Source organism: Hemiscyllium ocellatum, chromosome 9, assembly GCF_020745735.1.
Source record: "Hemiscyllium ocellatum isolate sHemOce1 chromosome 9, sHemOce1.pat.X.cur, whole genome shotgun sequence".
NCBI classification, from domain to species: Eukaryota; Metazoa; Chordata; class Chondrichthyes; order Orectolobiformes; family Hemiscylliidae; genus Hemiscyllium; species Hemiscyllium ocellatum.
Genome location: NC_083409.1, coordinates 50,534,310 through 50,672,517, shown reverse-complemented (window position 1 = coordinate 50,672,517; position 138,208 = coordinate 50,534,310). Strand labels below are relative to the sequence as shown.

Here is a 138,208-nt window from a genome sequence, read left to right as displayed (position 1 = left end):
GCATTTTGCAATGAAGGGTGAGTTTTCAACAGTAAAACCCAATGCTAACTGCAGGGATGGACAGGTGATACATAGGGTATGTCAGTCATTTAGACATGAGCCATCATGAAGCTGTGACTTGTTTGCATTAGTTACTAAGCTGCAACCACTGTACCAGCACTCAGTTCCACAGGCCAGCATTTCAGCTACCACATTGAACTCTACTTTTACTGACAGCAGAATCATAAACCCTAAACAAAGAAACCGTTTGCATTTTACGGCACCTTTCTTAGCTTGAGGATATCTCCAAACATGCTACTGCTGATGAAATGGCCTTGAATTATCGTCACTGTTGTAATGTCAGAGCCAATTTCCATACAGCAGTATCCCACAAATGACAACATAATAGTTAACTGATCATTTGTTTTTGTGATGTTGCTTGAGAGATAAATATTGGCTTAAGTGATCCCTCCTCCTCCAAGGTAGTTCCATTTTTTACATCCACCTGAGAGAGCAAATAGGAGATGTGTTTAATATCTCACCTGATAGACTGTATCTCCAACAGTGAAGAGCTCTTTCAGTGTTCCCAGCAAAGGTTTTGTGCTCAGGTCATTGGATTGGGACTTGAACCTATAATTGTATGACTCAAGGATAAGAGTGTTATCAACTGAGCCACAGCAGAAAATACGTTCAAGACTTTGATACTTTGATCCCTGGATTATAGAGCTGCATCTGACAGTGTAAATACAGGGAGCAGGAATTCAGAAGCTGAATTTATGAACTTCAATCTAAATGATTGTCAATAAAAGAAGTGACCCATGAACTTCATGCACACTAGCATACTTACAACTAATCACCTCACACTAATCATTTCAAACTTGATGCCACTGGAGAACTTTACCATTTGTCTTTCACCTTCTCTTTGAATATCTGATCACCATTTTGTGACATTTCGAGTCATGTAGGAAGCTGGTGGTTATTATTGCAGAATAGATTAAGACAGTCAATAGAATCCTCAGTAAACAGAGGGAATAGAGCTCTTCCTGAAAAAGATTTATACAGGAATGCTTGGCTTAGAGTGGCAAACTTCAACACACAATCCTGCTCCCATGCCCACATGTCTGTCCTTGGCCTGCTGCAGTGTTCCAGTGAAGCTCAACGCAAACTGGAGGAACAGCATCTCATCTTCCGACTAGGCACGTTACAGCCTGCCGGTCTCAACACTGAATTCAACAACTTCAGATGATTATCCCATCGCGACCCCTCTGTTTTCATTCTGCTCCATAATTTTATATAATTTATTTTATTTATCTTTTTAAAAAAATTTTTTCCACTGTGTTCTGTATCTCTTATTTCTTGATTGTTTGTTTGTCTGTCTGTCTGTCTGTCTGTCTGTCTGTCTGTCTCTCTCTCGCTCCCCACTCTCTCATCACCTTTTTCCTCTCCCCTTGCCCCTTTGCTACCCTTCTCCCCTGTTTTCCATTTGCCTCGGTTTCACTCATCCCCACATATTTTGTCACATAACACTGGCTTCAGCCTTGGTCATGCACAGCTCCTAATCTCCCTATAATCTCTCTATGCACTGTCATTATCACCTCTTTATTGCTACCTTTGCTTCTGGAGCCTTGACTCACCTTCTCTCAGCCTCGTATAAATTCCTCCCTAATTCCCCCCTTTTTTTTAGTTTTGACAAAAGGGTCAGTTAGACTCGAAATGTCAGCTCTTTTCTCTCCTTACAGATGCTGCCAGACCTGCTGAGATTTTCCAGCATTTTCTCTTTTGGTTTCAGATTCCAGCATCCTCAGTAATTTGCTTTCATGGAAAATAAGGAAATGGAAGATTAACTGAATAGGTATTTTAAGATGATGCAAATAACATTTCAGAAGCAGCAATAAAATGTGGGAATAGACAGGAGGAAGGAACTCCTTGGAAAAACGCAATCACTAGTCTAACCACAGTTGAAATGCTGTGAACAGTTTTGGTTCCCTTATGGAAGGAAAGATACACAGGCATTGGAGGCAGACTGGAGAAGGTTCACTAGACTGATCACAGGCATTGAGGGAATGTCTTGTGAGGAAAGGTTGAGAAAGTTAAACCAGTACTTGAGTTTGGAAGGATGACAGGAGACATGGTTGAAACGTGAGATTTCTTATGGTGTTTGAAAGGGTATTTGCTGAGAGGGTGTGGTTCCCCTTATGAGGGAATTTAGAACCAAAGGGCGTAATCTCAGAGTAAGGGGTCACCCTTTTAAGGCAGTGATAAGGAGGAATTTCTTCATTGAAGGTATCCATGATGTGGAGGTGCCAGAGTTGGAATGTGGTGGACAAAGTTAAAAATCAGACAACACCAGGTTATAGTCCAACAGATTTATTTGGAAGTACTAGCTTTCTGAAAGAGCAGCATTCCGAAAGCTAGTGCTTCCAAATAAACCTGCTGGACTTGTAACCTGGTGTTGTCTGATTTTTAACTTACCCTGAAGATAGTAAATCTGTGGAATTCTTTCCCACAGTGGTCTGTAAAGGCTGGGTTGTTACATATATTCAAGAAGAAAAATCTTATCTAAATGATGAGAGATTGCAGAACTATGAGATGCAGAGATATCTGGGTGTCCTACAGATACAGCAAATGGACAGGAAGGCTAATAGAATATCATCATTTATCATGAGAGGAATTAAATACAAATGTAGAGAGGTTATGCTTCAGTTAGATGGGGCACTGGTGAGACCAAATCTGGAGTACAATGTGTATTATTGGCACCTTATTGAGGGAAGGATGTCGATCTGTTGGTTTACAAGTCTAATACCTGAAATCAGTGTGTTGGCTTATGAGGAAAGGTTGAATTGGCAATGCTTGTATCTGCTGGGATTTAGGAGAGTATGAAGTGACTTAATTAGAACATAAACATCCTGAGAAAACTTGACAGACAAGATATTTCCTGTTCTGGGAACATCCTCAAACTAGGGAGACATTATTTAAAAACTCAGTGGCTGCCTATTTAAAACAGAAATGATGCAACTTATCTTCTCTGAGGGTTGTGATTCTTCACAATTCTTTTTCTGAAAAAATATTGGAAGGAGACTCCTTGAATGTTTTTAAGGCAGATGTGAATGGATTCTTGCAAAGCAAGGGGGTGAAAAGTTATCAGGGGTAGGCAAGGTATTTGTTTTGAGATTAAAATCCGACTAGTTGTGATCTTATTGAATAGCAGTACAGGCTCAAGGAGCTGAATGGATTACTCTTACTGCTTATTGCTACGTTTGTAAGTTTGTAAGCAGGATGGCCATGACAAGAATGAGGATTTTAATTTCAGTATGTTGGGGGACTGAGAAGCAGGTCTACAAGGACCCGCTCCTGTGACATAGTCAGCAAGGATGAAAGTGCTGAGTGATTACAATTCAGTGTAGTACAGGATACAGGTACCGCATTTGAATAAGATCATAGACTGATAGAGACATAGGACACAGAAGTTGGCCATTTATCCCATCTGCAAGAAGCCATCCTAATTCCACTGTCCTAATCTAGGTCGGCAGCCTTGTGTACTATTGCACTTGAAGGACATACCAAGAACTTTTTGAATGTACTCAGACTTTCTGCCTTATCCATCCTTTTCAGGCAGTGAGGTTTAGAGTGATACAAATTCTCCTCAACTACCCTCTCATCCTTCCCCAGGACTTTACATCTCTTCTGCCTGGTTATTGAGTGCTCTGCTAAGGGAAATTGTTTTCTTTTCTTACCTCTGTTAAGGAGCCTCAGGTTTATATAGCTTGATTAAATCTCCCCTCAACCCATTCTGTTCAACAGAAAGTAACACCGGGTTATCCAAACATTCCTCAGTTAAAACTTTCTTTTCATTCTTGTAAATTCCTATAAATCTCCTGTGTGACATTTTTAGACTGACCATATGTTTCCTATAATGTAGTGATTAGACATGCGCTTACATTCTAGTTGTGTAGATAGCAATATTTCATGTAGTTTTAGAGCAGCCTTCCTGCTGTCCTATTCGATGTCTCAGCTGTTAAAGAAAAGTTTATAGACAGAAGATGATGATTAGTGTGATTTTTTTAATATTCTTTTCTAATATGTTGTTGTGTTTGATTCTTTTATTTCTTTTAGTTTCCAGATTAATATAAGAACTTAATAATAGGAGTATTCAGCCAAACAAGTTTGATATACCATTTGGTGAAATCATAGTTGATCTGTATCTTAACTCCATCCATCTGCCTTCTTTTCATCTCCTGTTATGCCATTTTCCTTCGCATCTATCAATCTCCATTTTAAAATTATTCATTGAACTAGCATTAGGTATTTACAGTGACATTCCACTCTTTGGAATGTCACTGTTACTAGCTTTCCAACATTTGAATAATTTTCAGATTTATTATTTATCAGTCCAAGTCCATCTGCTATAGTTCTGCCAAAAGAAAAGTTGTTTTCTTGTTTTGAGCTTGTTTTCTGCCCACAGATACTGCCAGACCTGCCGAGTTTCTCCAGCAATTTATGTTGTTGTGTTAGAACATAGAACAGTGTTGTTTGGTTTTTGTGATTTTCAGATCTCCAGCATCTGCAGTTCTTTGTTTATTTGAGAATTATGATGGTGTTTTACAGATTGTGGAAGAAGCTTACAATTTAGTACAAAACCAGCTTGTGGATGGATTACAGTCTCTACAAGATGAGTGCAGAAAATCTGTGAAGGACGTGGAGGGGATCATTCGTTCAGATATGGATCAGATCATTACTTCAAAGGAATTTGCTGCCCGGAAACTGAAAGGTGAATATAGAGACGTAGAACGTAATATGTAGAGGGCTCCAAGTCCATTATTATTACAGACTGTAAAATTTCTATAGATTATTCCATCTCCTCAAAGAAAGCAACCAACTGAATATAAACCTGAAGAGAGAACTTTGTGAACTTCTCACAAATACCAAGCTATTTGCGCAGAATTCCAAAAATCCCAAAATATTAACCAACTTGGATTTCATCTATTACTAGCTGCATCTGTAGTTCATTGATCCATTGTTTTGACAACATTGAACCATCTTGATTACCAGAGCTTTTGATCAATCTGAGTTTAGCTAACTTCAATTGAGAATGAAGTGTTTTGATATCAGCACCAAGCACAGAGGGTAGAATCTTTATAGAAGTCTGAGCGATACGGACTACAATGAGATTTATGGCAGAATCGGGTGAGAAGTCTGTAGATGTTGGGTGTATCCCACTCCATCATTTGAACAGTGGTGTGGTGAGTTTCTCACTAGGCAGTGGCAAGTTGCAAATTAAGGAAGGATTACTGCTTGTTAAGTACCTTGTCAATGCCCAACTTGCCTCATTAATATTCAACTCCCTTTCTTGCCTAAAGCATCAAACAAGCTAAATGTCAACATGGAAATCAGAACAGGTGTCTGGCGGAATCAGCCCACTGCTGGCTCTGAAAGACCGCCATGTTGGACACTGGGCACCAACATCTCAGAGCGTGCTCGGAAGTCCAGCCCTTGTCTCTAGGCATGGGCATTCAATATGTGCCAACCTCACATAATCCACATGGCACAATCACTTGCAGGTTGCTTCTGCACTTTAATGCTGCACCCCGGCTGCATCAGCAACTATTACTGTAATGCTGCTGCATAGACACTGTCAGCATTTAGACTGGACCAGGCTGCATCCCCAGGCTCTTTGTTTGCTGTCAGAGCACTCCCTCCTTCTGAGCCCATCTGGATGCTCACAGCACTTCTGCCTTGCATTGCCTTTTTGTGCTTTGCCCCCTGAGCCAGACACACCAGGCTATTATTAATACTGTCTTGCCACGCCATTTAGTGTAGACACGAGTGAAGGCAGTGTGTCATTGTAGAGAGCAGGCCTCAGTCAGTGAAGGGGAATACTCTTTGGTCAGGGTTTGGTGTAGAGTAAATCAATGGCAGCACCTGGTATCAGTCCAGGGGCTTGGACACAGTTAGTCAGTCACTCAGGACCATTACTGTTCACATAAAGGGTAAGGAGACACATTTTGGACAGCCCACCATGTACCTTGAGTTGTTCTGCCCTATTAGGGCCAGTTTTCCTCCTGGAATGAGATAAAGGCTGGTATTATGGATACAAAGTGGGTGGCACAGATGGGTAGATGCCCCGGGTGAGTGATTAGGCAGCAGGTGCAATGCAGCATTAGTGGTGGTCATGGAGTTCGGGGTGTGAGACAGTGAATGAGGGACAATGTTGCAGGTATTAATGAGAATGGTAGAACATGAACCTCAGTGGAAGGTGGGTAAAGTAACAGAGGTCGAGTGAAAGGTCTTGGAGAGAAGATAGTAGCACTTAGACTAGCCAAGTGGAAATCATTGATCTTCTTAGAGCTGTATGTTCCTCCAGCGAACTGAGATGACTTTAACCTGGGTGGTAACTTTGGACCAGGCTGATATGGTGCAGTGTTGTGAACTGTCATGGGAAAAGAGGAAGTCCCCCACCTTTGCACCACCCTGTCCAGCAGGACCTCTGTAAAACATTGATTTCCCTATAGCTGCCATATCCAAGGTAAATGTCAGGACCTGTACAGGGCACCTCTGGTCCGAGAGTGCTTGTCTTTGAAAAAGGAGACTCTTGCAAGGGATGCTGGTGAATCCTGGGATATCTACTGAGTGGTGAATTGATCTGGGTGGATTAAGTTAGAGTCAGAATCGGGCATGAGACACGCTCGGGGGTGGGGTAGGTAGTTAATGACGTGCATTCTGTAAGATATGGCTCATTAGGCCTCAGGGTGGGAACCATTCCAAAAATTTCAGTGCAACCTGGACATAAGCAAAAAAAAAAGCTCAGTCCAGAAATGCTTTTGCTTCCTATCAAAATAATTTTCCATGGGTACTCCCCATTTAATCCATTAATTTCTTCTCATTTGGGTTAGATTTCCATGACAATAGTTGGTATTGAAATCCATCTGCCATAGTTTTGTCACTCAGTTGGTTAATGTCCATTTGCAATTTATTGTCACTGTTTACCTCAGTAATGTTTGTCGCTTTGGAAACATGGATTTATGGCTCTTTATGGTACCATCTTGGTTATCAGTAAAAATAATAAATTGTTGAGGGCCAATCTCAGAACATATACCAACTAGACAGATATTTAAGCCCTGGAGCCTGTTATTAATGATTCCAGTGTGGCAAACAGAACAGGCACATACTTCATCATCTCCATTGTCACTAAGTGTTGTTCTGTATTTGACTAACACATATGGATCATATGTAGCAAGATGAATTGATCTGTGTCAAACTTTACCTCCACCTGTGACAGAATACATCTGCACTGTTTGTTTCCAACTTGAGCCAAAAGATAATGGATATAATCCAGGCTAACTCATGAAAGTTTCTATGTCCCTTTTCTTCCCAAGGTCGGAATGAAACTGAGTCAGTTGATCAGTGTGCAACACTATATTGAACATATGTTGAGGATCTGGGCAGGGCATTAATAGTTCACCTACTAGATATCTTCGGTAAAAATAAAATTGATTCATGATTGAGAATCAATGGGGGGAGATTTCCATTGAGCTTTTTATTTTCCCAATTATGCATGGAAACCTTGGTGTAAGTCCTGAAAATGTGTAACCATTAATCTTGGCTTTCCAGGGATCTGTAGCCTTTCCAGCAAACTTTTAACAAATGTGTGGAAGAGCTTTCAGATGAACAAAGAACTTAGAGTCTTTTACTAATGTAGGTAATCTAAATGAAATTTGAAATATTGCTCCAAAAGTGAACTCTTTAACTGAGTTTTTTTTAAGCATATTTATGCTCTTGAGTTTAACTCTGCCACTTCTTTCATGGTGACAGCTTTCATAATTTTACCATTTAAAATGCACACTCTGAGAGCAATAAAGCTTCCAAATGTCACAGTTATAAGCTCAACACAGTCACTAATGCTGCCCATTTGTTTTGGAAAACTGTACATAATTTATGAACAAATTACAAAACAGTTCACACCTGAATAAAAATATCACACTTCTCATTGAGCATTGCATCTTTGGATCCCTATGTCCAAATGCAATCCTGACAAAAAAGATATTTTATACATTTAAATTTACCAATCTGAATGGTGTTCATTAAATATTTATAAACTTACACTTATAACAGTCAAACATTAAAATTAGAACTTTACCAAGAAATTATCACAAGTAAATGATAATGGGAAACTTTAGGCCTAATTTTTAAGCCAGTTAGACTCTTTCAATCTATGATATCCTTTGACCTTCTAGACTCTTTGGCATGAAAGTGATTGTAATAGTCATCTATTATCCCACAAAATGGTATTATTCTGCTATACTCCAAATACAGGAACTTGTCATTTTCACTGCATGGCTTATGTGCATTGCCTAAAGGATGGCTTTTTGTTGTTCTGTATTCAACATGCACAGAGCAGTTCTGGAAAGTAATAATGCTTTCTTTTGCAATGGAGTAAACAGAACAGCATGATTCAGTATATCCTCAATAACAGAACTTGTTGTGTTAATATTTATGAAGCAACATTTTCCAGATTTTACACAAACAGATTTGATTACATCAAGATATATCCTATTGGCATGGTTCGTTGCCTATGGCTGGTGATCATTCTTATTGTGTACTTTGCACAATGAATTTTTGGTGGATTGTTCTACCATAGAGTTCACCACATCCCGCCCTGTTACCTAACCTCAATCTATACATCTGTGTACAATCCCACTTTCTAGAATTACACCTGCCAGTACAACAGACTACATTACTTTATTTCAAACTGTGAGTCCAAATACTCATTCTGTCCACCCAATGACTAACTAATGCTCAGATTTGCAGCAACTGCACCCAGACATATCCTAATGTACCATCCCTACGTATAGATGATAATTTCTTCCTGCTTTCTTGCATGGACAGATATAGAAAGAGAGAATTACATTACAGGACTAAACTGCAATATTTTCTGAGAACCACCATATAAAACTTCATCTGGAACCAGGGCACCCATCTCTTTCAATTCTCTTGTGACAGTACTATTTAAAACAATTGGTTTACCTCAAATTTTTGCATTCTTTTGAATACAGCAAAAATCTTACTTAACAGAATGCACAAAGATATTTTCAAACACATTATGAGTATGTGTGTATTATATGCTAAGAGTGCATACATGTTGACTTAAATCGTATTTTATACCTTTCAAATAGAAATTTTCTCTTTCTTTTTGACTTGTTTTCATCTTGCTCTTTCTATTAGACTTTGGACAGAAGGGAAAGATTTTTTCACCTTGGGTTTTGAACTTGTAAGAATGGATGCCTGTATAGTTCCAGTTAGATTTTGATTTGGACCATGCACACTTCAGGATATTATCAATCAAGGACTTAGCAGGAGACATTTGGATCCTAATAGTATATAAAAAAGAGAGAATCTTATCCTTTGCTGAGGATCCAATTGGTGAGGGTCCTGACCATGAGAGTTCTGGTGGCCAGGATACGGCTGGATATTGGTAGTGTTATGACGGACCCGCGGGGTCCCGTCTTTGCGTGTTCTTTTGGAAGGAGAGACCCACACTGGCATCTTTAGTTTGGCGCAGACTGTCGTTTATTCACAGAATCTTAACTGGGAAACGATCCAACGAATTATCAAGCATGCATTCGTTGGAGAAGGCGTTCTGCCCCCCCCCCCGTTCGGACTTGGCACAGTTATACTTCGCGCTGCCTGGAGTCCCCGGTCAGATTTTCCTTGTCTGCCTTCCTCATTGGTCCGTTCATCTGCGCGCGATGGGATCCGTCTTCCCATTGGCCGCATCGAGGTGCCTGTCCAGCTCCTGCTGTGCTTGACAATGGCACAAACGTCCTGGGGCCAGCGGTTCCGATCCCGTAATCAATAGTTCATTGTTTAGAGAATCAACTCTCATTACTATGTGTCTGACAGGCTAGTCGTTTTCTGTGATTTAATCAATAGTTTCAGCAAGTAAATTAACAGGTACTTTTATCAACTATGAGTTCCGATAGAGCAATTCACACTGTCTGACAGTTACAGGTTCCTTTATCAATCATGAGTTTCGATGGAACAATTGACACTGGCTGGCAGTTACAGGCTCCATGATTTAATTAACAAAATGTATATCAATTGCGAGCTCCAGACAGGTAGTCATGCAGGTGCCAGCTTCAGCCCGCATGGCTGTTATTAACCGTTTCAGGGCTGGAACTAGAAGTGTCTGTTGCAGTAATAGTATTACCCTCCCTAGCCCTACATTAAACACCCTAGTAGTGTAATCACCCCAACAGTAGAGATACTTGAAATGAATACACCAACAATCTAATTCCCAGCTGTTAGTTGTATTCATTTGATCTTTGGTCCAACAGTAGTTCAATGCACTGAAACCTCATCCTGCAGTTTGTAAGTGGACACTGATGTCCGCAGTTCTCTCTTCGGACGCTGCCTAAGCTTTTATCATTCTGTAGTTCTTTGATTGAACGCTACACCTTTCACATTCCATTACTGTGCTATTACTATGTTCTCCTTTTGCAAAGAGACCAATCCTGAAAGAACATCATGAAACAATAATTACATCTGATTGAGGGTTAAATGAGACTCGTGACCAGAATGGTGTACAGATATTTTACTGTTTATCTGACAATTTAGCATTTAAAGAAAAAAACAGTGAACGCATGTGATTGTTAGTCTGTTCTCAATGCAGCAAGTGTCACAGGAACTGATGTTTCAGCACGGTGCCCCATCGTTTGGTGAAGCATAAGTTTATGGTCATGCTTATGTAATTTGGAGGAAGTGCAAAACAGAGGCAAGCTGTTTGTGAGTAGAAATGAAAGGTTGAGCAATTCTTCGTTGTTCCCCATTTATCAACTGTAGAATGGCACCAACTGATACCTCAGAGCAAGACACTATTTTAATTTGTTCTGGGATGTGGGTGTTGCTGGTTGGGCCAGTATCTATACTCACCTCAAATTGACCTGGAGTAGGTGGTGGTGAGCTGTCTTCTTGAACTCCTGCAGCCATTGGTGTGTAAGATCCACATTGCAGTTCAGAAGGAAGTTTCATGATTTTGATCTTGCAACCATAAAAGAACAGCAAAACGGTTTCAAGTCAAGTTGGCTTGGGGAACCTGCAGGTGGTGGAGTTTCCACATATCTGTTTTCATTACTTCCTAGGTGGTAGCAATGGCAAGTTTGAGATGTGCTGTCAGACAAGTCTTGGGGAGTTGCTGCAGTGCATATTGTAGATGGTACGCATTACTGCCACTGAGTGTCACAGGCTGAGAGAGTGAGTGTTTAAGGTAGTGGATCAGGTGTCAAACAGGCAGGTTACTTTGGCCTGGATGGTGTCATACTTCCAGGATGTTGTTGGAGTTGTTTCTTTCTAGGCAAATGAAGAGTCTTTCAGTCTTCATACTACAGTCAGGATATTGTCAGCGTGCATAGCCTTTGCTGTGTCTTGTTAATTCCCCAGTTTCTTGACACTGTGAAATTAATCAGCTTGGCAAAGAATGGTTTCTGTGATGGAAGGGATTTCAGGAGGGGATAGGGATGGATCATCCATCCCAACACTCTGACAAAAGATTTTTGCAAATCCTTCAACTTTGCCTTTTGCATTGATATCTCCACCATGATTAAGAATGGGGACATTTGTGGCATCAAGTCCTGTCATCAGCTGTTTAATTGCCTAGCACCACCACTGTCTGGACATGGCAGGACCACAGAGCTTTTGTACAACTGCCTGATTTGCTAGACCAAATGTGACAGAAGTTAAGAGTCAACTAAATTGTTGAGTCCTGGAGTCACATATAGACTGACTAAAGCCATTTCTTTTAACTTTATCAGGCAATAAATGATTTTGAAAGGCAGTTTGAAATACAGAAGGAAATAAAGTTAGGAAAGGACAAAGCTAAAAATTTAGCTACTAAATTTGATAAACCTTTCTTTCAGCAATAGTGGCAGAAGAAGCTGGGAAGTGCTGCCTTGAGAATATTCAGCCCTACCTGGCTTCTATATTGGATGAATTAATGGGACTGATCAGTTCAGGATTCACCGAAGTCCGTTCTCTCTTTGAAACTGAAGTGAATGAGTTAAGTGCAAAATGTCAGAGTGCTGGTGATGCTGAAAAGCTGAAAGAGGTAATGATGATGTTTTACCATGACCTAATTCTCCCATTCCAAAATGTCCATGAAAGGAACTTGTAGCTCCACAATGCCAGTTGTTTGACATCCTTCCCTCACCGCTCCCAAACATTTTTAGAATGATAGGACTAGATACACCCTCCAGTGTTCAGTTACATATAGAAGAAATTTGTATCTGGCAAATTCAATAGTCGTGGAGTAACCATGGAGCGCAGAACGCAGTGGGTTGTGATGTGAGCACTGATGCTGCCAAAGATCAGCAGAATGCATTGGAAGCATCCTGAGTCAATTTCCTATTGCCTAAAAGACATTTCTAGCTGTCAGCATAAAAGATATTTTTGTGCAGTATTTTCCAAAAACTGTTTTCTGCAAATTTGAGCAATTAAAACCAATGATAAAAGACAGGCTGGAATTTGAACTAGATCATACATTTGGATTTGGACTTTCCACACTGAAATACATTCAGGTGGCTGTATTCCAACTTACAAAGTTAACTGGTCTTCAACACAAAATTGGCCATTTTGTTAAATCGAATCTAAATGATAGCTGATGAAGCTGTCCAGCTGTTCTACTGCAGGGGGTGGGGAGGTGTCTTTCAGAAACGGAGGTTCATTTGAATTATTGGGGCCAGAGTAGAGAGAATTACACTTTACCTTCAACAAACCATTTAGTTTCAAGAGAGGTCCACTGATATTTTTTGCAGCAGGTTTGTGCCCTCAATCTAATGAGTTACAAAGGCCAGTTTGTTAGAACCTTAATTGCCCTCAAGAAGATAAGACTTTTAGTTTAAGCCTAGAAAAGACAATGTTTGAACTCAAGGCAGCGTGGGATTACAAGAGTGAACTTTAACCACAAGGGCGGCACGGTGGCTCAGTGGTTAACACTGCTGCCTCACAGTGCCAGCCTTAAGCAACTGTCTGTGTGGAGTTTGCATATTCTCCCTGTATCTGCATGGGTTTTCTCCGGGTGCTCCGGTTTCCTCCCAACGGAAAAATATGCAGGTCAGGTGAATTGGCCATGCTAAATTGCCCATAGTGTTAAGTGCATCATTCAGAGGGAAATGCGCCAGTGGGTTACTCTTCGGAGGGTCGGTGTGGACTTGTTGGGCTGAAGGGCCTGTTCTCACACTGTAGGGAATTTAATCAAGGAGACAGGTAGATTAATGTTAGGGTGGATTGTTAGTTTTTTAAAAGTTTCAAAATCTGACCCTAATCCAACTCCAACCTATCCTCCTCTAGTTTTCTTGCAGGTGAAAAGGGAAGGCAAACAATGACTCCACCTAGAAGGTGGGTTGACCATTTAAATGTTATAATGAGGCAGTGTGCCATATATTTACCCTTTCTTCAAGACTTGGATCTGTTTAGGTGGGATTCCTGTGCATCAGAAACAATGGATAAAAGGATGTGAGGAAAGATTTGTGGACAAGATTAAGTGCCTTCATAGTCCTGTGTACAGACCAAGAGGAGTAAGAGTATTTCCCCACAGCCCATGAAACATATCTTTTTCTATTCTCCAATCCCAAATTCTGTTTTATATTACACACACACACATCGCACCCAACCGCAGGATTATTATTATTGCTGGCTTCTGACCTGCAGCCTCCTCAGGAATGTACCCCCTGTCCTCACCTGCACCCCGCTCCAAAGCTAGTCAAGCCTTTTTACTCAAGCTGGCAGCTGGTTAGTGGCACTGTTTGAGAAAAGTATGTCCACAGAGTCAAATTGTTCTTTGAAGGCCTGCAGTATTGTGAGTTATAAGCTGGGATAGAGAAAGTTCACTTACTCCAAGGATAATTACCCACAACCCAAGTTACTCCTTCCTCTTGGATAGAAAAATAATAATGATGACGGTGTATAAGGAAAGGTCACAAAATATGTATTATTTAATTTGAAGGGAATTTGCAAATTAGCAAAATTAAAATTGCTTATCTGTCCATTACAAATAAAGTCAGGATTGAAACAATGACCAAACAACTTTCTTCTGTTTTATCCTAAACATCAGTAACCTCAACTTTTGGAAAATATTTCTTGTTTAATTACTAATTTCTCATTTTGATTTTTTTTTGCTTAGCTCTTGAATCAACTGATGAATCTTCCTTTTAATGCTGTGAAGATGCAGCCTTGTTATAATAAAGTAAGCCCTCTTCAAGACCAGCTTCAGGAATTGAAGAACCGGTTCAAGTTCACCAATACACAATGGCTTATTCAAACAACTCAAAACTCCATGCAACAAGTAGGTACAACACTGTAGGCTGCTCACTGGCCCGAATGCCAAGATGGCCACTATCACATGATTAGATGGGGCTAATGGTGTCAGATGTCTTGATTAGATTAGATTAGACTTTAGATTAGATTAGACTTACAGTGTGGAAACAGGCCCTTCGGCCCAACAAGTCCACACCGACCCGCCGAAGCGCAACCCACCCATACCCCTACATTTACCCCTTACCTAACACTACGGGCAATTTAGCTTGGCCAATTCACCTGACCTGCACATCTTTGGACTGTGGGAGGAAACCGGAGCACCCGGAGGAAACCCACGCAGACACGGGGAGAACGTGCAAACTCCACACAGTCAGTCACCTGAGTCGGGAATTGAACCCGGGTCTACAGGTGCTGTGAGGCAGCAGTGCTAACCACTGTGCCACCGTGCCGCCCACAAGGAGTGATTGTCCATAACTTCCAAACTGTCCTCAAGCATGATGCAACTCGGCCCCAACAGACTTGGGGAGAATATGCCATTGACACCACCAGGCTGGGGCCTGGGGATCATGGATGCTGTGGCTCAAGAAGTTGAGCTTCCCCACCTTGGTAGTGGCTGCAGATAAGGTCTATCTTGTCCACTACTCCTTCGCCATGCTCACTTGGCACTCTCAAGTCTCTTTATGTCCAGGAGTGGGAATCCTGCAGCAGGGTTGTCACTGTGCCTGTTTCCCACCTCTCCTCACCCCATTAGACTCTTTGTACTTCACTGTATCCCCTCCCAACCAGCGATGTGCCACAAGAATCGGTGCTGGGTCCACTGTTTTTCATCATTTATATAAATGATTTGGGTGTGAACACAGGAGGTGTAATTAAAACTGGAGGTGTAGTGGACAGTGAAGAAGGTTACCTCAAAGTATAACAGGATCTTGATCAGTTGGGCCAGTGGGCTGAGGAATGGTAGATTGAGTTTAATTTAGATAAATGTGTAGTGCTGCACTTTGGAAAAGCAAATCAGAGCAGGACTTCACACTTACTGGTAAGGTCCTGGGGAATGTTGCTGAATAAAGAGATCTTCAAGTGCAGGTTCATAGTTCTTTGAAAGTAAAGTCGCAGATAGATAGGATAGTGAAGAAGGCATTTGGTATACTTTATTGGTCAGAATATTGAGTACAGGAATTGGGAGGTCATGTTACGACTGCAGGACATTGGTTCGGCCTCTTTTGGAATATTGCAGGCAACTCTGGTCTCCTTCCTATCGGAAAGATGTTGTGAAACTTGAAAGGGTTCAGAAAAGATTTACAAGGACGTTGTCAGGGTTGGAGGATTTGAGTTATAGGGAGAGGCTGAATAGGCTGGGGCTGTTTTCCCTGGAGTGTTGGAGGCTGAGGGGTGATCTTTAGAGAGGTTTATGAAATGATGAGGGGCATGGATAGGATAAATAGACAAGGTTCTGTCCCTGGAGTGGAGGAGTCCAGTACTAGTGAGCATAAGTTTAGGATGAGAGGGGAAAGACATAACAGGGACCTAAGGGGCAACATTTTCATGCAGAAGGTGATGCGTGTATGAAATGAGCTGCCAGAGGGAGTGGTGGAGGCTGATAAAATTACAGCATTTAAAAGGTTGGGTACATGAACAGAAAGGGTTTAGAGGAATATGGGCCAAATGCTGGCAAATGGGACTAGATTAGGTTAGGATATCTGGTTGGCCTTAATAAGTTGGACCGAAGGGTCTGTTTCTGTGCTGTACATCTCTGACTCTATAACCAGTGGCCTCACCAGCACCCACCCCTGATCTGCCTCCTTGTCCAGACCTAAAATGGCCACTAGTGCATGCACAGACACAGACCGAGTTGGTAAATGTACCTTTTGGAAATGTTAGTAATTATTCCCAAATAGTTTGAATGTGTGTATTGTGTGACATGTCACTCAGCCAGAGACCAAATGATTCTCTAGGTGCTGCAGGGCGACAAATATATGGCTTGGATGTATGGCACTCCGTGACCCATGGAGGAGTACTCGATGGCAATGGGATCTGCCCACTTTTACTTGCCAGAGTCTGCCTTTCTGACTGCACCATCCCCCTCCAACCTGATTAGCCAGTCGTTGGGGCCACATTGCCACTGTGGTTTGCGCTACACCTGGAACTGCACCTCAAACAGCTGGGGCAGTAAGAATGCTTACCTACTGGCTGCTTGATTGGTCCAGAAACAAATCATTTTCCTTAATTAGCCACGGACAGCACTACGCCTCCAAGGTACTGCCATTGGCAGAAGTGAGTCAGCTCCCGCTTCCAGCCTTGTGCCCGGATTTCAAGGTGGATGGCAGAACTCAGCCCATTTAACCTTTGGTTCCTAATTGACGGTTAATGAGTTAAAGCTACCATTTATTATCCTCAGCTAATGGACAATGCAGTCTACACATTTGAACAACTGTTGTCTGACTTGATGAAGAATAATCCATCAAAAATAACATCGATTGAAAAAATTAAACAACGGGTTTTAAAGGTAAGGAACTTGCAAAACATTATACATTACACTAAAGATATTTGTTGATATTTTTCTAATCAACCTTTTCAGATATGTTATTTTACACATTTGGAGCAGTTGAGACGAATCCTGATCTCTGGCTCAGATGTAGGAATACTATTGCTGTGCTACAACAGCCCTTGGAAATTAAATCTGACTTCCACACTGGACTTAAGTAAAGTCATTTTGTAAAGTACTATCTACTCATATGGTCTATTTTGACACTTGTTAGGCAGAGTAGAGGTAAAGATAACTCTATTTGATCAGTGACTTAACAAGTGGTGTTTTCTATAGGTCTGTAATGAGGCTTCATTGGATATAACAATAACTCCAATGAGGGATTCACGTTATACATCCAGATGCATATGACATTACTTAGGAGACACATCAATTTGTGTAGATGGAACTTACAGATGAGCAGAGTTAGATTGAGTGAGTGGAAAAGTCAATGGCAGGTGAATTTTAATGTGAAAAAAATATGAGCTTATTTGGTTTGGATGTCAGAAAGTCAAATGGAGTCTGACAGAACCAATGCTGAAAGTAGTGTTGGACAAAAAAGACATAACCATCCACGTGTGCAAATTGCCAAAAGTAATCAAAGCTGATAAGGAAATGTTGCCTTTTATCTCAGAAGCTGAGATTACAAAGGTGATGTAGTTATCTCTGAGTTGCAAAGCAGATTGATGAGACGATGTAGAACATGGTTTGAGCATTGATTCTCAGGAAAAATATATTTTCCTTGTAAAAGATACAGATTCACCAGAATGGTTCCAACGCTAAATCATTAAGAGAGATTGCACTTTTTTTTTTGCCCTTTAGCTTAGAAAGTTGAAGGGGCTATCAAATTGAAGTATTTAAAATAATGGATTGATTTGTTCGGTTAGATGCAGGAAAACTCTCTGAAATTAGGGTGGAATCTGAAACCAGGGCACATAATGTAATATTAAAGCTAGATCATTTGATGATTGAAATCAACAAACATCTTTTCACACAGAAGTTCGTGTACCTCTGAATACATTCCCCCAGAGCCCTGTAGATGCTGAGTGAATGAAAATGTTTATGGACTGATTATAGTAGATTTTTCATAGATACTATTATCAGTGCTATTACACCAAGGAACATGCACATTATCAATGTTATCTTTTATAAATATAATTACAAGTATATACAAATAACAATTAAATATAATATTATAATGAAATATATCAGGTCATTAAAGGTAAACTGTAATACAAAGGAAAAGTTTGACAATTTTCAATAATCTGCTCAATACTATGTGCATTCCTGTGCACATGTGCAATCAGAAATACTTGACTTTGTTAAAAGTAAATTATTTAATGAATGCACTTTAATAAACCAATCATTGTGACAATATTATTTTACAGTGAACACATAAATAAAGCGTAAAACTAAGTAAATCTTTCCTTTTCATAGTCAGTAGTGACTTTGTAGAGGTTTATAAAATCATGAGGGGCACAGAGTGGGTAAAAAAGACAGGGTCTTTTCCCTGGGCGGGGGGAGTCAAAAACTAGAGGCCATAGGTTTAGGATGAATGGGGAAAGATTTATAAGGAGCCTGAGGGGCATTTTTTTTCATGCAGAAGGTGGTGCATGTATGGAATGAGCTGCCAGAGGAAGTGGTAGAGGTGGGTGCAATTACAACATTTAAACAGCATCTGGATACGTATATGAGTAGGATGGGCTGAGAGGGGTATGGGACAAATGCTGAGACTAGATTAATTGAGGATATCTGGACGGCATGGACGAGTTGGACTGAAGGGTCTGTTTCCATCCTGTACAACTCTGTGACTCTAATCATTTTAATGTTGTGTTCATGTGCACGGTGCTTTGGTGAAAATGGCCATTGATGTCAGAAAACCAATTCTATTATCCACGGATATGGAGCATTGCAGGATAAATAAGGTTCAGGTAAAGAACTGTCATGATAGAATTGACAGAGGCTTGTTGGGTTAAATGGCATTGCACTGTTCCCATGTTCTTTTATTGAAAGGCACCTTGATTTGCTGAGTAACCTCTGGTTGAAGCCGTTAGTACATATAGGCAGACAGAGCTTTACTAAGTGGCCATGTATGATGTCAAGCATAAAGCACATCAGCGAACCAGGCATCCAAGATGACAAGGGAGAGAGTCAGATGCCAGTTCATTTTAATACTAAAGGGATCTGAATTTTGGACTTTATTGAAACCTTTTCTTTTTCTAATCATTGGTTCTTAGGCACTCCTGGGCTTTCTGCCAGTTATTCTATTAATATTTTTGTCCCTTGCACTATTGTTGGCATCAGTGGGCATTACTGGGAATCCTTTTAACTGATGTGACTGGAAATAAAGGGAAAATCCATGGAGAGGAGCCAGACAAGTCATTTAGGCAATCTGTGCCTTTCCAATAATAACTCCTTATGCAGATATGCAGTTTGGTATAAGAATTATTATATTCACTGTTGGAATTAAATGAGTTACTTTTAACATACAGCGCAAGTTAAATCTAAACATTTAAACAAATATCATGGCTTTGGTTTCTTTCATTTTGCATTGTTTAAAGGTAGAACAACAATTTCAAATGAATGTTTTCTCTCCTAGCAATTTGACCATGACAGCAGCACTGTAAGGAAGAAATTGTTCCAAGAAGCCTTGGTCCAAATTGCATTGCCAACACTACAGAAAGCATTGGCACCAAATTACAAGCGTGTAAGTGATGCATTGTTTGAGATTGCAATTGTATTATGACTGTATTATAGACACTACAATCGAGTGCTATGACATGAAAATGCTCATTTTGAGAGACTGCACTCCCAGTGCCAAGATTCCCACATTGGGAGGAAGAGTGAAGAATTAGACACAGAGCTTGGCGCACTCAATAAGCAGTCCTATTGAATTCTTGCGGTGGGAAATTCTGCCAAGCAAAGTCTATACGTGAATCAAAGGCTTATGGACTTAAGTGAACTCTGAGGGAAATGTATCTTTTTGTATCTCAGCACTCTTCATTTTGCTAAAACATCACTTGTAAAATTTTGAGTACTGACTCCAAGAGACTTGGGATAAAATTGTGCCAACAGTTTACACAATGGTCTAAAATCCCTCAGGTTGATAGTTTAGTAGAGTCAGTGCCTCCTGGATTACAAGTTGACGAATGGAATTTCAGTCCAATACAGTAAGGAAGAAACAGAAAGGGCTGAAGAAACTCAGCAAGTCTGGCACCATCTGGAGAGAGAAACAAGTTAAGGTTTTGAGTCCATTTTGACTCTTCAAAATTGCTTTATTTAAATATTTTATACTTTTTTTTGCTAATATTCCACAGGGCTAATGAAAGAGTTTAGGACAGATTTTCCTAATTCTGCTTGCATATATATATGTCGACTATTGTCATACTTATCTTACAGAATTGCTGCGAGTAAAGCCAGCTGTAGTAGTCTTGGTTGCTATTTACTCAAAGTGACAGGGTCTCACCTGCCACCTGGAGAGCAGGCAAAATCCCTTTGCCAATGGAAATGCCACACTGGCACCCCTTCCACCCAGCACTCCCACCCCTGCAAGAGCTGCTGGTCAGCCTGAGGCCATGACTGTGCACTGCTCAGTGGTGCCATTGGGGGACTGGTTGTAGCTGCTGGTAATGCACCCATTCAACACAAGAGTCACCAAGGGTCCCCGGCCACATGTGAGTAATCACTGGTTAGCTTTTTTGGGAAAGGAGTAGGGGAAGAGGGTGTGACTGCAAAGGCAAGTATGGGACTCCCTTCCTAATCCTGAGTCCCTTGATCAGTTGCTCTGAGCAAGGCACCCCACCCGCAAAGCCAGCCCATTATAGACTGGTCTGTAGTGGAATCTCTTGTCTCATATGTTACAGTGAAGAAGATTACTTCAGAGTACAATGTGATCTTGATCAGATGGGTCAATGGCCTGAGGAGTGGCAGATGGAGATTAATTTAGATAAATGTGAGGTGCTGCATTTTGGAAAAGCAAATCAGAGCAGGACTTATACACTAAATGGTAAGGTTCTGGGGAGTGTTGCTGAACAAAGAGACCTTGAAGTGCAGTTTCATAATTCCTTGAAAGTAGAGTCTCAGGTAGATAGGATAGTGAAGGTGGTGTTTGGTATGCTTTCCTTTATAGGTCAGAGCATTGAGTGTAAGAGTTGGGAAGTCATGTTGCGGCTGTACAGGACATTGGTTAAGCCACTGTTGGAATATTGCATGTAATCTGGTCTCCTTCCTATTGGAAAGACATTGTGAAACTTGAAAGGGTTCAGAAAACGTTTACAAGGATGTTGCCAGGGTTGGAGGATTTGAGCTCTAGAGAGACGTTGAACAGGTTGGGGCTGTTTTTCTTGAAGTGTTGGAAGCTGAGGGGTGACCTTATAGAGGTTTGCAAAATCATAAGGGGCACGGATAGGATAAATAGACAAGGTCTTTTCCCTGAGTTGGGGGAGTCCAGAATTAGAGGGCACAAGTTAAGGGTGAGAAGGGAAAGATATAAAGGGACCTAAGGGGCAACGTTTTCACACAGAGGGTGGTGCGTGTATGGAATGGGCTGCCAGAGGAAGTGGTGGAGGCTGGTACAATTGCAACATTTAAAAGGCATCTGGATGGCTATATGAATAGGAAGGGTTTGGAGGGATATGGGCCAAGTGCTGGCAAATGAAACTAAATTAGGTTAGGAAAGCTGGTCAGCATGAACAAGTTGGACTGAAGAATCTGTTCTATGCTGTACATCTCTATGATTCTATGTACACTTCACTCCCTCTGAGCAGCTCTGATAGGGTTTCTGTTTGGGCTTCCAAGACATTGAACCCTTCAGTTAAATGTCAGCACAGGGAATAGGGCTTTAACGATATGTATGAGCCTACCTGACCTGCATTTAATCAGGGCAGAGGTGGGAAGGGAGATGGGCCCCTATCCACCACCCTCCCACCTGATAAAATGCCCCAATGCCACCAAACCCACTTCAGAAGAGGGAAGTAAATTCCAATCCTAGTTCTTGGTTCTGTGGGATCTGCCTCATTTTACATTTCAGGGCAAGATCAACAAATTCAGAGACAGTTGCACATGAACAGTTGACTGAAAATCAAAATTCACGTTTCTTGTTGTTTTTTTTTTCACTTGCCTTTCCCTGAAGACTGGGCAAGGCTTGATATGATTTGGGAGGAGTTGCTGACCTGAGCAATAACTCAGCCTAGCATTGCGCACCTCATCTTTCGCCTGGGCAGCCTACAGCACGGCGGAATCATCATGAAGTTCTCCAATTTCAAATAACCTTCACCACCCATTCCCCAACTCCCTTTCCATCTCCCATCCTCCCTTCCACATCTCTGACCGACCCTTCCAGCTACCAACTGGATTTTCCTTCTATCGACCAACCAGGTCGTGGCCATTACCTATATTCACCTGACACTACCTCATAATTCCCACCCCAATATATAACCTCCCCCCTCCCCACCTTGTTTATTTGCAGCTCCCCCTACCCCACCTCCATTCCTGAAGAAGGGTTATACCCATCAGCATGGAGAAATGCTGATTTCTCCACCTCCTGATGCTATCTGGCTTGTTGTGTTCTTCCAACTTCCTGCCTGCCTACTTTGGATTCCAGCATGTGCAGCTTTTGTTTATCTCTAACTGTGCAGGGATAGCAGCTGTAGTTACTGGAGACATTTTTTACACTGTTGTTCACTTGAAATCCCTGGAAGTGTAGTTTAGAAGAAAGTTTGGGCACTTATTACTTTATTTTCCCATCTGTATCCCTGGGAATCAAATAGCAACCATCAATGGAGGATTTTTAAAGTCCTGAGTATCTGCTGTTTTAGAGGGACAAGAGGAGAAAAATTGTTCTGCCATCAGTTCCAGAAAGGAAAACAACTGAACCTAAAAAGAGGGAAATGTATCCCTTGGAAATGGGAGATTGAGTTTGTAGCTAGAAGGAAGACTTGAAAGCAACAGATCTTGCTGTTACAGTAAACTTTTGAGGAATCTAACGATGCTTTAATCTTCATTCTGAAAGCGTAAGATTGGTTGCCTTCATAGACTTGTATGTTTATCTTTTGTTTAATCTAAATTGTAATTATTTTCTTTAACAGGATTAAACTCTCCATTAATAAGTAACTACTCTAAATCTCATTTATGCTATGTAACCAAAAAATAAGATTATTTGAAATAATGTTGTGTCACAATGAGCACAGATACTTAACATCTGGAATTTCTCCTTCTGCCGCAGGGATATTGTAAAATAGTGAGTTAATGAAAACGAGAGAGACAGAGAGAGGTTAAGCAGAGCAGAGCAATTCTGATACCTCCACTCTATATCTTCAATATATTTTTCGTATTTAAATAATTGTAAGAAATAAAATCGCTGAAATCTTGTGGACACAGGAGGTGGCTTGTCTGTCATCTGCAGATTCAGTCAGAGATCATGAGCCAGTCAGATAGATATCTGGGGTCAGGTCTGAGTCCAGGATCAAGACAAAATGTGAGGCAGTAATGGTAGTGTCCCTGCCTCTGGATCAGGAGGCCAGGGTTCAAGTTTTCATCTACTTCGAGGGTGTGTAATAGCATGTCTGAACAGGTTAATTGGGAAAAGTTGACACAGAGTGGGCAGGAATCCTATATTTTGGTTACTGCTAGCCAATCAGAAGCCTGCAGTTCTTTTGCTCAGCAGAGGAGGTGGTGGCTACTGCCAGAATGACAGCCACCAGGGACCCAGGAATCAGGAGCAACCTGGGACCAACTGTAACTGATGGCAGGTGGGATGCTGGTGGGGTGGGGGTGTGGGGCTCACAGTGTAACAGGGTCAGACAGGGAACTGTGGACAAATCCATCCCCACTGAGGAAAAGTTGCTCATGAGGGTGACCAATCAGAGAGAAGTCTGAATGGACAGGAAGGAAATAGTGAGAAGCTCGTCTAATCACAGTCAATCACATACAGGGAAAACTGCAGATGCTGGAAGCCAAAGCAGATGAGCAGGAGGCTGGAAGAACACAGCAAGCCAGGCAGTATTAGGAGGTGCAGAAGTCGATGTTTCAGGTATAACCCTTCTTCTGGAATGGAGGTGGGGGTAGGGAGAACTGCACTTCCTGATGCTGCCTGGCTTGCTGTGTTCCTCCAGCCTCCTGCTTGTCTCCCTAGAATCACAAGCTGCTTCGCTCACAAGGCTCATTAACAAACCTGTCAGCAACAAATGTGACAAAGGAATAACCTGTGATCGGAGGAGCACCGGTCAGCTCGGTAACCACTGGAATTGAGGGATTCACTGGGGAGTGGAGAGGCTAAGGTCTGGTTTAGATGTGGCTGACAGGGGCTGGGAGCCAGCCACTGTTTTCCCCAGTCCTGGAGAGAGATCCAGGTCTGGAAGAAGCCTTTTGCCACTGCTGGAAGGAGCAGGGACAGCCTTTATGTTGAGGCAGAGTCTGCCCATGTGGAATGAAGCGATTGTCGGGAAGAGGAAGACTGTAAGGAGGACAAAGGAGGCATGAAACTGGAGAGCAATGGGGAAGCCACAACTCTAAGAGGAAAGTTGAAGGGGTTGCGAGGAAGGTTTGGGGAGATTGGGAAGTCAGAGATGAAACTTAAGAGATATGGAAGCTGCAGGAGGACCGGGAAGAAATGGGAAAACTATTGGCTACAAAGGAGAGTGAAAGAAAGAGGGAAGCTTCATGGGGTTAGGAGGTTGACAGATGCTGCAAAGAATAAGAATATTTCAAACCTGTCGACATAAGACCATTGAGCTAACAGAGAGCAAAGAAATTTGAAATTACTGAAGTGATGAATTACTTGCAAATTAATGTGGTATCTCTGAAGTTGATACATGTTCAGGAGCCACCCTGTGGGAAAGATTGCAGTAGGTGTTATTGTAGTGAACGCTTCTCAGCTGTTAAAATTAAATCTGGAATTGAGAGCTGAGATGCAAAGGTAAGGTATGATTTGGAGATGCCAGTGTTGGACTAGGATGTACAAAGTTAAAAATCACACAACACCAGGTTATAGTCCAACAGGTTTAATTGGAAGCACTAGTGGTCATAGTAACTTCTGGGTTAATGTATTCTGGCTTTGTGAATATATGATGGAAATGAATCAGCTCATACTTCATCACTCTACTTAAGTTGTGTTTAGGGTAATGGCTTTTATGTTTAGGTGTATGTGTCAGTTATCTTTTTTTTAGAAAAGCATATTTTGTTTCCTTATGTCTATTGTCATGTGCCCATTTAAACGGTGTTTAGGAAATGGAGTCTTCCCTTGTTTGTTATGGGTTTAAAGTTTACTGCCGTTGATAATGATTGAGAATATTGATTAATTATTCTAGTTCTGATTCTGTGTCAATCCAAATACACCAAACATTAACACAAAAACAAAAGGTAATGTTTCATGTCACTCTATCACCTTATGAAGAAATGACTCCAAGTATAAAAAACAGTGTCTCCCTACTTCAGTTAGCTAAACAGGAATCCCTCAAGAAACCAAAACAGAAAACAATGGAAAAGCTCAGCAGATCTGGCAGCATCTGTGGAGAGAAATCCGAGTTAATGTTTTAGGTTTTGAGGAAGAGTCACTCAACTTGAAACAATAACTCTGATTTCTCTCCACAGTTGCTGCCAGACCTGCTGAAATTTTCTAACAATTCCTGTTTTTGTTTCTGATTTACAGCATCTGCAATTTTCTCAGTTTTTATTTAGAATCTCTCAAGAGGAGCTCTTGAGTGGAGGGGGTGGGGTGGGGGGGTGGAAATGTGCCCTCGTCAGCAATTAATGTAGGGCGTGGCTCTCAGCAGCTCTGCCCATCCATCTTCCTGATGCCATGCACCTCGATTAGATGCTGAGTATCTTTGAATATGGTTCTCCCCACTGCCTGACCCTCAGGAAATGACGGACAGTCTACATAGCATTACTTGTTCTTCCCACAGTGACAGACCCATCTGCATCTGGGTAAATACTGGCACTAGTAGAATGTGACCCCTAATTTCTCATGAGTTGGCTGTTTAAGGGCTTAAAAGTGATGGGACAGGAAGACTAACAACAGGCCTTTCCAGCCCAGAGTTAACCAGGTTGGAGCGGGAGATGGTGGAGTATTTACCTGCCTTGCTCCTATTGGATGAGGATCTGCAATCAACTCTATTGTGTTCAAAGATCTCATGCAATCACCTAAAGGAATGTTTCAACCATATATCTTGAAAATGATATTCTCCTTGTGACTGAAACCTGTAGCTGATGAAACAAAGCAAATGCCTGAATTGAGGATCATAAAAATAAAATATTGTGCTGGTTAGTAAAGAGCTGAATGTCAAATTCATTTTCTCATTCAACAGGAGCTCCAGAAGTTTGAGCAATACATCTTTTCAGATTATACAAAGCTCATTCAAATGGAGAATATCTATGAAGAAATCTTACTTGAGACCGTTCTCAGGGAGGTGGTCAAAGGTGAGTATTTTGTTTCATAAGTGCCAACCTTAGAAAATTAGCTGAAGCTTCAACATGGCTGGTAGAGTTCTGGAAGACCATTAATTTAAACGTAGCATTGAATATAAGATTAGATTACTTACAGTGTGGAAACAGGCCCTTCAGCCCAACAAGTCCACACCGACCCGCCGAAGCGCAACCCACCCATACCCCTACATTTACCCCTTACCTAACACTACGGGCAATTTAGCATGGCCATTCCACCTGACCCGCACATCTTTGGACTGTGGGAGGAAACTGGAGCACCCAGAGGAAATCCACGCAGACACGGGGAGAACGTGCAAACTCCACACAGTCAGTCGCCTGAGTCGGGAAATGAACCCAGGTCTCAGGCGCTGTGAGGCAGCAGTGCTAACCACTGTGCCACCGTGCCACCCACGATAAGCTAATTGGGTCATAAAAAAATAACAACACAACAGCACTTGATCTGGTCATTTAACCATGTCTTGACTTTCATTAAAAAAGAAAAAGATCTTCCAGCTACTTTCCTGCTCCCTGGCTCAGTATGGGTTAAGGAAGGAAGGAGATATTTTATCACTGTGAACTGACTTAGACAGTTATGCAGTATGGCCCCTATGTAATACCCAAATATTGTGTAGGTTTTTTATTCATTCATGGGACATGGGCATTGCTGGCTGGCATTTCTTTCCTAACCCTAGTTGACCTTGAGAAGGTGGTGGGGAGCTGCCTTTTTATAACCATTGCAGTCCATGTGCTGTAGGTTGAGCCACAATGCCCTTGGGGAGAAAATTTTCAGATTTTACTCAGTGACACTGAAGGAATGGCAATATATTTCCAAATTTGGGGTGGTAAATGGCTTGAAGGGGAACTTGCAGGTGGTGGTACTCCCATTTATCTACTGCCTTCTCAATATAAGTGGTCACAGATTTGGAAGATTCTGTCTGAGAATCTTTGGTGAATTTCTGCAGTACATCTTGTAGATAGTACACACTGCTGCTACTGAGCTTCAGTGGTGCAGGGAGTGGGTGCTTGTGGGTGTAGTGCTAATCATGCAGGCTTTTTGTCACTACATTCAACCTCATGCCATTACATTGACTTCATTCCTATCTGCTCTTGAAAAATTAAGCTACTCCATTATTACTTTAAAAATTAACTGTTCCAGTGATTTCAGGCCCATTACCTATAGATTACAACTATTCTAAAAGTCTGATGACTAAATTCTACATGCAGCAAGTCTTGTTCATCAATCACCACTACTTTTGCTGAATTTCTTTGCTCTCCAGTCACCAATTTTTCACTATTTTAAAATTCTCACCCTCTCCATGATTCAAATTCTCCCATGTTTATAATCTCCTTCTACAATTTCCAGAGTTCCTCATTCCTCTCACTCCTGAGCATCCAGTCTCCTTTGATCATGCCTTCAGTTGCACTCTCTCTCTGTATCCACTTTCTCTGCATCTTCCTATCCTCCTTTAAGACTCTGTTTAAAACCCAATGCTTTGGCTTGAGCTTTTAGCTAACCATGCTATTATTTCTTATGGCTTGGCCTCATTTTTGACTGATTTATCTCTTGTGCAAAATTTGTAATAGAAATGTTGCATTTCAGTAAGGTAAACTATGTTGTTTTAATTTATTTTCATTTGAGAAACAACTTGTTTTTTTCTCGATAGTGGTGAATGAAGCTGCCATCTTGAAGAAACACAACCTCTTTGAAGACAACATGACTTACACTAGTGACAGTGATAGCAATCTCACTGATAAAAATGAAGGAAAGACTCCACCAGATTCTCAATCAAGGAGCCCTGCTAAAACATCATCTGAAGGTTCAGATGCTGAGGGATTAGAAACTGTAGAAAAAGTGACTTTACAAATGTCTGCTCCTGCAACGGAATCCTCACTGATTGAGATACAGGAACGTGAACAGTCATCAGTCTCACCGGATAAAATTCTTCATACTACATTAGATTCTAAACAGAATGGAGAAGGGATTATGCAAATAGATGCCAATGCAGTGCAGGAAACTAGTCCAAGCACAATTACTTGTCAGGAACCTGACAAAGTAATCACAGTTGATAACCAGAACAATAATGATAACATACCAACAAATGAATGCCAGAACAGACAGGCTGAAGCACAAGATGAAAGGGACAATTCCCCAGCTCCCGATAGTTTGAAAGAAATACATGATCTGTTAACAGTGGCAGTTGTGCCAGTTGAAGAGGGTCCTGAGACTCAGAAAGCTATTCCGCCTAATGATGAAAGCCACAGTCATGTAGACAAGGAATCTAGTCCAAACGTGGATGAACAACTTAAGGATGTAGATGAAATCGAAGAAGATGATGTATCGGCAATTGAACTTGTGGAAGGTCAAAATGAGGATAGTAAAGAACCTAAAGTAGAAAACATACTAGCACCAGTTGAGGAACTTGTAGAAAGCCACAGTGAGAAAGTTAATGAACTCAAAACCTTGCAATCAACAGTTAAGGAACTTGTGGGAGAACAAGGAGAGGAAGATGATGAATCTAAAGACTCACAGTCAACCGTTGAGGAGCTTTTGGAAGAACATGATGAGGAAGATAAGGAACCCAAAGAATCGCCATCCACTGTTGAGGAGCTTTTGGAAGAGCATGGCGAGGAAGAAAAGGAACCCAAAGGCTCACCATCCACAGTTGAGGAGCTTTTGGAAGAGCATGGCGAGGAAGATAATGTACCTAAAAGCTCCTCATCCACAGTTGAGGAGCTTGAGGAAGAACATGGTGAAGAAGATCTCAAACGCAAAAGCTCACCATCTACAGATGAGGAATGTATGAAAAATCAGAGTGAGGAAGAGGTGTCAAAAGAAGACTTACCAGCAACTGTTAATAATCTTGTAGATCAAGACAAAAACATGACAGAAGCAGTAAAGCAAAATGAATGTCTAGAAATTGAGCCTTGCATTGACAACATTGAGTCTAATCATGTTTCTGAAAGTAGTCCAATATTGCACAAAGATGCAGTTGAAGAAGTGAGAACAATAAACACCACAGACACTGAAATAGCACTTGAATATTCTGAAAAGGACAAGGAACAAAGTACATTGAGCCAGGATGAAGCTAAGGAGGATGAGAAAGATTCTCCAATGTAGATCATCATTGATGTAGAAGCAAAGGGAAAGGAATTGGTGGTAAGTGACTCATCATTGCAGTAGACAAATCTGTTGGATCACCAATCAGTGAAGAAAGCACCTTGACAATCAAACTCCAATATAACAATTCCAAGAAACCAAAAAACCCTATTTCTACTTTTACCAGAGGCCTTTACTGAGAGATCTGATCATATTTGATGTTTTCTAGATTACATTGGATTGCATTTCCTATTCTTGTGCTTTCCTTGTGAAGTGACAAGAGAAGAGGTTTTTTTTAAGTGTCTTTTTCACCATGTAAGGCTTCAAGTGTGTATGCAGTGATTCAGTTTGAATGGACTGTAAGAAAATAAATCCGAGCTTACACCCAAGTGCACCAAACAATAATTGAAGAGTGTGCTTTAAAAAAAGGAGATTATGTGAAGGACAATGGAACAGCTTTTGGTACAGAAGAAATGGTTATTATCACAATTCAAAACAATTGCAGGAGATTCAAAGCCAGCAACTTTCTTTGTTTAAAACAGGATCTGTAATGTTAACAAAATCTTTGCAATAGATTCTATTTTCAAGTCTGCTTTGAAGTTTTGGATGGTATCTACAAAAGATAGACACTGTAATCTGATATAATTTAGTTTCTGCTTATAGCTGTTTGTTAATGTATAAAGGAATTATTAAAATCATGTCTTATTTTCACCTGCTGACAATATTTGGAATGCTGTACAATTATTTACATTACTCTGTTTATAACATAGAATTTAGGCTTCAATTCAGTATGGTTTCAGCCATAAATTAATACCTGCAATTTAGTAGAATGCTCAGTTTAGATTTATTCCAATACCAAGACTGCATGCCTGTCTGATCACTTTCCTCTTCACTGTTCAAATAAGTGTAGCAATGGATCTTGCTGTTATCTATTGATTAACGGAATTAATGTTGATGTTGTGTGACTTCACACTTTCTAACACTCTAGCAGCATAAAGTGATACTGGCCTGTGGTTGTCTTTTTATATAATTCAGAGTTCGCCAATCTCTCACGTATCCTGCTCTAAGGTGTAGTGTAAATACAGCAACCATAATATTTCAGATGCAGCAATCACTTTGAGTAAAGAAGAACTAATCATACAAAGTTGGGTTATTTTGATGCAGCCAAAATTGTACCTGCTCATTTCTGTCAAACTTCAATATCAGTGTCCACAGCTGAAGTTTGAATGAACAATTCAGGGTTATAATTTTGAATTTCCAAGCAAAAACTAATCAACTACATAACTAAAAATATAAGGTGAAAGTGAGGACTGTCAATGCTGGAGATTAGAGTCGACAGTGTGGGCTGGAAAAGCACAGCAGGTCAGGCAGCATCCAAGGAGCAGGAGAATTGACATTTTGGACAAAACTAAAAGTATAAAGCCAGTCATTGCAGTAAGGGAAACAGATTAAACATTTCCATTTATCTTTCAAGTGGAGGGATAGGACAGTTCTATGTTAAGACCTGTGTTTGTCCTGTGTGAGGAATTCACAGCCCTTTTCCCAAGAAGACAAAGAGATTGAATACCACAGATTTCCTTTTGGAAGACAGGAGGAGGGAAATGGGCCTTTTGTTTCAGGAATAGTCATTCTTTGAAACCTGAGATGCATTGTAGAGATATGCTAGTTATTGGCCTCCCAACACTTGACCTGTATGTTACAGAAAATCCAAAAGAGGGAAAAAACAAATACTCATCCAGTGGAAATTTAAAAAAACATAGAATCACACTACTATCACCAGGGATGATGACTTAAAAAATACACAGTGCTAAATAATTAAAGGTTATGCAACTGCAAGTATCACGTTATTGTAATTGTTATTATAAACTAACTTATCGCAATTTTGAAAAAAATTCTGTCGATTTGCAATTGTACTGTACAACTATCAATGTATCTATTTCCATACTCAATTGTAAAATTTCTTGCAATAAAATATTGCCTTTAATTAATAACTGGAAGGGAGTGTCAGTTGATTATGGTTATGGGATTTTACAACAGTATCATCCAAGTTTGATCAATGGAATAGTACAGAGTTTCATTTTCAGTAAAGGAAACACATTTTTATACAAATGCATCAATAGTCAGTAAGCGTACAGTCATTATGCGGCTAAAAGCTTAAATTATCCAACAACACCCTAGCTTGCATTCTGTTATCCATCAAACATAGATCTTGCTTCTTTGATCTAGAATTACAGAATTCATAAATGTTCTAATTGAAGGTGACAATAACCTGACTAGGTGCCATTTGATGTGGCATTTAAACAATAAATGGATCCAGTGTCCTCTGTTTAATGATTTGTTAAATATAATCAATTACTAACACTTTCTGAAATGGTTAGCAACTTTAGTTTCTTTACAAGCAATTTAGTACACTCATACAGTAGTTTTAAACATAATAATTGCCAAAGAGTATTGTGATGTTTGGTGGTGACATGGAGTTAGCTCCATTTAACTCAGGACTTTTGTTTTATTGTTGGGTCTTTTGTTTCTAACTGTAAAAGGACTTCTCATTTTATAATTCATTTACTTTCTCACCAAATACTTGGAATGGACATAATATGCAATTGTTTTACTGAACATTGCTTATTTTTTCAATCTGTGATTCATTCCAATTAGGGTGACCAGTCAGGATACAATTAGCAACAGTGAGCTCAGGAGACAAAGAAAACCTCAGATGCAATTCTTGTTCTGAAAACCAGTTGGACAGTGACTGTGTAGGTGATAAGTGATGGTGGTATCAGGTTTTGCTGTGCTTCTTCAATGGTACTTTTAATGCTAACATGGATCTGGCTTTTTTTATACATTGTAAGTTTGTTGACAGAAGAGAATTGAGGCAGTATATTTACCCACTACCTAATCCTGTCATAATATAAAACTCTTCCTTTGTTGCTGCCAAAGGAGCAGGAGGAGAAATCTTAAAAGGAAGAGGAGTAGGCCTTTTTGTTAATTAAATTCTTTCCTTAAGCTTGTGTAGTGAGGAAAGCGAAGTAAATGGCTTTAATTGAGGGGTAGGAACCATAAGTGGGCCTTTCTCCTCCAATATTCTGCTGTATGAAATTGTTGTTACATCAGAGCACTGACCAGAGTTAAAGTCTGGGGGCATTTTCTTATTTACTAACTTGGATCATTACCATCAAAATGTTAGACAGAAAAGCCCTAGTCTAGTTCCTGAGTAACTGGACAACTGATCTTCATAAAGCACAATTTTGCTTTCTCTCTCCACATCACAACCACCACCCCCCCACCACCCCCAAGACCCTACCTGAATCACCCCCATCATCTAACTGCCATATCGCACCTCCCTCATGAACTGTCCTCATCATCCCCCAAACTGACAACCCTTCCCCTCACCTGACTACCCTGATGTACATACTCACTCATCCAACTGCAACCCTACATTTCACAAACGGCTTACCCATCTGCCATGTACTGACCAGCAACCAGCAGTTAGTGCCACATAAAGAAGGTTTGATTTATCTAGATCCCAATGCTCCAGCATAACAAAGAAGCAGTTTGATTGATATTCCATATAATGACTTATAATGTTTCCAAAGAAAGACTCAGTTGGAGGAGGGAAAAGTAGGAGCAGAACAACAATCCACAAAGCAAGGAGTTTCCAACACCATCAACAGCATTGCACTGTAAGATAAATCTGAATATTGTGTTAAAATAGGCCCTGGTTGAGGAAGGAATCTCCATTTCAAAAGCATTGGAATTCCTTATTTCATTCGTTTCAACTACTCTTCCGTCAAACCCTGGAAGAGTGAAATTGCACAATGGGGTATTACTACAAACATTTGAATATATTAGTTCAAAGTTTGTGAGAAGATTTGTAGCTTGGGTGCTCGTTGTCGTGGTTCTGTTCGCCAAGCTGGGAGTTTTTGTTGTAAACATTTCGTCCCCTTTTCTAGGTGACATCTTCAGTGCTTGGGAGCCTCCTGTGAAGCACTTCTGTGCTGATTCCTCCGGCATTTATATTGGTTTGAATCTGCTGCTTGCAGTTGTCAGTTGCTGTCCGCTGCAGTGGCAGGTATATAGGGTCTAGGTCGATGTGTCTGTTGATAGAATTTGTGGATGAGTGCCATGCCTCTAGGAATTCCCTGGCTGTTCTCTGTTTGGCCTGCCCTATAATAGTGGTGTTGTCCCAATCGAATTCATGTTGTTTGTCATCTGAGTGTATGGCTACTAGGGATAGCTGGTCAACGCCACACTCACAGGAATCTGATTCACGAGAGAGGAAGAAAAAGACAACCAGCTCCCATTCCTAGACGTGATGGTACAGAGAACACCGAATGGAGAATTCACCACGAAGGTATACAGAAAAGCCACAGTCACAGACCAAGTCCTGAACTATGAAAGCAACCACCCCAACACACACAAACGAAGTTGCATCAGGACATTATTCAAAAGGGCCACAACACACTGCAGCACACCAGAACTACAAAAAGAGGAAAAAGAACACCTATACAAGATATTCACCAAAAATGGATACCCGTGCAATTTCATCAACAGATGCCTTAGGGAAAGACAATGAAATGAGGGCATGCCACAACCCAAAGGACTAACCACACTACCATACATCAAGAGCATTTCCGAACTGACAGCCAGACTACTGCAACCACTAGGACTCATAACAGCACACAAACCGACAGCCACTCTCAGGCAACAACTCACCAGAACAAAGGACCCAATACCCAGCATGAGCAAAACCAACGTAGTGTACAAAATCCCATGCAAGGACTGCACAAAACACTACATAGGACAAACAAGAAGACAGCTAACAACCCGCATCCATGAACACCAACTAGCCACGAAACAACACGACCAGCTATCCCTAGTAGCCATACACTCAGATGACAAGCAACATGAATTCGATTGGGACAACATCACTATTATAGGGCAGGCCAAACAGAGAACAGCCAGGGAATTCCTAGAGGCATGGCACTCATCCACAAATTCTATCAACAGACACATCGACCTAGACCCTATATACCTGCCACTGCAGCGGACAGCAACTGACAACCGGAAGTGGCAGATTCAAACCACTATAAATGCCGGAGGAATCAGCACAGAAACGCTTCACGGGAGGCTCCCAAGCACTGAAGATGTCACCTAGAAAAGGGGATGAAATGTTTGCAACAAAAACTCCCAGCTCGGCGAACAGAACCACAACAACGAATATATTAGTAATTACATGCAAAGGCCAAAAGTGCTTTTTCCCCATATACAATTTACTTTCAACTCAACTACTAACAAATATAGAAAGTAATTTTATATCATGATCTTAAACTCTCTATCTGAATCTATTGGAAGACAAATTGGATGTGACTGCACATTATTTTTAATCATAATTTCTTCACTCACATTCCAGCCATATCTTCTGAGGCATTACAACAGAAGCATTTAGAAACTGAGATCATTTTATGTTCTGTTGCGTTCTGTCTGGAATAATGTACACAGCTATTCAGTTTCTCTTTATAGTGGCTATTTGATTCTTGAAGATGGGAATAAGAAGGATGCACACTTTTTTTTTGAATAACTTTAAATCCCCAAAACTGCTTATACTCTGAAACAGCCACAATGCCACTACTGCAGATAGAGTTGCAGAAGCAAGAGATCTTTGATATCAATTCTTTCTCTACATATTTTCTGGGATGCACATAAATGTTCTGAATTTAAACATGTTTAACTTGAATGAGTTTTGTATCATAATAAACACATACAATGATGTTGCCGTATATTTCAAACTAAATGTTTGAACTATTAGTGTTTCAACTGGAGCATGCAAGTTCTTTTTTCATGACTTTGTATTTTGAAAAACCTTTATCCATTTAATATTGGATCTAATATTATTTTTAATGAATTATCATAAATAAAAACAACAAAAAATCCACTTCCAAAATTTGTGGTTATTGATATAGATGAATCAACTTCCTTCATCTTCTGCAGGTGAATTGCCAACATGAATTACAGCTGGATCTTCAGAGATTTACAGGAATTTTATTAAATAAGGTAACAGGCACACAGGTACTTCTAAATTGATGCTTAATTTTAACTATTTTAAAATAATCCGTATTTTCCTGCTTAAATAATCCTCTCATAATTGAAATATAACTGCAGAAAATGCAGCTATCATTCTGTAGGAATAAGCTTATCTAGTTTCAGTTTTACAGAGAATGATGGATAACTGAAAGCAAAAACAGTGCTATTGAAAGGATCACAGAATGTCTCTCTCACACACATACACACATACACACACAGTGATTGATAGTTATCATCTAAACTCAGAGATTGAATACCTTTGTAGAGATGCAATACTATAAGTTACGATATAAAAGCAATTTCAAATAAAAGGAAACGTAAAGGGTTTTGCCTAAATTTGGATAACTATTTTGTAATACCTACATACATAAAGTACAATTATAAATGCTGCTGACTTCTCAGAGTGGAAAACACAATCTTGGCAAAGGCCTCATTTATGGCATGGCCTGGAGATAATGATTTTAGGTATTAAAGGATAAATCTGATGATGGGACACCTATAACAGAATAATATTTCTTGTCTGAAGAAAAGGTGACCCAAAAAAGATGAATATGCTAATACTAAAATTATAAATGATGGGCTTGGTGGCTCAGTGATTAGCACTGTTGCTTCACAATGCCAGGTACTCAGGTTCGATTTTAGCCTTGGATGAACGTGTCGAGCTTGCAAGTACTCTGGGTTTCTGCTGCATGCTCCAGTTTCCTCCCATGGTCCAAAGATGTGCAGGTTAGGTGAATAAGCCATGCTAAAATTGACTGTCTATGGAGTTTGCACGTTCTCCCTGTGTCTGTGTGGGTTTCCTCTGGGTGCTCCGGTTTTCTCCCGCAGTCCAAAGATGTGCAGGTCAGGTGAATTGGCCATGCTAAATTGCCCATAGTCAGAGGGAAATGGGTCTGGGTGGGTTACTCTTCGGAGGGTCAGTGTGGACTTCCACGCTGTAGGGAATCTAATCTAATCCAGTCTAAATTGTCCAAAGTGTCCAGGGATGTGCAGGCTAGGTGAATTAGCCATGGTAAATGCATGATTACAGGGATAATTCAGAGGGTTGGTGCAGACTCCATGGGCTGAATTGCCCCTTGCTGCACTGTAGGGATTCTATAGATTATTCTCAATTAGAAATGGCAGGCAGAAAGTGCCAGAGTATACCAGCCAAATGTTCATTACCTGCCATATTGGTAGAGGAAAGAGATCGTGCTTATGTCAAGACCACATAGTGGTAACATTCAATGTTGAAATTAGTATTTGCTGATGGTCTTGCATTTTCTGGAAGGCCCATTTTCCACTTTGAACCCTCCAGTGTCTCATTTCAAACAGCACAATGTGATGCCAACCAATATGATCCTCATAAGCAGTATAAAAAGGGACCATCCAATTATTTTTTGATTTAATAATTTTGGCTCAAAAAAGAAAGCGCTTAAGCAAATCAACAGATCTGACAGCATTTATGGAGGAAGAACCATAAATGAAATTGCAAGTGTAAAATTACTTTTCTTCAAAAATGAAAAGAGTTGGAAATGTAATGGACTTTATCCTTGTAAAAGAAAGATGGGGTGGGGGAGGTCAGAGAATAGCTAGACAGAAAGGGAAATTAGATATCAAGGGTGTCTTGGAACAAAAGGCAGAGGGAGTGATATGTAACAGAGAAACAAAGCTTTGGTGCATAGGAGAAGAGTTAAGGTCAGTTCTGATTTAAAGCAAAAGCATGACACAAAGATACTGATGCTGTGGGAGATAAAAAAAGTTAAAAATGAAGATAGTGTTCATGCTCTGAAGTTGTTGAGCTCTATGTTGGTTTAAAGTGTCTAAGCAAGATATGAGGTGCTTCTCCTTCATCTTGTGATGGGCTTTGCTGGAATGTTGAAGCAGGCCTAGGACAGAAATGTGAGCAACGACAGCAGGATGGTGTTTTCAGCTGGTATTCAACTGGAGTGATGTTTGCGAACTGAGTTGAAATGTTCCACAAAACCATCACCCAGTCTGTATTTGGTCTCCCTTGTGCAGAGATGACTGCATTCTGTCCAGCACAAAAGAGGATTTTGGCCCATCCTGTCTGTATGGCTAAAACTACTCAACAGACCTAGTTCCATTTTCCAGCTTTGAATATTATGACACTTCCAGTGCTCATGCAATTACGTTGTAAAGGTTGTGAGGTTACCCACCTCAACTAACCTCCCAGGCAGTGCGTTCCAGACCTCCATCACTCTCATGATGAAAGATATCCTCAAATCCCTCTAATCCTCCTGCCTTGCACCTTAAAAATGTGCCTCTTATTAATGACCCTTCAATTATGGGGAGCACATGCTTGATATTGATGCTGTGGATGTTTCACATAACCTTATACATCACGAACAGGTTCCCCCCTCAACCTTGTCTGCTCCGAAGAAAACAACCTGAGCTTATCCAGTCTCTTTCCATTATAGAAATGTTCCATCTCAGGCAATATCCTGGTGAGTCTTCTGTGCACCCCCTTCAATGCAGTTACATCCTTCCTATTGTGCAGTGACCAGAACTGCATACAGTACTGCAGTTGTAAGTTAACAAAAGTTTTATATGGCTCAGACATAACTTTCTTGCTCTCATAGTATATGCTTCAACTGATAAAGGCAAGTGTCTTCTATATGTTCTTAACTACCCTGTTAACCTGCAGTACCACCTTCAGGGATCTATGGATAAGCATCCCAAGATCCCTCTGTTCCTCTGAGGTTCTGAGTGTCCTACCATTCATCGAGTACTCTTTTGTCTTGTTACTTCTTCCAAAGTGTAATACCTCACATATATCAGGGTTAAATTCAACCTGCCACTGACTTGCACATCTGACCAATCCTTTTGTACTCTCCTATCACCTAAGACCTTCTTCCTCACTGTCAACCACTCAACCAGATCTTGGTGGTATGCCACTAGTCACAGCCTCCAGTCACACAAACAGCCTTTTCCCACCACCCTCTGTCCCTTGTTACTCAATCAATTTTTGGATCCAACTTGCCAAGTTATCTTGGATCTCATGTGCTTTTACCTTCTTTATCAGTCTCCTATCTGTGACCTTGTCAAAAGCCTTGCTGAAATCCACATAGAAGTACAACTAAAATTTTGTTTCACCAAGAAGGACAATAAGGTGGAATGGGCTAAATGGACAGGAGTTATATCTCCTGTGATAACAAATGGAGCTATGGTGAGATTTGTGGCAGAATGGTGTGAGATGTTTTGAAATCTATCTTGACATTAGGAGCAATTCACTGCGTGTTTTATTCATTTGCCAAGTGGTGAGTTGTTCTCAGGGAAGCTGTCATTTCAGACCAGAAGTAGCAGCAGCAGAGGTAGGCCATTCAGCCCATTAGAGTCTGCTCCGTCATTCAGTTAGACTATGGTTGATTTGTTAATTATCAACTGCATTTTCCTCTCTTATCACTATAAGCCTTAATTCCCTTAATGATTAGAAAATGATCTCAGCCCTACTGGTCACACTTCAACTGCCCTCTGCAGTAAAGAATTCCACAGATTCACTACCTCTGAAAGAAGAAATTCCTTTTGATTTCTGTCCTAACTGGGTGACCCCTTTCTCTGAGATTATGACCTCTGACCCTAGACTCTGCATAAAGGAATACAACCTCGCAGCATCTACCCCGTCAAACCCCCTAAGAATCTTACATGTTTCAAAACGTCTCTGCTCATTCTTCTAAACTTCAATGAGTGCTCACCAAATCTGGTCACCCTCTTCTCATCAGATGATCCTTCCATATGCACTTTCTCTGAACTGTCCCAATGCCAGCATAACTTTCCATAGATAAGAGGACCAAAACTGTTCACGCTATTCCAGGTGTCATCTGACTAATAGAAAGTGAGGACTGCAGATGCTGGAGATTAGAATCGAGAATGTGGTGCTGGAAAAGCACAGCAGGTCAGACCGCTTCCAAGGAGCAGGAGAATCGATGTTTCGCACATAAGCTTATGCGTGAAACATTGATTCTCTTGCTCCTCAGAAGCGGCCTTACCTGTCATCTGACTAGTGCCTTATATAGTTTTAGTAAGACCTTCTCACTTTTATTAATCTTTTGCCTTTGAAGTGAAGGTCTTCCCTGTCACCTGCTGAACTTGGATGCTATGTTTTTGTGATTCATACAAGGGGACTCCCAAATCTCTCTGTGTTGCCGTTTTCTGCTGTATTTCCCCATTTAAATAATATTCAGGCTCTCAGTTCTTCCTGCCAAAATGCATAACCTCATATTTTCCCACATTATAGTTCATCTGTTAAGTTTTTACCCAGAAACGGGATTATGGCTTTATATGGCCTATTAATCCCACCATTCACCGTATTAATATTCAGCTTCCTAGTTTACCAAATGTCCTGAGCAGGCTAGACTCTTGATTCTTGACATGGGAGTCAGAGGGAGTACCTGATGACTTCAGTTCACTGCTTGCTCCAAAGGGCCTCCATGTTGGACACCAGGCATAAATATTGCAGGGCATGTTCCATCTGCCACATTAACCCTACATCCACAGATGTTGGCATCTGACATGACCTGTTTTTTAGGAATCCTCAAAACCCATCTCTGATCCATACAGAGTACACTTCTGCACTTCAATGCTGCACCTTGTGCACATAGTGTGTGGCAAGATGGGAATTGTATTGGATGAGAGGAATGCCATGGGGAGGAGAGTGGTGGTGGAGGGGGATGGTGCCAGCTCTGGCCTTTTTTCCAGGGAGATGTAGAGAGCCCTTAGATTATCCTGAAAGGAGATGGATGTATAGAAGGATTGCATGTCCATCCTGAAAATAAAGTGAAACTGACAGAAAGTATCAGAAGAATTATGGATGTTTTTGGGAAGGGACTGGACACGGGGAGAAAAAGTTATTGTGGTAAGAAGAGATATGTTTTGTGGGGCAGGAATAGGCAGAACAATGTGTTTGCCTGGGCAAACTGTTTAGTGATTTTGAGAAGAAGGTAGAAGCAGACTGTACAAGGTTGTAGGATTTTGAGCTTAGTTGTGACTCATAACTGTGCTCTGGGCAATTAAGGATGGCAATAAATTCTGGCATAGCTAATGACACTGACATTCAATTGGATTGGATGAAGAATCCTGCTCAAAGTAAGGATGATGGCACTGGTAATGGAAGAAGAGCTCAAAAATCATCTTCTATGTTTGGGAATGAGAGGATCTAACTGAGGCTTTTTATTAATCTCTTGACTTTTTAAAAAAATTACCCATGGAACATAGACGAGTCTGGCAAACCAGCATTTTTATCACCCACCCACAGAGGTCCATGGGCAGCATAGTGACTCAGTGGTTAGCACTGCTGCCTCACAGCACTGAGGATCCACATTTAATTATCGCCTTGGATGACTGCTTGTGCGAAGATTGCACATTCTCCCAGTGTCTGCAAGGTATCATCCAGGTACTCCAGTTTCTTACCACAGTCCAAAGGTTACATGGACTGGCTATGGTAAATTGTCTGTAGTATCCAAGCATGCATAGGTTAAGCGGGTTAGTCATGGTAAATGCTGGGTTATGGGTTAAGGTAGAGGGTCCGGTCTGCCCTTAAGAGGGTTGGTTAAGGCTCGATGGGCTGAATGGCTTTTATCTGCACTACATTTGAGAAGATGGTGGTCAGCTATCTTCTTAAACTGTACGAGTCCATGTTTAATATGGGTTAATGATGGAAGAAAAATAAACACACAGGTTCCTCACCACTAGCTGACATGTTTGAGCCACAAAGTGTGAGTGGATAGGTCCAAGGTCACAATTTCAAATATGATAGGTATTACATTTATATCTAATGTGATTTCTTCAATTCTATGTGAAATAAGCCATCGAAAATGGTCTAATACCCCAAGGGTTGTTCTTTAAAAATAATTCAGAATTCAGTTCAGTGATGGAGAAACTAACGTTTTCACTTCTTGAAATCCAGAATCAACTTCAAGAACTTCATTGACTCTGTCCTTGAAATATACCTCAACACTCCCAATCCCTCAGAAAAACAACATGGAGTGCAACAGTCTGAATTCTTCCACTTTAATTTTGGAATAGCCTTTTAAAAATTATAATTACATTCTGTTAAAAGAAATTTAACAGCAAAGTTTGTTTTAAAAAGTAGAAACTGGATTGTGTCACGGGGACATGGAAATGCTCAAGTCACTTGCATATTTAATCATGACTGTTAATAAATTTACAAAGTCAATGAAAAAATAAACAGTTATTATGCCAGTCTCTTAGATACATCAGGAGAAAATGAGGAATTCAGATGCTGGAGATCAGAGTCAAAAAGTGTGGCACTGGAAAGGCACAGCTGGTCAGGTAGCATCCGAGGAGGAAGAAAGTCAATGTTTCGAGCATAAGCTCTTCATCAGGAATGTGAATAACAGGAAAGTGGGTGGCACGGTGGCTAGCACTGCTGCCTCACAGCGCTAGAGACCCGGGTTCAATTCCCGCCTCAGGCAGCTCTCTGTGGAGTTTGCATATTCTCCCCGTGTCTGTGTGGGTTTCCTCCGGGTGCTCCGGTTTCCTCCCACAGTCCAAAAATGTGCAGGTTAGGTGAATTGGCCATGCTAAATTGCCCGTAGTATTAGGTTCAGGGGTAAATGTAGGGGAATGGGTCTGGGTGGGTTACGCTTTGGCAGGTTGGTGTGGACTTGTTGGGCCAAAGGGCCTGTTTTCACACTGTAAGTAATCTAATCTGATGCTGCCTGACCTGCTGTGCTTTTCCAGTGCTATACTTTTTGACTCTTTGATAAATCAACTACTTTAAGACAACTTAATGCATGGTAGACTAATTTACCATTTTAAAGAAAAACTCACAAGTATTGTATATTATTATATATTAACATTTACTCTGTAGTCGATTTTAGTGACTCCATATCCTTCTGGTAATTTTAGAAAGCTCTGTGCCAAACTGTGCTGGTCCAGCTGAAAGTACCAAGGAATGGGTGGGAGGTAATCTGAACAGCTTGAGGTGGCAGCTGTTCTTTCTGTTGCTGATTGGAGAATTCAATCATTTCCTGCAAAAAGTTCTGGCCATCCTCAGCATCATGTGCACTGGCTGCCTGGGGAGGAGAAAAGCAATACACTGTTCATTCATTACTGGATTCACTCTCCTTAAAAGACAGTAGCAATTCAGCATTCATCCTTTCACTTTCATCTCCTGAAAATGCAGTGTCTAACGAAGTTGTGAAACTTGAAAGGGTTCAGAAAGGATCTACAAGGATGTTGCCAAAGTTGGAGGATGTGAGGGAGAGCCTGAATAGGCTGGGGCTGTTTGGAGCATCGGAGGCTGAGGGTGATCTTATAGAGGTTTATAAAATCATGAGGAGCATGGATAGGATAGACAAGGTCTTTTCCATGGGGTGGGGAAGTCTAGAACTAGAAGGCATGGGTTTAGGGTGAGAGGGGAAAAGATATAAAAGGGACCTAAGGGGCAACCTTTTCAAGAAAAAAAAATATTTTTTCTGGAATTAGCTGCCAGAGGAAGTGGTGGAGGCTGGTACAATTACAGCATTTAAAAGGCATCTGGATGGGTATATGAATAGGAAGGGTTTAGAGCGATATGGCAAGTGGGACTAGATTAGCTGACCAGATCATGCCCGAAATGTCGATTCTCCTGCTCCTTGGATGCTGCCTAACCTGCTGCACTTTTCCAGCAACACATTTTCAGATCTGACCAGATCAGAATATCTGGTTGGCATGGAGGAGTTGGACTGAAGGGTCTGTTTCCATGCTGTACATCTCTATGGTTCTATAATCACTAGCTGAAGTTCAAATTTAGTTTCCCTTGGCACTCGGGTTTAAATAAGTCGAGTACATTTCTCTGCATTTGCTTTGTTTCCCTGACTTGGCACTTATTCAGTTAAAGATAAGAATACTGATACACTCTGATGAATCTATGAATTTGGCCCATAAACAGAAACTGCTGGAAAAACCCAGCAGGTCTGACAGCATCTGTAGGATTAATGTTTTGAGTCTACTGACTCTTTCATATCGATGAATATGGTTCCTATACTTTATGTTTTCTCAGATTGCAAAATCTGAGTTATGATGGGAGGTTCAGTGGTATTGTGGATACACAACAAGGGGACTGACACTGAAAGATGGATTTGCGCCAGCAGAAAGTTAAGGGGGAGAAGAATCTATAAAAGTTTTTAGTACCCATCTCTTTTCCTGGTTCAAGTTAAAAATCACACAACAGCAGGTTATAGTCGAACAGATTTATTTGGAAGTTCTAGCTTTCAGAGCGCTGTTCCTTCAGCAGGTAGCTGTGGAGCAGCATCATTAGACAGAACTTAGATCAAAAGATTACAGTGTCGTGCAACTGAAACGATATATTGAACAAACTGAGGTTGTTCACCCCAGTCTAATACCGACACCTCTAAATCATGTTTTCCCGGTTTGTTTACTTCTGTTTCAAATCACTCCAAAACAGGAGGAAGGGCCATCGATGTCAAATGTTAACTCTTGCTTCCCACTCTACAGATGTTACCAGAACACCAGCTGAGTCATGCCTGCATTATCTGGATTTCTAATAGACGTCTCCTCCTTCTCATTGGGCTGCCGCTGGACCACAACTGACGGCTCCCTCGCTCCGACGCCGGGAAATGATACACTGCTCACAATCACAGCCAATCAGCGACCGGGGCGACACAAAGCGACACATTCCAATCGCGCGGGCAACAGCCAATCGGCGCAGTCAGACGGAATGATTGACAGCAATGGAAAACCACTTAGCGGAGGTGCGGACGTGACGTCTCGCTCAGACACAGAACCAATCAGCGGTCGCTCTGTGGACGACCAGGAGGCGGAGACTGCGAAGTTGTCAACGTCAGTTGTCCAGCGTCACCTAAAGATGGCGACGACCAGGAAGAGGTGGGATTGGGAGCTGGAGACGTTATAGTAGTTGGCTGTGTGTGTGTGTGAATGGGATGCTCCTGTAGAGTTTTTGGCTTGTGTCTGTGTGTGGTGAGAATCGGCCCGATGAGCGGTATCGGAGGTGACAGAGAGAGGTTCCCACCCTCAGCCCTGTTGGGGTGGATGCTGCTGCTCGCTGTGTCCTGCCTTGGACTGAGGATGGTGGGCGCGATGGAGAAAGAGGAGAAACGCCAACTCAGGTGGGTAGATGTCGCCCTTTCACCTTCTCGTGACGCGGCACCAATGTGTACAAAAACTGTGCCTTCTAAATCGGCAGGTTTTTTTGCCACTTCAACACACCAGCCTGTTCCCCAGCCAACATCTCTGTCCCGGGCTTGCTGCAGTCCTCTCGAGAAGCTCAGTGCAGGCTGGAAGAACAGCACCTCAATTTTCGCTCGGGAACTCTACAGTCTTCTGGACTCAATATTGTGATCAGCAGGTTTTGGCGCTTGAGGCACCTTCTTCTATGTCCAAACCCCAACTGTCTCACATCTGGCCTTGTTATCACATGGTCTGTTATTACACACAACTCATCGTTAGCCGTGAATAATCACCAATCAATAGCTAGTCATTCTCCAAGTCTGACCAACTTTTCTTCAGTTTTTGGTCTCTCTCTCTCCACCTATTGTTTACTCCTCCCTTTCGGGGGCCATCTTCTGCATTAAATAAAACAACTTCTTCCTAGCTACTATCAGTTCTGAAGAAGGGTCACCACCAGATCTGAAGCTTTAACTCTGATTTCTATCCACAGATGCTGCTGTATTTGCTGAGCTTTTCCAGCAATTCCTGTTTTCCTTCTGCTTGGGGTTAGTTCACAACTAGACATTTGAACTTTAAATGGGGGAAGAGAAAAAAAATCTGGTTTATTTCTTTTGATTTTGATCTAATGAAAAAGTGACTCTTCCAAGAGGTTTTTCATGCTAAGTGTATCTTATGGAATATCTCTGTGCAAAAACAGTTGTGGGATATAGGTAAAGTAGCGTTACTTCTGCAATTATAATTACTTATACAAAGTACATGAACTTACATCAGTGTGTAATTGTTTCAGCCAAGAGCTGAGTCAACAAGAATGGAAACTATGTGGAGGAAATACATAATTGTTTTTTTGTATTAGCTAGCATTGTATGCAAGAATGAAACGTGACTGCAAAATAATGGTAGATATTACAAGCGAATAGATAAGATGCTGTGAGGGGAGGCAGTTAAGCTAGATACGCCTGTATAAACGGTAGGTATAAACATCTGTTTCCCACTTTTACAGAAACACAGGAACAAACCCCAATTAAAAGGGTCATAAGGATCAGTATGGTTGGGGAAGGCACAGATGGAGGGAGTAGATAATGGTAAAGAAAGGATATGTCTAACAATGACCCACAGTGGGATGAGGTCAAACGGCCTTGAGGCCAGAAATAAGCATTTTGTCACAGACAAGGCCGAATAAGGCAAGAGATAAACAGAAGTAATGGGTGCCAGTCTTAGGGAAGTGGAGGATGTAAACGGGGAGGAGCAATGTAATTTAAAAAACAATTATATAAATATCGTGTATTAATTGAATTCCGTGTGTGGACAATGGACATCACACCCTCTTGCAAGAGTAAAATAAAGGACACTACTGATTCAGATTTTTGTCTCGGACTGAAATTATTGAAGTGTGTGAGCTTAGTTTCTCACACAACGTCTTCCTAGCTACTATCAGTTCTGAAGTCATTTAAGAGACTGCTGGACATGCATATGGTCAAAGAAATTTGAGGGTGCATACATGAGGATCAGTGGTTGGCACAACATCGTGGGCTGAAGGGCCTGTTCTGTGCTGTACTGTTGTATCATTTTTCAAAAATGAATTGTGGTTAGTATGACTGTCTCCTGCTAAAATCTGACTTGAGAGTACTTTGAAATTTCTTAAGGATCAAAGCAGAGACCATTGTTTAGATAGTTTTCACGTTTCTGTCGACAATAGTGCTGTCATTATTCAAAGATGGTTGTATGGATTAGGAAATAAGAAAATATACTCATTGCAATGGACAGTTTGTAATTTTGCACAAGGTAAAAAAGGAGATATTGTGTGCCAGGTCTTAATAAATTCAGTAGGGAAAATAATCTTTAAAGAACGGGGCTTTTACTGTTGGGCAACTAAAATAATAAGTATTAGGTCTACTAGGTATTTTTACAAATTTAAAAATAGGAACATTTCAAAATTATTTTTAAAATATGCGGGGTTTTGTATTTTTGAAGTTCCTTGCTGTAAAGGAAGCTCTAAAGAAGCACGGAGTTAAGTTAATGTTATTCTGCCTGATTCATCCCCTCATGTTTAGGTTTTTAGGTCATTGATGTCAGCTTCTCATTGCATCAATATTTCCTGATTTTAAACAATTAATAGTTAAGGTGTTGAATGAAAGATGGTGAAAATCTGATTTGCTATATTGACATTTTTGCTGGATGTAAACTGGTATGTGAGAAAGTAATGATGATTGGATGAGGAAAATTTGCAAGCAAATTGTTTAAATTTAGATTTCATTATTGGACTGTTCACTGTAATTTTGTTCAAATATCTGTGGGGACAATTGGTATTGACTGATGAAATTATCTGCAGATAGAATTCCTTTGTAAAATGAAGTATTTATGCCTCCACGTATGGTTTAAAGAAGCACTTACAATTTAAAAGCTGCTTCAAATAATTTAGTATAATACATGTCACACTTCAAAATTGTCAGTTGAATGATAGTAGCTGGCATTTAGTCATTTGACTATAGATTATATATCATATACAGTTGGTCCTGTAGCCTTTTTCTGTAATATGAATGGAATATTATCACTGTAATGGGAAGTTAAATCTACATGTTCTTGTGTTAACTATTGAAATTACTGAAGCTTTTTTCACCTTTGTTTGGACCATTAAAGACGAATTGGCTAATCTAAACTGACAGACATGGCTGTGATGCCTTATAAGCTGTACAGACCTTATTCACTTAGTGAATGATAATTCATGAGAGAGGTGAAAGGACTGATAAAATAATAGGCTAATTATGGGATAGATCCTGGAAAACTCCACTAACTCCTTCGGCAGTTTAAACTAAGTTGAGGAATTCACACTGACTTTGACATGCATCACAGATTCCTCCCTTTGGTATAGCATGATTTCTGCCCTAGACTGAAGCAGGTTCACCTCTTTCCCTTTAAAACAAAAATGCAGTTAATCTACATTTAAGTACAAAAATTAGCAACCTGTTTCACAGGCTTACTATTCCTGAGAGAATAACTTCTAACGATTCAACATTGTCCTGTTCTTGGAGAATCCACAAACATGCCCCCCCCCTGCCCCCCCCAATCCCGCCCCCCCCCGCCCCCCCAATCCCACCCCCCTCCTGTCCTTGTTCTTTGTTTGAATTCATCCAAAGCATCTTATTTTCAAATCAACTTGTTTCAGAAGTGTTATTACTCACCTCTGGACAGGGTAGAATTTGATCCTGGATGTCCTGGCTCAGAGATAGTGACATAATCACTATGCCACAAAAATCCCATTATCCAAAGTATACGGAATCAAGTTCTTTGACCTTATTTGCATAGTTAAGGATTTCAAATTGTGAAGAAATAATGTGACTCTCTCTTTAACATCCTCTTGAAAACTTCAATATCTCCTGCCATGTGAGACCAAAACTGGACATTGTACTCTAATCAATGCATAACCAATACCTTAACCAACCAGAACAAAATAGTATCTTTTTGCTTTGCAATGAACTTTCTTGTGGGTAGAATATAGAAGACTGTTTCTATTAGCTATTATTGCAGTTTATTTGTCATGACCATTTCATGAGTGATGCACAATAACATGGATTTTTCTTTCACTTCTTGATTAAATTAAGTTTGGTGTAAGGTTTATATATAATTACTGCTAAATTTGTTACATGCTTAACACTTTTTTTTTCTCTCAGTTTAAACATGGTTTGCCAAATATTGATGTGTTGTCTCAACATATCGAAGTTGACTTGCAGCAGTTGAATATTTGTTTCAGTTCCCTTGCAGCTTAGTTTCATCCACAAATTTTCATATCATTCCTTCAGTGTGCCCATCTAGGGTCATCAATGTAAACAATAAAGCTCTTACAGCTCAGCACCAATTGCTGTTTATATCTGCTGTTGCCAATTTAAATTCTGTTGTTTCCTGCCAAACTTGTCTTGTAACCATCTTTGTCCATACATCACTAATAATGCTTATTCATTCTTTTGAGACTCTGTGCTTCTTCAATATTTCAAGTTGAATTTTAAAGTTTGGTAATGTTGCAGTAGGATTATTGATTTAAAACCAAATTTACTGATTTAACTGACTGTGGTATGAACTCTAGTGCTGGTTCTGTTATTAAAGGCAACATACTCAGCAACTTTGCTACTCCACATTTTTGGGAGTCCTTGTTAGATTGTGTTAAATTGTATTCAACTCCATTGATTGCTGCAATGTTTTGAAACTGACAGTACATTCCAAAATCAATAAACAAAATTTTCTAATAATGTAAACTATCCAACAGTATTGTGCTTATTTCTTTTTTAAATATGGAGCCTGTTCATTTTTGTGAAATGTCCATGCCACTCAAGTTTTAGATTAGATTAGATGCCCTACAGTGTGGAAACAGGCCCTTCAGCCCAACAAGCCCACACCGACCTTCCGAAGAGTATCCCACTCAGACCCATTTCCCTCTGATTAATAGTTTTAAGTTAATAGTCCAATAAATAGTAAGCTACTTTCTCTCCCACCAGCAATAAATGTGGAATGCACGAAAACATAAGTGGTGTACTGTGGAAGACGGAATGGCACTTTAGGATTGGTTTTGTTTTTGTCCATGGAATGTGTTCAGAAATTACTTCTGTTTACATGTTTTATTGATGTACTTAATAGTGGAAAAAATGTCAAAATGTAGTTCCTGTGCTCTTAGTGTTACATATGCTAAAATGGTGAGCACAGTTTGGAGATTAATCAGTTAAGATGTGGCTTTCTCAAATTTCAAAGGGTTAAGTATTGGAATTGTTATGGCAAATAAACCTCTGAGAGGATGGCTGCAAAGTACAAATGAATTATCTCAGCCTTTAATGGCTTTATTGGCTGTAAAAGCCTAGTTCCGGATGTGTTGCCTATAGCTACAACAGATGTGATTACCAGCATTTTCAATAGACTACCAATATCTTTACTGTTTTTTCTCGGACGGAATTACACTAAAGAGTAGTGGTGGTGTGTACAGTTATGTCCTGTATAAATTGCTTAAAAATGTAAAAGGCTCTGAAAACAATATAATCTGTTGAAGAAGTTAATGTTAAGAATCTATAGTTTGCAAAACAAAGATTGCTTTTGTGCATTCCACAGAGTGAAAAAATAGGATGTAGGTTTGATATCCAGATGTTTCATTACCTGGCTAAGTAACATCATCAGTGGCGACCTCCAAGTGAAGCGAAACTGTTGTCTCCTGCTTTCTATTTATATCTTTCTCCTGGATGAGGTTCCTGGGGTTTGTGCTGATGTCATTTCCTGTTCGTTTCCTGAGGGATTGATAGATTGTATCTAGATCTGTGTTTGTTTATGGCGTTGTGGTTGGAGTGCCTGGTATCTAGATCTATCAACCCCTCAGAAAACGAACAGGAAATGACATCACCACAAACCTCAGGAACCCCATCCAGGACAAACATAGAAATAGAAAGCAGGAGACAACAGCCTCGTTTCACTTGGAGGTCGCCATTGATGTTGCCTAGCCAGGTAATGAAATGTCTGGATATCAAACCTACAGCTCAGTGAGCAAACCTACACCCTAAACCTCAACCTAAGCTACAACTCTTGCAAAACAGAGTGAGAAGTTGTTGCTCTATCATTCATAGTTTTTTAAATCTCCTGCTAACTCTTAATTTTATTTAGATGATCACAGAATGGTAACCATGCATACTCTCATGATTTACCCAAAGGACAAATACAGTAAAGTAATAAGAGGAGAGAGAAATAACTTGTATTTATTTTGTGCATCTCATCTCTTCAAAGTCCCAAATATTTCACAGGCAATAAATTGTTTGAATTACTGTACAGACAAAATGCAGCAATTTGTATCAGGGTTTCTCAAAAAATACAATAATTTACATTTAACTTTTTAGGAATTGATAATTAAAGGGTTAATGTTGGCTCTCTCTCACTTGCATGCTCTTTCTCTCACTCTCTCCACTACCACCACTCTCTGTAGTATATAGCACCATGGGGACCTGTAAATTGAACAAAGCAGTTGTCTGTATGACAGTAACACGTCTTTTAAATACCTTTTTTTAAAATGTGTATTTTTATCTCGTGTGCAGCAGTAAGTGCTTCATACATAAAATGCTGAAAATACTCAGCACAATCCGCCAGCATCTGTGGAGAGGAAATCAGTTAATGTTTCACATCTGTAACCTTTCAGATGTAAAAAAAAAATTCAATGTCTAATGGCACAGTGGGAGGGCAAATTTTAAAACATATGAACTAAGAATTTTTAAATGCATTCTAAATCACTGATTTATGAAATCTTAATTTATTTGATGAAATCGTGGAACAGATTGATTTTAATATGAAAATGGGTGGAAAATTTGGGGTAAGGCAGATCAGAGATGAATTGCTTAAATGATTTTAGAACAGGTACTTTAGAAATAATACAATTGTCCTTTGCTGTAGTCTTTTTTAAAAAAAAACTTCCAGTCTTCAGATATATGATCACTTCTGGTCCCGTTTATAATGGGTTCTCTAATTGCATGCAATGTTTAATTTCCTCTGTCAGCCACGGTTGACTGACCACTTTAGAGTTTTTGTATGCTGAACAAATGTACAGTTGCTGTAAGCCATGTAATAGTTCTTTTAAAGACTTTGTTTGTTGCCATATCTTTTTTAAAATATTTTTCCAATCCAATTCAGCTAATTGTAGCTCATGCTTTCATTATTTTTCCTCATCAAATGTAATATACTTCTTTGTTGTTTTGTTTGGATACATGGTGCCCACCTACTTTTTTTCCCTTTTTGTTTTACATGTGTCAAAAGCTAGTCTTGCATCCGTACATCTCCCTGCTGTATAGTATAAGAGAGTCAGAATACAAATTGTGGCACTGATTCTCCATACACTTGTACCAGAATCAAAGCCTATATTTTCTTAGGGCACCGATGCCATTAATTTTCTGAATTTTGTTTTCCTATGGGACGCTGTTGTTGTAGGGGAATGTGTGAATTTTGTTGGCTACATTCTCGTCCGAGATCTTAGTATTTTGGTCACCAGCCTGAGACTAGGCAGTGTACAGATAATATTCTTTGAGAAGGTAACAAGCAAATTCGACAAAGGAGAGCCAGTGAATGTGACTTGTTTGGATTTCCAGTAGGCTTTTGTTAAGGTGGCGTACAGGATGCTGCTAAGTAAGATAAGAACCCATGGTTCTGGATTAGTGGTGCTGGAAGAGCACAGCAGTTCAGGCAGCATCCAAGGAGCAGCGAAATCGACGTTTCGGGCAAAAGCCCTGCATCAGGAATAAAGGCAGTGAGCCTGAAGCGTGGAGAGATAAGCTAGAGGAGAGTAGGGGTGGGGAGAAAGTAGCATAGAGTACAATGGGTGAGTGGGGGAGGGGATGAAGGTGATAGGTCAGGGAGGAGAGGGTGCAGTGGATAGGTGGAAAAGGAGATAGGCAGGTAGGACAAGTCTGGACAAGTCATGGGGACAGTGCTGAGCTGGAAGTTTGGAACTAGGGTGGGGTGGGGGAAGGGGAAATGAGGAAACTGTTGAAGTCCACATTGATGCCCTGGGGTTGAAATATTCCGAGGCTGAAGATGAGGCGTTCTTCCTCCAGGGGTCTGGTGGTGAGGGAGCAGCAGTGAAGGAGGCCCAGGACCTCCATGTCCTTGGCAGAGTGGGAGGGGGAGGTGAAATGTTGGGCCACGGGGCAGTGCGGGTGTCCCGGAGATGTTCCCTAAATCGCTCTGCTAGGAGGCGTCCAGTCTCCCCAATGTAGAGGAGACCGCATCGGGAGCAACGGATACAATAAATGATATTAGTGGATGTGCAGGTAAAACTTTGGATGTGGAAGGCTCTTTTAGGGCCTTGGATAGAGGTGAGGGAGGAGGTGTGGGCGCAGGTTTACAGTGTCTGCAGTGGCAGGGAAGGTGCCAGGATGGGAGGGTGGGTTGTGGGGGGGCTGTGGACCTGACCAGGTAGTCACGGAGGAAAATGGCCCTTGCAGAAGGCGGAAAGGGGTGGGGAGGGAAATATCTCCCTTGTGGTGGGGTCTTTTTGGAGGTGGTGGAAATGTCGACGGATCATTTGGTTTATGCGAAGGTTGGTAGGGTGGAAGGTGAGCACCAGGGGCGTTCTGTCCTTGTTACAGTTGGAGGAGTGGAGTCTGAGGGCGGAGGTGCGGGATGTGGATGAGATGCGTTGGAGGGCATCTTTAACCACGTGGGAAGGGAAATTGCGATGTCTAAAGAAGGAGGCCATCTGGTGTGTTCTGTGGTGGAACTGGTCCTCCTGGGAGCAGAAACTGCGGAGGCGGAGGAATTGGGAATACGGGATGGCATTTTTTTGCAAGAGGTAGGGTGGGAAGAGGTGTAATCCAGGTAGCTGTGGGAGTTGGTGGGTTTGTAAAAAATGTCAGTGTCACGTCGGTCGTCATTAATGGAGATGGAGAGGTTCAGGAAGGGGAGGGAGATGTCAGAGATGGTCCAGATAAATTTAAGGTCAGGGTGGAATGTGTTGATGAAGTTGATGAATTGCTCAACCTCCTTGTGGGAGCACGAGGTGGCGCAAATGCAGTCATCAATGTAGCGGAGGAAGAGGTGGGGAGTGGTGCCGTTGTAATTACGGAAGATCAATTGTTCTACGTAGCCAACAAAGAGACTGGCATAGCTGGGGCCCATACATGTGCCCATGGCTACCCCTTTGGTCTGGAAGAAGTGGGAGGATTTGAAGGAAAAATTAAGGGTGAGGACCAGTTCAGCCAAACGAATGAGTGTCGGTGGAAGGGTACTGTTGGGGACGTCTGGAGAGAAAAAAACTGAGGGCTTGGAGGCCCTGGTCATGGCGGATGGAGATGTAGAGGGATTGGATATCCATGGTGAAGATGAGGTGTTGGGGGCCAGGGAAATGGAAGTCTTGGAGGAGGTGGAGTTTAGAGACCACAATTTCTCTTCCCACGTGGTTAAAGATGCCCTCCAACGCATCTCATCCAAATCCCGCACCTCCACCCTCAGACCCCACCCCTCCAACTGTAACAAGGACAGAACGCCCCTGGTGCTCACCTTCCACCCTACCAACCTTCGCATAAACCAAATGATCCGTCGACATTTCCGCCACCTCCAAAAAGACCCCACCACCAGGGATATATTTCTCTCCCCACCCCTTTCCGCCTTCCGCAAAGACCGTTCCCCCCATGACTACCTGGTCAGGTCCACGCCCCTCCTACAACCCACCCTCCCATCCTGGCACCTTCCCCTGCCACCGCAGAAGCTGTAAAACCTGCGCCCACACCTCCTCCCTCACCTCTATCCAAGGCCTTAAAGGAGCCTTCAACATCCATCAAAGTTTTACCTGCACATCCACTAATATCATTTATTGTATCCGTTGCTCCCGATGCGGTCTCCTCTACATTGGGGAGACTGGACGCCTCCTAGCAGAGCGCTTTAGGGAACATCTTCGGGACACCCCCACCAATCAACCACACCGCCCCATGGCTCAACATTTCAACTCCCCTTCCCACTCAGCTGAGGACATGGAGGTCCTGGGCCTTTTGCCCGAAACGTCGATTTCGCTGCTCCTTGGATGTTGCCTGAACTGCTGTGTTCTTCCAGTACCACTAATCCAGAATCTGGTTTCCAGCATCTGCAGTCATTGTTTTTACCTCGTTGATAAGAGCCCATGGTGTTAAGTCACGGTACTGGCATGAATTGAGGATTGGCTGACTGACAGGGGACAGAGAATGAGGATAAAGGGTTCATTTTTCAGGATGGTAGCTGGTGATTGCTGCAAAGGTCAGTGTAGGACCACAACTATTCACATTCTAAATTAACGATCTAGATGAAGGAACTGAGGCCATTGTTAATAAGTTTTCAGATGACACAAAGATAAGAGCAGACAGTGTTGAGGAAACGGGGAAGCTTTAGAAGAACTTAGGCTAGGAGAGTGGGGGCAAAGTAGCAGCAGGTGGAATAAAGTTTGGGAATATGTGCGGTTATGCACTTTGGTAGGAAGAATAGAGGTGCAGTCTTTTTAACTAGGCCGGAGCATTTTGAACACTGTTTTAAGTATCTTCTAACCAATCAGTTACAGAGGCGTAATTAAATGCCCCCAGAGTAGGCAGAACTTGAACCCAGACCCCTTGGCTACCACTGTGCCAGAAGAGCCTTAAACAATCTTTTGTACTCCGCTCTATAGTGAGATATTGGGGAAGATGGCTAAGAATTTAGATAAAGATATTGGTTTTAAAAGAATATCTTAAATGAGGAAAGAAGGAGCTGGAGATATCAGAAGAAGGAATTTCAGATTTAAAGACCTCTGCAATTAACTGCAAGCCTCTACTGATGGAGCGATTTAAAGTTGGTCTTGTTCAGAGGGCAAACCCTATCTGAAAATAAGGATGAGAAATTTAAAATCAAGGCATTGTTTAATTGGAAGACATATTGATCAATGATCCTAGGGTGATGGTCAAATTAAAGTTGGTGAGTGTTAGGAGACAGCCAGCACAAGTTTGGAAGACCTCCAGTTTATGGAGGATAAGAAAGTTGCTAAATTATTTTGAGTATGTTTAAACTGAAGTTAGGTTGGGATTATGATTGACATAGACTGGTTGGATCTGGTTCTGTACTGTATGACTCTTATCTCTCTACAATGTTTGAACATGAATACATGGGATCATAATTGTTTCAGAAAATTTAAGACACGTGTTATTTTCTTTTGACTTTTTTTAAGATAAATAATTTGCTATGTCCTATGTTCTAGTCCACAGTTGTAAAGTTTGAATTGATTGCAAATTGCATTTGTGATGAACAGCAAGTATCTTTCTGTTGAGTAAATTTAGAAGTAATAATTGTAACTTAAAACTATTCAAGTAATGATCACAATTACATTTTCAATATAAGAGTATGCAAATTTTTGGCTTCTAATAATATGTTAAATCTCTTGGTATTGAACACTCGGAGAATAACTGTTTTCAGTCGAGTGTTAGTTTTAAAGTAGCATGAGATTTGAAAACATAACTGAAATTAGCATTGGGGATTTTCCCTAGGTGAATCAGGTAAAAAAAATCATGAAATCTTTGAGATTTGTGTGGGAGTAGGAGAGAGGATTCTGTCGTGACTATTCTAAAGCGACTTGAAAGTGACAGAAGTTGCACAGTGTGCTCTTCTTTGCAAATAATACCATGCTAGATATGTAGCTTCTGAGTTTAGAATTTCAACACCGTAACAACCATAAATTTACTTCGATTGAAACTAAATTTTGTTCTGTTCTTGGCAGTTGTAGAGAAAAATGTAGTTGTGTCAAGTACCACATTTATTCCTCATACTTTTAACTTTAAATGAATTAAAAATAGCAAAAAGGAAGGCTTTGTTACATCAATATTAAATGGCAGAAACTTCACAAGTGAAAGTTTAGCTCTGTCAATGCTGTCTAATTCATTGTAATATGAGCTGAAATTCAGGTCTTCTGTTTACGAAAGGACACAATCCTATCTGGTTATTGAATGTGTCTGTGATTAATTTCCAAGCAAATTCGTATATGGAATGAAACAATTTGACTTTGGTCAAATGTTTAGTTATCTTGATCCAAATGAGTGGCACTCTGTTTTAACGATGTTAACAGTTAGAAAATGTTGTTGGTATAAAACGAAGAGTGTCAATCTCTCACAAATAAACATTCCTGATTTGAAACTATTTTCCAATGCCATAAATCTTTCCACAATATTTAACACATACAGACTGATTTTTATTTGCAATTTTTTTTAATGTACATGCTTAGAAAACTGTCTCAGCTCAGACACTAGGAAATACAAGTTGCTTTCTCGGGGGGGGGTGGGGGGGGGGGTTACATTAATCATTGATCACTGGCTTGTTCTAAGAAGTTTTCAAATAGCAGTCAGCTTTTTCTGCTGCGCAGCAATTGTGGCCCATGCAAGGTGTAAATGTACATAGAAAATCTTGCATTAATAAAGTGCTCTTCACAACTAATGACTTCTCTAAGTGCTTTACAATCAATTAAGAAATCTTGGTGTGTAATTGCTATTGTAATGTAAAATTGTGTCCTAATTACAATTGTACTTAAATTTGATTTTTTTTTACTTGCAGGGATCAAGTACTAGAGATGTTTGATCATGCTTATCAAAATTACATGGTAAGCTGCACCAATCTTTGTGTTGAGATGGTTAAAATTTGCATGCATTTATGTTTTTCTAGGAATGTGAAAACATTACATTTAAGGGACAGTTCTACTTCCACAAAGACAGAAGCGAAAATTGTGATTATCAAGACAGTGTTGAAAAATATTACAACAAATTCCATATCTCCAATATATTGTGGAAACTTAAATGAAGACTTGATTGTTTTTGAGTACTTAGGTCTATTACTTCTGTCCTTTTTAAAACATTTCAAATTGACGTGTATATATTATTCTTTGCAGCTGTTTGCATCCAGTCATTAGCACAGTATTATAGCAGACGTTTTGCAATAATTATGCAAATGAAGGTTTTGGACTTTGAAAGTTTTTGTTTCTTAAACAATTTGTTAATTTAAAATGAGGAAAATTTTACCAAACTACTCCAGTCAAAACACTGATCCTTCAGTCATCTGTGTACAGTTTTATTGTTCCAGTTTGATCACTTTTACTCTGCATTTGCAATTTGATCCATGGTCAGGTACCAAAGCACTGAACTGGTTCAGCAAATCTACAAGGTTAGCAGGTGTGGCTGTAGAACTAGAGACTGATAATTTAAAGCCAACTATTTGCAAAGAGGGTTATAATTTTATAATTTGCCATTGCAGTCAATTCTACATTAGACAGGATCTAACAACACTCATGTCATTTTAGAACAATGTGAGTAGTCAGCATAGTTATTCTGCCAAGTCATATTTGATCAAGTGAGAGGCAAAACTGTTGGTCAGCCTCCAATTGCTGGTGAAAGTTAGTGTTATGGAAGATAATTTGATCATTGCTGAACTTGAGTATTGCTGAAAAAAGATATATTTTGTCAAAGCTTTTAGTTTTGCATTCATCAGGACAGTTCACAGGAACATCAATGGAAAGGTGAACAACATTCTTTTAATGCTACCTGTAAAGGCACTGCCATTGAGAATACACCAGTTAGATAACGGCTGATTGTTGACTGCCAGGCTTTATTTAACTTCAATCACAGTCAGTTTGCCTGATTTAGTCAAGGCTTTGCTCTGTGAAATGCACCAGAAAATTGGTTTCACCTATATTGTTCAGATGAAATAGACACATTTGTATGGGAATGTTCTTTCTATCTACAAAGAACAGGATCTTGTATATTATTTTAAAATATTTTTTATGAGGTGGACTTTTCTGGCTAAGCCAGCATTTATTGTCCATCCTTAATTGTCCAGAGGCTAGTTAACAGTTAACAGTCAACTGCATTGCTGTGGATCTACAGCCTCATGGGTGCGAGGTCAGGTGAGAGTGGCAGATTTGCTGCCCAAAGGAAATGAGTAAACCATATGGGTTTTTATGATAATCAGCACTTGCATAGTCACCATCAGACCTGATTTTTATTGAATTCAGGTTTTACTGTCTTCTACTGGAGTTCAAAGCCACGTCCCAAAACATTAGCCTGGGTGGGCATAGATTGCCAGTTCAGTCACATTACCACTACTCCACTACTTCCTCAATTAACTGATTTATGTAGTTATTGGTACGCTCTCGAGCATTATACTGCGATCTTAAAATTGATTGTCAGCGTAATTATTAGCACAGTCTTGATTATTTAGCAAATGTTTCACAATTGCAAAATTACATTTGCTGTTAGGTATTGTATTTAAAGGTTTGCAATCATAGGCTGATTGTGTATGGTCAATTCATAGTGTGGCCCTGAGAAGTGTTCAGTCTACCTCTGATTACCCTTTTAAGTATGAGGATATCTCAAATGTCTGAGCAAAAGTTGAAGCTAGCTGTTTCATAATGCATTCACAAATGGTGGTTGCCACTAACAGTACCCTGCTGTCAAGTCAGAGATATTCAGCCTATGTCAAATGAGTAATATGGTATGTGAATTTTGTTGTTGATGTGTTGCCAAGCTATAGGCTGTCATCCCAATTATAGATACGCTAATCAATATAGACTATCTCTTTGCCTATTGGCATATCTCCTCATGTCTCTTGCCTTGCACAGTACTGATTGTATCCAATCAGTCCATGCTTACAAAGCTCAAAGCACAGTTTTCCAACATTAGATGTGATCCTATGATTGGATAATGAAATAATCCTGAGTGTGCTAAGAACTACACTGACAACCATTTAAGTTTGTCAGTCAGACTCCCAGTATAGTGTATTTATGTGCAACTTCCAGTGCATGTAAAAATGTAGGGCCCAATTCTTTGCAGACAGGAAGAACATGTTCACCACACTGTAACTGTTTCAACTGAACAGAATAGGTAACAACCATTGTCTGATTCACTGGTGCATTCCTCTGATAATGCCTTGATGAATCAGAGTCCTCTTGCCAACCAATCAGTATGTTGTTATCCTATAATATTAAAAAAAATCATTTCACAAGAATATCAGTATTCTTGTGAATGGTCCAGATGAGTGTAGAATGAAAAATTTCAATAAAGTGTCATAATATTTCAATGTTATCAAATACTTATTTTTAAATGTTACAAAGGCTAATGTGGTCCATTGGTCTACTTTTGAAAGGAGCAAGGAAAGCATTAGTATTTAATTTGTGCCTCGTCACAAAGTGCTTCACTGGCACAGCTTCACCTTTTGAAGTGCAGCCATAGTTACTATGTAAGCCAATGCAGCATCTAATTTGCACACAGTAAAGTTTCTCAAACAAAAAATGAGCTGAATGATTACTTGGCTGAGAGAGAAATTTAAAAATGTTCGTTAAATTGTGCCAGGGATCTTTTATGTCAGTAGGGAGATGGACATTGACGTTCATTTGACATCTCATTCAAAAGTTAGTAATTTTAATAATGTAGCACCTAGTGCAATTAGGCTACGTTGTACATGCCCTGAGCCCAATTTCAGCAATGGGGCTTGAGCCCACAAACATGATATGATTGCTAAACAACTGAACCAAACTTAATTTTAAAATTTAGGAGTTAATTTTGCATGGTTATCATTATAACTAGAAATTTGCATTATTGATGGCACCATCTCAGTTAATTTACATGCTCAATAACGTAGGATAGATTTGATAAAATATCGAGATGTGGAAATTTAACTTAAAACTGTATTTAGTACTGTGAACTTGTTTTGTGGGAAACTCCATAATCTATCAAAACAATGTTCAGTAAAGACTATTATTTCAAGTTAGTTGCAATACAGTTCTAAATTACAGTGATTGATTATAATTTAAATATTTAATTTTCAATTATTAGCACTTTAATTTAATGTACTGTGGTAAAAGAACGAGTCCTGGTACTATACATACATTTTGTTAAATTCCTAGTTGACCATCGGTTTCAAAATAAAAGCTGAACATTGCAGATGGTGGAGATCTGAAGTCAAATTCTCCAGAAAGTGCTGGAGAAACTCAGCATCTGTGGAGAAATACATTAATGTTTTGAGTCTGAGATGACTCTTTGGAATAGTTTCTCCAAAATTTCTGTTTGTTTGTTGCTACACTAAATTTGATATTCAGGTCAACAAGATTAGATAGTAGGAGAGGACTAACTGCACCTAGGTGGAGGTCGAGGAGGAGGGTGAAGGATCAATTTTAGAGCAAGCTGATAAGGATATCAGCGTAAAAGAAGGCATAGATTATGGGAGGAGGGTTCAGCAAAGTTTGGGAACACTTTGGCCTATTCTGGTTTGAGAAGAGGATTCCAGATCTGATTTTTTTTAGTCTGATCTGATTCCCGCATCATTGTCAGGATGGAAAGTTCGTCTAATATTTCTTGTCAGCTGGTGATGATAACAGCATGACATAATTTGTGAGAATGGGTGAAGATGAATGAGCAACGTGACTCAACTGGAGATTTGAATGGCAAGGTTTTTTTTCCCCTGAATAGAAGGAGAGCAGATAAACTGTTCTTGTCAATGCTGGAAAGGGGTATTAGATTTTGTTAGGTCAGAATGGAACTGTGAGGATTGCAAAAAAAATCAGTTCAGATTTCAGTACAAATCCAGTCATTTGTATGTCAGAGAGAGAGGAAAACAAGAGCTGATTTTGTAGCCCTAGAATGACTTGATAGCAATAACCCTTGCTGATTCCTGCAATTGTCCTCAATGATATTCCAGGTACTTAATATGAGGTTTCACAGGATTTCTATTCCAATTAAGTTGAAAGGATTTCACAGATCTGTCATTGGAAGTTTACTCGGAGTTCCTTTTTTTATGTTCTTGTTCATGTGGTTCATTTTAGATTAGATTAGATTTCCCTACAGTGTGGAAACAGGTCCTTCGGCTCAACACTGACCCTCTGTAGAATAACCCACCCAGACCCATTTCCCTCTGACTAATGCACCTAACACTACGAGCAATTTAGCGTGGCCAATTCACCTGACGTGCACATCTTCAGACTGTGGGAGGAAACCCATGCAGACACTGGGAGAATGTGCCAACTCCACACTAACAGTCGCCTGAGGCCAGAATCGAACCTGGGACCCTAGTGCTGTGAGGCAGCAGTGCTAGCCTCTGAACCATCGTGCCATGAATGTTTTTGAGTAATTATTTCCCTACATCCTATTTTTGTCCAGATATTTGAATGAATCAAGATTTCCCGTGGGATTTATGATGGAAGGATACTTGATTAAGACTAGCATTGTTGGGAGTTTGTCCTTTTTTTGTCTTTGTATGGAATGTCTGTCTCGAACCGCAAGAACCTTTACTGTATAGTTTGTAATAATGTGTAGGCAAATCATTTGATGTAGAAGTACTACATAATTACAAAGGGGTTCAACCAACATTATGTATACACAGCATGACCTTCAGAATGCTAGCTAACGAGCAATGCATGTGGAATGTTGCATTTACATGCTGTTTTTAATCTTTATAAATAGACGGAAGCTTGATTTCAGTTCAGGTAATAAATACTTTGCATTACAAAGTACAACACTGAGCATTTTTAAAAAATAATTTGTTGAAATATTGAAGGCTTGCTGTTGACTGAACATGAATTGGTGGATTTTGATCATTGTAAAAATAATTATATTCCGATGCAGTGTTGATATTATTAGGACTTTTCAGTGGTAGAAATGACATTTGGCCTGAAAATAAGAATTAATGTTGCTACATTCCAGCTCAGAAAAAAACCAGATGTAAAAATACCCCATCTCTGTCCATTAGGTAGAAAACTATTTGTTTTCCCAGTTAGATTCTGCTGTGGTCTCCTGAAATATTGTCAGATGTGCAAGTGTAAACAACACATTCTCAACATTATTATCTTTCCAGTGCTCAGCTAAGTTCCTTTCTATTACTGTAACCTTTACTATGTCACTGGGATGATCACAAACTTGAAAAATACAGACATCCAGTTGCTCTAATAACAAAAACAATAAAACACTATCATTAATGCTGATTGCTGCCTATTCAACACAGAGCAATTTGGTTATTGCAGCATTCAAATCTGATGTTTTCTTCTGTCACTGAGCTCATATTGTCTATCCTTGGTAAACCAGCATATGAACAACTGATTTAACAGTTCACATCTGTGTAATAATTTGAAACAATTGTAAAAAGCCTGATGTTGATAGTAAGGAAAACTCTTGAATCTATCACAAAGGATGTAATAACTGGATACTTAGAAAATAGTAGTAAGATTGAGCAGTGTTAGAATGGACTTAAAAAGGGAAATGATATTTGACAAACAAATTAAATATTGTTTGAGGATGTACTGCACAATGCTAATGAGGGGGAACAGCTGATGAGTATTTATATTTTCAGAAGATTTTCAATAACAGAGGGATAGTAAGCACAATGAAGTATATGAGCTAGTATACTCAGATGGATTTTGAATTGATCAATAGGAAATACAGCATAGAAATATGCAATAATTGTTAGGTTGGCAGGCTGTGTTAAGTGGGGTGCTGCAACGATCCGCTATAGGCTATTTGCAATATATATGAATGCTTTGGGAACCTAATGTAATTTTACAAGTTTGCTGATGACACTAAGTGAGTTGTGAGGAAGGTGAAAGTGGCTTCAGGGTGATTTAGAGAGGTTAAGTTGAGTCGAGTTGGCAACATGACAGGTAGAATATGGGATGTAATCCAGCTTGGTAGGAAAGTCAGCAGAGTGTTTCTGAACTGGTGAAAGATTAGGAAGTGTTAATTTCACAAAGACTTGGGTGATGGCATTTATAAGTCACTGAAAGTTAAAATGCAGGTCTAATAAGCACAAGAAGGCAGCTGGTATGTTGACCTTTATTGCAAGAGGACTTGAGTAAAGAAGCATATATGTATTGCTTCATAGAACCTTGGTGACACTAAACCTAGAGTATGATGTTGCCTGACCCCACGAAAGGTATTCTTAATTTCCACAGAAGGCACAGCAAAGCTTCATCAGAAGTAGAGACTTCGATCTGTGTTTTCTCTGGGGGAGGGGGGGAAAGTAGAAATTTGCCAACTGATGCCTCTATGCATTTTTATATGCATTCATGATTCAAGTTCTCTCCCAGTATACATTGTCTAGTTTGTAGCTAGTAACACAAGTTTGATAATGTTAGCTGGATTTTGCATTGAACACACCGGAAGTCTGGGTGCCACATAATTGCTGTCTGAATAGTCCTACTCCAAGTGTGAATGAATAACTATAGTCAAAGGTTCTTGTTCATGATGCTGGTTCAGTGCAACTCTATAACATTAAAATATAAGACTTGTATTCAAAATGTTTGTCTCATCTAACCAGTTCTAAAGCATTGCAATAGGTTATCATACAAGGATGCTGACAAAGGTGCTGATATTTTTAGTTTGAAAGTCATGGTTTTATAATCCCAGCACCTTTTTTTTTGCAAAAATAAATTGAAAACTCCCAGTCCTTCTAATCAAAAGACAAGTGCCGCAAGGTTTCACATCTTAACCAAAACATTTCTGTACAAGAGTTGAACAAAGCAAACATTGCTAATTCTACGCTATATTTCACAAGCATTTGTACTCTTACCCCAATAATTACATCAGCGCACACCCCATTCTATTTTTGTTTTCCTTTTAAGAGTTCCCTTATACTTTAGTGATCTTGAGGGTTCCTTTCTTTTCCTGGGACAAAACCAAGGTCTTGGGAATTCTTTTTGATTCTCGGGTATTCCTACTATTGTGAGAGATAAGAAATTTCTTGCGCCCTTCCACTGCCATCTGACTAGGTGAACCCTCTGACTGTATCTTTCAAAACCTCACTGTTATTGATTTCCCCAGTTCCAGCATGGACCTCATGGCATATATAAGCTTTTTATGGACTTTGCTAGCATTTATCACCCATCTCTAGTTGCCCTTGAGAAGGTGAAAGTGATCTGTCGTCTTGAACTGCTGCAAACTGATCCTTGTTTCTGATTGTCCTCTGTTTCTGGTCCCATAGCTTTTGGCAAATTCTCTCTTTGTATGTCTCAAACCTGCTCCCAGCATGTCCCAAACTACTTCTGTCCTGTGCAAAGTGTGTATCTGTGAAAAATCATGCATACAAAATCCAAACCCAAGCCCTGCTTGGCTGCTGTTATTCTGTATTGAAATGGAGTGCACTGGGATATCTCAGAAATTTAAACAAATTATCTCTCACTTCAAACATCCTTTTTATGTAAAACAATGATTGAAGCAGTGACAGGATCTTGGCTTTTTACTGAGGTGATCTTTTATTGAGATTGATGCGATCCAGGAGTGTGAACGTCAGTCAGTGGAGGGCATTGGGGTGCTGGAGAGAGAGGCAGATGAAGGGCTGGGCTGGGTGTGGAGGATAGCTAGGGAAGGAGGCTGCATGTGTTTGGGGGGGTTGGGAAAGGGAGTTGCACATATTGGTGGTAGGTTTGAGGAAGGGGCTGCATATGGTGGGGCTGGAGAAGGAAACTGAAAGCAGGGGATGGAGCGGATGAATTCTGCAAGTGAGGGGGTCTAGGGCTGTTGGAGGATCCATGGAGTGTGGAAGAGGGCTGCAAGTGGCAGAGTGGAAGAAGGCTGCAGTAGTGGGTGGAGAGGGTGGTTGCAAAGGATTGAACACTTTTAAACCCATCAGCAAAGGCACTTGGGATCCAAGTAAACTTTGAATCACCTGAGATAATGAATTTCTTGAAAATACTATAGAATCACTGGTTTAAAAATGATTCACTTCAGGCACTACTACATTTGGAAAAAAATGTAGTGAGTTCTTCTAACAAACATGAGCAATTGTTAAATTTTAAAATGCAGAAAACAGAATAGTAGATGCATGCTTAATATGGTTCAGTTTTTATGATGGAAACAGATTAGCTGTGACTTCATCCATCTGTGGAAATCCTGCTTGTGGTAGCACTTTTTGTGTAGAAGTATGGATCAATCATTTTTAAAACACAGTTTGTTAATTTACAACTTTGTTACACCAACTTGAACAATGTAGTGTCTAGGAAATTAAGAAAAACATTGTGTTGTGGCTTTAAATTTAATGGAAAGCTACGTTTCCTCTTCTGTGTGGATATCCAAAGTCTGTATGCGGCAGGAATTCTGAAGCTGGAAGTTAATGCATTGGGCCACCGATTAGCCTGCATGGACCCTCAGAGTGGTAGCATGGCCATGTAATCTATAGGGAGTGTTGTTGGAGAGTGGATAATTAATGTGGATATTGATGACTTATTCTAATTCTAGCAACATAGAAACTGGAGTAGACCATTCAGCCCCTCAAACCTGCCTACCATTCAATAAGACCATAGTGAATCTATGGTCGAACTCCGTATGTCTACTTTGGGCCCATACTCCTTCATACCCTTGCTTATTAAATACTTGTCTATCTCAGGTTTAAATTTAATAATTGAATTGGCATTGACAGCTATTTCAGGAAGAGAGTTCCAAACATCCACTCTTGTTTGCATGTAGAAGTGCTTTCTTATATCTGAATGGTCTGAGCCTAATTTTTAGTGTTGAGAATATGTTGCTGGAAAAGCACAGCAGGTCAGGCAGCATCCGAGGAGCAGGAAAATTGACGTTTCAGACCGGAGCCCTCCATCAGGAATGGAAGAAGATGTGGCTCTGGTAGTGAATCTGCTTGAGGATGTGGCTGAAGAGCTTCAGGGCAGAGGAGAGAACCTGGGGAGTACGGAGAGGGATTCACAGAGATCTTTGTAGAGAGAGGAAAGCTTCTTCAAGGTCTGCATCCTTTGAAGAGGCTTCGCAGTAAGGTTGAAATCAACTAGGAGACGGTGAGGTCTGCAGATGCTAGAGATCAGAGTTGTGTGGGTTGCTGGAAAAGCACAGCAGGTGAGGAGCAGGAAAATCGACGTTTCTGGCCAGAACCCTTCCTTAGAAACACACACTCTCAACTCTGATCTCCAGCATCTACAGACTTCACTGTCTCCTGGGCCAAATTTTTAATCAATGCCCCCAGTTCTGGACACTCCAACTAATGGAAATAATTAATTCTTTCCTACTGAGTCTTTCCCTGTTCATATCCTGAAGACTTTGATGTCGATCACCCCTTTAACATTCTCAATTCTAGAGAATGAAGGCCACTTTGTCTAATCTCTCCTCATAGCTCTCGAAATCAAAGTATCATCCTCATAAACCTGCATTGAACTTCCCCCAGGGTCAAAAGACCTTTTCTTGAGTTAGTGCAAAGGTCTGCTCACAGTTCCCCTTATTGGGGTCTAACTGTGGCTTTGTATAACTGCAGCATTACCTTTGTATCTCTATACTCCAGCCCTTTAGATAGTTAAGACCATGGAATGATAGCCTTGCTATCTTCTGCATCTATGCACCTGAGCTCCCAAATCTTGGGCATTTGCTGTATTTAACTTTTTTGAAAAAAAACCCTGATCTATCTTTTCTCAGTCTGAAATGGATAATCTCACATGTGCTCACATCTACCACAGCTCTGCCATTAACCTAATCTATCCATATCCTGTTGTAATTTTGTCCTGTTGTCAACATTGTCTGCAATGCTGCCTAATTTTGTGCTGTCATAAAATTTATATATTTGACTTTTTTAATGACACTGTCTAAGGTTGTTAACAAATATTTGTTAATAATTGAAGCCTCAACACACACCCCTGCAAGATATCACTCATCACTTATCTCTTTCTGCCAATTTAGGTACTTATCTATTATTCCAAACTTGTTTTCCTGTCACTGCAACCAATTTCCGATCCACGTCAGTCATTTGGCCTCATTTCTTTGTACTTCCAACTTAGTCTTTTGTGTGAGACTTTACCAAAAGCCTCCTTGAGGTCCATATAAACAACATTGATTGACTTACATAAATCGCCTTTGTCACCTCTTCAAAATGTTCTGAGATTTGTCAGACATGACCGAACACTTGTGAATCCTTGTTGATTCTCCCTGATTAACTGAATTTTTTTCAAGGTGATCAGTAACCCACCCTTGATTATAGACTCCCAACAATTTCACCACCGCAGACGTCAGGCTAACTGTCCCCGGTTTCCTTTTAACATCCTTCTTAAAAAGCAGAAAGACATGAGCAAATTTTCAATCCCCAGATATCACTCCTGAATCCTGGGAACTGTGAAAGTTTATGGTTAGGGCATTAGGAACATGCGGCCCTACTTTCTTCAACACCCATGGCTGAAAACCATCAGGTCCTGCAGATTTGTCACTCTTCAGTTCTATTCGTGATCACATTATTGATGATTTACTTCAGCTAGTTTCATTTAGACCTGTCCCTGATCCTCTGTTAATTTCTTTTGTACTTCCAGCATGTTATCCTCCTTTTCAGTTGTGAATACTAAAGCAAAATAAGCATTCAGCATATCTGCTATTACCCCATGATCATTAACGATATCGCCATACTCTCCCTTCAGTGGATCAATCGTACTCTAAAGCAGCCAAGTTACTTCTTATTGTCTCTTGCAAGTTTGCTTTCATAATTTTATTTCAGTTGCTCATGTATTTGTTCCATTTTGTGGGATCTGGGCTATTCTTGAGTTTTTATAATCCCTTTTAATTTTATACTGCCCCTTCCCACCTCTGGTGTCCACTTTGTGAGAATCCAAATACCCAACAGAAATATGGAAAACATTATTATGTGACAGCATCTCCTAATAAATGAGTTAGAGAAAAAAAATAAAATGTAGCCCCAAAGGAGACCTTAAATAATAAAAATGTTGACCCTTGATGCATGGCAAGATTCGCTGCTCAACCTTTTGTGTATAAGTTCAACTAGAGATAGGTTGGAGGATTTATTCATTCCTTGTGATTTTTATTTTGTTAAAGGCTCAAATTGTATGATTTGAACAGAGGTGAAATGGCATATCTTCTACTTTATTGATGAAAATATTGATGTAGTCTTTCTGAATGCTTTTTTGTACTGAGTTCAATTTTTAGAGAGAGAACTTTGGTCTTTGCATTTCTGCAGGAACACGCTTACCCAGCTGATGAACTAATGCCCCTGACATGTCGTGGCCGTGTGCGTGGTCTGGAACCTAGCCGTGGTGATGTGGATGATGCGCTTGGCAAGTTAGTGTATTTTAAGTCATTCTTGCTGTTATCCATAGCTATAGATTTTGTACAAGCTGAAGCAAATGTGGCATGCAAATCCAAAGTTTAGGTTGACAGTTTTACAATTAATATATCTTGAATGCTGTATTAATTTGGAACTATAGGAATTCAAACAGCTACGTCAGTTTAATTTGAACATTTTCACTCGGTCCTTTTTCTTGTTTTGTTTCCACAAGTGCCCACTAAATTTATTAGGCTTTGGCCGACTGACTTGTAGGACATTGGAATTATAGAATCATTAGTATCCCTACAGTGTGGAAACAGGCTGTCAAGTCCACACTGACCCACCAAAGAGCTTCCCATCCAGACCCACCTCCCTCTTGTGTGGGGATTTACCTGTAGCTTGAATGTAAGTTAGACCCTGCATCCAACCATTTTTCCTGCGTGACAGTCTCTGAAAAAAATAATGTAAATCTACTAAGGCTGCAGTCTACCTAATGTCTTGAGGAAAGATTTTACAAATTGAATTTTGAGAAGGTTTGTAATTTTCTGACGTTTAGTCACCATACTAGGTAACATCATCTGGGCCTCTGGTGAAGCTTCGGTGATGGTGTTAGCTAGTGTGGTGACGAAATAACTGAAAATGAACTTTCCAGCTTTGTGAGCAAATTTACATTGCAGATTTCACAAAGTTTTGTTAAGTTCCTTCCCAAAAAAGAAATCCATGAATTTTTACATCCGGTAGCCATCAGGCAACCCTGCATTTCCCATGGCCAATCCACCTAACCTGACATCTTTGAACTTAGATGTTGCAAAGAGTATTCTGAACTCTCTCAGCATTTTATTCAACTCAAAGCTACGTGACTTTTAGTGAAATTCAAACCTACTGCTAGAATATATTGATTCCTTCAGGATACATTTTAATGTGCAGCAACTGGAACATTTAGAGCTCATTTTAACTACACTCTCATACATGTAATATAAAAAGAGCACATTCGATTGTGCATGTATAATCTGAAAACAGTTTTCATTCCAGCAACAAAATGTTTTATTGTCTGAAAGCTCTAAACAGTCCCAGTTGAGTTGTACAAACCATGTAATTGGTGATCTAAAATACATGTATCAATCAGGGAAAAGGTTTTCATAAGTCTTTTCTGGGTATCTGCAATTATACGGCTGGCAGAGTAGGAATGAGACTTGGGGGACTTAAATGGTGTAGCAGTGGGCTAGAATTTTCTTTGCTCATTTTAGAGTGTCTACCAGTAGTTCATTTAGGGACTGCTGGTGAGGCTACACAATGTCTGGTACAACTAGTTGGAGCTCCTCCTAATTGTACCTGAATATTGCTGGAGATTTGGGAATCACATTCTACAATTGTTTTTTACCAAGAACAATATGAACCTAAAGTCATGTGCATATGTTCCACTACTGATCCTATCGTAGTAAGTATGTTGATTTCTTTGTTTTTCCTTAAGTTTTTTTTTAATAAAACTTATCTAGAAAGCTACTAACAGAGTTCCAACTAATGTGTAAAGATGGGTTAAGTGGAAACTGGGTTCAAAATTTGTGTGTGTAGTCTTGTGTAACTAAAATTATTTTATTCCATCTTTGGATCAACTGTAGCTACTCTTCCTTTCAGGTTTTCTTTGACTTTAGTTGATACTCTGGACACCCTTGCAGTAAGTTAAATCTACTTTGCTCATATTTTAAATGGACTGAAGGACGAACAGCTAGACAATATTAACTCCTCCTGTGCTTTTGTGTTGTAGCTGCTGAATCAAATAGAAGAGTTTGAAGTTGCTGTGAAAAGGGTTATAAGTGATGTTCATTTGGATAATGATATTGTAGTCTCTGTGTTTGAGACCAATATTAGGGTACTAGGGTAAGTTCTGAAAAAAGATGTCATTAAAATTTATTTTACTTATTTTATATTTCTTCTGTAGAACACAGCACATTTAGATTGCATTTTGAAACAATATGAAGAGTAATTATAAAAACAAATCTTTAGATCATAAATCAAAAGCAAGAATTGAAATGCATGAATAAATCCAGTTGGATGCCTAATATAAATATTTTATCCATTAGGGGTTTGCTGGGAGGCCATACAATGGCTCTTATACTGAAAGATCAAGGAGAGCAGATGCAGTGGTATAATGATGAACTTCTCGACATGGCAAAGGAACTTGGGTACAGGTTATTGCCAGCATTCAACACTACCAGTGGACTTCCCTATCCTAGGGTGAGTAAAGCACTTCATTTAATTTAATTCAGTAATATACAAATAACTAGGGAGTAGGGGATAAATAAGCCAAGACCTGAGACCATCAGTAGAAATTAGAGGGCAAATTGTATGCAACAGATTAAATAATGGAGAAGGGAGGATGGAAAAATGGTGACTGGAGAGGTGAAAGTGAAAGACAGAATTGGAGGGTAACAAGAATTTGAATGTGAGGCAGGAAAGAGAACAGAAAAGGAGTGGGTCCTCAGATGCAACAAAAAGTAAAAATAATTGCTGGAATAATACAGATGGAATTAAAAAATACATGCATGTGAAGGTCTAACTATGTTGGACGATTCAGGGAATTGATTCTGCAGCTAGAACAGAAATACTGGTTGTTAGCAGCTAAATCGCAAATCTGTTGGCATCTAATCAGTGTAGTTTTGAGCTGGGAACCGCATGGATCAGATTCACTATTAGAATAGACTTTCAAGCTATACTACCAACAGTCTGGAAAGCAGCCTGAATTGGAAGAAAGGGAGATGGATGGTTGACAATCCTAGCCAAGTCCTTTCAGTAGTTTAGGGTTTACATAGAATCCATACAATCCATACAGTGTGGAAGCAGACCATTTGGCATTTCAAGTCCACACCGACCCTCTGAACAGCATGCCACCCAGACCAGCCCTGTACCCTACCCCTATAACCCTGCATTTCCCATGGCTAATCCATCTAGCCTGCACATCCCTGAACACGATGGGCAATTTAACCAAGGAGAAAACTAGTTGTGTGCAGCTTCTAAAAATAGTGAGTTATGAGTGATAGCCATTTTCATTGGTCTTATGTATTACTGTAGTACGCTTAATATTTATTACAGAGTTGGCATTAGAAAGCAACTGAGTGTTTTAAATGTTGGACCTTTTAATAGGACTGATGCTTTGGTATTAATATTAATAAAAAATTGCTAATTAAAATGATATAGAATTAATTATCTGGAGATCCTTTGCGTGTTGTGCTGTTTTTATTTTCCATTTTGATTAATTGCATTTTTTCTGAAGTACAGATCAATCTGAAATATGGCTTGAGACGACCTGAAGCTAAAACAGGTACAGAGACGGACACCTGTACAGCTTGTGCAGGGACCCTGATTCTGGAGTTTGCAGCTCTGAGCAGACTCTCTGGAGATCCAATTTTTGAGGTGGGTGGTAATCTACTGCTGTTGGATAGAAGGGAAGTTGTATTATTTGTAATCTACATAGAATGAATCCAGAATTAAAAGCAAATGAGCTCTGTTCCCCTACTAATTTTGCATTCCCAAATAACAAACCGAGGTCATTCAGTGTGTGACATATGTGCCTACTCTGTAAAAGGACTATCACATTCTTTTGCAATCTTCTAAAGCTCTGAGATTTTTATTTGTTTTTCAATTATTTCTCTTTACTGTCATTTATGGAACCTGTCCGACAGAACTTTTCAAATGTTACCACCCGTCTATCGGTGACCAAACAAAACCCCTCTAAATCATGTTTGCTTTTTGATAACAATCCTAAACTTATAATCCTTACCTACCAACTTAGAACAGTAAATACCTTTTCTGTCTCTTTGTCTTATTTAAGTACCTCATAACTCTGAACACCCACATTAAATCTCACTTTAATTCTCTCAGCTCTCCTCATAACTAAAATCAGGTATTAAAATGAATCTCTTCTCCATTGTCTTCATGGCCTTGTGTATGTTGCCCAAACCTAGATACAATATTCTTACTAAGCATTTGTAAATATCTCTGGGTTAATGGTCAGAATCGAACTAAACTGATTAATGCAAAATATCAAAGTACATGCTGCAACAAATGTGTATCAGTCATCATGCCAAGAATTTGTTAGGTCTGTTTAATAAGAGTGTTGGGATTCTTATGATGTGACAGATCAGTTTCCTTTTGTCTTCTAATATTCTGTGTGGCTTATTTGGTCTGTGCTGTTTCGTTTTTGAAGGGCCATTTTTAATTAATTTCTCTCCCTGGCGCTTACCCATTTTCCTGTAATGCTTTCTCCTTTAGGTATTTGCCTGTTTCCCTTTTGAAGCCTACTGTAGAAACTGTATCCCTTGCCCTATTAAGCAGTGGGCTTAAGATTCTAAACTTTGTTGGTATAAAGTTCTTTCCTTGTCATGTCTGATTCTTCTACCATCCACAGTCCCATCAGCCTTTAGCATCCAAAATAGCAAATCCAGTTATTTGGATACATGACATCAATTTGAAAGGGCAGAAAATAAGATCAGTTTTGATCCATTTCAGGCAAAACACAGTTTTGCCCTTTTTCACCTTGTCCTAATCCACAAAATTTAACTTGTGGTTTCTGCATTCATAGAACAGAGCGCAGAACATTTCAGCACAGAAACAGGCCCTTAATTAAAAGCAAATGAGCTCTGTTCCCCTACTAATTTTGCATTCCCAAAAAACAAACCAAGGTCATTCAGTGTGTGACATATGTGCCTACTCTGTAAAAGGACTATCACATTCTTTTGCAATCTTCTAAAGCTCTTAGATTTTTATTTGTTTTTCAATTGTTTCTCTTTACTGTCATTCATGGAACCTGTCCGACAGGTGCTATTCTAAACTAATCCCAACTGTTTGCACTTGATCTATATCTCTCTCTCTCGCTATTCATGTGCCTGTCCAAATATTCCTTAAACGTTGCTAATGTACCTGCTTCTAGCACCTTCCCTGGCAGCGTGACCCAGGCTGAAAATGTGTTGCTGGAAAAGCACAGCAGGTCAGGAAGCATCCAAGGAACAGGAGAATCGACATTTCGGGCATGAGCCCTTCTTCAGAAATGCCCACCACCCTCTGTGTGTAAACAAAAAAACAAACTTACCTTGCACACTTCCCTTAACTTTTTTTTTTCTCACACGTTAAACCTATGCCCCTAGTATGTGACATTTCCACCCCTGGAGAAAAGGACTCTGTCGATCCACCCTATGCATGCCTGTCCTAATTTTATCTACTTCTATCAGGTTGTCTCTCAGCCTGTGCCGCTCTAGCAAAAACTAACCAAGTTTGTCCAACCTCTCTTCACTAATTCACTCCAGTCCAGGCAACATGTTCTGCACCCTTAAGTCTCCACATCCTTCTTATGGTATGGGAATTAGACTGCACATGTTACTCCAAATGTGGTCAAACTAAAGTTTTATACAGCTGTAACATGACTTGCCCACTTTTATATTCAGTGCTCCAATGCTGAAGGCAAGCATGCAATGTGCATACTTTACCACTTTATCCACTTGGGCTGCTATTACTTCCAAGGAGCTATAGTCTTGGAGCCTAAGAACCCTCTGTATAACCATTACTTCTAAGGGTTCTGCCATTAACTGTATACTTTTGTCTTGCATTTGACCTCCCAAAATGTATCCACTCACACTCACTTATCTGGGTTAAACCAAATCTGTCACTTGTCCATCCAAATTTCCAATTGATCTTTCTTGTGCTGTATCCTTTAATAACTTTCCTCATTATCCACAATTCCACTAATTTTCATGTCATCTGAAAACTTATTAATCAGACCATCTACACTTTCATCCGAGTCATTTAAATATATATTAAAACAACAGGTCCCAGCGCTGATCTTTGCAGAACAATGCAGAACCTCCAGTCACACAAACACTCCTTCCGAACTACCCTCTGTGTTCTGTGACCAAGGCAATTTTCTCAGCAATTTGCCGACTTAACATGGATCCCATGCGATTTAATCTTCTGGACCAGCCTACCACGACGGACTTTGTCAAATGCTTTATTAAAGTCCATGGAGACAAAATATCCACTGTCCTATCCTCATCCATCATCTTCATCACTTTCTCAAAAAGCTCAATAAAGTTTGTAAGACAGAACTTCTCATGCATTCATTCATTGAAGGACTGTTATGGGGTTCTATTATTTGTATGTTAAGTTGGGAAGCAAAAAGAAGGCTTAGACCCTATTTTATTTGAATATATAATAAACTACTCTACATTTTTTGTGCAGCAACATGCACGGAAAGCCCTCGACTTTTTGTGGGAAAAAAGACAGCGTAACAGTAACCTGGTGGGAACAACTATTAATATCCATACTGGAGACTGGGTCCGCAGAGGTAAATCTGAATTTTGTCATTTCTGATTCCCATCTGTTCAAGATCAGCAACTTTTTAATGTTGTAGATTTCTTTATCACTGGGAACTAATATATTTTTCTTCTCTATTCTGACGTTTATGATATTATTAGTCCAATGGATACAATAATATTATAGTCTTTGAAATGACTCGTATCGTCTGAATAATGTGAACAAGTGGTTTTCTGTGCATTTCAATTAATCTTTTATAGTGTAATTAAATTTTTAAAATTCAAAGCATTGTCGAGTGATTATGTTGAATTTTAAGCGCATGTTTCTTTTGAGCTGAGTGAAAACAGGGCATAGATGGAGGTGAGGTCATAGCTTTGTCACAGGAAAAGGTACTATGGAATTTGGATAGGAACACAGAATGTCATAGTGTTAGTAAAGGAGCGGTAGACGTGATAGTATTGACTGAAGAGGAGGAGATTACGTTTGTAATATCATATCTGTATTTTTTTTGTATTTGGTCTAAGAGGATAAGCTGTTCTAGCACTGAAACAGGTATAACGTTTATGTAGGAGGGAATGTTGTCTTGCTGAGTATACAAGTAGCAGAAAATCATAACTACCAAAAACTAAAATATATATGGTACTATTGAGATTATTTAATTGCATAATCCACTTTATGATAAGCCAGTTCTGTGTTTTAATTGCTAGAACTACTGGCATCATTCCTAACAGTTCATTCTATTTCTATATTGAATAGGACCTGTTGACTTTTTTTGTTTCTTTTTATGTATATATTTGTAGGATGTGGTGCCAGAGTGGAAAGTTTTACAAGGCCTAATTTTACTCAAGTATAATTTTGTAAAACCTTAATGTCTTCATCCTGATGCCTTCAGGAACTACAGGCGTGCTCTTAATTGTAACCAAGAAGCAATAGAATAACCATTTTAGTGAGGTCTAATTAGTATTTTCGTACCTTTAGGCTCTTTCCATGACCTTCCAGTTTTTCATTCCCAAGGGTAAAGTGTAGTCTTACTTGAATGTTATTGATATCATCTGGAGAAATGTTGTGATGTGGTCCTGATCCAGGCAGGCAGGGATTCTATTTAATTGTAGGTAATGAATCAGTAATGCAGTCTATACCACTATTTTAGCTTCATAATATTTTCTGACTCTGTAATTTCTGAGAGTGTGTTCCTTTTTGTCCTCCTTGCATATTATCAACACTTATTCAACTGCTTATAATTGAAATTTTAAAATGGTTTTTGCAGTCTCTTTAATGTAAAAGTCATTCTGATGTGAGTATTTTGAGTTGTTGTGAAATGCTTCTTGTATGTTCCTTTTTAATATAGAGATTTTGCCAATTTTGAACATTTTGGTAGAACAAATAAGCTGATCTAACAGATTGACTCATTTTCTTATATTTAAAATGATGTATTAAAATTAATTTATCTCTTACTTATTTCTTTTTAAAGATAGTGGAGTTGGAGCTGGGATTGATTCATATTATGAGTACCTCTTCAAAGCGTATATTCTACTTGGTGATGATGGTTACTTACAGAGATTCAATACTGTAAGCTTGACTTTCTTGTATGATCTTAGTGTATATGTCTCTATTAATTCAAAGTTCTTTCCTATCTTGCAATACAACTGTTTACTCAAAGGATGAGGAGTTTAATGTGCCACATTTATCAAATTGGGAAGCCTTTGGAAATTACTGTTTCAGTAATGCTTACTAATGTCTTAAATAATATATGATTTTATATCCTGATATTTGAATGGAAGAAAATTCTCAAATATATTTGTGGCCATTGTGCAGTTCAAAGTGACAATCACTGTAGGTTATCAACTACTGCTACCAACACCATTTTCATTTGCATTTGTTGTAGAAAGCAACTTCCTTCATAGTCCAAGAGTTTATATTCAACTTACTGTTTAATATATTATATTCCTAATTGATCTATGTCATTGCGTTTATTTGATTTCTTATTATCAAAGCTTTGTATGTATAGTGGTTCAGATCATGCAGTTCCAACAGAAGTCTGAAAAGGGCATGACTATTGAGGGTCACAACAGAACAGAACACCTACCTGGACAAACTACAGTGGAAATTTGGGCATATTCAGCAATATTTGCCTCAATAAGGGGCGGCATGGTGGCTCAGTGGTTAGCACTGCTGCCTCACAGTGCCAAGGACCCAGGTTCAATTCCGGCCTGGATCACTATCTGCGTGCAGTTTACGCATTCTCCCTGTGTCTGTGTGGGTTTCCTCTGGGTGCTCTGGTTTTCTCCCACAGTCCAAAGATATGCAGGTCAGGTGAATTGGCCATGCTGGTTGCAGGGGTTGTAGGTGAGCTAGAATTAAAACAAAAATAAAGTTTTAAAATATCTAAATATGTGCTAGAATGCCTGTCATCAAGGTGAATGGAGTCCACAAGGGATGTGTCTTCTGTTTCTGACATCAGGGAGGGACGTAGCTTTGGTAGGCTTATGTATTGCACTAGAGATCCCTAGTTGCCTGATCATTGGATCCTCACTGCAGCTCGGAGAGAACAGGTTTCCCCTGCAGAGAAAGTAGGAACATAATTTTAAATGCAGGCAGGACATACTCTTTCACTTTGGCCCAATCTTGCAATCAGCAATGGTGTGTGTCAAAGCATGTGTTACAGTCCCACTGTTCACGTAGATATGTTCTGCATTGTAAATTCACAAATATGTTTATTAAGGTCAAACTATTAATTTACTATATTGAAACCAAACATTTTCCAATTACAAAAAGATGGTTAAAGCTGCCCAATATTGGAGTAAGATGTTAGTTTTCAAGCTGTCGGTTAATTAAAGGTAATTCTAATTACTCTTATTAGCATAACCAATTTAATTGGAGCAATAACAAATCATTGCGTAATGTAGAATATTTGAGTGTTAATTCTGGTAACTAAAAGTATGTTCCTTGGTAAATTTGAGATTTGTTACTGGAATGTTTGGCCTTATGATTGTTTATAAATAGTTCTGCATTTACAGTATTTGTCATATCCTTAATTTGGGTATATCTTGAAAATTAAATCTTTAGACCTATACCAGCTCATACTTACTGAGATGACTAATTGTGTAATACTTGTATTTAAGAGGTTTGTTAGTTTGAAGTTGTAAAGAGTGTGTTCAATATTTTAGAAACAAAAGGCACTACAACCTAAATGATTTGTGCTACTCATACTTAAAACAGTTCTTTAAATTTTAATTTAATTTGTTTTTAATTTGTACAGTTATTAAAAAAAAATTTCAGCTGAACAGTCTCATTCTGTAAATATACCATTGAAGGGATGGCAATATCGTAATCGTTTGTTTTGTTTTCTTCTAGCACTATGCTGCTATCATGAAGTATATAAGCCAACCCCCACTCTTGCTGGATGTTCACATACATAAGCCAATGCTGAATGCACGGACATGGATGGATGCTTTGCTAGCATTTTTCCCAGGCCTGCAGGTGAAATGTGTTCATTCTGTCAAGAATCTTTTGAATCTTGTACATATTGCTTATTAAAGTTTATTTTAATTTATTATCGATAAGGGGAAATTAGCTTAATACCTCATCCTTCTTTATCAGGATCAAAATTACACAAGTATTCAAATATGATGCTGACCCACTCGGACCTTTCTTCATGAGTATTAAACTGACGAGACAGTTGTTAAGGATTGACCACTGTAAAACTGTAGTATGTTGTGCATTGTAATTGACCTCAATTGCACATAATAAGAGTTGATGTGTTTAGAATTGCTGCTTCCCTGCAGAGAGAGAACATTGAAGTGAGAGTTTCATTTTAAGTTAAATGAGATTAGCATTGACAGAGCCTGTGTCAGATAATCCATTCAATAGAGTCAGTGAGGTCTGTAGCACTGAAAATGGCCCTTTGGCCCATCAACAGTGCGCTGGTCTAAAACAAGCACCTAACTATTCTCGTGTAAAAAATGAGGTCTGCAGATGCTGGAGATCACAGCTGCAAATGTGTTGCTGGTCAAAGCACAGCAGGCCAGGCAGCATCTCAGGAATAGAGAATTCAACGTTTCGAGCATAAGCCCTTCATCAGGAATAAGAGAGAGAGAGCCAAGCAGGCTAAGATAAAAGGTAGGGAGGAGGGACTAGGGGGAGGGGCGATGGAGGTGGGATAGGTGGAAGGAGGTCAAGGTGAGGGTGATAGGCCGGAGTGGGGTGGGGGCGGAGAGGTCAGGAAGAGGATTGCAGATTAGGAGGGCGGTGCTGAGTTAGAGGAAACCGACTGAGACAAGGTGGGGGGAGGGGAGATGAGGAAACTGGAGAAATCTGAATTCATACCTTGTGGTTGGAGGGTTCCCAGGCGGAAGATGAGGCGCTCCTCCTCCAGCCGTCGTGTAGTTGTGTTCTGCCGGTGGAGGAGTCCAAGGACCTGCATGTCCTCGGTGGAGTGGGAGGGAGAGTTAAAGTGTTGAGCCACGGGGTGATTGGGTTGGTTGGTTCGGGCGGCCCGGAGGTGTTCTCTGAAGCGTTCCGCAAGTAAGCGGCCTGTCTCCCCAATATAGAGGAGGCCACATCGGGTGCAGCGGATGCAATAGATGATGTGTGTGGAGGTACAAGTGAACTTGTGGCGGATATGGAAGGATCCCTTGGGGCCTTGGAGGGAAGTGAGTGTGGAGGTGTGGGCGCAAGTTTTACATTTCCTGCGGTTGCAGGGGAAGGTGCGGGGGTGGAGGTTGGGTTGGTGGGGGGTGTGGATCTGACGAGGGAGTCACGAAGGGAGTGGTCCTTGCGGAACGCTGATAGGGGAGGGGAGGGAAATATATCGTTGGTGGTGGGGTCCGTTTGGAGGTGGCGGAAATGGCGGCGGATGATACGTTGTATGCGGTGGTTGGTGGGGTGGTAGGTGAGAACCAGTGGGGTTCTGTCTTGGTGGCGGTTGGAGGAGCGGGGCTCAAGGGCGGAGGAGCAGGAAGTAGAGGAGATGCGGTGGAGGGCATCGTCGATCACGTCTGGGGGGAATCTGCGGTCCTTGAAGAAGGAGGCCATCTGGGCTGTGCGGTGTTGGAATTGGTCCTCCTGGGAGCAGATGCGGCGGAGACGAAGGAATTGGGAATATGGGATGGAGTTTTTACAGGGGGCAGGGTGGGAGGAGGTGTAGTCCAGGTAGCTGTGGGAGTCAGTCGGTTTATAATAGATGTCTGTGTTGAGTCGGTCGCCCGAGATAGAAATGGAAAGGTCTAGGAAGGGGAGGGAGGAGTCTGAGACAGTCTAGGTGAATTTCAGGTCAGGATGGAAGGTGTTAGTAAAGTTGATGAACTGTTCAACCTCCTCGTGGGAGCACGAGGCAGCGCCGATACAGTCATCGATGTAGCGGAGGAAAAGGTGGGGGGTGGTGCCAGTGTAGTTGCGGAAGATGGACTGTTCCACATATCCTACGAAGAGGCAGGCATAGCTGGGGCCCATGCGGGTGCCCATGGCAACTCCTTTAGTTTGGAGGAAGTGGGAGGATTGAAAAGAGAAGTTTCTCATCCCATTTTTCCAGCACTTGTAGTCAATAGCCTTGTATGCCTTTGCATCACAAGTACCCTTCTAAACACTACTTAAATGTTATTAGGGTTTCTGTCTCTAAAACACTCCTAGATATTATTCATGTCTTGTGAATATTGTACAGTAACCAAAATGACACCGCTCTGAGAAATACATTCCTAATAAAAGAAAATTTTGGTCTTAAACAAATCTCGCAGCTAAAATGTCTTCAGATTTTTTTTTAGTGATCTCACTAGTTGTCAGCATAGTGTGTCTCCACTGTTTTGTTGTAATGTCACAAAAGACAAACATCAAGTACAAATGTAACCTTGGATAAACCATTGATTGAAAGGCTGTTCATTGATAAGTGATTATTTGCCCTTGTTTCATGTTATGCTGATTAAATGAATCTTAAAATAAAATTAGCCTGGTGGACAATCTGTAGGTGAAATACTATGTTCGCAGGTAAATGGATGGTTGGAAAATGGGAAGCCTTCAGAAATGAGATAACAAGAATCCAGAGAAAGTATATTGCTGTCAGATTGAAATGGAAGGTGGTAACTATAGGGAATGCTGGATGACTAAAGAAATTGAGGGTTTGGTTAAGAAAAAGAAAGAAGCATATGTCAGGTACAGACAGGATAGAAGGAGTGAATCCTTAGAGTATAAAGGAAGTAGGAGTATAATTAAGAGGGAAATCAGGAGGGCAAAATGGGGACATGAGATAGCTTTAGCAAATAGAATTAAGGAGAATCCAAAGGGGTTTTACAAATGCATTAAGGACAAAAGGGTAACTAGGGAGAGAATAGGGTCTCTCAAAGATCAGCAAGGCAGCCTTTGTGTGGAGCCACAGAAAATGGGGGAGATACTAAATGAATATTTTGTATCAGTATTTACTGTGGAAAAGGATATGGAAGATATAGACTGTAGGGAAATAGATGGTGACATCTTGCAAAATGTCCAGATTACAGAGGAGGAAGTGCTGGATGTCTTGAAACGGGTAAAGGTGGATAAATCCCCAGGACCTGATCAGGTGTACCAGAGAACTCTGTGGGAAGCTAGAGAAGTGACTGCTGGGCTCCTTGCTGAGATATTTGTAATATCGATAGTCACAGGTGAGGTGCCAGAAGACTGGAGATTGGCAAACGTGGTGCCATTGTTTAAGAAGGGTGGTAAGGACAAGCCGGGAACTACAGACCAGTGAGCCTGACCTCGGTGGTGAGCAAATTGTTGGAGGGAATCCTGAGGGACAGGATGTACATGTATTTGGAAAGGCAAGGACTGATTCGGGATAGTCAACATTGCTTTGTGCGTGGGAAATCATGTCTCACAAACTTGATTGAGTTTTTTGAAGAAGTAACAAAGATTGAGGGCAGAGCAGCAGATGGTCTTCAGTAAGGTGTTCGACCAGGTTCCCCATGGGGGACTGATTAGCAAGGTTAGATCTCATGGAATACAGGGCGAACTAGCCATTTGGATACAGAACTGGCTCAAAGATAGAAGACAGGGTTGTTTTTCAGACTGGAGGCCTGTGACCAGTGGAGTGCCACAAGGATCGGTGTTGGGTTCTCTACTTTTTGTCATTTACTTAAATGATTTGGATGCGAGTATAAGAGGTACAGTTAGTATGTTTGCAGATGACACCAAAATTGGAGGTGTAGTGGACAGCGAAGAGGGTTACCTCAGATTACAACAGGATCTTGACCAGATGGGCCAATGGGCTGAGAAGTGGCAGATGGAGTTGAATTCAGATAAATGCGAGGTGCTGCATTTTGGGAAAGCAAATCTTAGCAGGACTTCTACACCTTAATGGTAAGGTCCTAGGGAGTATTGTAGAACAAAGAGACCTTGGAGTGCAGGTTCATAGCTCCTTGAAAGTGGAGTCACAGGTTGATAGGATAGCGAAGAAGGCATTTGGTATGCTTTCCTTTATTGGTCAGAGTATTGAGTACAGGAGTTGGGAGGTCATGTTGCGGCTGTACAGGACATTGGTTAGGCCACTGTTGGAATATTGCGTGCAACTCTAGTCTCCTTCCTATCGGAAAGATGTTGTGAAACTTGAAAGGGTTCAGAAAAGATTTACAAGGATGTTGTCTGTCAGGGTTGGAGGATCTGAGCTACAGGGAGAGGCTGAAAAGGCTTGGGGCTGTTTTCCCTGGAGCGTCGGAGGCTGAGGAGTGACCTTTATAGAGGTTTAAAAAATTATGAGGGGCATGGGTAGGGTAAATAGGCAAAGTCTTTTCCCTGGGGTTGGGGAGTCCAGAACTAGAAGGCCTAGTTTTAGGGTGAGAGGGGAAAGATATAAAAGAGATCTAAGGGCCAACTTTTTCACAGAGGGTGATATGTGTATAGAATGAGCTGCCGGAGGATATGGTGGAGGCTGGTACAATTGCAACATTTAAGAGGCATTTGGATGGGTATATGAATAGGAAGGGTTTGGAGGGATATGGGCTGGGTGCTGGCAAGTGGGACTAGATTGGGTTGGCATATCTGGTCGGCATGGACGGGTTGAAACATGCTGTACATCTCTATGACTCTATTGGATAATCTTTTGACTAATGCACTACATGAGCTCCAAGCTTTGATGTTTACATGGTAAGAAACGCTTCACACTTAGAGATTTTATGAAAAATATGGACAAAGCAATGTTATTCAGAATAAATGGATTTCTGCCAGGCTGTTGGTCAAAAAATGTGATTGCTCTAAGGAGGTAAGAAAGTTAGACAACAATTGTTCTGCAATCCCTTTCTAAGGGATGCAGCTGTTCAAGAAGGCAGCTCACCATGTTCTGAAGGGCAAATAGGCATGGCACTAAATGCTAACCGAACCGTGACAACCACATCCCATGAAAAAAATCATTCTTTTTAAAAGAAAACACAGGAAATGAACAGAACCAGGTCACTGCTCATGGTCAACTTATGTTTTATCTGGCCCATCTTTGTTAATTGTGAGAAATTTGTATTTCCAATAGGTTTATTGTTGGTGTTGAAGCATACATCCTAAAAGTGTCTTCAATCACATTTAAGTATAGTGTTCAGGCAATTCAAGTATTACTCTAAGGTGTTATCAAATACTAAAGTAATACAGATTTCGGGAAGCACTTGTAGCTTGTAATATATTATCTGATTTTAATATCAAAAGCAATAGCAGCTTCACAGTTAGAAGTAAAATATAGTGGATGCAGGTAATCTGAAGTAAGAGCATAAAAGTTGGAGGCCTTCAGCAGGTCAGGGAATAAAAACAAAGGGAATACTCCAATTTGACCTTATTGTTAGGATTTCCTCTTTTCTCTCTCTCCACAGACGCTCCCAGGCTTTTCAGGCATTTCAGCATTCTCAGTTTTTAATTGATGTTTCAGCATTTTTCTTTATAACACCATTTGACTTTGAGATTCAGACACTGTCTTCCCACCTAATTTGGAACTCAAAGTAACTTGTACCTACATTACATTAATGTTTGTAAATGTGATTTATTTTTCTTTAAAGTCAACCTTAGCAATTTTGTCTTACGCTTATACAGGCAGTTGCTTGTGCAGGATTTGAATCATGACTTGCATCTCAGCTGGCTAACTATTAATAGTTGCTTGTAATTCATTATATTTGTTACCATTTAACTAAAGCATGATTGGAAGTTTTTTATAATTGTGATGAATTGAAATTTGTTAAATGAAGCTCATACAATGCTTTTGTGAACTTAATTTTGTTTAATGTATGGAAATTTTGAACAAAAACAGGAAAATTCTGGTAATGCACAGCAGTTCAGATAGTATCAGTAAAGACAAACTGCAAGTTCATGTTTCAGTTCACATTCCGTTTAGCTAGCCTCCCCTTATTTATGTTGTCTGTGGTTTGTGTTTCTGGCCTTTTCCTTTTATAAGCAATATTGTGTTTATGAAGCATTTGCTGGTAAGTTAATGTACTATGTAGGGTTCAGTCTTTATATCATACACAATTGTTTCTTAATCTTTAGGTGTTGAAAGGAGATATTCGCCCAGCCATAGAGACACACGAGATGTTATACCAAGTTACGAAAAAGCATAACTTCCTGCCAGAGGTAGCAAAGCTTTTCAAATGCTTTAAGTGATCAGACTTTGTTTTTGTTCTTTAAGGCTACTAATGTCAGTGGAGCTATTCGTTAGTCTATTTGACTATTCTGCCTTGACTTCCTTGTGATACCAGATTTGTAGGAGTGGTTTGCAGGTCTCATCTGTCACTTCTGCAATTCTGTTTCTACTGAATTTATGGCCCTTGTCAAATAATGGTTGTTCTCTTTTGATAGATGTTGCTCATACTAAAAATCTTCAGTTAGACCTTTTTTTGTGTAATTGAAGTTGGATGTCAAAGGTGAATGGGATGAAATTGAATAGCTTTTTCAAATATATGTTGCGCCAAATGGCCTTCATTTGCACCGTTGCACTCTGCATTTTGAATAACGGCCACCTTAATATGTTCTGCACTTACTCTGGCAACCAATTTAATTATGAACAAATGGTAAGATGTTAATTTAAATGTTTTAGGTGTATGAAATGTCACATTTGCCTAATAACAGTAAGTATGTTGAATATAATTTATTCTAGATGAAGTACTTGGGTACATTTCTGAAAGATGTCCTTTCCTTATTTTCTCTTCTGTGAAGGATTCAAAGAAGCATTTATTTATCAAATGACATCTTCCTCAGCTTTAGCCTCTAATCTCCGTTGTGACAACCTCTTCTTTTTTTTTTCCCCTTCTTCAGTAATTACGACCTTGTAACTCCTGTCTTGCTAATAGGTTTTTTTTGACTTCCGGCTTTATTTTCCTTCAGAAAGAACATTAGCGAACCAGTAGATTTTTTGACCGTTTCATGACCATTTTTACTGATGATGATTTGATTTCAATTCCAAATTCAAATTCTCAGACTGCCACGGTAAGATTTGAACTGGTTTTCTCAGGATAATTTATCAATGTTGCCGGACTTATCCGAAGCTAGATCTTGACTGAATCTAATATTTCCAGCCCTCAGTCTTCTTTCCACAATCTTCAGACTTTAAAATGCAGTGTTTAGTCACCTTGCATTTCTACCTGGTTCTGTTTTGTAGTTGCATTTGCTCTTTCAATCTTGCACTGAACTTTTAACTGTTCACAAAGTGCATTATTTTAAGAGAAATGTTTTCAAATTTATGAAGAAAAGAATTCTTAGGAATATTACTTAAAAGGCTAATGTTGCAATTAACAAGTTTTACAAATCTAAGTTTAAACTTGTCAAGTTAATTAACAATATTTAATGGTTGCTGCTCCCAAATTATGAAACAAAATGTAAATAACTAATGTGTCAAGTGATGTGACTGCTATTTAACATCTAAAATTGTATAAATGTTCAATTCACAAAACTAATCTCAACATTGTTCTGTAAAATGAGAATTTTCTATTTGGAAATATTTGTTTTTAGGCCTTTACCACTGATTTTAGGGTTCACTGGGCTCAACATCCCCTCCGACCTGAATTTGCTGAAAGTACCTATTTCCTGTACAAGGTAAGCTTGTGTTTTATTCGTTAGATGTTTTCTTTAAAAATAATTCTATTGATTTTAATTGACACCTAAACATTGGAAGAATTCTGATTCATGTGTAAGTGACTATCATCATTACAAACAGGCTACAGGTGACAAATATTATTTGGAGGTGGGAAAGACCATCATTGAGAATCTGAACAAATATGCTCGTGTACCATGTGGCTTTGCAGCAATGAAAGATGTTCGTACAGGAAGCCATGAAGACAGGTCAGACCATTTATCATTTACTATGGGTAGTTCATTACCAGAAAACAGTATCTGGCAAAAAATACCTAGTGTAATCCATAGAAGTTTGAGAGACAGTTGTTAAAGCTGTAAAATAATTTTAGTCTTAAACAGTCTCTATTTTCACTTGTCATGGTTATTTTAACTAACAGTTTTACTATGTCTGTGACTGTCACCATTTGGTCTCCAGAGGCAGGACCGTGGCTAACCATTTGTACCATATCCTGCCAATCAGTATGTTATTTTTATTCGTGCTGTGTGTCTCCTTCCCCTCAACCAATTACCAACTACTGTAGCTCAGGGTTATCTCTGATTCAACTTGATGTCATTGATGCCTACTATGCAGACATTTATCACCTTAACATTTGGAAGTATTCCAAGCATTTTTGTTTCGCCTCTTAGAGGCGATGATAATAATCTGTCGAGTTTTGGGAAGGTTTGTAGCTCAGGTGGAGGTTCTGGATGTAGGTTTGCTCGCTGAGCTGGAAGGTTCATTTCTAGACGTTTTGTCACCCTACTAGGTAACCTCGTCAGTGGGCCTCTGGGCGAAAAACTGTTGATAATTTCTGCTTTCGATTTATATGTTTTGGGTTTCTTTGGGTTGGCGATGCCACTTCCTGTGGTGATGTCATGTCCTGTACTTTTTCTCAGGGAGTGGTAGATGGGATCTAACTTGATGTGTTTGTTGATAGAATTCTGGTTGGAATTCTCCTGTGTGTCTCTGTTTGGCTTGTCCTAGAATGGATGTGTTGTTCCAGTTGAACTGGTGTCCTTCCTCCTCTGTATGCAAGGATTCTAATGAGAGAGGGTCATATCGTTTTGTGCGAGTTAATGTTCACAGGTACTACCTAAATGGCTTAAATACAAACCATCCCTTAACACCCAACTAGATAAAAGGATAGCAAAGCAAAGTGGCCGCAGAATGCTTAGAGAAATTATTAATGATGCCCACAACAAACTCTAAATACTACTGAGAAATTTTGCACCAAAAATCTTTACTCGCTCATGCAACAGATCATAAATGAACAGACACAGTACAACAAGCCATCGACATTAGACAGCGATAAACTCAAAATGAAAAAACTAGACCTGCAGAAAAAACTAGACAAACTTGCACAAAGTAACAATAATTAGAACACAAAAGCATAGATAAAAAACTTATCTGACCGACTATAAGCAGACACTGAAAAAGCCGTCTTAGTTAGAGGATTAAATTACAACTGCCAGGATGTTGATAAGAAAGATTTCTTAGCAGCATTCGAAACAACACTAGAAGACAACCAATTCACAGAAGAAACCCAGCAAACTATCATTAAGCAGAAAAGAGGAAGGAAACACACTGAATACACAAGAAATGAAAGCACGGGAAAGACTGGGAAAAAAGCATTGTTATCCTACTTGCAGACAAAGGACACTTGACATTCATTCTAAATTGAAGAGACTACGTTGTAAAAGCGACCGCACTACTTATAGATACCAACACTTACCAACAAGTGGCAATAGACCCGACCTCTCAGCTAGAGAACAGAGTCACAGCCCAACTCAAAAAAACTTCAGAAATCTTGAAATAAATAAAACCGAATTCCGAAAAAGAAAACTGATCCAACACACCAACGCTTCTACAGATTACCCAAAATTCACAAATCAGGAGCCCCCCTCAGAACCATAGTCCCGCTACCTGGAACACCTACTTACAGATTGGCCAAGGAGCTACACCAAAGACTAAAACACTTTGTAGAAGACTCACTCCACTCCATCCACTCCTCCAAAGAATTCCTGAAGACCATCAAGGACACGAAGATGGAAGAGGTTAAATAATGGTCTCCTTTGATGTAACAGCCCTGTTTACATCAATCAACATTAACCTGGCCAAGGAAGCACTGCCTACACTATTAGAAGATCCAAAGACACGAACACCAAATATCACCAATTTCATCAACAAGGATAGTATCGTCAAGTTAGTGGATCTATGCCTTACCCCACACTTCACCTTCACCAACAAAACCTACAGACAAACCAGCGGAACACCCATGGGATCTCCTTTATCAAGATTTTTAGTAGAGGTAGTAATACAGAGCCTCAGACAAACAGCTCTGCCAACCAACCAACCCAAACTTTGGGTCCGCTTCGTGGATGACATCTTTGTCATTACTAAATGAAACAAATTAGAGAAAACCTTCAAGTCCATCAGTAATACCCTTACTGGCATAAAATTCACTAAAGAGGAGGAAAACAACAACAAACTGCCATTCCTAAATGTCACAATAGACCAAATAGCAAATGGGGAACTTGTCCACTAGAAAAACAACACATAGTGACCAAATACTGAACTACACAAACAAAGCTGCATCAGAACATTATTCCAACGAGCCACCAGACAATGCAGCACAGAGAAACTACGCAGAACAGAGGAAAATTAGCTATACAGTGTATTCAAAATGAACGGGTACCTAATGAACACAGTTTGCAGATTTCTCAACAACAAATCCAAACAAACTGACAAAACACCTCCAGAAACCCGAGCCACTCTTCCCTATGTCAAAGACATCTTGGAAATGACTGCCAGACTATTCGGAACCCTTGGCATCATGGTAGTCCACAAACCCACCAACACACTAAAACAGCAGCTAATGAACTTGAAAGACCCTGTACAGACAACAAGCAAAACTAATGTTGTTTACAAAATACTGTGCAATGACTGTAACAAACACTACATTAGACAAACAGGCAGAAAACTAGCCACCAGGATACATGAACATCAACTAGCCCCAAAAAAAATGATCTTCTCTCACCAGTATCATTACATACACAGGAGGAAGGACACCACTTTGACTGGGACAACACATCCATCCTAGGACAAGCCAAACAGAGACACTCATGAGAATTCCTAGAAGCATGGCATTCCAACTGGAACTCTATTAACACACACCGAGTTAGATCCCATCTACCACTCACTCAGAAAAAGAACAGGAAATGGCATCACTGCAAGAAATGACATCACCCACCCAAAGAAACCCAAATATATATAAAAAAAGCAGGAATTATCAACAGCGTTTGCCCGGAGGCCCACTGAAGGTGTTACCTAGTAGGGTGATGAAACATCTGGAAATGAACCTTCCAGCTCAGCGAGCAAACCTACGTTCATAATGACCTATGGAAGGGGAGCCCACAAAATAAAGTGCATAAATTATTTTCTTAAAATTAGGTATTTTTTGGATATTTGAAATCCACCAAGGACCGATTTGAAAGATAACCCCTCCAAACATGCAGTGCTCAGATCAAAGTTATTTCCTCATCGAAATTTAGGTTATTAAAAATTATCAGAATATCCTGGATTTTGAATACCAAACCCATCGCATTCAGATAGGAGCCATAAGTCCGCTATAAATACAATCAGGTGAAAATGAGGACTCTGGATGCTGGAGATCAGAGTCAAGATTAGAGTGGTGCTGGAAAAGCACAGCAGTTCAGGCAGCATCCGAGGAGCAGGTAAATCGATGTTTCGAGCAAAAGCCCTTCATCAGGAATCATTCTACAAATACAGTCAATCAGGAGCCTTGTATATATTTCAGGATTGTGTGATTTCTTTCCCTCATGAGCTTTCTGCTAGAGAACTGTCAGCAATGTATCAGTATGGCTGCTTAGCTGTTTTTTGTGCAGTGACCAAGTTTTAAAATGGCAGCTATCATGATAATACTAGGGAAAAATCCATTGCTTGTTTGATGCTAGTAATAAATTCAGATTTAATGTTTAATGCTTCCTCTTCTCTTTACACAGAATGGATTCATTTTTCTTGGCTGAAATGTTTAAATATTTGTATCTGCTGTTTGCGGAAAAAGATGATGTCCTCTTTGATGTTGAGGATTATATCTTCACCACTGAGGCCCATCTGTTACCACTTTGGCTCTCTACCAATTTTAGCAAGAATAGAAATAATCAGGTAGGTAAATCACTTCAATTCTGTGCTGTAGTTCAGAGGTATGATGAACTAAAGATAATGATGGGTGTGATAATACAGGAATATTAACTGGGCTACTGCAACGTTGGATACAATATGCTCCAAGTAAGTGAATTCTGTTAGTTGTAAAAATCCGAATTTTATTTTGGTATGTAGCATAGTTTCATTTTATATAATGATTTTCAGTGAATGTGCAGCTTGATTCTAATCCATTTACAATATTCTCCCCTTCCTGCTGTAATGAGGTGCTTTTACCTCTTGGGTTGCATGTGGTTAATGAGCAGCTAAATTGTTAAAAGTAGCAACTCTACAATACATTATTTTTGAGTAGTTATGAAAGGAGATGCATTACTATTGACTTTAATGGGGATGGATGGGATTAGGCATTCTGTAGAGTGTAGGGGAAACCAGGGATGACTGTATTGCACAGATATGATACCATTGATTGGTTCTCCACCTGAAAGGCAGGTTGACTGACAGGCGTGGCTTAGAAAGGTCCATAGATGGCTGCAGGGCAAGTTAAGTCTGCACTTAGGTGATCAGAGTTTGGAGCAGTGGTGCGACTGATCAATCCTAGGTGGAAGGTGGTGGTGATGTCGGAGGTCCAGGCATGAGGGATAAATCAAAGGCTTTGGAGGGAGGGATGAGAACGGGGCAGACATTGTCTGATGCTTCATGGCACGACATGATCCAGCAATATCCAAAACATCATTGGAAAGATTGGGTATGTCAGAGTGTGGGGACTTGCTGTCCCAGCTGGTATGCTGGGCCCAGACCATAAATGGAAAACAGCTTGACACCTGAACCTAACAAAATTTGACTGGGCTTAGCTGCTAGACTTCCCAAGATTCCAGAAACCCAGCTGTAATTTTTAAATTGGGAATAACAATGAAATTGACATGCAACCTCATTGTAATATTTGAAGTGTTAACTCATCTCTTTGTAACAGGTTGGCTGCCCAACTCTGTTAAAGCTGATAATGGGATGTTTGGTGATGGGTTCCAGGTGGAATTTAGGTTAGTAACATTTTTTAGTCTGCAGCCATTTATTTTTGGATTTAAAAGCCCACTCTTAGCATCGAAGAGGAAATGTAACTGTAATTTTCTGCTCAGGGGAAGAAAAAACTATATCCAGAAAATGTAATGAATTCTTTTCTTTGAATGGAATAGCTAATGGCCATTATCATCTGTGTATTTCAAAACTTTGTTTGTGTGAAATAGTGCACGTGCACTATCAGGCTAATGTGTATTTACATTACTTATCATTAAATTGTGCAACTATGGTTATTTTATGGCAGGATTTTGCTTGTGTGTGTTTTCAATTTATTGGTTTGTGGAAGAAATAAAAAGTGTGCAATTGCTATTGGATTTGTTTCCACATGCTTCTACAAATGAATGACCTCTTTAAAGTTACTCCAATAACAAGGCCCAAAGCCCTTTCAATCCTTTTGAAGTGAAATACATCCCCTCATCATCAAACTACTGATAGCATCTCCTGCTGGCTGTATTGACATTTTAGGTTTGGCAGTGAGCAAACGAAGGCTTCATTTGGCATTTGTTTGTTTATGTCAACATCCCAAGTATTGGGGAAGGACTATCCAGATCTCAAGTGGCCAAGAGTTAATTATATTTTTGAAAAAAGTCACGTTTATGATTTTAGAACTGTGGTACACAGATATCAAATAACACACTGCGTGAGAGTGAAGGGCACCCCTGCAACATATTTCTAAACTTGTAGGCAAGCTGAATTTCCTAAGTATTAAACATTAGTATTATTAGTACAGTTACAGCGTAACTGTAGGAGACCACGACCTCTGACTTGGATTGGAGGCAAGTGCTGTATACTTCTCCTACAAAGCTCCACAGAGAACTCCAACTAGATTTGAATCACAAGAAAGTATGATTGATCCAGCACTTAGGCAGGTATCCTCACCCTACTGACAATATTTTTTCTGGCAAATTGTTGTTTCTTTGCAGAGATTGTCAATAAAACTCTCGTCAAGACATGGCATCACTGAAATAAACTAGTTTCTTGGCCAAAAGATGATGATCTCCTCCTGGATCACCACTAGCCCATTCTCAGTGGTGTGTCGTCATGCCACCAGATGACATGGAAAGCTTGCAGTGATCCTTGGAATATAACATGGACCATCTTTTCTCAGGAATTGGAGTATGGCACAATGGCTGAACTTCATAGCTTTCATTAAACCTCATCTAACACAATCTTTGAAAATTTCTCCTTCCATTGGCAACTCGTTACTGATAAATCAAAGGACAAATAGGTTTTGCCCAAGCAAATGTTTGGCCCTGTTGCTCCAAGTGGAGTCTCAATCAGTTAGTCATGATGTTTCTCATTTTCTCGACCTCAGCCTTGTGACAGTGGGGTGAAAGACTCCTATCCATCACATCACTCAAGTTTAGCATTGTTTGCACATATGCGCACACAACCACACTATTTCAAGTGTGGACTTTCTCCAATTGAGAAAGTGAAGCACAGGTCATTTCTGAATCTAAGAAAGCAGATGTATGTCCTTTTCCATCAACTTCACGCAGTCCAAGCAGACTACTGAACAGACAAGTCCCAAATCCCACCATTCATTGATTCTTTTTTTTTGTTTCCTCCTAGACGGCAGGTTACATAGATTTGGACGACAACAACTTTGACTGGTCTTGCCCTAACACACAGGTTTTGTTTCCAAATGATCCCTCTTATGCTAACAGCATTCGTGAACCTTTTAAAAACGTGGTGGACAAAACTTGCCCAAAGGCCAGCATCCGACAGTAAGAATGGCTTGTATTACTAAACCCTGAGGCTGTGTGCAAAATTTGTTTAAAGTCTTGTCTTTTCCAAGTGCACCTAGTTTTGAATACGTTATCCTGATTTAAATGAACATATAACATTTTATCAGTACACATCATTACCATACCGAGCTGTACCTACATTGATTTATCTTGTTTTTGTGGACATGCTGCTTGCCAAGTTAGTTTATCATCAGATTGCTAAAACAAAAGCATTTTCGCTAATATTTTTTAAAAAGACTTAATAAAGTGAGTAAGTATCGTTGGATACATGTATTTCAGTTTAGAGAGTGAACTTATTTTTAAGTATTTATATTAAACAAATTGCTGTACTTTTATTGAATTAGTTGTAATAATGTAAAATTGGTGCAAATAATTTTGTTTGTTTAAAATTGTGCAAAATGTAATTCAGTTTGAAGTTGGAGTATTTCCAAAATGGATTGTTCATTGCCTTTGCTAAGGTAGTTTTTTGTGGCAAGCAAACAGTGCATAATGGTTCATTATTTTATGTTGCTTTTCTTATTATTTTGCTGAAGGAAATTAAATTCCTGTGTGTGTCTCTTGCAGGGAGGTAGGTGATGATCCTGGGACCAGGTCACATCTGAGGGCCAGGGACTTTATGGCCAACAATCCTGAACATCTTGAATTACTGAAGAAAATGGGAGTCAGTTTGATTCATCTGAAAGATGGCAGGGTTCAGTTGGTTCAGCATGCAAACCAGGTGAAGTTGCTGCCATATAATATTGTCCATAACGTAGGCATGTATGCAATTTAAAATTATTAATGTGTTGGAAAGTACAGAATGAAAATGGGTGGAACTTGTTCGGAAGATGGAGTTTGCAATAAAAATAGAATACATGATTTTCTCTGAGGTACATTGCAAATAATAACAGTTGGATCCTATTAATATGATAGATATAAATAAAAACAGATCAACAAAGCCTGTATTACTAATGGCCGCATGTGTGCAAAGACTGTTTTAAATGAGTTATAATAGAAAATCTCCATGCCATTTGTGTTCTACAGTCTGAACATATGAAGTACATAGAGCAAATTAATAGATTCATCTGTCAGTGAATCACAAATATTCTCATCTTTTATTAAAGAAGGGCCAAGCCAGGGAAACCAGAGAAAACATGGAAATGTGCATAACTTATACCCGGGTGCTGAGGGAAACTAACTTTGAACATCTGCTAATAATTAGACAATGCATTTTCAGCAGATGAAAATGAAAGGATGAATGCCAAATTGCTACTGTCTTTTAAGGAGTGTGAATCCAGTAATGAATGAACAGTGTATTGCTTTTCTCCTCCCCAGGCAGCCAGTGCACATGATGCTGAGGATGGCCTGCGCTTTATGCAGGAGATGATTGAATTGTCAAGTCAGCAACAGAAGGAACAGCTACCACCTCGAGCTGTTCAAATTACCTCCCATCCATTCCTTGGCCGAGTGGTACTTACAGCTGGACCTGCACAGTTTGGAGCGGAACTTTCTAAAATTAGCAGTGGGGTATGGAGCCACTAGGACTCACCAATGATGAAATATTTATGCATATATAAAATTTGCCAGTTTTTCTTTAAAATGAAATTAGACTACCTTGCAATAATTAGTGTTAAAGTAAGTTGATTTACCCAAGAGAACCACATATTCGCTGTTCCACTTTTCAGTGACTTGGTAAATTTATTTAACAACATTGTTTAAATATGAAAAAACATTACGGCTGTGCTTAGGGAGGATATTCCTTGGGAATACATCCAGGGAAGTTATTTGGGTCAAATTGAGAAATAAGAAAGGATCACCTTATTGGAATTATACTATAGAGCCCATAATAGTCAGCTGGAAATTGAGAAACAAATTTGAAAAGAGATCTCAGTAAGAATAATAGGATGGTAATGGTAGGGAATTTTAACTTTCCAAACATAGACTGGGATTGCCATAGTGTTAAGGGCCTCGATGTAAAAATTTAAACATGTACAAGAATATTTTCTGATTTAGTATGAGGATGTACATACTAGAGAAGATGCAAAACTTGACCTAGTCTTGACCTAAACTTGAACTGAGGCAAGGCAGGGTAACTGAGGTGTCAGTAGAGGGCCACTTTGGGGCCCGTGACCATAATTATATTAGTTTTCAAATAGTGATGGAAAAGAATAGATTGGATCTAAAAGTTGAAGTTCTAAATTGGAGGAAGGCCAACTTTTCATGGTATTAGACAAGAACTTTCAAAAGGTGATTGGGATCAGATGTTTGCAAGTAAAGGAATGGCTGGAAAATGCAAAGCCTTCAAAAATGAGAAGAATCCAAAGACAGCATGTTTCTGTTCAGGTGAAGTACAAGGCTGGTAGGTGTCGGAAATGCTGAATGACGAGAGAAATTGAGGTTATCGTCAATAAAAGGATGGAAGCATATATCTGGTATAGTCAGTAGAGGTCGACTGAATCCATGGAAGAGTATAAAGACAGAAAGAGTATACTTGAGGGAAATCAGCAGGGCAGAAACGGGACTTGAGATAACTTTGGCAAATAGGGTTAGAGAGAATCCAAAGGGATTTTTCAAATATATGAAGGATAAAAGGGTAACTAGGGAGAGAATAGGGCCTCCTAAAGATCAGCAAGGCAGCCTAAGTGTGGAACCTCAGGAGTTGGGGAAAATACGAAATGAATATTTTGCATCAGTGTTTACTATGGAGGGGGGTATGGAAGAGACGGAACATGAGGAAATCAGTAGTGACATCTTGAAAAATGTCCATATTAGAGAGAAGGTGCTGGACATCTTAAAGCGCATAAGGATGGATAAATCCCTGGGACCTGATCAGGTGTACCCTAAACTCTATGGGAAGCAAAGGAAATGATTGCTGGGCCCCTTGCTGAGATCTTTATATCATCAGTAGCCATAGGTGAGATCCTGGAACACTGGAGGTTGGCTAACATGGTGCCACTATTTCAGAAAGGTGGTAAAGAAAGGCCAGGGAACTATAGACCAGTGAGCTTGACAAAGTTGATGGGCAAGTTATTAGAAGGAATGCTGAGGGACAGGATTTACATGTATTTGGAAAGGTAAGAACTGATTAGGGATAGTCAACATGGCTTTATGCATGGGAAATCAGATCTAACTAACTTCTATCAGGTTCCTCATAGTAGACTGGTTAGCAAGGTTAGATCACATGGAATGTAGGGAGAACTAGCTATTTGGATATAGAACTGGCTCAAAGATAGAAGACAGAGGGTGCTTTTCAGGTTGGAGGCTTGTGACCAGCAGTGTGCCACATGGATCACTGCTGGGTCCACTACTTCTCGCTATTTATATAAATGATTTGGATTTGAACATAGGAGGTATAGTTAGTAAGTTTTCAAATGACACCAAAATTGGAGGTATAGTGGACAGCAAAGAAGATTGCCTCAGGTAACAACAGGATCTCGATCAGAGGCCATTGGGCTGAGGAGTGGCAGATGAAGTTAAATTTAGATAAATGTGAGGTGCTGCATTTTGGAAAGGCAAATAGGGCAGGACTTATACACTTAATATTAAGGTCCAGGGGAGTGTTGCTAAACAAAGCAACCTTGAAGTGCAGGTTTAAAAATTCCTTGAATGTAGAGTAATAGGTAGCTAGGATAGCGAAGAAGGCGTTTCATATGTTTGTTTTTTATTAGTGCACTGATTATAAGAGTTGGGAGGTCATGTTGCAGCTGCAGCAGTTCAAGCATGTAGCTATCTTTTCAAGGGTGACTACAGGCAGGTAATAAAAATGCTGGCCAGCCAGCAACACTTGTGTTCCTCAAGTGAATAAATAAAACAGGGTGTAGAAGTTGTTCATCTTCCAGTACATCCTGACAGTGCTGTAAACTTGGTTATTAAGGGATACAGAGGACATGTCCAATATTTCCCTCCTTTCTGCTGGGAATTTTATGACATGCACTCAGCAATTGCCCTGGAGATGTGACAGAAGTCGGGATCAAGATGCATATAAAAAGTGTGTTGGGAGCCCATAACCTATGAAGTTATCAAAAACAGCATAATTTCTGAGTTTTGGGTTCCACTTTAGTTGTCATTTTCTATTTTCCTGTTTTGGTATTCTGTACATAAAGTCATTGGCCCTTCTTGTTTTAACTTTTGGCTTTTAAAACTTCATTTGAATTGCACATTTTGAGTATCTTGCATAGATATCTTGATCAGACAAGAATACAGTATCTCCAAAATACTTGACATTTCACTCTCCAGACACTAATGTTCCATCACTTCAGCTATCTGATCCTGATAGTAAGTCATATTTCTCATAAACGTCTTGCCCCTTCCTATCACCTTTTATACCCACCCAGTACGACCATAATAATAAACACACAGAACTCCAGATGTTTGAAATCTGAAACACAAACAGTGTTTGAGAAATGAAGCAGGTCTGGCAGCATTTGCTGAGAGAGAAACAGAGTTAGCATTTCAAGTCCAGTGATCCTTCTTTGAGACTCAAAACATTAACTCTGTTTTTCTCTCTTTAGGTGCTGTCAAATCTGCTATGTTTTCCAGCACACTTTTTTTAATGAAAATTTGCAATTGTTCAAATGTTTTTATTAGTTTATATAATCCTGCTGCTATAATACTAATCATAAATCATTGTTGATATATTTGTATATATAAATATCTCTCATACTCAGTACGTTAAAGGCAGACTCTCGCAATAGAGACATAGATATACAGCATGGAAACAGACCCTTCGGTCCAATCTGTCCATGCCGACCAGAGATCCCAACCCAATCTAGTCCCAAATGCCAGCACCCGGCCCATATCCCTCCAAACCCTTCCTATTCTTATCCCCATCCAAATGCCTCTTAAATGTTGCAATTGTCCTAGCCTCCACCATTTCCTTTGGCAGCTCATTCCATACACGTACCACCCTCTGCATGAAAACGTCAGGGAAAACAACCCCAGCCTGTTCAGCCTCTCCCTGTAGCTCAAATCCTCCAACCCTGACAACATTCTTATAAAACTTTTCTGAACCCTTTCAAGTTTCACTATATCTTTCTGAGACCAGAATTGCACGCAATATTCCAACAGTGGCCTAACCAATGTCCTGTACAGCTGCAACATGACCTCCTAACTCCTGTACTCGATACTCTGACCAATAAAGGAAAGCATACCAAATGTCGTCTTCACTATCCTATCTACCTGCAACTCCACTTTCAGGGAACTATGAACCTGCACTCCAAGGTCTCTTTGTTCTGCAACACTCCCTCGGACCTTACCATTAAGTGTATAAGTCCTGCTAAGTTTTGCTTTCCCAAAACGCAGCACCTTCCATTCATCTGAATTAAACTCCATCTGCCACTTCTCAGCCCATTGGCCCATTTGGTCAAGATCCTGTTGTAATCTGAGGTAACCCTTTTTGCTGACCACTCCACCTCCAATTTTTGTGTTAGCTGCAAACTTACTAACTGTACCTCTTATGCTCACATCTAAATCATTTATGTAAATGATAAAAAGTAGAGGGCCCAGCACTGTTCCTTGTGGCACTCCACTGGTCACAGACCTCCAGTCTGAAAAACAACCCTCCACCAGCACCACCCCCTTCTGTCTTCTACCTTTGAGCCAGTTCTGTATCCAAATGGCTAGTTCGCCCTGTGTTCCGTGAGATCTAACCTCGCTAATCAGTCTCCCATGGGGAACCTTGTCGAACACCTTACTGAAGTCCATATAGATCACATCTACTGCTCTGCCCTCATCAATCCTTTTTGTTACTTCATCAAAAAACTCAATTAAGTTTGTGAGCCATGATTTCCCACACACAAAGCAATGTTGACTATCCCTAATCAGTCTTTGCCTTTCCAAATACATGTACATCCTGTCCCTCAGGATTCCCTCCAACAACTTGCCCACCATCGAGGTCAGGCTCACCGGTCTGTAGTTCCCGGCTTGTCCTTACCACCCTTCTTAAACAATGGCACCACGTTTGCCAATCTCCAGTCTTCTGACACCTCACCTGTGACTATCGATAATACAAATATCTCAGCAAAGAGCCCAGCAGTCACTTCTCTAGCTTCCCACAGAGTTCTCTGGTACACCTGATCAGGTCCTGGGGATTTATCCACCTTTACCCGTTTCAAGACATCCAGCACTTCCTCCTCTGTAATCTGGACATTTTGCAAAGTGTCACCATCTATTTCCCTATAGTCTATATCTTCCATATCCTTTTCCACAGTAAATACTGGTGCAAAATATTCATTTAGTATCTCCCCCATTTTCTGCGACTCCACATAAAGGCCACTTCGCTGATCTTTGAGGGGCCCTATTCTCTCCCTAGTTACCCTTTTGTCCTTAATGTATTCGTAAAAACCCTTTGGATTCTCCTTAATTCTATTTGCCAAAGCTATCTCATGTCCCCTTTTTTGCCCTCCTGATTTCCCTCTTAATTATACTCCTACTTCCTTTATACTCTTCTAAGGATTCACTCGATCTATCCTGCCTATACTTGACATATGTTTCCTTCTTAATCAAACCCTCAATTTCTTTAGTCATCCAGCACTCCCTATATCTAACAGCCTTTCCTTTCACCCTGAGAGGAATATACTTTTTCTGGATTCTCGTTATCTCATTTCTGAAGGCTTCCCATTTTCTAGCCATCCCTTTACCTGCAAACATCTGAATCCAATCAGCTTTTGAAAGTTCTTGCCTAATACCGTGAAAATTGGCTTTTCTCCAATTTAGAACTTCAACTTTTAGATCTGGTCGATCCTTTTCCATCACTATTTTAAAACGAATAGAATTATGGTTGCTGGCCCCAAAGTGCTCCCCCACTGACTCCTCGGGCACCTGCCCTGCCTTATTTCCCAAGAGTAGGTCAAGTTTTGTATCTTCTCTGGTTGGTACATCCACATACTGAATCAGAAAATTGTCTTGTATGCATCTAACAAATTCTTCTCCCTCTAAATCCTTAACACTATGGCAGTTCCAGTCTATGTTTGGAAAGTTAAAATCCCCTACCATAACCACCCTATTATTCTTACAGATAGCTGAGATCTCCTTACAAGTTTGTTTCTCAATTTCCTTCTGACTGTTAGGGGGTCTGTAATACAATCCCAATAAGGTGGTCATGCCTTTCTTATTTCTCAGTAACATCCAGGGATGTTATTTGGGTGGATTTCCAGGAATATCCTCTCTCAGTACAGCTGTAATACTACCCCTTATCAAAAATGCCACTCCCCACCCCTCTTTCCTCCCTTTCTGTCCTTCCTGTAGCATTTGTATCCTGGAGCATTAAGCTGCTAGTCCTGCCCATCCCTGAGCCATGTTTCTGTAATTGATATGATATCCCAGTAGTGTAATTTAGTAATCACTTTAATTTATATCCATTCTTTTTAAGATGTTAAGATATTTAAGTTGCATAAAGTAAGATCCATGTATATAGAAACATGTAGAAAATAGGAGTAGAAGGAGCCCATTCAGCCCATTGAATATGTTCTGCCATTATGATCGTGGCTGTTCTCGATTATCATATCATCATACCACTCTCTCACATCCCCTTGACACTTTTAGCTTCTAGAAATCTGTGTTTCATTCTTGAAAATTTTCAGTGACTTTACCTCCACAGCCTTTTGTGGTAGAAAATTTCAAAAGTTCACCACCTTGAGAATGTTGAAATTTCACCTCAACCTGATACAGTACCCCCTTTATTCTGGAATTGCCCAGTCAGGGCATCCCTCTATGCAGTCTCTCCAGCCCTATCAGAATTTTATACATTTCAATGAGATCCCCTCTCGTTCTTCTAAAACTCCAGTGAATACAGGCCCAATCAACCTTTCCTTAAATTTGCGCACACATCCAGGCGTGGTCTCCTCAACCTGTACAGATGCAGTGAAACTTCCTCACTCTTCTCAAACCCTCTTGCAATAAAGGCAAACATACCATTTGCCTTCCTGTCTTTGAGAGTCAGGGGACAGCTGTGAGTGTAGTGACATCACTATAAAGAGGAGGTAATAAGGAAGCTGAAGGTGGATAAATCACCTGGACCAGATGGACTACATCCCAGAATTCTGAAGGAGATAACTGAGGAGATTGTTGAGGCATTGGTGGTGATCCTTCAAGAATCACTGGAGTATGGGAGGGTCCCTGTAAAATGGCAAATGTAACACTCCTGTTCGAGGAAGGAGTGACACAGAGATAGGAAATAGGCCAGTTAGCCTGACCTTGGTTGTTGGTAAGATTTTTAGAGTTCATTGTTAAGGATGAGTTGCAGAGTACCTGGAAAGCATGGCTTCATCAAGGTGAGGTCAATAGTGACAAATCTGTTGGGGTTCTTTGAGGTAATGAGCAAGTTAGACAAAAGAGAGGCAATGGATTTCCAGAAGGTTTTTGACCAGGTGCTGCACAGGAGGATGTTAAGTAGGATAAGAGCCCATGGCGTCAGGGGCAAGTTACTGGCATGGATAGAGGATTGCCTGGCTGGCAGAAGGTGGATAGAGGGGTCGTCTTCAAGATGGCAGCCAGTGACTAGTGGAGTTCTGCAGGGGTCCGATACGTGAACAGATATGGTCCTATTATACATTAATGATCTGGACGAAGAAACTGAGGGCTTTGTTGCTATGTTTGCAGACGACACAGATAGCTAGAGGGAAGGTAGTGTTGAGGAAGTGGGGAAGCTGCAGAAGGACTTGAACAGATTAGGAGAGTGGGCACAGAAGTAGCAGATGGAATACAATGTGGGAAGTTGTGAGGTTATGCATGATAGTAGGAAGAATAAAGGTGTAGTCTATTTTTTAACTGCTTCTGAAACACAAAGGGACTTGGGAGTCCTAGTTCCGGATTCTCTCGAGGTTAACATGTAGGTTCATTTGGCAGTTAGGAAAGTAAATGCAGTGTTTGTATTCATTTCAAGAGATTCTTAGAATACAAGAACAGATATGAATTGCTGAGGCAGTATAAGACTCTGGTCAGATTGCACTTGAACTTTTGTGAGTACTTTTGTATCCTGTATCTAAGGAAATATTGGATCCAGAAGTGGTTTACAAGAATGAACCCAAGGGCAAAGGGCTTGTCAAATGAGAAACAGTCGAGGACTCTAGGTTTGTACTCAATGGAGTTTAGAAAGAAGGGGGTGGTTCGGTGGGATTTCATTGAAATTTACTTAAAACTGACAGGTCTGGATGGATTGGGTATGGAGAAGATGTCTCTACTAATAGGAGAGATGAGGACCCAAAGATCCTATTTGAGTGAAAGGACGATACTTTAAAACTGCGATGAGGAGGAACGAGAGAGTGGTTAATCTGTGGAACCTGTTGCTGCAGAGAGCTGTAGAGGTCAAGTCATTGAGTCTGTTTAAGACAAACAGGTTCTTGAGTGGTAAGGAGGTCAAGGGTTATAGGGAGAAGGCAGGAGAATGGGTTGAGAAACATACCAAATGGCAGAGCAGACGACATATGCCAAATGGCCTAATTCTGCTCCTGTGTCTTATGGTCATATGGTCTTATAAGGACATTCCTAACTCTCCAATACATCAATACAAATTATTTTTTATTTTTCTTACTAATATTATCATTGCTGGGATAGTCAATCCGGTTTGGATATGAAATTGGCCAGACCTGCTGCATAAATCAGAAGTTCTGCTGTAGTTCAGTTCAGTCAATATATTCATACGTTTTATATTATATTTTCATATTAATATTTTTAATAGTAACATTCCATAATTCTGAATTTCACACCATTTAAATTCTATTTACCAAATTAAGTAATCATGACAGTGAGAATAATTATTACAATATAGTAGAATACACTTTGTCAGCAGAGTTGCAGGTGTTTGCAAAGAAAGAAAGGATGGTTGGGCCAGTGGATAAAATGTTTCAATTTCCCCACAAAACTTTTGAATCAAATTCAGCCGAATCGATCCTAAAAGTTTATAAAAGTCCTACCTGCGTAGTCTGAATCCACTTTTGAAGGAGCACTGATCTCCAGTGTAAAGCAGCAAAAAATTGCCATTAAATTAGTTATCTCACTTATAGATTCCATCATGTGTCTGGAGAATGCCACCTTGATGTAGTTAGGGCTTCTTTCCTGAACATGGAGTTGAAAGCTGATGTTTATTGCTGGAGTAGAGCAGAGGGAGCTTTCATCTGAATTTACATGTGCTGTATCCCATCTTTTGTCTTTGTGAACCAGTTAGGTGATATTGTGGAGTTTCCCAGGTTTCAAAACTGGTTTGAAGAAGGGTCACTTCACTCAGAATATTAGTTCTGCTTTCTTCCACAGACACTGCTAGACCTGCTGAGTTTTTGCAGTAATTTCTGTTTTTGTTTGATTTTTCAGCTGATGCAGTTCTTTAATTAATAAGAAGTAAAACAAACATTTAGTTGTGCTGTCAGCTAGCTAATGTTACTCTTCAAACAAGAAAAACATTGTAGGTGGCACTTTATTGAACAGAAAGTTCATAGTTTTATTTTACCTTACATGTTTTGAAACTTGTACAACGTGTTCACTGCTGCAAGGCTTCTCTCAACTGCTATTGTGACACAAACAACATGAGGTTTCTGACCAGGTCATAACAGTAAATCAAGAGAATCCATATGGGGATGGTACTTCCCAGTGCCTACTTCTGTCATGCCTCGAGACCTGATTACCATCTTCTCCATACTTCAGTTTTAAAATGTGATGGACTCTGCACATCCATCATTCGTCTTCACTTGAATAATAACTGAGTTCTGAACCACTGGACTGACTAGCAGAATGGTTTAAGAGGCTTCATTCCTCCTGCCTTGTCAAGCTCAGAGTTCTTGAGCTGAGAATGGCAAAAAGTTGCCAACAGACTTTGTAGAAGTTAAACTTAGACTACCTTATTGGAGTTGTCAACCTGTCAGATTATTGCTTAACTACCTCATTACAGTCTTTATATCAATTGTACTTTCACATGACAATATAGATTGGCTTTGAAGAAATTTTTCACTGTAAAATTGACTGCGTGTTTTTCTAAATTCTTGATAGGTACGTGGTTTTGTTGCTAAATGTGAACCCTATAATGGCTGCTCAGAGATATTAAATCCTGAATCAATCAAAGGAAAAATTGCTCTGATGCAACGAGGCCATTGCATGTTTGCAGAGAAGGCACGGAATGCACAGAAGGCTGGGGCGATAGGTGGCATTGTCATTGGTAAGGAATGCAGTTCTTACTTTCACATTTTAAGTGATGTTATACATATTTATGTATATACTGTTGAGGAGAGAATTATCATGTCCACCTGTTTTATTGCAGAGTTGAAATAGTTTGGGATTCTCTGATTATTAATGATTCATATTGCTGAGTGAAGATGCACACTAGTTAATTAGGTGATATAATATCCAATGCACAAGTTGCATCTTAATGCTTGTTTAGTTTTATCTGCAAACTCAAAATAATGTGTATGCATCTTTTTACTGTGTTCCCTCATCAATATAACTTCGGTGCTTGTGATCTTAATGCATTATCCCTCCTAATCCCCTTAACCCTGCTGCAGGCTTACTATACAGCTGACCGGACTGTTCTCTTCTAATACTGCTCCTCTGTCATTTCACTGGATGGGTATCCCTTGCTTGATTTCAGTCTTATTTATCCAGTCATAGCTATAGACTCTCCAGCAACATCAGTGTACCCTATAAGCTCTGAGGGGGTCAGTTGGCTGTTTGCAATGCAGAGTGATGCCAAGAGTGCAGGTTCAGACCTCACCAGCTGAGGTCAACTTGAAAGTCCTGCTTTCTCAACTTGACCCCTCATCTGAGGCACAGTGAACCTCCAGTTAAACCATTGCCAGTCATCTATCTCTCTTTCTATCTCTAATGAGAAAGCAGCCGTGTACCCGGTCTCTGCACTGTTACCTTTGGATTCACCTGAGGACCTCTCTTTGGCTGTCTGCTCTTCTTCACTTCCATGCTTTATCTTCAGATTTAAGATTAATGAAGCCCAGCTCTACCTCTTATCATTTCTCTTGAACCTTCTACTGCTTCTCTGTTGTCAGTCTGATTTTTTTCAAAATCCTGTCATGCAGAAGCTACAATTTCCTTGGCTAAATAGCGGGAAGACCAAAGCATCAGCCCCACCACAAATTCCTGGTACTGTTGCCAATGACCCCATGCCTCTCCTTGCTTTCTACCTTTGGTGAACTAGAGCATTCACAACTTTATTGTCCTGCTCAACCTTGAGCTGAGCTTCCTCTCTGTCATGAAGACTACTAACATAAACCTCCATAACATTGCCTGCGACCACCCTCAACTCATCCCATCTGCTGCTGTAATCTTCAATTTTGCTTTGTCAACTCCAGACAGGACTCATAACCGTAACTCTGCTTTCTCTCTATAAATGCTCCCAGATATGCTGAGTTTCTTCTGTTCTTCTTTATTCTATTGTTTAATTCCATACTGCACCTTTAGTAAACTTCAATTCCTGTAAAATTACAGCACTTCCCATTTCTTCAACTCTCCCCTCACCATCCTTCATATATTTTCAGTTTCAAGACATGTCATCTTTAAAAATGTTCATCCTCTTACTTAATTCCTTTTCAAAGATCCTTGGTTCTTATTTAGCCTTTGAAAGATGTGCCTGATATTTCTGAACAGTGGAATCTGTTATGTTGAGTCTATTTAAAATTTCGTCCTGAAGCACGTTGCTGGGAGCAGGATAGAGAGAAAAGTAATCTTGTCTTTAATCAATTAATGTGCTTTGTGATTGCCCTGGTGCCTGAAAAGTAAAATACTGTAGAATTAACATTTCTCTCAGTGACATAATGCTTTTTTAAAAAATTATACTTTAAATGTAAAATCTCCACAGCTTGAGAGAGAACCATTTTACTCTTCAACCCTCACCTATTAGCTTTATTATGAAGTATAATAAAATCTTCAGTAAACCCAGAGAATTTTGCATGTCCTAGTGTACACTGCAGCTGTTATAACTGAATTTGCTATTGGGCAGATGACAATGAAGGAAGCAGCAGTGATACGGCTCCCCTTTTCCAGATGGCTGGTGATGGAAGGAATACTGATGATGTTACAATCCCAATGCTTTTCCTCTTTAATAAAGAGGGGCATATTATACTCAATGCCATGCAGGAATACCAGGAAGTGGAAGTGCTGCTGTCAGATAAAGCTAAGGATAGAGGTAAGTTTATAAAGTAACAGCAAATGACCTTTCATTTATAAATTGAATGAAGTGAATTGTCCTAATATTCATCATTCTTTAAATGTAGGCTCCAATCTGAATATTTCTACCATGTCCAGCTTGGCAAATTCAGTTATCTTTCTCTGTTTAAGAACTAATAATTGTGGTGAGGAGATTTTGGTTTGGATTTGAGAAATGCAAAGCTCCTTGGGGCAGCTTTTCTTTGAAAACCTTTTCATAATCACACAGAATGAGGCTAAAATGAACCCTTAATATTATGATCAAAACATTAAACTGTAGGGACTGTATAACTGGATCAATAAACCATATATCACAAACATTACCTACTAAAGCATGTGAAGAAAAAAGAAACATTTATTCATTCACATGGAATGTGGACATCATTGGACAGCATTCGTTTCTCATCCTTAATTAACCTTAACTAGATAATTTCAGATGGCAGATAGAAATCATAGATTTCCTTTTAAAAGGATGTTGATGATCAGCTTTCATTTGTATGGTCACCATTATTGATGCTAGATTTTTATTGCAGATCTGTTTCATGACTGAATTTAAATTTAGTTGGTATGGTGTGATTTAAACCCCTATGTTAGTCTTGGCCTTAGGATTGCTAATACAGTAATTCACTTTTTAATGTACTCTATCCTAAATTTTCTTGAAATTTTCTGTTTATTTTCTTTAAAAATCAGTGGGTACCGGCCGTTGTGTAGATTTTGGGCTTGGCCATCTATTATGGGTTTGGAAACTAAGTTGTAAAGATTTGGAAAACCATTTTAAAAAGTCCAATCCATCAATTGTGGCTCATTATCTGGAAGATTAACATGTTTGTTTTGTGATTTTACTTTAAACACAGCCATGCACGACTGTCTATCTATTTTTAGAAGATATTGCTAAATCATATGGGGATTAGCCAAAAGTACAGAGCTCCATTTCTCAATAATGCCTCTGAGAAGCTAGCCCTTGAGCAACTTGCTGCTCTCAATTGTGGCCCTAGGCAAAGATTTAGTCGTCTGTATTAGAATAAAATAAGAGATGTACAGCATGGAAACAGACCCTTCGGTCCAACTCATCCATGCCGACCAGATATCCCAACCTAATCTAGTCCCGAAGTGTTTCAGTGCCAGCAGAGTACCACTTAGGGGTGCTGCATAGGTCATAAAGTTTAGGAAAATTACACACATTTTGCCGACTAAGCTAATGATATTAACAAAGCAGGGCTGGATATGAGATATTGTCCTATCCTATTGATCTAAATTTTTGTTAAAAGTCATGTTTTTATAGATTCTGCACATATGTATAAGTTTTTTTTTTGTACAAATAACCATGAAATGAACATATACAGATATTTATTTAGTGGGCTTAATAGTCACAAAACTGAATAGAATTCATAGGCCAAATTTAATCTATGATCTCGAGTTTCTCTATATAGGTAGGGGTGTGTGTGTGTGTGTGTGTGTGTGTGTGTGTGTGTGTGTGTGTGTGTGTGTGTGACCAGCTGTAGAATAATGACCGATTAATACTGAATGATAACCAGTTTGCATGACACTGTTTTTCTTTTTTGCATCACGTGGACAAACATAACAGCCACAATTATTAAAGGTCAAAGAATTACAAACTACATTAGCAGTAAGTAGTTTTCTTCAAATACACCATTTACTTTTGTTGTCCAAGTACATCAGCAGTAAGATAATTTCTAGCACCCTACCATATCCTGCAGTTAAGAGACTGGCTGCCTGTTATGGCCTTCGTTGATGCTACCTTGAACCATCTACCAGACAGTGAATATCTGAATATCATTATGATACATTCATTCAGCTTTCCTCCTCCTTCCTTAGGGAAGTGTATTCTAAACAAAGAACTGTGGATGCTGGAAACCAGAAACTGCTGAAAAAATGCAGCAGTTCTGGCAGCATCTGTGGAGAGAATGCAGACTTTGGAGTTCTGGGAGAAGGCTCACTGGACCCAAAGCTTTAACTCTGCTTTCTCTCCACAGATGCTGCCAGATCTTGAGTCTTTCTAGCAATTTTTGATTTTGAAGCATATTCTAACGTTGTTCAGTTGTTTCCCATAGCAACACAGCTGAGACACCAGTTGTATGAACAATCCTGAAATCCAAGGTCATGCTTTAGTTTAACCATGAGGTTCTGGGGTCTTGTGGGGAAATGATACAAGAATGAGAAGAGAAGCTATTGAAGGAAACTCTGTCATTGGATAGCTGGGTATGAAACTAGACAGCTGATGTTGCAACCATCTACTAGAGAAGGCATTGTGTGAGAAGGATGGTGTGGAAATTTTGAGAGGGACTGAGAAAGGTCATGAGATATGGCTTAGCTTGAACTCAGTCACACAGGATGTCATAGTCATACAGCATGGGTCCAACCAGTCCATTCTAACCATAACCCCAAACTAAACTAGTCTTGCCTGCCTATGCTTGCCCATAACCCTCCATATGTTTCTTATTTAGGAACTTCTCTAAATGTCTTTTAAAAGTTGTAACTGTACCTGCATCCGCTATCTATCTCCTGTGGGAGTTCATTCCATCCGTAACTTTAAGAACAATGTCATGCTTTGACAGGGACAGAAACTTGTTTGAAGAGATTCAAATATGGAGTAGCATGGTCGTGATGGACGGGTCTGGAGGGCGGTGCTGAGTTGGAGGCTTGGGACTGGGATAATATGGTGGGGGGAGTAGAGGATGAGGAAGCTGTTGAAATCCACATAGATCCTGTTTGGGTGCAGGATCCCAAGGTGGAATATGAGGCGTTCTTCCTCCATGCATCGGGTGGTAACAGTTTGGCGGTAAAGTAGGCCAGGACCTGCATATCCTTGACAGAATGGGAGGGGGAGTTAGTGTTCAGTGACGGGGTTGGTGGTTGCAGGTGTCCCAGAGATGTTCTCTGAACTGATCCACAAGAAGGCATCCTGTCTCCCCAATGCAGAGGAGACCGCACCGGGTGCAACGGATGCAGTAGGTGGCATTGGGAGAGGTGCAGGTACAGGTAAATTTCTGACGGATGTGGGGCCTTGGCGCCTTGGATAGTGGTGAGGGAAGTGGTGTGGGTGCAGGTTTCGCACTTTCTGCGATGGCGGGCAAGGTGCCAGGGGTGGGTGTGGGTTGGTGCGGGGATGTGGACCTGATGAGGGAGTCACAGAGGGAATGGTCTTTTCGGAATGCTGATAGGGGTGGGGAGGGAAATATATCTTGGGTGGTGGGGTCCATTTGGAGGTGGCGAAAGTTGCGAAGGATGATGCATTGTATGCGGAGGTTGGTGGGGTGGGAGGTGAGGACCAGGGGTTTCTGTCCTTGTTGCATTGGGAAGGGTAAGGTTCAAGGGTGCTGGTCATGAAGTAGAGGAGATGCACTGGAGGGCATCATCAACCACGTGGGAAGGGAAGTTGTGATCGTGGAAGGAGGTGGCCATCTGGTGATTTCTGTGGTGGAATTGCTCATCCTGGGAACAGATGTGGTAGATGCGGAGGAATTGGGAATAACAGCTGGTGTTTTTACAGGAGTAGGGTGGGAGGTGATGTAGTCTAGGTAGCTGTGGGCTTGTAGTATATGTGTGTGGTTAGTCGGTTGTCAGACACAGTGATGGAGAGGTCCAGGAAGGGGGGGGGGGGGAGAGAGGTGTCAAGAGATGGTCCAGGTGAATATGAGGTCAGAGTGGAAGGTGTGGGTAAAGTTGATGAACTGTTCAACCTCCTCATGGGAGCATGAGACGGTGCCGATACAGTCATCGATGTAGCAGAGGAACAGGTGGGGTGTGGTGGCAGTGTCACTGCGGAAGATGGACTGTTCCACTTGACTAACAAACAGGCAGGCATAGCTGGGGCCCATGCAGGTGCCCATGGCTACCCGTTTGGTTTGGAGGTAGCGGGAGGATTGGAAGGAGAAGTTGTTAAGGGTGAGGACCAGTTCAGCCAGGCAGATGAGGATGTGAGTAGAAGGGTACTGGTTGAGTGGATGAAGATGAGGGAGAGGAAGAAACAGGGGGCTTGGGAACCTTCGTGTACAGGAGCTGGATATCAATGGTGAAGCTGAGGCTTTGGGGGCAGCGGAAAGGAAAATCTTGGAGCAGGTGAAGGGGATGGATGGTGTCACGAACATAGGTGGGGAGTTCCTGGACCAAGGGGGACAGGACTATGTCAAGGTAGGAAGAGATGAGTTCGGTGGGACAGACACAGGCTGAGACAATAGATCGACCGAGGCAGTCAGGTTTGTGAATCTTAGGAAGGAGGTAGACTCGGGCAGTGCAGGGTGGAGACTGTGGATGGGAGATCCCCAGAGGTGATGAAGTTGTGGATGGACAAGGGATCCTTCCACATCTCTAAGAAATTTACCTGTACTTCTACCAATGTCATCTCCTGCATCTGTTGAACCCAGTGGGATCTCCTCTATATCGTGGAGACAGGACGCTGCCTTGTGGATCATTTCAGAGAACATCTTTGGGATGCCCACGCCCACCAACCCCATCGCCCTGTGGCTAAATGCTTCAACTCCCCCTCCCACTCTGTCAAGGGCATGCAGTCTTTGGCCTCCTCCACTGCCAAACCATTATCACCTGATGAATGGAGGAAGAAAGCTTCCTATTCCGTCTTGTGACCCTGCAACCACATGGGATAAAAGTGGATTTCAACAGCTTTCTCATTTCCCCTCCCATTTCATCCACCTATCGCTTTAGCAGCTACCTTTCCCCACACCCACACCCCAGCCCCACCCCCCTCCCATTTATATCTCAGCCCAGACCCACCAGCCTCATTCCTCATGAAGGGCTTATGCCTGAAACGTTGATTCTTCTGCTACTCGGATGCTGCCTGACCAGCTGTGCTTTTCTGACACCACGCTCTCAACTCTGATCTCCAGCATCTGCAATGCTTGCTTTCTCCTGTGGGCATCTAATCCAGAGAATTAGATGGAGCAGTTGCTACGTTGGTTAGAATTGTACAAGGGGCTTCCTAGATTTGGTGAACATTACATTAGACTAGAAAATAGCAATTATAAATCTTTTAATCAAGAAGGGAAGAAGACAGATAAAACAAACTGCATAGGTCAGTCAGCTTCACATCTGTCCGAGGAAAGATGTTAGATAATATTATTGAAAACTTGCAGCAGGCCACCTAGAAAAGTGTAGAGCCACCATGGTATTATAAAAGTGAAAGGCATGCTCAACCAATTTAATAAAGTAGGAGCAGAAGGTCGTTCAGCCCTTTAGGTCTGCTGTGACCATTCATGGCCGACTTGTTAACCCTCGACTCCACTTTCCTGACTTTTCCCTAATAACCCTTGATTTAAAATTCCATCCATTTCGGCCTCAAATATACTTAACATTCCAGCCACAATATCACTAAACCTCTATCCATGCTACATCTAATACTATGGGCTTGTATTAAACAGCCTACCATATGGTATGTTATCAAACTCCTTCTGAAAATCCAAATATGTTACATCTTGATTCCCCTTTATCTGTCTTGCTTTTTGCCACCTCAGAGAATTCTAGTAAAATTGTCAGGCATGATTTCCCCTTCAGGAAGTCCTATTGACTGTGCTTGTTCATATAATGTATTTCTGAATTGTTTGCTATTCCATTCTTTATGATGCACATTAACATTTTCCGAATAACAGACTTTAATTGGCCTACAATTACCTGTTTTTGTCTCCTTTCCTTTCTAAATAAAAGTGTTACATTAGCAGTTTTCCAATCCTGAGTCTTTTCCAGAATCTTGGGATTCTTGGATGATTACGACTAGTGCATTAGTTATTTCTGTAGCTCTTTCCTAGCTACTCCCTTTAATGTCCTAGGACTTACTGTAATTGTTTGAAATAGTAACATATGTTGTGGATAAAAGGGAACCAGTCGATGGACTACAGTCAGTTCTGCTCTAACGCTGTCGTTCCGTTCTCCTGCAATTCTGTGTTACAAGAAAATCTCATAATTGATTACAACCAATACACACTTTAAAACTTTGCACTTTAGAAACAGTGTCCTGAGTTTGACAATCGCAGTACAACAAATGTTCTTTAATGAAACACGTATTATAGCAACATGACCTGTATTTAAATTTCCGGAAGGTATTTGATAAGGTGTTAGGGTAAAGTTTATTTGGATGATATAATAATGGCTAACAGACTTAATAAATTGGCATTAATCAGAGATCTACAGCACAGAACAAAATTGAGTCTGTGCCAGTCAAAAAGAACCACCTAACAATTCTAATCCTATTTCCCAGAACTTGGTCCATTGCCTTGAACGCTCGGCATTGCAAGTGTATGTCTGAATACTACTTAAATGTTATGACGGTTTCTGCCTCTACCATCTTGCAGGCAGTGAGTTCCAGATTCCCATCACCCTCAAGTGGGGGAAAGAAAATTTCTTTATATCCCCTCCAATCCTTCTTACTTCCTTTTTTGAATTTGTCCCACTGCTCTGACACAGATATTCCTCCAGGTATCGGCTCCCAAGCCACTCTGGCCAAATCAAACTGATTTTGTTAAAGTTGCTCTTCCCCAGTTTAGAACCTTGATTCATACCCATCCTTATCCTTTTCCATAACAATCATGAATCTAATGGAATTATGATCACTGTTTGCAAAATGCTCCTTCACTGATAAATTCGACCACTTGCCTGGATTCATTACCTGAAATTAAGTCCTGGACCACCCTGTCTCATTGGGTGTTCTACATACTGCATTAAAAAGCTCTCCTGGATTCATTTTAAGAATTCTGCTGCTTTTAATCAGGTATAGCAGATAATCAGAAAAGCTAATATAATATATTTTACTGAGCGAGGAGTTGAGTACACTAGTAGGCGTGGGAGAGGTGTTGTGCTTCAGTTATACAGGACATTTGTGAGACCACATCTGGAGTACAGTGTTTAGGTAAACATGTAAATGCATTGGAAGCAGTTCATAACAGGTTTGCTTGTCTGATACCTGGAATGGTTGAGTTGACTTAAGGTTGGACAGGCTAGACTTGTATCTGCTGGAGTTTAGAAGTGTAAGAGACAGTGTGTGTCACATCTCATTGAATTTATATGCTGGAAATCAAGCCCTGCTATTTAATTCACAAAAATTTTAAAAACATTCCAAAACTACTTGATTTTTCAGACCAATGTTGATCAAAATCATGGACAAGGTTTCTGTACTTAACAAGAAATCACAATTTGTTGCAGGTCATTAGATTTTAACTACAAGTAAATAAGTAAACTCAGGAAAATTAAAGCTCTAAACTTATAAACCCTATCTTTCTCTCGTAGACAGACACAAACAGGGAAAATAAACACGTGGATGGAGGGTAAACAGTTCTGTGGTCTGTGTTAACAAGATGTCTTGGGTTGGTGGTTGATAATCTAAATGTTTGCCTTCAACTTTCCTCTTTTCCCCAATGTTTGCACTGGTTTGAAAAAAACACAGGGTGGCTAATTCACTTGTGAGATCTCTCCTACTTCTCCAATTCCAAGTCACAACTTGCAGTATTGCTGGTTTTGTCAGGTTTAAAATGGCTTACTGCAGAAAACTTGAGTTTTTGTTTGCTCCAGACCTGCTGATTTCTCATCTAAGCTGACTAGCTTCTCGGTCTTGTTCACTATCCAAGTTGATCAACTACCTGACCATCAATCACATGGTTGTTGGCAGATAGAGGACCTTTGTCATTGATAATTGGTCCCTAGTCCACAAGCTAATCAGCTTCCCTTTTAAATATCCCCTCAACTCCTGATCATTCCTGGAACTGACAGCAACACAAACAGAGTTCACAATATCAAAATCCTTACTTTCCAAACATTCAACCATCATTGTAAATTTTAAAACAGTTCTTTCAGTTCAGAGTTTTAATAAAGTACAAAGAAATAAAGAAGCAAACTTTCCACTTGATTGAAACAAAAGATCCTGACAGTACTTAACACCCCTCCAGATCCACTGTTCCTCTTTGTGAGAAGGTAGAACTGGGGTCACTGTTTCAAAATAAGAGGTGCCCATTTAAGACAAAGATGCAAAAGTGCTTCTTCACAAAGGGTCACCGATCTCGGAAACTTTGTTCACAAAAGCTGCTGGAACTAGAATCCGTGAATGTTTTAAGAGAAAGGAAAGTAAATTAGCAAGTGAGCCGAAAGGTTATTGGAGGTAGGCAGGAATGTAGGATAATTCAGCCATGACCTTATTGAATGGTGGAAGAAGCTGGAGAGGCGGAATGGCCTATCCTTGCTGCTAATTCATGTCCCTTGCTGCTAAACATTTATTTGGATAAAGGCATCAAAGATGGAGGTGAGAGTACAACTGAGCAGAACAATAGCTACAAAAATGACACCTAGGAATTTGAAAGTGCAGTTCAAAGTGACTAAAATCTCTTTCCAAAAGCAAATACAGAAGTAATTGTAGTTGGGAGATGGGGTGAATGAATGAAAATTGATAGAAGGAAGTAATCAGAGATGTTCTTATCTTTGATTGACATGATGGAACTTAAGAAGTTACTTGAAATGGCAGAGTCAAGTAGGTGATCATGAATATGGGTAACGTAGGTGTGGGGGGACAAGTTTATGGGAGAATAGAGGCATAATTAACTCTAAAGAGGGGCAATATGAGTTTAGGTAGAGCTTGAAGTATAAGGGCCAGAATTTAGTAATTGGAGAGGAAGGAAGTGTTAAGTATTAGTTAGCAGGCAGTTTACTGTGGGACATGTGACACATTTTTATTCAACCCTATTATCTCAGCACAGGCACAACCCTTCGAAGGTAAGGTAGGTGCAAACATGCTGGTGAGCTCTATATGACCTGTAACTAGCACATTATGTGCCTTGGAGCTGTACCAATGTCAAGAAATTGAGTAGAATTTCCTTGTGACGTTCTTCAGTAGTAGTTTGCAATCTCTTTGAATTGTTTTTAAAAAATGTTCTCTCTATATCTGCTTCAAACTAATTGACACCATTTATTGGTAAGAGTAAGGAAAGTTCATCTCAAACTCAAAGATTCCTACCTTGTCTGTCAAACCTCCTGTGGGTTTTGGCTTATTTACAGCTAAACTATAAATTTTGTTATAAGTTCCTAAACCAACTTAATCAAACATCAGTGATGAGCATGGTTCCGTCTAATTTTCTTTCTGTCAATGCGGCCCTCCAGGGTCTGTGCGTGATAGTGACTTCAAGCACCAGAAGTTGATGCCATTATCCGCATGCTAACACCAGTCACCATGTGTGGAACTCCGGAGTGGTTGTGTGCACAGCTTAGAGGCAATGGTGATATGAGATGAGCTGTTTGATCATCCAGACTTGAGAATTGCAGGGGGATAAAAAAACATCTTCCATTAAAACTTATCATTTTGCACACATCAAGACAATTGACAAATACTGTATCAAAGTAAAAGGAAAACAGCAATTATACTATACAAGAGGGTGCTGTTGATGGTAGAGGTGCTGTCATGGAAATATTGGCCAGTTGTGAAATCTGAGCTGCTGTTGGATTCTATGTTGTGAATTATGCAAGCATGGGCTGGTTGGGTAGAGTCAGTAACCTGTTTGTCACAAAAGGGCACCAGGCTGTGCTATTTTATATAATCCGTCAATCTTTGGCTTGTACAGCCTATATGTCTGACCTGACACAAGCACTGAAATTGATATAACATATTATTTGTTTATATAATAGACACAGCTACTTTTTGTCTTTTGGAATGGTGTCTAACCCTTGCAGATCTCCCAATTTGTAGATTAACTGCTTGCTATGGGAGTTCATTTAGCTCAGGTGGCTGACTGATTGGCTTGCAAAGCATTGTGATGCCAACTGCATGGGTTCAATTCCCACACCAGCTGAGGTTACTGTTCTCCTTCTCAACCTCTCCTGGTGTCCCTCAGATTGAATCACCACCAGTTGTCTCTAATGAAAGAGCAGTCCTATTGCCTGGTAAGACTGTGGCAACTTGATTTGATATGTTTGCTATATTTTGAATCCACGGCTACTTATAAGAATTTCCTTCCTTCCCTTAATGGGCTTGATCCTGTGCTGAAATTCACCATCAAAATGGAATGGTTGAATTGTTCTGTTTCCTTGATGTCCTGGTTGAGAAATTGACCGGGGGCTGTCTACTGCTCTACTACAAACCTATCTCCACTGGTCTGTATTGGTGTTAGAGTACCTACAGTGCCAGGCGCGCACACGCATGCTATAAGATTGCCTTAATGGCACCCTGCAAAATAGGCCCCTAGTTATTTGGTCACCATGTAAATGTGATGCTGAAATAGGGTACATCAAAGTCATCCTGCAGGATAATGACTACCCTGATCAGGTCATTTCTCACTTTATATTGCACACACTCGGAAACGAGCAACAGCCATTATTTCTGGCCCTGAAAACTGCTCGGTCTATTTCAATAAGCTGGATGTCTCCAAAGTTTAACCAACAAATTCACCACTAACAGGGTGCTGCCAAAATGTAAGCAATTTCATTGCTCTGAAGTTTTGTCAAATTTTATTTTGGAGCAAAGAAAACAAATCAGTTAAAACTATGTTTCAGTAATTATTATACACCAGAAATTAAGCAATTTGTCATTCCTGTTTGGTGAACAATTGTAAACTTGTAACATTACACTGGCCAAATGAGATTGGAGTATATGGTTTTCAAAGGAAAATTGTCAGTTGGCTTATAGTTTTATATACTTCCATATCTTATTAGGCGGGGCCCTATTCTTTGCATCTAGAAAGAATGTGTGCATTCTGCACCTGTTTCAACAAAAGATAACTGACAGCCATTCTTTGGCTCAGGCTGTGCCCTGAACCATTCGGAATCAATCTGCCTGGTTTAAAATTTAAATAAAGCTTGGCAGTTAATGGCTAATCATCATTAACCAGCAATCCCTCTGCCAATAAGCCCACTTGTCAACCAGTACAGTCTAATTGTAGTTTTCCCTTTATTTTGTGTTTTTTGTGAATTACCCAAATGAGTACAAGATGGAAAACTTTGACAACATGTCTTTTTTTTTCTACAACACCTGATGAGATTAGTAAAGTTAAGAACTGTTTACAGATTTGTGATATCATGAATAAATACCACTGTTTGTCATTATTAACATTCTGAAATAAAATTAAGCAGTATTTTCTGGGTGCTCAGAACGCCAGGTGCCTAAGAATCCACTGTTTTGAATTGTTGGAAGAATTCTGCTCACTTTAAAGAAAATGTAGAAATAATTGCAAATAAATGGCCAGAGTTACTCAATATGCTAGTAATGCAAGAATATTTTGCAGTTTCATGTTTTTAAATATTTTAATCTTTGATTTTTTAGATCTGGACTTGAAAGACTCTGAACAGAATTCAGAAGATAATTTGCAGTCCACAGGACCAAAACCAAACAGTTTTGATTGTCAGAATGAAGCAGCATCATACATTGTAAATCCTAGCAGTGAGAAACTAGATGAAACAACAGGTCAGTGGGATGCTAGTGGTCAGTCAGTTGTGCCTGATCCAAAAACACAACAAAGGGATGATTATTTGTGTGAGTCCGTACAGAACTCAAATACAGCCACCACTGAAGTGTCATCAAATACTGCTGATGCAAAGGATCAGGATGTACAAAGGACAGATTGCCATGGCAGTGCTGCCGATGAACAGAGATCTTGTACTCCTACTTCAGAATATGGAAAGAAGGAGACAGAAGGTGAGGTAGAGTCAGAGCAAGAATCCAATCCAAATATCAGCCAGGAAACAGAGGCTCGGACAGTTGACTCTTTGTTATCAGACTGGAAGGAAGAGATAGATGCCTTTGAAATGATGGATAAGGATGAACTATGACCGTGAATCATATACAATGGAATGTTTTCTTTTCCCTTGAGGATCTGGGTACAGTTGTGCACAGTAACATTCCCTGACCAACTGGAAGAATCTGACGATCAGTTTCTGATTTGTATCAACATGTGTGGAAGGAAGATCAGGATTTACTGGTAAACCTTTCTGTCAGGTCATTACATGATTCATTTAAAGATGCCAGTCACGTTAACTCCTGACTTCGAACACCTTGGATTCAGCTGATCGAAAAGTTGAGGGAGCTTTCATTGCATTGTTTTCTTCTACTTTCTTCCTTCTGTCTACACACAATTTTCCTTTGTTGTGGAGCAGCAATATCTTGTGGTTTGATGCAGATTTCCTTTAAAACTCCTGCAGACATGTGCCATTTGTCCATTGTAATTTAACAGGTTTATAACTGCTTTCCAGATTGGAATGCAAAAATTGCTAAATGTATGGTTTTAACCCCATAATTAGTGAAATATGATTTTAGTCCATATGTTTTCTTCATTTTTTTTAAAAGGTGTTTAAATAATATTTGGTAAATCTTTGGAGCAGTGAAAGTTTGGCAACACAATTCCAACTAAATCGATAAAAAGTTTGAAAGTTACTTGGACTCAATTTTGCCATCTATTATTTTGGCACTTGTAACATTTGATTCTGTTTTCGGTGTGTTCTGTCTTAACTGTTCATTGTTTTATTCCTTCATTCTGGTCTTGAGCTTTTTGTTGTCTTTGTACTATGCTACAAGGATCAGACCCAATGTATTCATGCATGATGTAAGGACTGACATGGGGGCAATGTTTCTACTCTTCCACTAACAAACAATGGGTTTTCTTGGTCAGGTGAAGATCCTAATATTGACACTAGTTCTAAGTCAGGAACCTGGAAGTAGCTGCAGCAGGATGTCCATTACTATTGACCTGGTTAGCTGCTCAATGGTGAAGTTTGATGGATAGATCGGGGAAGCAGAAGACCAGTAGGGCAGTGATGTCTGGCCACAGCACTACTGGAGAAAAGAAAGATCTGAGAGCACTTCTAATTTGAATAAAGGGTATCACAATAATGTGGATGTTTTCAGGATGGAGGGATAAACTTCTCCAGAACAATACCGTGGGCTGACCTGAGTCCCTGTAGACTTTGTGGTCACCAAATGCAACTTGCATAACCCTCCTCGTGAGACACTGCCAGCATCTTCGAAATCAGAACAGGGCCACTCTGATGGAGGGAAGCTGCTGTTGCCTTCGGGGGAAGAAGCCGCCATAAGTGGGGCTTTAACTGGACTAATTGGTTAATGGTCTCCATGGAGCATGCTGCTGACTTTTTCTCTAACCTGGCTCAGGAACCTTCCCAGAGGTAGGAAGATGATGGGGAACTGTCCCAAAGAAGCTTCCCCTGCTTTCCTGTGCAAATGCAGATTTATGCACCTCTCCCCCTCAATAAACCCTTCACCATGGGCCTGAAATATCATCATCTTCAATTTCTTCAATTCATGGACATTAACTGAATAATTCTATTGCTGTGAATTTCATTGGCAGTTTTAGTCTTAGGCAGTTAGTTAGTTTCCAGCCACTAGGTGTCACCTTCTCCACACCATTGAAAAGGTAAAGATTTACTGCCGGGGATGGATTCGTCTGTAGGATCATTTTGACAGCAGTTAGAAAAAGTGTGGGTTGATGTATAGAAGAAGTCTAATTGACTTGCATAACGCCACAGAACAGAATATTATTTTAGATTGGTACTTTTGGAGTTTAATACTGCAGTGCATAAAAACATTGTTCTATTAAAACGTTCACAGGGGTTTCCAAAAAGTAACTGGTTGACATTGAGCACTTTGCAGAAGTATTTATCTGTTGCAGATTTCTTTTTCCACTTAAGATGACCTAGAACATGCAAATTATTTAACCTCTGCATGTTTCAATTTTGAAGCAATGTTTGCTGATCCATAGGATTTTAAACAATTTCTGTCTTTTCTTTCTACCTGATGCAATGAAACCCTGTAACAGAGAGCATGGTGGTGTGGTGTAATAGTTAATAGCTGTGGGACACTGTGCAATTAGTTAAATAGGCACTGACACTAACCTAAGTACTCCTTCAAAGTGATTCACCACTGTACCTCATGCATTGAAACAACTAATTGATAAATGTTTCAATGCTCTTAGAACATTCTGCCATGTTAAAAGCAATTTATGAATGCAAATTATTAATTATCTTATTAAAGAACAGTGAGGGAAATGTGTATTATCCAATGAACTACTGGGTCCTGTAGACCAAATTCGAACTCTGTTGAATTGGCTGATTGCTATTGAAGGACTACAGCTGATGTCACCATCACGAGCCCAGGGTAAGGAAACATGGATAAGGAATGTGAGAGAGATTTCCAGGAGAATTTCTGGCTCAGGTCAGCAGGTTGATTCTTTTGGCATTGAGGCAAATGGGTGTTCACAAACTGTCATCTCTCCTGGCTTTTAACATCTGGACATGAAGAGTAGCCACTTGGGTAAAGTCCAAGGAAGTTGCCAACATTTGTAAAACTAATAGCAACACTAAGATTTGAAAAGGAGAAAAAAGAAAGGAAGATTTTCATTTTTAAAAAAAACACAGAAAATTGTCTCTTGGATCTGATTTTTATTTTTCCCAACAAACTTTTTTACAGTAAAAATGTCTTTGTACCCAGTATTCTTGGAAAACATTATGACTTTGCACACAACAGTTTATGATCTGAACCTCCTTATGCTAACAGTAAGGACGTACCTGTTCAGCTGAAAGTCCTTGCAAATTACTGTTGAATGCGTTAGATATGTCAGATCTTAAATACATATTTCCCAGTTTGTGGCTTAGTAATGTACTGTATATGAAATCTGCTGGAGCCAGCAATGTGGATCCTTCAAGGACTCAAATTACTTTTTGCACATTGAAAGAATGTGCACATCTTTTTGTTCTATGAATGTAATTATTACAAAACTACCTTCACAATAGTCATAGAGAGATTATCATTACTGTTTCTTTCCTTGAATATTGAAAGCTGATTTTATTTTTTTTTACAGTGCAGAAATGCAGTACAGTAGTTTTCAGAGGGTGACATTACTAAGGACCTTTTTGAAAGCTAGGTTGCTCTTTCTCTCTACTGTCGAATTGACAATCTATATCACTATTACTGAGTATCAGATAATTATTATCTGAGTAAATAATCAATTATGCACATTTTCAAAGTGCTTAGTTTAATGTGGTATATCACCATTCATAATTAGATCATATTTTGTCAACAGATGTAACATCTGTTGACAGATCTATAATTCCATTATAATTTGGAGCAGACAACTGGCAAATATAATAAGAGTTTTCACTTAAAAGTTGCTGAATGCTAGAGGTATAGACTTAATTGCTAATTTACTGACCCATGTGATACAATTATTGTCCTGGCAGATGCATTAGGGAAGGAATGTTGTATTATCCAGATTTAGTAAAGACAAATGCATCTGCAGCAGTTAAATTGTTACTTAACTGCTAAATATGACAAAATTAGGGACTAAAGTCATTTTATTTTAATTTGGAAGGGACGATTGGCATAGAATTTGACTGATCTTAAAATCCAGTAGATGGCAGTATCTTTATCTGTTCTCCCTTTGCAATGGTTCTGCAGTTTGGGTAACCAATTCTTGTAAAATTGGTAAACATCATGTGATGGGAAATGTGCAATTAAGGCACTCAAAAGTAAAACTGCTTAAAATTTTTTAAATGTCTGTGTATAAACAAAAGTGATGGGTTTCTAAGGGTTTTAATTTGAATTGAAATTAGATTTCACATTGGGTTCTGTTTCTTCGGCGTGATTGTGGCATTTCTGCATTAATCAGACAGTAGCTGTAGACTTTACACAGCAGGTACAGTGCAGTGTCTTTCTTTTAAAATAAAAGTGTATGCACCTCAGAACTCTGTAAATAAATGGACAACTGTAAAATGTAAGCTGTGATGTAAAACAGTCTGGTTAATTTTGTAGATATGATCACTGTACATATTTGTGCATTTGATTACTGTGATTACTTATGACTGTAAAAATTTAATAAACCAATGTAAATATAATTGTCTTTTTTCTATATTCTGAAAATTCAAGGATTTTAATCTGAAATTATTGCATTCTGCTCAACCTGCAAATTGTAAAACCTAAAATTATAAAATTCAATATAGCCCTACAAAATGTACTGAAGAGTAGTGAGTATTTTATACCTCTCTCTAACTGTTGTTTAGGGGGTTGTACAGCATCTATAATATGACACTATTAAGATATTCTAAATGCACATGCAACAAATGATTCAAAGCATCAACCTTGGTGATGATAAATCACAGAGAGGATGCTGGAGAGACTCAGCAGGTCTGGCAGCATTTGTGGAGAGAGAGAGAAAGAGTTAACGTTTTCAGTCCATTACTACTCTTGTACTTCAGAAACATTACTCTGTTTCTGTTATCACAGATTCGGCCTGACGTGCAATGTTTCTCTGGGAATCTGTGTTTGTTTCATACATCCTACATACCGCAGTATTTTGCTTTTAAGCTTGCTGATAACTTGGTTATTGTCAATACACCCAGAGAAGCTCACGCAGCCCAGGTAGAAGGAAAATAAGAATGCTTCCTTTTTTTTTGTATCTCAACATGTTAAAATGCCATTCCCTTTGACCTGGAAATATGAAAAATTTTGTCATATGAAAAGTCACAGGGTGAAATCTACATTGGTGGTCCGGTGCAATACTGAGACAAGACATTAAACTGAGGCTCTTCCAGTAAAAGATGCCTTTTGAAGAACACAGATGACATCTCCTTGGTGTCCTCATCCATGTTTATCTCTGAAGCAACCTTTTAGCTTAAGATCACTGCTTGTGGAACATTGCTGTGCTGCTGCATAATATACTTCAGAAGAACATTTTTAGCAACAAATCAGTTTTAGAGATATTGGAAGTCTCCATATAAATATAAGCCCTTTTGTAAGGAAGCTGTCACAAAATGGAAAGGTTTTTCAGTGACAATGAGCCACTCCCACCTAAATGATTCAACTTTGTCATATATGTATAGTTTGTTTTATCGCAGGGTCAATCAATTTTCTTTGTTTTAGAAAGTTAAAGCAAATAACAAACAAAATTATGTTGGGTTTTTAACTTTTTTTGGCACTTAACTTCAAAACAAGCAACCTGGCCAGGTGCACCCTAGAATTCTGTGGTAAGCTAGGGAAGTGATTGCTGGGCCCCTTGCTGAATTTTCTTTTTATCATTGATAGCCACAGGTGAGGTGCTGGAAGACTGGAGGTTGGATAATGTGCCACTATTTAAGAAAGGTGGTAAGGAAAAGCTGGGAAACTATAAGACAGATGAGCCTGACACTGGTGGTGGGCAAGTTAATGGAGAGAATCCCGAGGAACAGAATTTACATACATTTGGAAAAACCAGGACTGATTAGGGATAGTGCGTGGTAAAATCTCGCTAACGTGCTTGAGATTTGTTTGAAGAATTATCAAAGAATTGAGGGCAGAGCGGTGGACATGATCTAATTGGACTCCAGTAAGGCATTCAACAACATTCCTCATGGTAGATTTGGTTAGCAAGGTTAGATCTCATTGAATACATTGAGAAGTAGCTATTTGAATATAGAACTGGCTCAAAGTTAGAAGACAGGGTGGTGGAGGTTTGCTTTTCAGACTGGAGGCCTGTGACAAGTAGTGTGACACAAGGATTGGTGCTGGGTCCACTGCTTTTCATCACTTATATAAATGATTTGGATGTGAACATAGGAGGTATGGTTGGTAAGTTTGCAGATGACACCAAAATTGAAGGTGTAGTGGACAGCAAAGATGGTTACCTCTGAGTAAAATGAGATCTTGATCAGATGGGCCAATGGGCTGAGAAGTGGCAGATGGAGTTTAATTTAGATGGATGTGAGGTGCTGCATTTTGGAAAGGCAAATCAGGGCAGGACTTACACACTTAATGGTGAGGTCCTGAGGAGTGTTGCTGAACAAAGAGACCATAGCGTGCATAGGTCCTTTGAAAGTGGAGTCGCAGATAGGTAGGATAGTGAAGGCGGTGTTTGGTATGCTTTCCTTTATTGGACTGAGCATTGAGTACAGGAATTGGGAGGTCATATTGCAGCTGTACAGGATATTGGTTAGGCCACTTTTGGAATACCGTGTGCAATTCTGGTCTCCTTCCTATAGGAAGGATATTGTGAAACTTGAAAGGGTTCAGAAAAGATTTTCAAGGATCTTGCCAGGATTGGAGATTTGAGTTATAGGGAGAGGCTGAACAGGCTGGGGCTGTTTTCCCTGGTGCATCAGAGGCTGAGGGGTGACTTTAGAGGTTTATAAAATCATGAGGGACATGGATAGGGTAAATAGGCAAAATCTTTTCCCTAGGGTGGAGGAGTCTAAAACTGGAGGGCATAGGTTTAAGATTATAAGGGTAAGATTTAACAGAGACCTTTTTGGGACAACTTTTTCATATGTTTGGAATGAGCTTCCAGTGGAAGTGGTGGAGGCTGGCATAATAACAATATTTAAAAGGCATCGGAATGGGTATATGAATGGAAAGTGTTTACAGAGATATGGACCAAATGCTCGCAAATGAGACTGGATTAATTTATGATATCTGGAGTCATAGTACAACTATGACTCTAAATATATCTAAAATTATTTGCCATTTAGACATTATCCAGTCAGCACACTAATTGACTAGAAACATATTGAAAAACACTTAATCAGCAATTATGAGCTGGAGGACTCAAACCACAGAATGATTGCAAGAATTGAAGAGCTCAAAACAGACACAGCCACAATAGGTAAAATGGCCTTATTTCAATTCTAAGAGCTTTATACAATGCAATAATAGCCCAATAAGCAGCAGTCAGAATGGATTCGGAATGGAAAATTTTGCTGTGTACAACCTTAATTACTTCAGGCAAGCAGCAACCCAAACTATTTGTTAAAAGCTGTAAGGGTGATATTTAAACTCCCAGTCGAGTTTTTTCAAGGTTCCACACACAATGCTAGGGGTACTTATAATATTGGGTGATGGTTAGAAAGCGAATGATACTTTGAGGTGTTTTTGGCTTAGAGATTCACATTTCGGCCACTGCTGTTTCTAATATACACCAATAACCTGCAGGGTTTCAGAAACTTAATGTAAATTGGTACTATTTAGATTATATCAAATAAGGAGGGGCATTAGAGTCCAAAAATGCAAGTTCAAAATTTACGAAACAAATTGCACAAACTGGTAGGCAGAGAGATGTGCAGTTCCCCAATTTAGAGAGGATAATACAGTGCCTGGGGATGTATGCCACTCATATTCCACGAATATTATTGGAATAACTAAGAATTAAGTTGAGAGAGATCCAGTGATCTTAATACGCTTGATGCTGAAATGTCTAACTAATCAATAAAGCCAAATCAATGTTTAATTGTATGGTAAAAATTTTAGAAATACAAGTCTGAGGAAGCAGTTATCAGATCGTACTATTCTCTTGTCAGATCAGTGTCCAGTAAAGGTCACCAAAAGGGAAGGCAGACATTTAAGTTTTCTCTAGTGGTAGATCAAAGTTATGAAGAAAATGGAAGTTTGGAGGAAATGTCTCTGAGGTAACCTTACAGAGGAGAATGGTGTGGTCAATGACACGTTTGGTAAATCTAAAATTTTAAGCTGTGTTGAGTATTGCTGATAAAAGACATTAGTTGTCAAACCTTCTGTCTTACACTCATCAGGACAAGTTACAGGAAATACCAAAAGGAAATTCAACATTAGTCATGTGACTGAGGGGAGTGCTAGTTATTAGCAAGTGGATTCTTGATATAGGCACTGCCGTGGAGAATGCAGCAGCTAAAATGACAGGTAACTGCCAAGAATTGTTTACATTCTGAACTAGGTAGGTTGACTCTGGTAAAGATATTGCCCTGCGAAGTGAACCAGAGATTGCTTGTCACTTACTTTGTTCAGTTGTAATAGGTGCAGTGTGTGTCCCTGTCCTTGGTCTACAACAAACAGGTCACTGAGTTAATAGTACATGCAGGTGTTCCAGACTGTGAACACAACTGACAATTCTAAATTGGTTGTCGGTTTAATTCTCCCCACACACGTTTAACATATCATGTTAAACATTGTGCTGACTTTTGTAAGTGCTAATTGGTTGAGTACAATCAGTATCTTTTTTGTAAACATTGGAAGGCATATGCATTTTGATGCAATCAGGAATTTTTTTGAAATATACAGTCTACATTAGTATTGCAGATGCACACGGGCAAACAATATTATGGGACTAGAATGAAAGGTAATGGACTGGGAATTTGTTTACCCATGTTTAGGGCATGGGATCATGATTCAGGATCTGCCATGCCCTAAAATTTGTGTATCCATCTCCTTTCTTTGTTTGTAGTTGGCCGGTACTTGGAATGGTTCCAAATGTTTGGCTTGGACAAACTTGTAGATATGCAACAGAATTAAATGGAACCAAGAGTAAACATTTTGTGAAGCTTGTTACTGGAAGAACTTTGGAAAACATTTAAAGTACAAACACAACCATTAATGTTTTTTAAATTCATATTGAGTCCAAAGACAGGCAAAGCAGACAACTGCAATGAAACAATTAGTCTCGACAGTGTTGCTATTTACTTAGAACCAAAGCAAATTGTTAATTTTCTATTTGATTACAAATAGGAATGAAAACAGAAAAAAATAGTAACACACACCCCAGTTTATTTATTATCACCTGCAACAAATCCTAGAAAATTCATCATAGTTTGTATAGTACACTGCAAACAATTGCCATTTTTAAGAACACACCAATCATCAATCACCCTGTATACAATGCACCTGGGCTTTTCAATTATCTTGTATACAACTGCATTAGGATAGCCATACCCTACATACTCTTTTGCTGTCATGATTTCAATGCTAAAATTTATGTGAGCAGCACTCTGATAACTGAATATGTGTCCCAATGCAGCACTGAGGAAAAGATGAAAATGAGATGGGACCTTATTTAAGTGGGTATTTAAGGACCTATACTTGAAAATGCTGTATGGGCATTGGACCAGAGTCCGCTATCAGGCTGTTATGTAGAAGGAAGGATTCCCAAAACTTTGTCTACAGGGTGAAGCATTGGAGGACAGTCAGTGCTGGTGAAACTTTCCTCTCGGAAGAGACAGTAGATCTTAATGAAAGCTGTGGTGTTCGTCCAGAAGCTTGATTGAGGAGGAGTTAAAATACCAACCGTACTGGGAAATGTAATTTTCATCAATAAATTAGAAATAAAAAAAGCATTGTTGGGAATGCTGACTTTGTAACTACCAGATTATTTTTAATACTGCTCCCTAATATCCTTTTAGGAAGTGAATCTTGAAAACATTATCTTGTTTGACCCATGCATGATGCCAGAATTGTTGAAATAGCAGGGAACTGGGAATGGGTCATATTAGTAGATGCTGACACCCAAGTTTCATGAATGAATAGAGTACAGGAAACTGGAGAAAAGTTCATATACCTCTTACACCACTTGCCTTATTTTAATCATCTTTTGAGACACCCAAGATGTGCTGTATAGAGTATGACGCTAGCTCCCTCACATCTAGAATAAACACTGTAGTTTATTACGCTGATAAATTGGAAAAGTGCCTGGCTTGATCAGGGTCACTCACCTGATTCTGGTAGTTCACAGGGTTAACTGAATGTGACGTTACAAGTAAATATTAACAGAATAAAAAGAGTTTAGTTCAGCTTCTGGCACTTTCTCCTTTTCTTTCCCTGTCCCTCGTCCCTGCAAGTTCTGTATTTCAGGTCTGAGCATTCTGTCCTCCAATGAATTTCAAAAGGCTCCTGCTGTTGTGCTGCTGGCTGCAAGTCGTGAAAGGAAACCTATTTCAAGAGCAGTTTGGCACATTTTCAGAGATGTTTCACTCTCTTCCTGGCCAGTTCTGGAATTCAGACTGTGAGAATAAAGAGATGACCGATATCTCGAAGCAGAATGGTGAGTGAGGAAAAATACGTGAGACATTCAAGAATAAACTATCCCTGTTAATGAGTTAAAGACCACAATTTCATTTAAGGTTTGGCTGGAGAATAAAATGAAATGTACGTGGGAATGAATTACAGGCTGAAATCAAATCTCAATTTCCAGGAATCATTTTAACATTGCAATCTGATTTGGGAGATTCAAATAGATACTTGAACTCAAGTAAAGTATACCAGAGTATTAAAATAACAGAAATGAAGCGAAAACATTGTGCCTGGGAATCACTGCACAGTCTGTTTATTACAATGTAGAAACTAAGGTTACATTGGAAAGGCTGGGGGTTGGTTTCCTTGGAACAAAGGCAATTTAGAGGAGATTTGATAAAAGTTATCAAGATTAGGACAGCCTTAGATAAGGTGGACTGGGAAAATTCTTCCCATTAGACACTTGTAGAATGACTAAGAGTCACAGGTTTAAGATTTTGGGCAAGAGACATCTGTGGAATCTTACAACTTCCTCAGTGAGTGGTCATGACTTGGGATCTGCCGCAAGCAAGGTGGAGTTCTAAAGGCTATTGGACACTTGAAGAAAATAAACTTACAGGGCTCCAGGGATCATAGTTAAACTGACTGAATTATTCTGAGGAGTAAGCCAGCATAGACTCAGTGGGCCAAATGATTTTCTCCTGAACGAATGATTCCATGAGTTTAAATGCTTTAATTTGCTCCCATACTCTAATCAGAATACATCATCCCATCTGACACCCCAATGCAATACTGAAGTTGGAATATACTTCTGACAATATAGTCTTTCAGATGAGCTGTTAAACCAACTTTGTGCACTTTTACAGGCACTACTTGTGGAAGAGCAAGGAGCTTCTTTCAGTCTTCAGGCTAGCATTCTTACTCAGGAAAGACTGAAATAATTAAATAAATCCTACCTCTTATGCCTGTTTGAAGACTAGATACTTTATTTGTTCTGATACCACTAACCACATTCCATACAGTAGTTCATTTTGTGAAGGGCTTTGAAATGCAGTCAAAATGTTTCCTGCCAAACAACAACATGTTACTTTCAACATGACAACATTATAGGCAGTGCTTTTGAGTTATCTAATATCCCCCTAAATTCTAGCAAACCTAGAATGTGCTCCCTGATACCATGATGAGAGTATCATCATCACAAGGTTTCAAGGTGACAGCATTTCACTATCACCTTCACTGTCCCCTCAGAGCAGTGAGGCATGGATAGAAAAAAACCTTTAATGGTAACTAGTCAGTTCTGGGCTTTACTTAATCTATCTTGCTTCGTTCCTCTAATTATCTTCACCGATGAAACTCCCTTTCCATTATTTAAAGTGTTTCTGATTATTTTAATATTTAATGACACCATTTGTACCTATGGATAAAACGTGGTAAAGATGTTACTCAACATTATTCAACTTTTCCCATTTCTAAATTTTGTCTTAAATAGTTGAGTGTTCTGTGCAGTTTAACATCCCTCTACATTCAAACCAGAGTCACTAGCACTCTGTACTTCAACAAATTACAGTTTACCAACTTGTATGATCCACAACATCAACCTAGATTTACAGATAAAACTAGTTGAAGGAAAATCAAGCTTAAAACATATGAATGACAAGGTTTCATAAAATCTTTTATAGCCCACACCTCACTTACTGAGAGACATGTAAACTGACTAGAATACAAGAAGTGACAGGCTGATAGAATGGTTCCATCATGCCAGTGTTTCAGGTGGTTGAAATTATGATGCCTTGATAAAAGATTTTTGTGTGTATCGTTGTGACGATATTATAGTTTTAAAAGGTGTATTTTGTCCTATTTTTTAAGTGAAGAGAGATTGAGACAGAGGTGAAGAATGGTCTGTTCCAAGCCAATAAAGTTAACAGCTTGTGAGCTTTTGACTATAAGTTGGAACAATAGAAGCAGCATGAAGGACTAGAGTCAAGTTCCCATAGAACCAGGATTTTAATTGAACTTTCAAAACTGTTGGGGTTTGGACGCTGCTCTGTATCTCTCCCTGCTACAGCAAAAAGCTTCAGTTCTCTCTCAGAGGTTTCTCTTGATGTTTTCTCTTCCTGGTCTAGAGAATTGGGGAATCTATGTGTCCCTTGATGACTTTTAGGTGCCATGGTATGGTGATTTATAAACTTTTCACTGTAATTCTTTTGTAAAAATACATGTGACAATAATTTGCTATTCTATTCTATTCTAATTGCATGTGCGATGATCCAGTTTACTGAACTTGCCTTTGCCAAGGGTGTTTATGGGATGTTACTATATTGAGACAGCTGCTGTTTAGTAGTTGAATAATCTATTATTCTGTTAAGATTTCCAATAGAGTGAAGTTATTCCAATTCTTCTTTCTTTTGTTTGTATTTACGTTATAGTGTAAAAATAGTGTGTTTTACGTCAAGTTTAGCAGTTGGACCAATCGAATTGCATCGCAACACAACACCTTATACTTACCTGTAAAAATAAGTAGTAGTTGGGTTATAGCAATTAAATAGTGCCATCCTTAATATGTTTTGAGGGGGTTTGATTTGGTCCATAATAATCATTAGTAAATATGCCTGTAAATTACACAAATTTACATCTAGTTCCCTCCAGATTTTTTAAAAAAACTATTGCGGCCCCTTTACAGTTGATCTATGCATGCAGTTTGTTAGTGTTGAAAGCAGACGTCCCTTCAAACTGAGTGGTCATTCACAGACAGAGAAGTTCACCTTTCATCTGTTCACTCAGAAGGCCACACCTACTCTGCAAATTCTTCAACCTGAAACAGTCAGGGTGTGTGCAGACAGCCATTGCTGAAATTTACATATTATGAATCCAAACCTTACACCACTTTAAATTTTCAGCTGAAGATTATTAAAGCTGAACCACCCTGTCCCCCACTGAGGCTACTACATCCGCAGATAAGATCTTCGCTCTATATAGGAATCCATGGGATTTCTCTTAACTTTAGAACTTTTATTGGAGATGGACTTGTGATAAAAAGAGCAAAGTGGTTCTTTGAGATGACTGATTCAAATCTACCCCCAAATCACTGCACCATCTTCATTGTACCAATGAGATGGCATTTCTTTGCACCAACTCCTGCCACCATATCCATCATGAATAGATCTGAAAGCTGAAATGCCCTTGCTGTTTTCACAACCACACAGCACCATATCCAAGTGTGTGATATTAGTGGTTTTAATAAAACTTTTTGTTCTGTGAAGAGGCTTCGAAAAGTTTCAAAAAAACTCGGTATAAAAATACTCTATCAGTATAAAAGACTTTTTTCTCTTTGATTTCAGCAAAGACTTTGGAGGCCTGGTCTTTTTTAATCCAGGATGGTTATCAAGAGATACTGAGCTGGTACTGCAGTGTACACGAGTGCTGTGAATCAGGTGATTGCCGGCTAATTAACAACATCACAGGTTTGTAGATAAAGTTAAAATCACACAACACTAGCTTTCAAGGTGCGGCCTCTTCATCAAATGGTTGTGTAACATGACCATGTGACACAGAATTTACAGCAAAAGGGTTACAGTGTAATAATATGCGAAACAACTTTAGCTAAAACATCACACAACACCATGTTATAGTTCTTAAACAAATTTAGATTAAGACTTCCATCTTTTCAATTGGGATATGGTGGTTAGGTTCTTTAATATGTAAATCCCAGAATTCCATTCTTAAGGTGGTATCAGCTTACCTCATAGTAGGTGTTATCTCCTCTCAGACAATGCAGTAAATGTGTGAAGGTAAAGTATGTACCAATGTTGAGTCAATTCTATTTCTAAAATGGGGCTTGCATTGACTTATGCAGTTTTTGAACAAAATAAACATAATTCTGCAAATAAAAATTCATAAACTTATTTTACCCCAAAAATACCTCATAAACTTATATGTTGTGTATGCAGGAGAGTGGGTGTGTGTATGTGAGTGCATGTGAAAGAGTGTGTGTGTGTGTGTGTGTGTGTGTAAGTAAGCTTGGTCAAGAATGTGTATGAGTGTGATGGGGTATAAGCCTGTGAGGGGATGAGTGTGGGGGTGTGATGGGCTGTGATGCATATGTGTGGTGTCTTTTGTAGAAATGATTAATCTGTACAGTATTAGGTGTCCTTTAGCTGTAAGGAGCACTGAATCTGTGATTGAGTTCTATTGTTTTCCTTTTGATAACCTTAAAAGTCACATAACACCAGGTTATAGTCGAACAGATTTAATAGGAAGCACTGGCTTTCGGAGCGACGCTCCTTCATTAGGTGGTTGTGGAGGACACAATTGTAAGACACAGAATTTATAGCAGAAGTTTACAGTGTGACGTAACTGAAATTATACATTGAAAAATACCTTGATTGTTTGTTAAGTCTGTTAGAATGACCATGATAGTTTCACTTCTTTCATATGTAGATCACAAAATGTTTTTTAAAAGTTACATTCTCAGGTTCACTGTAACAATTGGTGTCAGTACAGATAAGATGTTAAGATGTTGAAGGTGTTAGCCCCCTGTGTTCCCTGTCTGTGCCATAATGTTTAGACCGATTCTAATCTAAAAAGTGAGTTAACAGAGTCTTACATGGATTCATGCAGTTTTTGAGCAAAGTACAATGTAACTCTGCAAGTACAAATTCACCCCACAAACGGATATGTGTATGTGTGCGTGTCTCTGGGATGGGGGGTTGAGAGTGTCTGTGACACTCACTTTTTAGAAAGTGAAACTATCATGGTCATTCTAACAGATGAGAGACTTAACAAACAATCAAGGTATTTTTCAATGTATAGTTTCAGTGATATCACACTGTAAACTTCTGCTATAAATTCTGTGTCTTACAATTGTGTTCTCCACAACCACCTGATGAAGGAGCGTCGCTCCGAAAGCTAGTGTGCTTCCAATTAAACCTGTAGGACTATAACCTGGTGTTGTGTGATTTTTAACTTTGTACACCCCAGTCCAACACCGGCATCTCCAAATTTTGATAACCTGTTCTTCCCAAGGAACTCTCAATGTGGCTGTGCAGCTGGTGTAGGAGGGAGGGCTTCAGATATGTAGATAATTGGGATGCCTTCTGGGGAAGGTGGGACCTGTACAAGAAGGATGGGTTGCATCTGAACTGGAAGGGGACCAATGTCCTGGGTGGAAGGTTTACTCGAGTAGTTCGAGAGGGTTTAAACTAGTATGGCAGGGGGGTGGGAACCTGAGCTGTATACTGGAGGTGAGAGTTGCAGATGAGGCAATAGCAAGAGGTAGCACAGCCAGTGGGAAGGAATTTCCTGGGAAAGAACCGAGGGATCAGTTAAAGTGTGTTTGCTTTAACGCAAGGAGTATCAGGAATAAAAGTGACGAACTTAGAGCATGGATCAACTACCTGGTGCTATGATGTTGTGGCCATAACAGAGACGTGGGGTTCTCAGGGGCAGGAATGGTTGCTGGATGTTCCAGGGTTTAGAGCATTTAAAAAGGATAGGGAGGGGGGAAAAAGAGGAGGGGTGTAGCACTACTAATCAGAGAGGGTATCACAACTACAGAAGCTTCCATTGTCGAGGAAGATCTGCCTACCAAGCCAGTATGGGTGGAAATTAGGAACAGTAAGGGAGCAATCACCTCTTTAGGGGTTTACTACAGGCCCCCCAACAGCAGCAGGGAGATGGAAGAAAGCATAGGTCGGCAGATTTTGGAAAAGTGTGGACATAGTAGGGTTGTTGTAATGGGTGACTTTAACTTTTCCAATATTGATTGGAACCTCCTTCGAGCAGAAGATTTGAATGGAGCTGTTTTTGTAAGGTGTGTTCAGGAGGGTTTCCTAACTCAGTACATTGACAGGCTGATGAGGGGAGAGGCCATTCTAGACTTGGTGCTCAGAAACGAGCCGGAGCAGGTATCAGATCTTGCGATGGGAGAGCATTTTGGAGATAGTGACCACAACTGCCTCACATTCTACATAGCTATGGAGAAGGAGAGTATTAGGAAAATGGGAGGATATTTAATTGGGGAAGAGGAAACTATGATGCGATTAGACATGAGTTAGGGAGCATGGATTGGGAGCAATTGTTCCATGGTAAAGGCACTGTAGACATGTGGAGACTGTTTAAGGAACAGTTGTTGCAAGTGTTGAATAAATATGTCCCTCTGAGACAGGCAAGAAGTGGTAAGATAAAGGAACCTTGGATGACGAGAGCAGTGGAGTCTTTTGTTCATGAACTGCTTGGCTAAACGGAGAGGTTTCTGTGCTCCTCAGTTTTCCAGCTCCTTTTCTCAGTTTCCTCCAAGAGGTAGCCAGAACTTGCCTATTCTGCACATTGTCAGTAGGCATTGTGTATGCACTAATTCCTTTCCAATAGTGTAAGTGCATGTTGTGGATGATATTTTAAAACTTGATGAGAAAGTGGTGCAAGTGGTTTGGAGCCCAGTTCCATCGCAATAATAATCCATTTAGACGAAGAAACCAGTCACAAACAGAATTTCCTCAACGATAGGAAATGGGAAAGTACAATAAGCCTCGGGTTTGTGTTTTCTAACTAGGACTTGACCACGATCTGAACAAAAAGTTACATGGACAGCATCTCGCCAAGGAAGTTGTGGTAAAGGCAGTGAAAGGTTTCTTAGCAACCAAAAACCCAGAGAAAGCACTGGCACTTTCCTTCCATGGTTGGTCTGGTACTGGCAAGAACTTTGTGGCCAAAATGATAGCTGACAATCTGTACCGGGATGGACTGAGAAGCCAATGTGTGCATTTCTACATCGCTCCTTTCCACTTCCCACATGTCAACATGGTAGACATCTACAAGGTAAGCAGAGCGGAACAGAGCAAATGGATAGCCACTCAGCTGTACATTTTCTGTCAATTTATGGGCTGAATGTCATTTAAATCTGCCAGCAAAATAAAAGATGCTTGTTTGATATTATTGAAGGAACACAAGTGTAACTGGTGAAAGTGAAGGGATTCAAATTGAGCATGATGAAAAGGACAAAATGTGTGGTCACCTAGGAAAACTATAAAAGGAAATGGAGATTAAAATAACTTATTTCTCATTTCTACTAGAATATTTTGAACCATGGGGAATGCTAGTATTCAAATATTAGAAACGTATCAAGAGAACAGTTGCAATGAGACCCGATAGGTTTTAGTTACATTGATGTTTTTGGTAAATCTGTGTTTTAGTTCAGCAGATTTGCCAAATCATGCAGCAATCAGTTGTAGTTCTATGTGGGACACTGTGCTAAGGTGACATATATGACTTTTAGGGAGGGTGGGGGGAGGACAAAGGGAAAATGTGTATTTAATTGATACCTTTGAATTATTTGAATTAGTCTGTGCTTCCAACTTTATCGTAATTTTGAATTAATTAAGATGGAATATTATCAGCATTATTTTTAAATCTGTTACCCAATGTGAGGGAAGCTTAGCACAGGGTTGATAACGAAATGGCTGAGGCAAGTGAGTCATGATGCGAAGGGCAATGGATCAAATGTCAAATCAGTCATTTAGAACTATATTATCTTGAGACTATCTGTTGAGACCACCATCAACATAGTCATTCATTCGCTTCCTCTCAGTCATAGAGATGTACAGCACGGAAACAGACCCTTCGGTTTGACTCATCCATACCGACCAGATATTCTAAATTAATCTAGTCCCGTTTCCCAGCATTTGTCCTATATCCCTCTAAACCCTTCCCATTCACATATCCATCCAGATGCCTTTTAAATGTACCCTCTGCATGAAAACGTTGTCCCTCAGGTCACATTTATATCTCTCCCCTCTCATCTTGAACCTATGCCCTCCAGTTTTGGACTCCTCTACCCTGCAAAAAAGACCTTGTCTGTTTATCCTATCCATGCCCCGTGATTTTATAAACCTCCGTAAGGTCACCCCTCAACCTCCGATGCTCCAGGGAAAACAGCCCTAGCCTATTCAACCTTTCCCTATAGCTCAAATTCTCCAACCCTGACAACATCTTTATAAATTTTATCTGCACCCTTTCAAGTTTAATAATATCTTTCCTATAGCAGGCAGACCAGAATTGAACACCATATTCTAAAAATGGCCTAACCTAAGTCTTGTACACCTACTACATGGCATCCCAACTCCCATACTCATTGCATTGATTAATGAAGGCAAGTGTCTACCTGCAACTCCACTTTCAAGGAACTGTGCACCTGCACTCCAAAATCTCTTCGTTTGGTGACTCACCATAGGGCCTACTATAAATTGCATAAGTTCTGCCCCGAGTTGCCTTAGTAAACTGCACCATCTCAACTTATCTAAAATAAACTCCATCTGCTACTCCTCACCCAATCGGATCAAGTGATGGTGCAAGAGCAGGAAATGGATTGTGATACAAAGAACGAGGCCGGGAAAAATAAATATCTAACATAGAACATTAAAAGCTGGAAACTGCCACATGCATTTATTCTCTCTTTCAGACTCAACTCCGGCAATTTATCCAGGCAGCTGTACAACAATGCAAACAATCCTTGTTTATATTTGATGAGGCAGAAAAGTTGCATCCAGGCCTCATTGATGCTATCAAGCCTTACATTGATCATTACGACCACGTGGATGGGGTGGATTTCAGAAAGTCCATGTTTATTTTTTTAAGGTAATCCAAAGATAAAACAGTAATGTGGCTTAGTCAGAAAAAATGTAGGGCCTAGTACAACCACTAAGAAGTCTTTGAAATGAATTTGAGGTGATTGCTGGCTTGTTTAGCTGTAACAACATTTCCGAAATCACCTCTCGCTCTGAACTAACATAAATAGGCCAAAGAGAGTTTTTCTCAGGTAGAAGATTTAATTGTGCAGTGTTAGGTTTCTTTGTTGAAGTGTGTCAGCATGAAGGACTTTGTTCCACAGGGATATCATTAAAAGAATGAATAGTTGATTAATGCACCATCATATTTAAATGAACTCTAAATTTTGCTCAGAAGACTAATATTAATTTTGCATGGCCACCACAGCAGTATATAGCTATATATATATGCTGGGCAAATAAGCATATGTTTGGACAGTTAACGTGAAGTCTTTTTATTAACCCTTACTACGTTATAGAACATATAACAGCACAGTACAGACACTTCAGCCCATGATGTTGTGCTGAGCATTTATCTTTATCTAAAATCAACTTAACCTACAGACCCCTCAATTTACTGCCATCCATATGCTTGTCTAGCAGTCAAATAAATGGTATTTAATATGTGTTATTGGAACTTGTCCTTGCGTTAGCTCCTAGGTAGAGGGAAGTAGTTCTGTGATTCCGCCAGAGACTGTGAGGTAGATGAACCAGAAATGAATGACTTGAGTTTCGTAGCCTGCTGGACATGCAGGAAGGGAAGATTTATCTTTGAGCTACAGTGTTATTCAGTAACTCCAGCCAACTCTTGATTTGATAGTTATTACAGTAAACGAAATCAAACCAAATCAACTTCAAAGTGCACAAAAGTCCACCAATGTCTCTGTACTCACAACCCTATTTCTGAAAGTTGCCAACTCAAATCAAATTTACTATTGCTAAATATTGCGCAAAGATCAAATACTGTAGTTGCAGTGTCACAACACCATTTTAAAAATCTGTAGATGTGGAACTATCTAAATCGATGCTATTGTAGCTGATTGCATGTAGCTTGAGATAACCTGCCCTGACACCACATTTGTTTTCATGGATACTCGAAGTGCAATAGGACGTTTTTTTGATGAGGTAATTTATAGTTTTTTTTTAATCCTTCTCCCAATTCACCCTCTGCTTCAACTTGTCACAACTTCTAAACTAGCTTCCTTTTTTATCTAAATTTTGCAACTCACTAACGTACAAGAAAAATAACCTCCCTTAAGTGGTGCAAAATTGAGAGACTCACAATAGCTTTTCAAAAATGAAGACAGAGTCCCAATTCCAAATGCCATCCAATGATTTCTATTGGAAAGTGTGTATGGAGTAGAATTTGATTAAAGATAGAAGTAGATGTATTTGTTTTCTCAAATACAACTTGTATTTCTATTAATAAAATATTTCAAAGCTTAACTGGTATAAGGGAGAGGATAATCAACAGAATTAGGAGACTGGAAAAGAGAGAAAATATACTAAGTATCTAAAAGCATAGACTTTGAGAAGATTGAAGTTGGGAACAAGGCAGAAAATTTCAAAAACAGTGCAGAGAGAATAGAGAATGATTGCTCAGCTACTACCCATAGCAACACTAAGTGCTGTTGAGTTAAAGCAGTGAAAACTCTGTCAGCCTTGGAGAAGATTAAAATTGCATTGAGGCCAGGAAAAAATGGCCAACATTACAGAAAAGATGTGCTGAAAGTGGGGAGTCAGAGTTAGGGAGGGAATGGGAGTTGAGGAAATGAGATTAAGTTGGCTTATCATTGATAATGTTGCAGCAAATTAGCTGCACCCTGACAGTCAGGGATTAAAGGTAGTGCTGGGATGATAGTATTAGCACACGTATGACAGCTATCACTCAGTGGTCACTGTCAGGTGAATCTATTTAGAAATTCTCCCGCTCGAGGGCCAAACATAAAAACAGTAGAAATGACTTGCCTTTGCGTTCCTGGGGATTTCTGATCAAAGCCAAAGCTTTGATGAATAGTCAGATGAACCTTGCCAGAAAGTTACCCTATTTACTACTAAGGAGAGGCATATATTATGGAATAAAGTGAAGGAAAAGTATGAAACCATGGACCTTCAGAAATGATTGCATGAATACAGCTGATGCTTTTGAGGGAGACCAGAGGATGAGATGGAGGAATTTTGGGTTAGGTGGAGAGAGGCAATGAGACTTTAAACAGGGTTGGCAACATATATCATAGCCATTCTCAAAGGGCTTCCTAAAGTGACTCTCCAGCATAGGTTTGTGCAGTCTGCTGGAAACAGGGTTCTGGGATATCCTCGAGGCTGTGGTAATCAGCTGCTAACTTTGACTCA

At 39.9% G+C, this 138,208-nt stretch overlaps 3 protein-coding genes across 6 annotated transcripts in view; all 3 read left to right on the top strand.

The window, feature by feature from the left end:
• niban1a (niban apoptosis regulator 1a) overlaps positions 1-31,259 on the top strand; it is a 141,054-nt gene extending 109,795 nt beyond the window's left edge. For both annotated transcript variants that reach the window (XM_060830296.1, XM_060830295.1), the window contains exons 8-14: positions 4,585-4,747; positions 11,889-12,076; positions 14,150-14,311; positions 16,679-16,786; positions 19,404-19,511; positions 26,110-26,221; positions 27,892-31,259. In XM_060830296.1, coding sequence (XP_060686279.1) covers positions 4,585-4,747; positions 11,889-12,076; positions 14,150-14,311; positions 16,679-16,786; positions 19,404-19,511; positions 26,110-26,221; positions 27,892-29,345 — 2,295 coding nt within the window. In that variant the 3' untranslated portion in view covers positions 29,346-31,259. The remainder of the gene's footprint in view (positions 1-4,584; positions 4,748-11,888; positions 12,077-14,149; positions 14,312-16,678; positions 16,787-19,403; positions 19,512-26,109; positions 26,222-27,891) is intronic.
• A 12,941-nt stretch (positions 31,260-44,200) lies between these two features.
• On the top strand, positions 44,201-121,353 carry edem3 (ER degradation enhancer, mannosidase alpha-like 3). 3 transcript variants are annotated; one of them, XM_060830294.1, is made up of 21 exons: positions 44,201-44,255; positions 56,603-56,648; positions 67,976-68,076; positions 69,698-69,737; positions 69,828-69,940; positions 70,144-70,297; positions 71,339-71,473; positions 74,291-74,396; positions 75,837-75,934; positions 77,720-77,845; positions 83,849-83,932; positions 85,307-85,390; positions 85,512-85,636; positions 89,432-89,594; positions 92,238-92,392; positions 92,978-93,131; positions 93,728-93,919; positions 103,370-103,535; positions 105,327-105,512; positions 107,118-107,159; positions 116,796-121,353. In XM_060830294.1, the coding sequence occupies exons 1-21, from the start codon at positions 44,236-44,238 to the stop codon at positions 117,299-117,301; spliced, it is 2,796 nt and encodes a 931-aa protein (XP_060686277.1). In that variant the 5' UTR covers positions 44,201-44,235; the 3' UTR covers positions 117,302-121,353. The 3 variants fall into 3 exon arrangements, with proteins under 3 accessions (XP_060686277.1, XP_060686274.1, XP_060686276.1); XM_060830291.1 differs by having other exon boundaries at positions 44,216-44,497; XM_060830293.1 differs by lacking the exon at positions 107,118-107,159 and having other exon boundaries at positions 44,216-44,497.
• A 5,865-nt stretch (positions 121,354-127,218) lies between these two features.
• Positions 127,219-138,208, top strand: part of tor3a (torsin family 3, member A) — an 18,747-nt gene continuing 7,757 nt past the window's right edge. Inside the window, exons 1-4 of the mRNA XM_060829738.1 lie at positions 127,219-127,290; positions 130,598-130,720; positions 133,807-134,072; positions 135,712-135,887. Coding sequence (XP_060685721.1) covers positions 127,266-127,290; positions 130,598-130,720; positions 133,807-134,072; positions 135,712-135,887 — 590 coding nt within the window. The 5' untranslated portion in view covers positions 127,219-127,265. The remainder of the gene's footprint in view (positions 127,291-130,597; positions 130,721-133,806; positions 134,073-135,711; positions 135,888-138,208) is intronic.

What these genes read in the sequence shown, in the direction of transcription:
- edem3 (XM_060830291.1), top strand. Translation starts at nt 44,307, where the DNA reads ATGGGATGCTCCTGTAGAGTTTTTGGCTTGTGTCTGTGTGTGGTGAGA. An exon ending in ATGCTTATCAAAATTACATG is followed by an intron (nt 56,649 to 67,975) that starts GTAAGCTGCACC and finishes GCATTTCTGCAG; the next exon opens with GAACACGCTTACCCAGCTGA. An exon ending in AGCATAACTTCCTGCCAGAG is followed by an intron (nt 83,933 to 85,306) that starts GTAGCAAAGCTT and finishes ATTTGTTTTTAG; the next exon opens with GCCTTTACCACTGATTTTAG.